The sequence below is a fragment of the Trachurus trachurus genome (assembly GCF_905171665.1).
Source record: "Trachurus trachurus genome assembly, chromosome: 16".
In the NCBI taxonomy this organism is placed as follows: Eukaryota; Metazoa; Chordata; class Actinopteri; order Carangiformes; family Carangidae; genus Trachurus; species Trachurus trachurus.
Genome location: NC_139902.1, coordinates 12,385,389 through 12,529,567, shown reverse-complemented (window position 1 = coordinate 12,529,567; position 144,179 = coordinate 12,385,389). Strand labels below are relative to the sequence as shown.

Below are 144,179 nucleotides of genomic sequence, written 5' to 3'. Positions count from 1 at the left end.
TACACACACACACACACACACACACACACACACACACACACACACACACACACACACACACACACACACACACACACACACACACACACACACACACACACACACACACACACACACACACACACACACACACACTTGATTCTACACCTGTCCCTCTACTCCCTTCCCATCCCACACACAGTGAGGATAAAAATAGAGAAACAGCACAAGGGAGGGGGAAGCGATACACATCACAAACCCCATCAGGCGGGGAGAGATAGAGGCAGAGGGATGGCAGAGGAGGAAGAGACACAGAGAAAATGAAAGAGAGAGAGTGAGAGAGGGAGCTGGGGTCTGTTCTAAATTGAAAGTGCAGCAGTAAGCAGTGAAGGGGAATAGTAAACAGTGCTGCTGACCACATAAATATGCTAAATTAGCCTACAAAGTCGCCCTAGTGGATAATTGCTCATCATAGCTTTGCCCCATAGGGAGGCTGCCTGCCAGGCATCTTAGATTCCACATGGAAACGCACATTCAACATACACAACATGCACACGTTACATGTCCTGGGTGGATTTGATAAACATCAGCTACAAGTTCTGGATGATGGACATGCAAATGCCCAACTTTCCAGTCTCGTAAAACAGCGTACGCCAAAGGGGGGTAGGACATTTTGTGTTGTCAGTGAACCACATTGTCATGTTTCATTTGATGTCAGCAGTGTTACAGTAACAGATATTTGCCTTGCATTTCAGAAATAATTCATGTACAACTAACTATCAGGAAGTCACACTCTTGGCATTACTGCTGAGCTGCTGTTGTTGAACCTTGCAAGTACCCAACTGAGTCCATACTGTCCATGCATATAAAATATAGCCTTTTCAGCCTGGGACATAAATAACTTTGCTGCTTCTCTCTTCGATCTAGGCTCAATAAAATACACAACAACTCCCAACATGTTTGCGCAACCCAGCGTCACCCATGGACGTAGACAAATGTATTGGATTACTGTAAGAACGCCACTGTCATGCCATATAATGCATTTGAACAATATTCACAGTACAAACATTTATTATATTTTTCATAAGCGTATTGATTCTGTGCTGTATCAGTTATTGTTAACTACTTGCCTTGTAGCACTTCTCCTGCCTTTTTAATAATTCAGAAGGCATCCAGTGTGTCATTGCATGTATGATGTGTGTGTGTGTGTGTGTGTGTGTGTGTGTGTGTGTGTGTGTGTGTGTGTGTGTGTGTGTGTGTGCTACATTTTGGCTCTAATCAAAGAACAGGGAGCAGAGTGCTGCCTGGAGAGCATTGAAGCATGACAACACACACCTGGTAAGCTGCTTATCACACTTTAATTTCACCTGCGGAAGCCAGCGTGACCAAACAGATGTGTGTGAGTATGTTTGTATGTGTGTAGGTGTGTGCGTGCGTGTGTGTGTACCAACACTTGTGTTTGAAGTAGGACAAAGATGAAGGGAGTGATAAACGCAGAGAGAAGAGAGTGCAGATTAAATGGAAAGAGAGATACTGTTGGTAAAAAACAAAAAAAACAAAAGACAAAGATAAGGGAGGAAATACAGCAGCAGTAGGCCCTGGAGAGATGGAGCGATAGACAGAGAGTGGAGGGAGATAGGAGGTTAAAATCTAAACAGGCTGGGAGGGAAGTGTGGCCTGATGAAAAAGTGGGGGGGGGGGCTGGAGGATTAGGAAGCAAGGACAGTTGTATTAATGATTACTATAAATTCTGTGTACAAGCAAGGATGTGCATTTATGAGTGAGTGTGTGCAGTATACGCTTTGATAGGTGCATATTAGGACTGTCCGTGCTGTGCGCCCGTGACGGTTCCTGATGTGCAAAAAAACTCGTGTGAGTGAAAGGAAATGAGAAAGTGTTATAATAAAAGTTAAGTAGGTTAAGCTTCTGATTATTTATCATGGGTTGCAAATATCAACTGATCTGTTACTGCTTAAATAAAGGCAAATTGGTAATGACATACAATCCTGGCGACCAACAAAATGCTGATTTAATTGGCTTACATTGTAATATAAACCCACATTAGCCTTACACTGGCGAATCATTACGTTGCGTTTGTGTTACACTGTTAATAAATGAGGCTGTCAGACAAACTCTGCCCCGAGAGTGTTAACTCCAAAAGAAACTGAATAACATTCATTCTGTATCCAACTTTCACTTCACCATCCCTTTGCCACCATTCTGTCAGATGTATTATGCTAAATAGTGCTGTTCCAAACACTAATGGGAGCTGTCATGTCCTTCTACTGGTTCTCCTGAAAAGTTTTACAGCTCTGAGACCAGCCCCCCCTGAAATTGTTGACTAGAGGCTGAGCCCTGACCTTTGACCTCCGACACGCGCCATCAGCCTAATGCCACCATCTCTGGACTAACGAGGCACACGCTACTCGCTAAACAACTGCGCCTCCACTCTCTTGAACTGCAGATGATCCTGTGTTTGTTACAAAAGCTACAGTATTGTGGCAATGCGACGTGTACTACAAGTCATGTTTGCAGATATGATAATGAGTATCCCATGGCTCCTCTACAAAATATGCAAAAGTAATGACATAAATAAAAATCACTGCTTAACGGAGATGTTTCTTTTTTTTGTATCCTGATTATTTTCCTATTTGTCCTGTCCTGTTACTTCACTGTATATATCTCTCATCTCATCCCCAATTGATGCAAACCCTGCATGCAAATGCGTATGAGAAATTCAATTTTCAAGTGCAAATAAGCACTGATATGTGACAGCTAAACATGAGCTCTTTCATGTGAATGAATCCCAGAGGGGAATCTCTGCACCACATCTAATACAGGAAAACATCTGTATGCTACACTGTGACTTGCTAGTGGTTCCACTGTTTCTGCCACTGTGACTAATATAAAGCATCTCTCTCTTTTCCTCGTTCTGTCTTTCTCTCCCTCTCTTCATCTTGTGCTCCCTTTGTGCTTCCCTTCCCCTCTCTGTGTCCAAATTAAACACAAGGCGCAGGGCATTCTGATAAGACCATCTGTTCATCTCTCTCTCTCTCTCTCTCTCTCTCTCTCTCTCTCTCTCTCTCTCTCTCTCTCAATCCCTCTGTCCTTTTTCCTCATTTTCCAATCTGACAGTCTACTGCCTCTGCCGGACCTAGTGGGGGGGCGGGGGCGTTTGTGATATAGTTTCTCTGCATCCGTCTGTGTTTGTCTCTCTCCATTCATTCCTCTACTGGCTGGTTGGAACTGTTAAATCAGCGTTAAATCCCATCAGGGAGTGACAGACAGGAGCAGCAAGAGTGCTCTGTACCATTGAACTTGCCACCCGACCTTAATTGCTTGGCCATGGGTATAAGCAAATCACGTCTGTATGAATGCGTGAAGCTACAGTTCTTTTTAAGTTGTATAAGGGTGCCTGACTTTCCACCAATGCCCGCAATTAAGAGTGATCCCAAGATTCAAGTCCCACTCCACCAAGACACACACACACACACATTCAAATGCACCTTAGCTCGCTCGGCCCGCGGTGAGCCTGGGATTGTCCTATGAAAATGAGTTTGTGAGAAACTAATCATGCAGCTTAACAAGTGGAGCTGGGAAAGGGGGGTGGGGTTGGGGGTGTGAAACGGTCGAAAGGGTCAACTAATCAAGAGGAGGGGAAATGAGACAAGGGGTAGTGGAACTCGTGGGGGGAGGGGGTCGGAGGAGGGGAGACGGAGAGAAGAGGACTGATGTTGGGAGGAGGTCTTGGGAGAGGGGTTACCATAAATGACTGTGAAATGAGAATCCGAGGAAGAAGCGCAAGCGTGCAGTAAAGGGGGAAAAAAATGAGTAAGAGACAGCAGGAAGGGAAAGGGGGGATGAGAGAAGGATACCATGAGGAGATGTTAGAGAGGAAAAAGGAGCGAGCGATGAAAGGGTTGGGGGGGTAGTGAAGGGAACATTCTGTAATATTCTACTGGTGCAGAGAAAGTGGAGGGAGGAGTTGAACACAGGACTGAGTGGATTTGAGGAGGAAAAAAGGGAGATAAATGGAATGAGGGGAAAGCATGGAGGGCTGGGGGGAAATAAAAGGAGGAATAAGGCAGGGATGAAAAAGCAATTCTTGGGGAGAGAAAAGAATGGGACAATTGGGAGGATGTGTGAAAGAGAGGGAGAAATCCTCTGAAGACATTTCTAGATCCTGTCAAAGGAGACAACGGCTGCCAGGGAGGGGGAGGAAGAAGAAGGAAGACACAGGAGAGAGAAAGGGTACAGACAGGTGGTGTGAAGTGAGAGTGGAGCTGAAGCTTAGAGAGGATACAGGGGGAGGAGGTATGGGCACTATAGAGCTATACAGAGAACTCCAAGATAAAATATTTACATAAATATTTGGAGACATGAGATGTTGATTTATCCTTTGAAAAATTACCGGTATATCAAACCCACGCATGAGTCAACATATTACGGTGGTTAACATTATCAATACGGAATTAAGTAAGACTGCAAAATAGCTTCTGTTTACTGTTATTAGTCAACCAAGTCACTGAAGTCAGACAGGCATGTTAATATAAGCTCTTTGAACATTTTTTTCATATACTTATGAGTCCTCTACTCCGATGACTTTTGGAATAAGGGATGATAGCACGACAGCGAGAGACACCCCAAATCAACCAAGGCCACATGCAGAAACAGTGATGTTGCAACGTTAACACTTTGAGATTATTGAGAACCCGGTACGCAACAGCCACACCCTCGTTCTAGTACTTCTTTTTCCCAGGGGAGTGGTGCTTCTGATTGTTGTGTGCCGCCTCTTTAGTAAATCTGTACAGCTAATGAGCATCCTCCCTGCAAATGTTTCCTCCGAGTGTCCGCAATATTCATCACAATTTAACTGCTCGGAAAGCAGGCTTATTGATAATTTCCTTTGCTCCAACGAGCCTGTTGTTGGTGTCGTCAGTTGGAAAGGACAGAGTAAAACCCAGTGAAAAGGGGTTAGAGGGGTGAGTGAAGGAATAACATCGAAGAGAAGAAGGCACAGAAGACAGCAGACAGTGGAGAGGTGATTTTTCCCGAAAGGTCAGACCCCTTAGTAGGCCCTAATTGGATTAATGTCAGTATTAACATGCTGTTTACGTGTGAGCATGTAGTTAGCTCTAGACTTAGTTACATGGAAAATGCATGCATGATTGCAATATGTATGTATGCAGAGATATGTGCACATGTGTGTTAGAACATCTCCCCTCCCCCAACGCTTTTTCTTCAGGCTCTCCTCCAACCATTTTCTCACAGAGATCTTATCAACACCCCAGCTTGCGGAGAAGGAGGAGCTGAAACTCTGAGCTGAAACTCTGATCAGTGGCAGAGTGACACAGAGAGAATGAGATAGAGGATGCCTCAGAGATGGCAGACATCGTACATTCACGACTGTGTTATAACTGTTCAAAATCAAAGCTTAGATACAGTTAGGAAAATGTAATTTCTACAAAACGCCCTGTACTTTCAAAAACACCCTGTCTGGGGCTGGGTAGCTGCGCACACGACCAGGTCTAAGAAATAGGTTAAAATTGGCAAATGTTCCAAAACAGTTACTGTAAAATCCGTTGTTAACTGGAAACCAGGTCAGAGAGAGAGAGAGAGAAAAAAAGAGCGAGGGAACGACAGAGAGGTACAGCCTATGAGACAGACACAGATCCCGCACTGTGCCCCATCCATAATGAACAGTGTCCTACCCCAGCCCAGCCGCAGCACTCGATCCCTCACTAGAGAGACTGAGGGAGACTGGGATGAGACAAAGGGGAATGGCCACATTAATTACACACACTCTCTAGGCGGGAGCTATCACTGGAGGCTAACAGAGGGGCCGACAGAGAGATGGAGAGACGGAGGAAGATAGAGAAATGGAAATAATCATGCTCACAGAGTACCGTATGTGTCTCCGGTGAGGGGGAGTGTTTGTCCTTAGCAGCAAGACGCCTGCTGGCTGTTATATTATGTTATGTCACAGTGTTACTAATGGGAGCTGAGCCTCCAATTGCACAGACACACACTGATGTGAAGTTGTGTGTGTGTATACAAGATAGTTGCCAGTGTCCGTGCATGCAGGAGGAGGAGAGGGGACTCTTGTGATGTGGGTGTATCTGCAAACTTGTGACTTTTATTGCGTACGTGTGAAGTGTGCACCGTCTAGGACTGTGTGTTTTCTTGTATATGTTTGTGATGTGCACTCACCCCTGGTAGTGTCTTCTGCTCGTGTAGAGCGCTCTGGGCTTTCAGTGCCGACTCTCTCGCACAGTACGTCAGAAACGCACATCCTGTCAGACAGAGAGAGACAGAGACATAGACAGAGAGGGAAAAAGGGATGGAGAGAGAAAAGTTCAGTGAGTTGCTCCAAGATTTGTCATCCTCTGACTCTGTACCACTCTCCTACAAACACACAAACACACACATACACACACACACACACACACATACACATTTAAATGTCTCCTTTTCTGATGTTTCCCTGGGTAACTTGTCACCTATTCTGAATTATTACTAGGCCAACTGTTGTGAGAGGATTAAAAAAAAAAACATAATCATGCACTGTGACTATACTTGACAACACCATGATGATGCACTCTAGAGCAGAGAAAAACACTCCACGGCACGGCACATTTCAGAACGGCACGGCACGAGTCAGCACACGACAGCACCACAGACGTGCGCGGGGCTAACAAGGCCTTACAGGCTGGGCACAGTCAGGTTCCTGACCTATACCAACCACTATGCATGCCTCACGATCACTCCAAATACACTCCCTCTGTTTTCCTATGTGCTGTACCTGTGTCTGTGTGTGTGAGGGAGGGGTAGGTAGCAGAGCTGGCTGGCCAGAGCTGTTTACTACACCTGTCACCAGCACTAAGACAACAAGATTAGCAGCAGGTTAGCATCCCAGTGACATCTCAGAGGGACTAATGTAGATTCAGAGTGAAGAAGAAAAGATTTCACCATTAGGAAGGAAACATTCTCGTAGAGTGTACATCTGAAGAATTGAGAATGACTCACCATAATGCCAAAAGATAAATAAAACACATACAGAAAGACAAGACAAACCAAACCACACACCAGTACACAACCAACACACACATACACACACGGGCACACATGCATCTTATGGCCCATCTCATTGCTTTTAAGAGGGGCTTACTGTGACTGTGGGGATTCTCAAAACAACAGATTCTTTCCCTTGTGTCACCCTGGCTTACAGGCCCATTACACTGATTGGAGCATACAGCCTAATCTGGTTCATAACACACAGGACCCCAGGTCAGTTTGTGTATGCGTGTGCATGTGTGTGTGTGTGTGTGTGTGAGAGAGAAGAGAGAGAGAGAGAGAGAGAGAGAGAGAGAGAGAGAGAGAGAGAGAGAGAGTGTATGTGTTTGCTACAGTCGTTTGTTTTGGTTTACCTGCTCTTTTGTTAAAAGTGGCAATTATTTGCAGGCTCATTATCTTTTACATATTAAGGAGACTCTAATTTTAATATATCTTATATTATAAAGCTACATCACACCTATCCTATTCTGTGGAACAGAAACATGGATCAGCAATTCCCCAATTTCAGTACATTTCCACTTAGACCGCTTATTTTCGCCACAATTGTACTCATGCATAAAACTGCATTTGATTCAGTCTTCGAGTAGTAACTGAGTTTCTTTGGCTGCCATCATAATCTCACGTTGCAGTGTTAACGGGAGAGGGAGACGAGAGGAGGTGTGACAGTTTCCATGGAGACATGTGACACTCACCGCAGGAAAATTCAGCCTTCTATCTGCCTTACTGTCACGTCTATCTATCTATCTATCTATCTATCTATCTATCTATCTATCTATCTATCTATCTATCTATCTATCTATCTGTATTTCTATGTTTAGGCTGTGTTATAATGGCAAGACCTACCTTTGTGCATGCCAGTGTATTTGTCCTTAATCACAGTTAGCTCATAGATCTTGCCAAACTGCTCAAAAATAGGCTTGAGGTCCTTCTCTTCCAGATTCCGGGGAATCTGCCCCACGAACAGCTTGATGGCGTCGGCCTCCTTCATCGGGACAGAGTGGAGAGGGCGACTGGGTACTGCAGGGGCTGAGGGGCAAACGGATCAGAAGCAAGTATCCCTTGGGAAGAGCAACGAGATGCCGGACAAGTCTTTGGGTCCCATCCGGATAGGTGGAGACAAAAAGAAAACAAAGGGAGACTTGGATCAAAAATCACATTAATAATCCTAAAATAATTCACTTAGTGACTTATTGGATGTAATGATCAATTCATAATCAATAAGCTTTATGAAAACTCATACGGCATATGGATAATTAATATTTCCTTAGGAGCTTGTGTTTATAATATGACATTTTTTCCAAATGTATAATAGCATTAGAATATCTGTAGTTGTAAGGTGAGAAAAAAAATGAAGAATAAAAAAATATTACTAATATACTTTCTTAATAAAATATCTTATTTGGAGAGGCTCTTAGGCTATAATAAATGTGCCACAATTATATAAAACCGTTTAAAGACTATTTGCGTAGTTATTTTGAATATTTATTGCCCAGTCGTTGATGACAAAGGGCTCCAGTGGCTTCTGGAAAAACAATTATGCAAATGTTAATTAGCCAATCAAAAAACAATAATGGCACTTTTTCTCCCCAATTAAAAAAAAAATCTATTTATATGGTGAAAATATCTGTAAGCATGCATTTACCTTTTGATGGATAAACGGCGGTCAGGATCCCTACACATGAAAAAGAGGAGAAATTGTGTGACTGGGGGTAAATCATTGCAATAGAGCGGTTTCTTTGTTTAGCCAGCTGTAGGTTACAGCATACACACGGATGTCATGGGGCTCCCTTGCTCTTTGTCCGATCTCCCCTCAATGTACACACACATATATATATACACACACACACACACACATATATACACACGAACGAACACACACACACACACACACACACACACACACACACACACACACACATATACACGAACGAATTCACACACACGCACACACAAGAACAAAACAACACAAGGAAATATACCAGGAACATACATTAAGGCTTACCGTTCACAGATGATGCTTATGAGCACAGTGTTGCCTGTGCAGATCAGAAATTTAAGAGGGATGCTCTCCGTCGGGTCCCCGTTGTTGTCCTCCCTCCGTGCTCCGCTCCGTCCTCCTTCCTCCCCACTCTGGATGCTCTCCGCTCTTTGTGCCGTGCTACTCTCCCACTCCTCCGCCTCCCCCTTGCAGCCGCGCACAGACACTACAGACTCGGCTGTGTTTCCTTTACAAAACCCCGGTGTGGTCCAGGTCTGGAGGAGGTGACGGTCGGTCGGAGGAGCAGAGTCCTGGCAGCAGGTGACTCCGGATCACAGCTTGTCACGGGTCCCGCTGAAACTCAACCAACCTCCCGACTCCCGAGATCCAGAGTGCGTCGGGGCTGGTTATCACTTTAACGAAAGTCCACTGTTAATGCCTTTAAAAAAATGTCAAAGTGATAACAGGCTAACCAGCTTAAATTTCGGGTAACTCCGAACTGTTTAAACTTGCTTGTACTCTCGCTAACAGCCTATTTCGGCGTCGCCGTTGCTCTTCCGACGATTAATGGTGGGGGTTTTTGTCGCTTCTTATTCTTGCAATTTTCTGTTGTCTCTCGGTGTCTCACCCGTTCAACGGCTGGATGGCTTTTCACGTCTTTTACCGGTATCTCCCCTACTCTCTTTCTCCCCCTCCCCCTCCTCGCACCAAAGTGGTTGCTAGCCTGTGACGTAACACCCAGGGACCGTCAATCATTTTCTTCTCCGCACTCACACGAAAAAAACACAATATCGAGTCTCATTCACTCATTTTACCTTTAAAGCTACACTCGTTAAAGTCGAAGCGTCTATGTGCGGTGTCTTAAATCCACCATGTGCATTTTCGTAGGCAATTTATTTTATTTTTGTTTTTTAATCGATTTGCTTGAGCTACGGTTTGTGGGAGGAACTTTACAGACGTTGCCTAGACGACACCGTGCGCGGAGCCGCCTATTGTTCTAGCCGCGAGCCCTGGCCTTGGTGCTGAAACGATTCTTGACTTGACGAAGTGAATCCGAACGCGCGCCGCCGACGTCGTGCACGCAGTCACGACTACTACAGCTGTTCACGCCCGATCCAGAAAACACGCTCACACCCACACAGAGTAAAAAATGTGTGACAGAGAGGGAAGGCGAGATAGCTCCGGGTTGGAGTTGGCCTACTTTGGAAAAACCGGTCGACATTGGGGGCTAAACAGGCTACTTCCTTTGCTAAACAGCAAAATCACACCATCTTTTTTTTTTTTTTTCATGTAAGGTGCGTGATGAGGGTCTTCGTAGGAAACAGGGTGGAAAGAGAGAGTCATAGGGTTCATGGTAATCTACTCCAAAAGGTCACCATCTGCCTGCTTTGCCTCGTGCCCTCTTTGAACGAGCATCCCCCGCCACATTCATCCACCATACATACACCCTAACCCCCACCCCCACCCCCACCCACACCCCCACCCACACACTCATACACACAAACTTGCACGTATATCACCCCACCAGGGGCTTCTTACAAACCCGGCACCGCGAGAAGTGGCACGCAATGCCCGCTGCGCCCAGCGGATGTGAGCGGTGTGTGAGGCAGCACGACAACGGGGCTGTTGAGCCTCCCTGCACGATGGAGGAGACTCAACACGCACATGCAAGACCTCGGTTGCTGAAGGGGGACTTAAACTTTAACTCTATGTGACTCGGTTTTCCTGTCGACACTGCACATAGGCCCATTCCTTCCCCTCCTTACAGGCTACTTTGAATGTTCAATTTCATTTAAAAGCAACAGTAACAGATTACAAAGACTTTGCATCTTCAAGATTCAATCATTTGTGTGTGGGCCTGTCATCATAGCTACAGACAATGCATGTGGAAAAAAACCCAGTTTTCTAGAAACAGCATCATCTGGCAGAGCCTTGGCTACTAAAGGCCCAGATGTCATGAATTTGGCCATTAGATTCAAGGTGGGCCTACTATTGTGTATGGGGAGTAGGCTCATGACCAGCGTTCTCCACTGTGCCTTGCCACAGGCCTAATATACTTGACTGTACAGTTAACAAAGTTGCTATGCCATTTAAACTTTCAAATCCTTAACTTTGTTTTACACTGGGCCCTTCTTGTCATACTCGTACTCCTCCAGGCCACCCTATACATTTACACCTCAGGCATTAAGAGATCTGACCTTTTTTATCTGACCGTTTTTATTCCACATTATCCAGTGTGGACTTGAAATAATCTCCATTATAAATTTATTCATGGTCTTTGTATTGTATGTTTAAACATTAGAGGCTTCATGAGGAATGTGATTGTTTAACGAGTGTTTATCGGTTATTTAATGTTTGTCAGATCCCATTCTCTTCTACACAGGAATGTGGTAAAATGACTGTGTGAATACTGAGTTTTTTTTTCTTGCAATTTTCCTCATCTCTTTGTAAAATTGTTAATTAAAGGTAAATACAACAACAATATAACTAGTCTCAATAGAGATGTAGCACCAAAAACAGGCATTTACCCTGTAGGAAATTGATTTCTGAGGACAACTGAACCTGGTAATTTCTTTATGAGACTCAATGGCGCCATCATTTGGAGGAAACTATCTATATCAACCACATTCACTGGACAAAAAACAAAACCCATGAATCAGGAATCTTAATGTCTCTGTCGTTTCAGTTTTATTTAAAATGAAGGTTTTTTTTATTTAATGATTTTTCCACACAGTTTTTTGTTTTTGCATGATAAAAAAAAAATCCGTCCATGTATCAATAATAACAATCTCATAAACTCTGGTGGTAACAAAACAAAAATGCTACAGCCTCTTAAAACAGAAAATAAATTACATGTTCTTTAGATAATAGATAAATTACTATCCTTTTTTTGTTTTTTATATAAAATGTAATTTTTACTACGAGGGATTAGAGACAAGAATGACACATTCAAAGCCATGATCACAAGAGACACAACCATACGCACACGCAGGCTCACATGCACACACACGTCCATATCACAAACACCCACAATTCATGTGTACTTTTCAAAGGCAAAATACAATCGTTATATGACAATTAGATGTGAATAAATGCAGTCTACAACAACACTTCTGATAACTCTACTCAGTTATAAAATATAAGCACCGACTATGTTCAAAAGAAATTATAGACATTAAAACATATCTGACAAATATACAGACTCCTCCTTACCTCTGAGTGGGCAGAGTGTGAGTAAATGCTTGTTGGTGGGAAAGGTAGGAAAAGGAAAAAAGGGAGCTCAGTAAAAAAGAGTCAGGATAAGAGAAAGAGAAAAGCATGGAGTACTTACACACATATACAGAGGTTGCCACTTCAATATGCAAAATATTTACTTTCAGTTCAAAGCAGAATGGTTGTATTAACTGCATAACTCAATTTAATAAAAGACTGCTGTAAGAAAGCAGCTTTCCCAGTCTTCATGAGGTTTTCTTAATTCTAGCTTCACCTATTCTCATAGGACAGGTTGATCCTCTGACGGAAAGGATGTATTGAGATGAGGCGAGGAAACAAGGAGGACATTAAGATGTGTTTTTTTGTCACTGCACTGTGCGATCATGAAATTGGAAAATTAGGTCAGTCAGGAGTGACTCATTTTACATCGCCAAACCTGTGCGTCACCAAGGTCATGGTTAAAGGAGACACTCTGTTTTTCCTGGTGTCAACAAATCCCATTAAAAACACCAAACTAACAATGAATTGAATTTAACCAACCAGCCTTATAACTATATTTTTCTTTGTTACGAAGCTCTACTGCTGTTGAAAATATTCAAAATAATATTGCACTGAGTGACATGTTCCTTCATTAGGTATGAATATATGCACCGTAGTTTGTTTTCAGACAATGTCATGAATGAGCGCTATTCCCTAAACATTCCCTAACAAATGCACAATTCACTAATTACAGTGCCCATGTTTCAGACAATTACTGAGCCTTTTTGTTAAATGCTTCATATTATTGTGAGCCAAGATTTAACTCTTCAGCAGGAACACCTGGACTTAGGCTGGAGTGTCAGAGACGTTGTCGGCAAACCAGAGCATCTCCAGAGGCAGAATCGTAAATTAATGGCTTCAGTATTTCCAGGTGATTTGTTGAAAGGAAGAGAATTATACAACCAACCACCGTCATCATATTGTCACTTGATAATTTCACTTAAATTTCTTAATTAACTTATTGAGCAGCACTGTCTTTATTTTAGTAAAATCATAACTGCAAAATATGAGTCTTTACACCTTTATACCAAAGGTGGATTTTAACACATGAATACGTTAAAGGCCTGTGCAGAGTCTGTGTCTCTGCTCGATTACCATCTCTGTCTAATATCCTTCTTGTTCAGGAAGCCTCTCGCCTCTGTCTTCCTGCTCTGATATAATTTATTTGGTCACTTACTGCCATGGTTACCCCCACTCCTTTGGTTCGTCTGTCCAGATACTGAACTGAACAATAAGAGGACACTTGAGGAAATATTTTTGGCAAACAGAAAAAAAAAAAAACATACAACATGTAATTGAAATCCTTCTAGGTCAGTTGGGGCAGAGGTGGGGTGGGGGGTGGGGGGTAGCCACTGTAGCTCAGCGGGGGACATCTGCTGCATACAGAATAACAGTCGATCTATTCCAGTAGATCTTCAGCACACATAGAACTACAGTATAAACACTTAACCTACCACACATGGTAATTATTTGTTCAGCACATAATTAGTGGTATGCATGTCTGGCTAAATCTCTCTCACGATCCTGTAGATTAGGAGGAATCTTAACAGAGGCTAAATTCACTGTTGAACCACAGCTGTGTCCTCAGTGGGGACCATTATCATCTCTCAGCCAAAGGAGCCTTCAAGAGCGGAAATCACAGCAGAGGCATCACTCAGCCCTGTGTGACACATTATGAACCTGTTAAAGCTCATGCACAAAGAAAATAGAAGCAAGCTCAGTGGAATATGTGGCTCAAGGAGACAAAGTAAAACTACATACAGAGAACTAGTGAGAGGAACCGGCTGCTTTCACAGTGTTTTACCTGAAGACTCAGGAGAAAAAAGCTGAATGTTTTCTGAACATCATGCCATCACATATCTACCCTGGGCTGTCCATTTCTACAGACTCGTCATTTGAGGGGTAATCAGCCCTTTTGACATCATTCTCGCACACAGGGGCTGTTTGAGCTCGGCAGGTCAGTGCCTCTTTGCGCGCTGTGCACTCTGGGTACACGAGGCACAACAGGCCGTCTTATAGTAGTGGTAGACGCACAGCCTGGCCTGCACCACCATCACACAGTTGTGGCGTCTGTCCCGGCAGTTCTCATCTATGATGAAAGAGGAGAAGAGAGATGCTGGTTGGGAGAATAGCCAAGATACACATGAATGCACTGTCACATCAACACACACACACACACACAAACCTGCAACTTGTGGACTGCAGGGTATTGTGTTGCAGATTTGCTCCTGTTCAGGTTTGGTGTTGGAATCACAATCGTGGCTGTGTTTTTTGTCTGGTGTTAGACACCGCGCCTCCCTCATCTGTAAGCCTTTCCCACAAGAACGTGAGCACTGAGGGAAAAAAAGAGAGAGTTAATTTAATAACATCATAATATGTTTTAATTTAGCATACAAAATGCCAACCATGTTATTCCCACTCCAGCATGCATGTCCCCTTGTCTCTTACTGCGCTCCACTCTGTCGTGAACCACTGTGGCTGACACTCTCCCATCTCACACTCCTGGACCGCAGCAGGCTTGTCCAGATGTGCACACTCACTGGCTGGTACAAGAGTAAAATCATTTCCCATCTTCTGGACACAAATGATGTCTCGTCGCTGAGTTCCATTTCCACATCGGACGTTGCACTGGAAAAAGAACAAAAGCCTACTGTTATTTCAAAATAATGGGAATTGAATAAGATGGTAGGTGATGAAAAAGATGATAGGAAGATAAATGGTAAATTTAAGAGGGAAAGTTTAAATTCCTGGCATACCAGGCATCAAACTCATAGAACGTCTATACAAGCAGCAACATTTGACAAAACACAAACAAATACAGTCTCTGGATTTCCTTCCTTCCTTATTTCCTTCTTCCTACCTGGGACCAGGGGCTGCTGTACCACATGGCTGTTGGGACACAGGGACCCCCGTTACAGGCCTTCATCTCTGCAGGTTTGTCCCCAACACATTCCCCTACTCCTTTCCCCTCTCTGACCCCTCCTCGAGTCAGACACACCACCTCCCTCCTCTGCACCCCAGGACCGCACTGCGCCAAACACTGAGGGGACACAAAGTGGAAGATCGTGTTGAGGATTACTGTGAAGTGCTGTGTGCGTTCTTTTGTATCCGTGTATGTTACTCACATTGTTGGACCAGTTGGTGAAGTACCAGTTGGTTACACAAGGTCCCATATTGCACTCCTCAGTCCCCTGTGGACGGAGCCTGGAGTTGCACTCCTTGTCGTTCACCACGCTGCCTTGATCACTCACGCAACGCACACTCCTTGTCCTCCTCCCTAATCCACAGTCCACTGAGCACTGTGATAGACAGAGGGGAGAAAAACAAGAACAAGAAGAAACAGATGAAGGAGAGGGCACAAAATCATTTACATTTCCACTGCAATCTAGAGAAAAAAGCTTGATGGTTGATTATTAATCATTTAATCACTTTGTTTATACCAAGTGGGTGTAAAATCAGAAACACAAGATAAGACAAAACACATGAAGCACATTAATACATGGATATAGATATACGTTTAATTGGATACTAAGTACTAAATTAAATATGAATACTTGAACTAAAAAAAACTAATTAAGACTATATCTATAATAACTATCCTAAGGCAGTTTGCCTTAACAAATACAGAGTGTTTTATTTTCTTATGATTGATAACTATTTAATTATGATAGTTAAATACTCCCAAAACTAGAAAAAAATAGCTGAAACATTAAAAATGTTGCAACCGGGCCCATGGCACAGTTTGCAGTGGTCTCTGACTTTAAAAGTAATCACATATTTGTAGGCTGATCTCATGAAGGCATTTCAAAATTTATGATAGAAACCACTCACCATGCTTATTTTAACCAGACCACACCCACTCTCTCTTTTTCTGTCTGTGTTATATAAACAGATACTGAGATACAGGCCTCTTGTTACCACGTCGACTGACATATAAGCAGACGCGGTTCCCAGTCATGTGCTAGAGTTGCAGACCTACCGAGCTCCAGTCCGAGCCGACCTCCCAGTGGGAGCAGACACTGAGTTGACAGGCCTGTGTGGAGTCTGGTGGGGTGAGGTGTGCACAGCGCTGAGGGTGGACCATGGTGGATCGGTTCCCAAAACTCTGCCTGCACTGGAGCTGCCTCTGCTGCACTCCGGGGCCACAGGACACGCTGCACTCTGACCATGAACTGGCCTCCCAGCTATCACACAGATGGTAAAGGAGACCGAGAGAGTGACCAGTTAAAGGTAAATGTTACTGGAAAATCACACGAGGTCACATGTATTGTTTGTTTGTTAAAAAAAATACAGTTTTTATCCATATTTTGAGACAGCAGATATTTACTGTTTGTTTAAAGGAACCACTACGACCACTATGGTGTTTTAGCGTATTTTAGTCCTTTACAAATGACACATATTACATGTGGCTCATGTATACAATAACAATGATATATCCAGTGTTATCCGGACGTAACTACTGGTGTTTAAAATTTGACATTTTGGCATTTTGACATGCTGGCCAATGGTTTCGAATCATAATAATCTAATATGACATAATAAACTGACAATGATAATCAGTTTGTCTTGAGACTTTCATCAACTCATTGCAGTCAGCATTATTCTCAGTTTTAACAAGCCACAAACTAAAGTCGGTCTAGACAAATGGGCAGTGACTCGTGCTTTCCAAAACACAATCTCCAGATTTAGAAATCAACTTGTTTTATGAACTTTTCCAGGAACCAATGCTCAAACAAAACGGACTAAAAACAAGATGCTGCACTAGAGTCAAGAAAAATGTAACTTGTTGTAGGAAAAAGCCTTAGAAAAATATTCTAAACAAGGTGTTTTTGTGTTTTTTGCTAATCCTCAGCTATGAAAAAACAGACTTTTTTTTTTTGGCAGATAAAAACAGAAACCCAAGGTCTGTATAATTTGCATCTCTGGAAGATAAATTGTGTATAAGCTCACAATGGCGGGCACGGGTGTGTGTTACAAGGCTCCTCCTCTGGTACAGGTTTTGCTGCAGAGTCACACTTCCTCTCTGGCACCTCCTCATCTGTATGACGGTCTATACACAGAATCACTCTGTACTGAAAACCTGTGGAGACATAAGGACAGGTTGACAGGGGGTTTATCTCCATGCTCTCATATTTGCAGCCATCAACCACAGGAGGGAGACATCACGTCATATTAAGAAGCGCGTTCGTTCGGTGTGTACAGGGCAATTAATTTTACAGTGACACATGTATGACGGTGTCTGCGTCCTATCAGAATCTGACCTTTGCCACAGGAAGCAGAGCACTCTGTGAGTTCGCCTCTTCTCCAAACGAATGGCGGCTGAGTGTCTGGGGGCAGGTCAGTGCGAGGGGGGATCCGAGCGTTTCTGTTGGGTGCAGCTCCTCGAGGGCGCAACCTGTCAGGTGCCCATCGGTCTTGGGACGGGGGAGAAAATACAGAAGAGGAAGCAGAGGAGGCCGACGAGGATGAGGAGGACGAGGAGGAGGGGAAAGAGGAGACCGAACCAGGGAAAGGAGCAGGAGGAGGGTTTTCGACCGACACTGTGAGAGGACCTGGGAGAGAAGAAGAAAAAAATAGATGGACACAAAGACAAATTAAAGAGGGCAGGGAAGGTGGGAGAGAGAGGCAGAGATTGGGAAACAGAGATAAGGAGGGGGAGGAGCAAAGAGTGATAAAGTGAGAAGAAAGAGGCAAAACACATAAGTTGAACTACTAAGAAAAGGAGGACGGCAGTGACTCAGAGGCTAATGATGTCATGATGAGGTCAGGGTCTCATGACAGTGAACATGTGGACCAGATAGCCTCCCATCTAGGTCATACACAAACACGCAAACACTATACAGAAATCCCTCCCACTTGGCTCACAACCACACCCATCCTCATCCATAAACACATCAATCATTCTCCAAGGATATGAGATGAAGTTTCCTTGAGTAATTTGGAAAGAATGAATGGAGAAATCTTTGAATTTGATTCAGGGTTCAACTCTGCCACCCTGCAATTTTTCCACATGTTGTTATGTTGCAACCTTAAATCCACCCCCCAGACAAACCCACACCATAATGGCAATAGCAAAAACAGAATTAAATTACTGCAAATTCATGAATAGACCCTGAGTAGACCCTATGTTGTGGTACTTTACATTTAGCTCAGGCGCCTCCAGTTCTTCCCACTTTGTTTTTGAAGCCTCGTGATCTGAATTCCAAGTGTCAAAGGGTCTGAATACTTTCTGAATGTCTATGTCGATGCTACTGTATGGAACAGCAAACAGTGAAATGTTTGCCAAACAGAGGTGCGACGGACTTACTGCGGAGGGGCGACCTCGCCGGCTCTCTCTCCCTCGGCCTCTCTCTGACCGTCTCTCTCTCCATCAGTTTCTCCCTCTCTCCCTCCTTCTTCTCCACGGGGATGTAAAACTCATAGTCGATGCCCGGGTTCTCCTTGTGGAAAATGATCTGCACGGAGGGAGGAGAGACAGAAAACTACATGTGAAAAGTAGCCAGTGACAAGAAACCACCCTAAAACAACGTAACTCATCCCCGAAGACAAATGTACTTCTCCCTTTTCCTCACGGGGGTGAGCAGAGGTCAGGATGAGCTACAGGAATTCAGTGTCATGCTCTGGGTGCCTCAGAGGGGAGTATGCCTGTCGTATGTTCCTCTTACTATGAAACCCTGCAGCCCATCTACAAGACTTAACATGGTAGAGGTCATCTGAACTTCATCAGCAGGAGTCTCAAGTTTAGAGGATAAACCATTTTTATAAAAGAGACATAGCACTACCTAAAGACTGCACTTTCTTTCTGAAAAGTTTTTATTTTGCTATTCGTTATATATATATACGTATATATGGTATATATATGCTCCTGGCCACACATTGCAGGTCATGGTGAGTGTCTTCACACCAAGGCTACAGGACACCTCGATATTAGATTTCCCTGCAGCGGCTCTGATCTACAGATAGCAGTCTTGTCTTTCTATTTTAATCCACCCAACAATTTATTTTCCAACGTGTAATGGGCATTACAGCCTCACTGTGCCGCTGGCATGGTTACAGAGCTTCAGTCTTATTTCTATATCCCACTAAGCCCTAAAAATGTACGTGACTCCAGAGGAGATCAAACTCCAACTTTGGTGGGTGCTTGCTGTTTTTACCCCCCTCCTGGTCTGTACCTACTGGATGTAAAGCTGCACATGACTCCTCTTCTTTAATAAGATCTTAGCCTGGGGTTAGAGCTGTTATTATTAAGCCATGGATAGTCTTATGTGGCTCAGGCGAAGCATTAGCGTAGCTGTCTTTATCCCACAATAACGCTAAAATAATGCTGACTATCTTGGGGGATCTTGACACAGAGCAGGAGAGCGTAGCCTGGAGGCATACAACGATGCGAAATAGTCTGTGTGCACATGTATGTCTCTGTATGATTCTTATCATTAACTTCATTTTGTCATGTCCTGGTTCATGTTTACTTACAGCGTTAAAACAAATTCTTCCTGTGTTCCAGTACTTACATATAGCTGTAGCTGTGTGGTGGTGGGTCCTGGGGCCTTGAGGGACTCTCCTATCTCCTCCTCCCCCTCTGCCTGTGCTCTAGGTCGTGTGTAGGTGAAGGTAGTCCCCCCTGCCGGGTAGTCCCCTGGGGGGTCCACGGCCCAACGCCCATTCACCACTGAAGCCCCCGTGCCGCTCCTCATGGCTGGAGAAGTTATTGGGGGTTAGAAGGTCAGAGAGGAGGAGAAGATCGTGCTTTAAGTGCTCTTTACTTATTTTGACCTTGTCTAGTCAACACAGTGTTGAATTCTTAGGAAACCCCCCGTAAACAACACTCAAACACACACTGAGACTGACAAACACAGACTTGGGAGGGCTGTCTCATTACCAAACAGGGGGCTGGCAAGACAAACACTCACACGTACACACTTCACTGGCTCCTTTTGGGCTCTAACAATACGAGCTTTATCTGCCCCGAGTCTGCAAGGCCACGAAATTTACAGTCTTAACCATCGCACACGCTCGTGGGCCAAGTCTCATTCCAAGATCTGCAGTTTCCTCGCCAACGTCTCACTTTTACAAGAGCTGCAAACAGTAATCTTAAACTGCTTTTGTGTGCGAGTGTGCATGACATCCTACCCAAGTAGTTAGGGCTTGCTCGTCTCTCCGTGATGTTAATGAATGTAGCTCCAGGTGGGATGTCCAGGATTTTGTGGTAGCCAAGGGGAACCGTGACATTATGGAAGCTTCCCGTCACCTTTCGACAGGAGGTGTCCCGCCCACCACACACTCCGCACTTGTCTATCACGGAGCCGGAGCCCAGTATCCCATCACAGCCCTCGGTCTGGCGTCAGGAGAAGAACGAGAGAAGGTGTGAGTGATGGGCGAGACAGTGGGGGAGAAAAGTGGGGTAGAGAAACAAGGGAGAGTTGGGGACACAGCAGAGAATAGCTATTCCAGTCTTGTTGACATTTCACATCCTTTGCCAGTGTTTATGTCACCGTTGTTTGTGCAAATTGGTTACTGGTGCTCGCCACATTCCTGCCAGACACTGGAGTGTGGAATGAGGGTGAAATCAGAGAGCGAGATTGCAAACGAAAGAAAGAGAGAACGATGCAGAGAAAAGAGGCCCGGAGGAGGGAAATAAAAAAAAAAAGACTGGAGACGCTCCGAATCTGAATGCCAGGCTTAAATCAACCTCCAGACGTGAGACTACGAGAGCCAGGTTCTGGACTTTGTCAACCCCTGGCTAGACAGGAGGGACTTGGACTCAAGACACCTAGAGAAAAGAGAAAAGAAAATCTCACACAAGCACTCACCAGACATTGTCCTTCTACGCACACATCATTTGAGCTGACATTGAAGCAGGGAGTCCCGTCTCGGACACGCTCGGCCTGACGGACGTAGAAACGATAGCTGGCAGGTCTGCAGGTCAGTTCGCACTGCTTGTCCACACCAACTGCAACACGGAGAGAGAGGGTATCGTGAGGTTACGGCGCAATACACGTTTGTCATAAAGGTAGTGTGTGGCTGTGACTGTGTGTGTGACTCTTCTGGGGCTTTGTGCGTCTGCCTGGCGAGGGGAAAGACGCAGCTGGGTGATGAACGTCTTTCCATGTGGCCAGGAAGCCGAGGTCAGACCATATAACACATGACTGTCAGACAGTCAAAGAGCGATTAGCTATTTCCCCCGCTGCTCACTCCTTCTAGTGTGCAGATCGCTGCACCTTCCCCGGGAGATACAGACCCAGAAGTGTAAACGTAAACTCGAGGAAGTTTAGATTTATGAGAGGAACCCAATGGGTGCATACTGCGGGGAGACATGTACGCAGAAACGAGGAGGGGAAGAGGGGAAGAGGGGAAGAGGGGAAGAGTCAGAGAAAGAGAAGATCGCTTCAAGGTAAAAGAGGAAATGAGAAGTCCTTCAGCTCTTGGAGAACACGCAGAGAAACAGACGAGTGGAGAATACAGAGGGTCTCACAGGGGAATGGGGGTGAGGTAGAAGCAAAAAAATGTGGATTAAGTAAGAGGAGTGTGTCTACGTGGTGAGATACAATGGACAGGTTTAAAGCACTGGTTCACTCTTGGGTTTTAACTCCCTCTAAACCCACAGATGATCATTTAACAGTGTGGAGAAGATGACTTTGAGGTTGTAGGTAGGTGTATACTCTGAACTATCGATTTAAGTCAGGCTCACTCTTTCTTCCCATTTTAAGTCTTTATGGTAAGCTAGAAGCCCAACCACAGGCCTCCAGCTCCATACTTAACACACATATGAGACGAATGTTGATCATCAAAGCACCTTTTATGTGGTTGTAGCAAAGGTGAAAAAACACAAAAATGTTTCTATGACAGGCCTTCAGTTCAGATGTGTCTACTCTCACTTTTAATCAGCAATCAATATCAATATGAATCACCAAGTTGCTCCTGCCACACAAGACAACAATAAATCCCATTTTGGGCCTGGATATTGAATGGATGAATGGCTGGATGGATAGATCAATGGATGGATGGGTGTCAATCTTTTCGCAGAGAAGAAGTGGCTTCTTATATTCCCCGAAATAAACAAAAGTATTTCTTTACCATGTCTATGGATATTCTCATTCATCCAGGTCATCATTCTTTTCTGGGCAAATTGAATCGTCTCTTATCTTATTTCTTTACCAGGAAGAAAGCAATAAACACATGGGTGATAAAGTCAGGAAGGGAAAGTGAGCAGCTCCACTGCTCCTCATCCACTCTGAGGTAAGACACTTGGGGGTGGGACAGAGGTTAGAGGCTTCAGGCAAAGCTGGTGTGTGTGTCCCAGTGTGTGTTTGTGTGTAATAGAGTTATAGACATGAGCTCATGGCCTGAATAAGGGGTCATATATTAGGTTGCAGATGGGAAGGAGGGGTTTCTGTCACTGGGAGTTCAGGGGTTAAGAGGACAATTTCTGTGCTTCTGAAATTGTGACTTCCCATTGTGGTGTTGTATTTCTCTGACACATATGGGCAAAAATGTACACACTGTTAAATCCTATATATGTCGATATGAACAGCTTGACACATTGTCAGTGTGGTGGTCAGAGACTGCTCTACAGTTTTATTATTCTGCCCTTGAAAAACAGTACTTTCTTTCCAACAGTCTTTTATTTTGTGAAACAATCTTACATTTTAAAGTAATCAAATTGTGGTTCAGCTATCACACTGTTGCCACGACATTTGAATACAATAACACAAGAGATTGTTTCACTATGCAAAGATTTCCTCTCCCAGCACACTGGAACATTTACAGCAAATAGCCCGAAGCTCCTGCTGCCACCTTCAAAGTCAAAGGGTTCATAGGAGATGGCCAAGAACAAAGACTAAAGGTCAAATACCAGATCCCTGCTCTCTGCTTGTGAGTCCAAAGGAGAATTTAAAACCTGTGTAGTATGTGGTGAACTCAGTGGGACACTTTCGTTGAATTTGCGAAGTTGCCTGAATTTCTGGAAATACAACAAAACACTGCCAGGCGTAACACAAGTAAGATAAATGATCAAACATTAAAAACCTACAAGAGAGGGATTAGTAAAACTGGACTGTTAAGATGCCATTACATTGCTGTGTGGGTTTCCATTTCAGCAGGACAGAGGGATAAGGTGCAGAAGTATTTCAGTGGTGGAGCAGAGTGCACCAAATGTAACGTCTATTGTGGGTTTTGTCATATCTGCGTCAGGGAGCAGGTGTGTTGTGAGTCCTGATAAACAACACTTTAGTTCAGACAACACACCATGTTCAGTGTTGTGCCTTTGAGCCACGGTTGTTTGCATGACTAGTTGTGTTAGGAAGCGGTGAGGAAGTAGTACACGTGAAGCAATTGGATGTTTATCTTTGCACAAGCTTGTAAGGAAGTAAAGATAAAGCATTTTTTTTGGGTGCATCAATCTACTTATAAATAAACACAGCAATGGTCCTTCAGCCCTGGGTGGGTGCACCTCAGCTCAGACATCCTCAAATAATGTTGCAAGGGTTTAGGGAGCAGCGCCAGGTTCAGTGGTGCAGTGGACGTATCGGAGCTTAATGAATTCTGTCAATGTTTCCAAAATACAGCAAGAGATCATATGAAACATTAGAAAAGAAATGGTATACTGTCAACGTTTGTGGAAACCTTCTGGTGCCAATTAGAGAGAGAGGTCTGCAGTGTCACAGAGGCACAAAGAAGACACTGATTTATGTTTCATAATGTTTTCTTATTATGTGCCATACTTCTATTTTTATGCTTCTTTTTAATTCTATTTAGCGCGTTGAAGGACCTCTTTGTACTATAATGTGCTATACAAATGAATTTGTCAAACAAAAACTGTTTTCTTTTTGAAAAAATCCAGCAGCAGCTATTTATTCTTATTTATGGATCAAAAGTTAATGTTAATTTGATTTTGATTAACACATGACTGTTAATCTCAGGCATGACTGCTGTAAAAGATGAAAGATGTTGATGATGTTAATGAGCCAAACTTCATTTTTCAGCCACTTGTTTTACTTCATTGTTTTTCATTATCAAGTCTATAATTGTAGGGAGACTGATGTACAGTACATATTTAGAACGAAAGAGCAAAAAGGGAGGCAGTTCCCACCCTCTCTCTCTCTCCACCCTTGCTCTCTCTTTCCGTCTGTCATAGTTATCTTTGAGAGATTAGACTGGAGACAGTGGCAGAAAACAGAGCGGGAGCTAAAACTGGGAGACGTGTTGCCACTCATGTACTCGCTGCCTCTCGCTCTCTCTCTGTTTTTTTTTTTTGTCTTCCTCCTCGTCTCCCTCATGCTCCATCTCCTCTCCTTTGATTCCTGTCCTGAAGTCATGCTTGAACACTCTCCAACTCCGAGCTCACCCCTAATCTCTCCTCACTATTTGGGTCGTTATCTCTCATTTGTCTCTAGCTACTTCTCTCTTTCTCTTTCTCGCCTCGATCTCTGGCCTCTCGTTCTCTTCAACTGTCTCGCTCTCCCTCTCTGAGCTTAGTGTTCAGACAGTGGAATATATGTTGTCTAAATATACTTCCCCATTATCTCTCCATCTAAACAAACTCCAACAGGGAGAAAGAAAGAGAGAGGCAGCGGGACAGGAAGAGGGGATGATGGGTTTGCAAAGCAGGGATGAGGCCTGGAAAAAAAAGGGGAATATTCAAGTAAAACAACACCTGCACGTGTCGTGCAGCAATTACAAAAATGAGGTGCTGCTTTCAGAGCGGATATTAGCCTGGACTATCACCTCTGTGGTTTATTACAGCAGCAGCAGCTTCACAGTTTAAGCTTCCAGTTCCAAATCACAGGCTGCACTGCATATACAACAGGGTCGTTACCTTGGAGGCATGTGGATCGCGCACAAAGAGCCAAGAGCAGCAGACACACTGAACCTGCAGCACTGTACAAAGCCCTAAACAGATGACTGCAGCTGGAGAGAAATTACTAATACGCTATTCAAAACAGACACACACTCCTCGCAGCCTCCAGTATGTTGATGGGAAGCTAGATATGAAGGTCTGGGCTGCAGCCAGTGGGAATGGGTAAACAGTGTGATACAGTTTACTTAGCAGAGTGGAAAAGGATCATCCTCAGCACAGATCGAGAGAGTGTGTGTGACCCAGCTGACGTCATCTGCAAATAGTTTTGACACATACAATACTGTATCTAAGCCATGAGAGCAGCCTCCAATAAATGTGACGTCTGCCATTTGGTGGCTTCCTTTGTCCAAAAAAAAAAAAAAAAAAAACCTCACAGGCCGCTGTCAGGGGTTGTGTCTGTTTTTCTTCTCTCTCTGTCCAGTTCTCCCTTCGTCCCCTCAGCAGATCTCAAGGACACGATGATTATAAAAAAAAACTGGATCAGAGGGCAAGGACACACAGCAGATAGAGAAAATTTAAGAGCAGCTCAGTTCAGTAATCTCACTCACAAACACACAGAAAGAGGGGTGGTGGGTAAAAAGAAAAAAGGAAAGCCCCTGTGTGTTTATGCAGACCGCTGACTCCAGCTGATACCCCGGCGAGGGCTACCGCTACAGATGTACGGCCTGCGTCGTCTAGATCTGCCCCCGTCCTCTAACTGCCCTCAGTCTGCTCTGACCAAAATACACAGGAAGAAAGCTTTAGGTTTGACGTCTTTGTATTTGCTTAGACAAAGCGGCAGAACACCTGCTGCAATAGGAATAGGTTATGTCGATTAGTCTTTTTAATTCTTCAATTTATTAGCAATTAAGGATTGTGTAAATGTATGTCCAATATGCCCTCTCTTACATTTCAGTCTTCGGTCTTTACTGATCCAAACCGCAGTATGGTGCTGAGCAGGTAGTGCACAGTGTTTAGGGAGCAAAATGTGTTTATCAGAACGTTTTCTCAGAAAACATCTGTCTGCTGCAGCTGAAAATGGGAAGGAGTTGATGGGAGCAGTGAACCATAACAGTAAAAGTTGTGGGCTGGAAAACCAAAACAATGGATCCAAAGTGGGAGCTGCAGACCTGGGTGACGACTCTCGGCGGATTTGTCCTTGTGAACGTTCATCTGTTATATTGTTGTTCGTCAATTCCAAATACTGTCTGTTCAAATCTGTTTCTAGTTTTGCATATTACGTATATTTGGACGAGTGTGTTGTGCAAGAATGTGATCGAACTGATGTATGTGGTGTTGCTGATCTAGTGTTACACGCTCTGCACTCTCACAGTGTGTGTGTGTGTGTGGAGGAACCTCAGCCAGCTGATACTGTAATCACAGACAGATACACAAACATACATGAGCAAACATCTTTTCCACATATTATCTCAGCTCCATTAAGCCGTTCATCCTCAGTGCCAGCACTTGCCAATAAAGTTGTAGTGTAAATACACAGAGGCCCGTGGACATATTTTTAAGTCTAATGACAAATACTGTTGATATCATTTCACAGCTGTGTTTCTCTCACCCCCCCTCCGCCCCGCCCCCCTCCCCCCTGACTCCCCACACCCCCGTGTTTATAATATTCTCTCTATCCACTCTTCCTTTTCTGTCAAATTCCTCAAATATCTGTTTAGTGTTTTCTCTCTTCCCCTTTCTTCCCCCTCCAGCGGTGGAAAACAAAGATAAACAGACACAATCTCCACTGAGCTGAACTATCGTACACTTCTCAAGAAAGGAAACAAACACGCGTCGCCACACATGGAGAAAATCACACATACGGCGAAACAAAGAACCGCGTTGTCTCCCTTCGCTCCCAGTGGTCATGTGACAAAGCACTTGCATCCCATCACCTCTCACCTCCCTCTCTCTGTCTTTCTCTTGCTTTCTTACTTTATCTCACCCAATAGGAATCTGTGTGCTCAGAGCAGGGAGGAGAAGCTTGGCCAGAGAGGACGGGAGAAAAGGGATATGTTGAACAAATGAGAGGAAAAAGAGAGGAGGGAGAGCGTTTTGTGCAAAGAAGAAAAGCGGACTGAGTTCCAGTCATTCTCTTTTCCTCTTGACTCTCACCACCCTTGACGACGTAGGCCTGCTCCAATGAGAGGAGGGGGTTGTGGTGGGTTGGGCAAGCAGATCGAGGCCTGCCAACACATACTAATACCAGAGAGCAACGTTTAACTCACTTAAACACACATTTTACTGATGCTTTTCAACCCCCTCCGCTCTCTTCTCTCCTATAAGCCTATTATCACATCGAAGCATTGTGCAGCTAAAGCCTTAACTACCGTGTGTGTGTTAACTCAGTCCTCACCCTCAGTGAAAGGTTCCCAGTTGTAGAGGCGACCCATGAACTCCTGGGTGTTAAATGCCGCACACTGCTCCGCTCTGGAGTCCAACGCTCCTCCCGCACAAACCTGGAGGACAAAAACAGAGGGAAACGTGAAAAAAACAAAACGTGCCACACATTGAACTAATATGAAATCACCCAGCTAGTAAACCTGTTTCTCTCCTGGTCCCCAGATAAGTCGGGGCGGAGCGGACTGTGGTAAGTAAAAGGCGAGGAAAGAAATCTCATAAAAAAAGAGAGGAGAATTAAGTTGAGATCATGGAGGTAAGTGCAAACACGCCATACCCTTATACACAAACACACACACACACACACACACACACACACACACACACACACACACACACACACACACACACACACACACACACACACACACACACACACACATGCACACAGTCTCCAAGCTCCTCTTGGCAGGCAGCGAGAGTATTAGAAACATATGGAAATAATGGATTTTTTGGAAGCGGCTGCTCACATAAATCCATCGTGGCTCTCAGTGCATGACCACAGAATGCTAGTGGCTGTGTGAGCACGTGGACGAGTGTGTGTCTGTGCACGTCTGCGTGAGCACATGTCCAACTTGTGCGCTTACGAACGAGTCCTTATGGAGCCGTACAGTGGAAAGAGTTTTAACATACCTGCACTTAAACAACAGCTGAAACATCGGTGCATCTGTTGTTTTTTACTGTACTAACTCACTGAGCTCTACCCAGCTCCTGTGGGACACACACAGATAGAGTTGTGAAAATAACAAAGTGCATTTGTAGTATGAGTAACAACACTGTAATTAAGTGTAATTTTGTTGCTTAACTCTGGTATTTTCACTTTATGCTACCTCATAGTACAACAACAACAACACTCCGTTTGATGAAGAAATACCAAATCTCTTAAGTACAGATGGCTGCACATGGATTGCTAAATTTTGTATTTTCATTCCACAGTGCTTGAATCATCCAGTGTCAGCATAAGGTCTAAATTTCACTGTCCAGTTCATTTCTTTAAACACATGAAAAACCAATAACATTACTCTCATCCTCTGCTGGGCTGCTGTGTTTAGCAGCATATTACTAGGCCATAACACATTAAAGGGATAGTTCAACATTTTGGCAAATTAGCCCATTGCAATAATCCCTATAGTTTTAGCAGTAGGTTTGTTACCTTTAATTGTCGGTGCAAGCTATTTTTAGAACGGCGGAGCAGAGCCGCGAGCTGCTCAGCGCTACACTACGGAGGCTATTGGGATTTCTTGGTTTCCCTCATCAAACTCATCCAATACACAATCCAGCAACTCCAAAACGCTCCGGTGGACAAGTTGTGACCTGCACATTCACCACGCTATGAGATAATAACGGAACGTTACGAGACAGAGTTGTTTTAGAGGTAAATTCATACAAAACCGCTGATGCGCGTCCCCGTCAGGGGCAGTTTTTCGGCAAGAAGTCTCTGCATTTGCCTCTATAACAACTCTGTCTCGTAACGTTCTGTTATTAGCGTGGTGAATGTTCATGTCACAACTTGTCCACGAGAGCGTTTTGGAGTGGTTGGATAATTGTGTATTGGATGAGTATGATGAGGGAAACCAAGAAATCCCATTAGCCTCCGTAGCGTAGCTCTGAGCAGCTTGCGACAATTAAAGGTAGCGTACCTACTGCTATGACTATAGGGATTATGGCAATGGGCCAGTTTGCCAAAATGTTGAACTATACCTTTAACATTCCAAATATAATCAACACAGGCAACATTTTACTGCCTTTACTTCAGTGTTGTCATTATGATGCTGGCATGTGGCTCCTTCACAATAGCCTCAGAGTGCTGCTAATGTAGCTGTTGTCTTACTCTACTACATTCATCCGACAGCTAATACTAATTATTAGTCTAATAATGCATCACACAAGGCTGCCGACATCAGCTGGTTAGCTTAGCTTAGCATAAAGACTGGGAAAAAGGCTGGAAACACTTAGCCTGGCTGTGTCCATAGGTAATACAATTCACAAACAAACAACCTCATTAAGTAGCTTCATACTGAATGGACATATGAGATGTGATATGTGGTGAAAAAATGTTACATTTTGTAACTCTGTATTTTTTTCCATTGTTCTGGATTTTTCTTGAGTAAAAGATCTGACAACTTCTTCCAGCACTGAACACACACATGCAGCTTCATCGGGTTGTGTTACTTTGGGAAACCACAGCCATCCTGCCTGGTCAAAAACCCACTGGGTTTACAACCCCTCTGATATACAGCTGGTTCTAACACACTTACACACACACACACTCTTGCACGCCGCACACAGAGCTCTCAGATTTCCTTGCAACTCTAATCTCTGTTAGCTCCATAATGTTCTTGTCTTTCCCTCCTCTCTTTATTTGATTCGTTCCTCTTTTCCTTTTTTTATGATCCTCTCTTCACTCACACAGCTGTCACAAACAGCTGGAAAGTTCCTCATCTGGGGAGAGAAGAGCAAGGGAGTAGTCAAGTTCATGCGCACAAACACACACACACACACACACACACACACACACACACACACACACACACACACACACACACACACACACACACACACACACACACACACACACACACACACACACACAGATTGACAGTTCCCATGTTCCCATGTGAACGACAGTGTAACTAAAAGACTCTCATGGATAAAACGTCAAAGCATGTGCTCATTGACACCGGCCTAGCTGGATTTCACACTCTGACAACGCTGTGTGTGAAGGAATGTATATGTGGCCGTCATGTCACCAGGCTCTCATTAGGATCATCTGTTGTTTCTCTTCTGGGGAAGCGTGAAACCGGCTCGTCAAACTTTATGTGGTACGCCACGCCACACTGTCACACTGCTGAAAGAGACTTAATTCTGTGTTATTTATGGCCGGTGTGTTATTGACAGGTTTAAGGCTCTAATACGAGAGTGTGTTTGAAGTGCATCCTTGGAACATGTGAGTGTATGTGAGCGCTCGGAGGTCAGTACACTCCTGTGATCTGCTATTTTCCAACTGTCTACATGTGCCCGGATGTGTGTGAGAAATGCGGTTGGTAATGGTTGTAAATATTTCTGCTGGACATAAACATGTTGGGCCCCATTTTAAACCAGATAGTTTCTGTGTATCAGTGCGTGTGTGTGTGTGCTTGTAAGCCCATAAACAAAGAGCAAAGACCCTAAACACACACAACGATTTTGAATGAGCAGCAGTGAGATGCTTCAGTGTAGTGAAAATGACAGAAGGTGCCTCCTTAAAAAGACAAAACGGGGGACGTGCGATGAAAAGAAAGAATGCAAGAAAATGTAAAGTGTGTGCATTCATGCGTTAGTGATTGTATGAGGGCTGCAGGGCGAGTGGAGCCCCCTCCCAAAGGAGTTTAGGGTGTGTAAAAACAGAGGGAGGCTAATGGACTGAATGAAAAGAGGAGGGAGTGGAGGTGAAGTGAGAGTAAAAACAGAAGCGAGACACTTGTTCACTGGTGTTTCATGGTCATGGAGGAGAATTTGTATGTTATTCTAAAGGCTGGTAGAGTCTTGTGTTCCCTCGTTTACTGTGGAGCTCGTGTTAGGGGGTCTCCTCATAACTGCTGAGGGGTGGATGAACGGAGGGGAGTGGGGAGGGGTGGAGTGACAGAGAGGGGAAAGTGGCAGTTATTGAACGAGAGGGAGAAAAGAGGGCGACGGCTTTTTACAGACACAAAACAGTTAAAGATGTGGTGAGGATGGGTCTGGACCTGTAAAATGAAATCGAAACAACCAAAACCACAAGAACGCCCCATAGCACAGTCGCAACCACTGAATCACTTAGCAACATAAGGAACAGTTTTAACAATTCCCAGTTTCAGACCAGTTTATTTACCTGTATATCAACCAATTACGGCTGCTATATATACGCCACAGGAGAACAATCTGTAGAAAAATGTCCCTGGTTCGTTGTGATGAAAACGACATTTCTTAGATGTATTGTACAACTGAATTTGGGTTTGAACTGAAATGTGTCGGGATCAACTTAGAATGAAAATAAGTCAAAGGTCATAAGGTCAAATTTGAAATACTGCTTACTTGTTATCTATACTCAAAAATTGCCAATCTAAGACACTTTTATAATGATAGATAGTTCCTCACTAAAAAAAAAAAAAAAAAAACCTTGCTAATTATTAGTAAAAGTGTGTTTAGACATTGAACATTTTGTCTCTTTTGTCAAACACAGAGGAAACACATTTTTAAATGTATTTATTTAGTTTTGTTGCGCTGCTTTAAAAAAAAATGTACATAAGGAAATGGATCTGTCGTGTTGTCATTGTGAAAAAATAAATAAAAATTAAGTTCTAAAAAAAAAGAAATGCATTTATTTAAAAAAATAAAGAAGTTAAAGTTGTTTGTTTTTTCAACTGGGACTTTTAGTTAAGTATCAAATGGACAAATGCGAAACAATATCCATATTTAAATCTAGCAAATAAGATGACTATTTAAAGTTGATTTGTAAAGTCAATAAAAACTTTTTGTATTTGTCCTTGTCGTCATTTTACAGGGTTAGGGTCTTCTGTCTTCATGTCTGTGTAGATTATCAGTCATCCAGTTCAAATGTGTGTTAGAGCTGCACAGAGGCGACGGGACTTGGACGCTGTTGCTGAGGACGTTCCACATCACATTCGACGGGCGCCTCAAGAGCCTAAAGCAAGTCGAGTAAAGCTCCAATAAAATTGTCTGTCTGCATTTTCTTTTTGTCTAATATTGGCTAAATGAAAATTACAGTCACCTCCTATGTGGGTTTTGTTTTCACAGTTCTGTCAATCATTTACACTCCACATGGCAATCAGTCAGTTACGATAACACTGCTCAATGAAGTAACGACTGAGAGCTGGAAAACAACACTGTGGTTTCATCAGTACAATGAAGAAACACGGGGAGAGAAATGTGAGCGGTCAGACAATCAGACAGGATGTAAACAAGCCAACAGTTTAGCCAGACTACTAAACCACTTTAGAGAGGGAGCATAAACAACAATAATCCCCCCACTGCACATGAACCCAGGCCTAAGCTGAATCAAGAGACCAGCCAGTGAAATGTAATGGATGTTTACAATGGTCGGTTTGGGGACTCATTTCAACTTTTGCTTTCAATTTCTCACAGTGTCCCACAATTTAGCAGCATCAGCTTGGTGAATATGGTGTAATTACTGATAAGAGAGATGATTAAAACTACTAAACTAACTAATCAAAACAGTTTATCTGCACCCTGTGGTTACTGAGGCTGGCCAAAATCACCCCTTAAATACTATTAAGGAGCCTGAGAGGGAGCAGGTTGAGCCCACAGACAGGCAGACCTGTGTATAAGTTAACAAAAAAATGAGCATGAAGTGAAAGACGTAGACACTGGCAGCTTCTGGGCGGGAGACTGACAGAGTGAAAGACGTCGAGTTGAGAGCAGGTGAAAGAAAAGTGAATACAGCTGGTGAGAGAGGGGCAGTCGGTGTTTTTGTACGGGAGCTGTGGAGCCTACAGATGTGTTTTACAGCCAGGGAGGGGGGGAGGAGACAGAGAGAGAAAGTCTGGGTGTTGGGTACGACCTCAGGCACAAACACAAACACATACAAGCCGAGGTAACTCGTACACGTTAAGCACAAACACCAACCCAGAAAAGACGGACGAGTTTTGAGGAGGAACAGATGAGGTGGAAAAGCTTGAACTTTTCACCACAGTCTGTGTTTCTGTGGGGAAAGCCCTGGTGACACGTTGCTGTCATCTGGCTCCATACTCAAGCCATCCTCTTAAGTAAGTGTGTGCCTGCACAGCTGGCCGCATCGCCTCAATACCACATACAGGTTAAGGCTGGCCGGTCATTCCTGAAGCATTACTGCAGCGTTTGCTCAGACTAAACAACTGACTGCTTGGCCCCTGCGGCCATAAATCAACACAGTCCACATGGCAGGACTAATCATTGTATGAAATGCACAGAAATCCATGATGTGTGCTAATGTGCATGCGTGTGTGTGAATGTGAAGTGTGCGTTTGTCCTCTGAGATCGACATCCTCCGGCTAATCTTGTGACTGAGGCCGTGTGTCGGCGCTTTTCAGGGCACCACCCAGCCTTCAGCCTTGACCCCGGGGGGGAAAGTCCTCTAGAGGAAACACTGATCATCCATCAACAACAGGCAACGAGTGAAGGAGGAGGAGGAGGAGGAGGAGGAGGAGGAGGAGGAGGAGGAGGAGGAGGAGGAGGAGGAGGAGGCCCCGTGCTGTGCGAAACGAACACAGAGATACCTCGCTGTTGTTTTCAGAGAGAAATGTGAGTTCGAAATTTAAAACAGCTTTAAGTGCTGGAGGTGATGAGAGGAAAAAGAAAAGGAGAGAAAGGAAAAGAAAAGTGCAGCAGTAGATAAACACTGTAACCACAAGATCAATAAATGAAACCAGAACTTTGCACTGAAAATGACAATATTTCCATGTTCCTCTTTCCATGTAGCAGCTCTACCCACATCAGGTTCCTACTAACCACACAGTTTTCACGCACAGCGATGACTCTTTATTTAACGTGTTTTTATAATGACACATCGGCGTGAGACAGACGGAATGAGGAAGTGTAAACAGCTTTGCTTTTTGTTCCCAGGACTCGTGTTTTGCTAACAGATCCCAAAATTCACCCTGGACTACGTAAAAGGAGTTTTACTGTGAAATGCTGCTTCCTGTGCCTGGAAACCTGAAATTGCAAAACGAGGTCGTTCCTTCTGTCTTCAGGCTGCTGATGTTATGAAACACTTCAACTTGGTCTTGGGTTCTTGGGTCTGTGGTTTTTGGGGTTTGGGTGGTGAAATCTGTTGTGTGACACCGATTGCATAAGAAATTCTGTTTCTTTTCTATTCAGCACATCTTTTTATTTTAACAATGCATATTTGTTTATTTCAGATCTTGTGGCATCTTGTATTATCTGCCTCATAATCTCAGTGTTAGTTCTGCATCTTGTTATCTTAAGTCTTTGTATGGATTGAACAAACAAGATAAACATATTAATTCTGATGTTTAGACGCCTTGTTAGGCAGATATGTAAGTTTGGACAGAGCCATGCGAGTTGTTTCCAACTGTTTATAGTCTTAAGTCGAGGAGCAGCTGGTGATAGGTTCATAGTTATTGCACAGACGAGAGTGAATAAGCTAAATGTTTACCTGTTCCTTTTACATAAAGATAAAATTATACAGAGAGGCAGAGTGACAAATGATGAATGGGATGGAGTGAGAGTGAAAAGAAAGATCAAAAAGGATGAAAAGCAACATGAAAGAAGGATTTGAAGGGAACTCAGAGCGCACAGGAGCTAATGTGAACAGACTTTAAAGAGCACAGGTACCTGTTTTTGTTGAAAAGCAGATACCTGCTGCTTGTTAAAGTAATGAAGCAAAGAAAACGCAGACCACTCTGGCTGGTTGCATGTGGTCGAGTATTTATGTGTGTGTGTGTGTGTGTGTGTGTGTGTGTGTGTGTGTGTGTGTGTGTGTGTGTGTGTGTGTGTGCTACAGTCCAACACATCTGGGCCTGTTTGTCGCTTCATGGGAGCAGCAACATTGAGCGTGGCAGCGTCTGCACACGGTCACTGAGGCTGAGGAGAGCGGCTCAGTGCTCCGAGTCGTGATTCCTGTGTATTGACAGACTGTGATTAGATCATCCGACTCCGGCTGCAACAGCCTGAAGCCACGTTCGCTGTGTCTGCTTGGTCAAACACAAACTCCTCACAGTTTGGCTGCAAGAGTTTAGCACTCTTCAACAGTAGTTCAGCAGTATGTGAATATACTGTACAGCCTGCATTTAAATGTCTCAATTTGTCTGGAAAATAGCAAATGACAATGAAATCAGTTGAACTAATACAATGTTTTTGCATGGAAACTCTTTGATCAGCCCTGAAGTCGTCCTCTGAGGCTGCACATGGCCAACAGCCTCCAACATTTTATAGGACAGGGAAATAATCTGCATCTATTTTGATCACTGGTTAATAACCACACTCCTTTTGTCATAATTTAATGGAGAAATGTCAATCACTCCCTGATCAAAGCAAACTGAATATTTTAGTTCTTGGCTCAACATAAGACATCTTAAGAGGACACTTTAAGCTCTGTTTTTGATATTTCATGGATTAAATGGCACATCAATCAATCATGCAGATGAATTGATAATGAAACGAATGATTAGCTGGAGCTGTGTGCAGCCTGTGGGGTGAAATCCAGAGTGAGAAGAAAGCTGTTGGTCATTAGGACTGTGAAGGCGCCACAATAACTGAAGGCAACTCAAACAAACGTATCAGCGTTTCCATCCGCTCATCTGGATTTTGGCAGATGGACAGAGTACGAGACAATATTCTGAGAAACTTTTAAGCCTTGACCTCAAACTGACACCATAAACATGGATGTGAGGGGGATTTGTCTCCCCTGTCCCCGGTGGATATCAGGCCCTCGTGTCTGCTGGTATCGATCTCATTAGGCCATGTGGTAAACCGCTTCCACATCTAAGATCCACAGGCCTCTGATCTGCTCTCACTCGCTGTTGCAGCGGCGGCACGCACTGTTAGTGACTCCTGGTAAATATTTACCCCAGCGAGGGGGAGAGAGAGAGGAGCCATAAGGCGACAGGGAGCGCTTAAAGAATCATCACAAATTTGGGGTGAAAGACTTTGAAGAGTGAAAAAGCAAAGAAGAGCAAAACGTCTGTTTCAAGCTGGAGCGTCGCTTCTTCTTTTCTTTTTTGTTTCAGGCAGCTTCTTCTCAAATTCCACCTTTTCCTCCCCTCTCCCTCCGACAGAATGACTTCTCCTCCGGTTACACTCTGCACTCGCTCACACACACACACAGACACACACACATACAGTATATACAAACTCTCTCAAACACACACACTTTTCCATGAATCCCTCTCTTCCTCTGACACAAGCTTCCTCTTGTTTTCCTGCAGGATTTCTTTCTCTCTCTCCGTCCTGCTCTATCTCTTTCTGCTGCCAACCATCTCTCTGTATTTACCGCTCCACCGACACATCTCTCTGCTCTCACACACACCTGAACAATCCTCACCAGCCTTCATCTCGGTTTCTTCTTTGTTTTTCTCTCCACCCACCTTTTGCCCTTTACCTCAGCCTCCCACCACTGTGTGCTGATTTTCTAAAAACAGTACTCTCTTTCACTACTACTTAACTGCGTCACTTCCTTTGCCACCCTCCACTTATATTCTCCCTCTCTCTCTCCCACACACACAGAGAAACACACACTCTTCCCCTCTTGCCCTTCTCATTTCCTCTGTCCCTCTCTTGGTTCCCCACTTGCCTCTACGCAACAGTAAAAACACACACATACACACAGCCAATCACACTTGTGATGGGCCTCAGGCGCGCTGTGTTATGACAAACACACCTAATAGATAATAGGATGTGTCACACTCAGTCTGGCTCACTCCCTCAACCACACACACACACGCACAAACTAATATACAGTCGGTACAAGCCTGGACAATGTTTTGCATTCATTAGCACTTTATTTCTAACAAACGATGAGAGTTATAAAAAATGTGTGCACCAATGCTGAACTGCAGCAGCAAACAAGTCTAAAGCGGAGGTTAATGCTGGGTAAATATGTAACCCAATGAGTCAGGCTCAGCCGTCACAGGACTGCTATTAGCGCTGCTGGCGCACAGAGGGCATGTACTCTGCCAGCTACTAAATCTGTTTTAACATGGGGACTATCACACAAAGTCGGGCAGAGACAGGGAGGGGGAGGGGGGGCGGTGGGTGGGATGAAAGACAACAAGAGAGGCTGCCAAAGGATCTAAAGAGAGGGAAAGTCAAGAGCCCCAGAGTGCCAACCTGGCCCCGCATTCAAGTGACTACTTCCAGTCAATGAGAGGCAATCTGCAGACGTGATGTGTGAGAGTGAGAATGCGAAGGTTTGTAGTTGTGGTTGTGTGTGTGTGTGTGTGTGTGTGGGTCTGTGGTATTTGCTAACGTCAATCTTATCACCGCCCTCTACACTCTCTCTTAAGACAGTGTTGCTATGAGCGGCCCGCTGGCTTAAATAACCCCGGTCACATGTCCCTCTGGGTATTTTTGTCCCCATGATCAAATCTTTGAAGAGGTTATGGATCGGTTTCCTTCTGTTTTTGTTTCATTCCTGCGTCTGTTGTGTGATTAAATCTGACACAAAACCACAGTTAGAAGGAAAAATCTCATCACTGCTTTTAGTGCTTTTTGATGTTTGTTTGTTTGTTTCGCTCTGATAAGCCTAATAGGGATATTTGTGGTGTTGTTTGTAGATCAAAGTGTTGTCTGAAAATGTATGACACCGCTGCCAAATATCTCTGATAATCAAGTTTTATAACTAATTTTAAAACATATTTTACTTACTAGGGAATTAGAACATGTTTTTCTTTACAGTAGTTTTTGTCATTTCACAGCAGAAACTAAATTTACTCAATATCATCATATACTGTCTAAAAACAAGCAGCTGTAGAAGCACTTTGAAAAAATAAAACAAGATATTCATTCATCTAACCCATGACTCTCCATCTGTCATGCATGACCTTCGCAGGTACCATATGCGTCAGTTTTTATTACTAGTTAACACTCGGCTGAATACAGGTGCGGGTGTTAACCTTTTTATGGTTGCAGTTGAGAACAAGTAAAACATTCAAGCTTCAGTTTGTGACTTTCCAAATGTTGTGTGTCTTCCTGAATCCCCAGGGACGGTTGATTGATTGGTTGTTGACTTTACGCGATCACTGCAAACGGTGGAAAATATGTACGCTATAGTCCGGTGCGGTATGCCAAGCTGAGGAATCTGATTTTGATTAACATAGATGAAATGTGTCACACTCATTTTTCAGGACAGGTGCAACCCCACAAATTGATTAAGTGCGCTTAAACATGGTTTAATGTGCTGGTTTATGTGCTTTAAAATATTCACCGTACCAACAGACAATGTAATATCACAGATATATTAATTATTCTAAATGGTGGATATGATCTAAGAGGGAAACACTTGGTCATTAAAAACTCACTGTGTGGTTAGAAAAACCTCTAAAAACTCTGTCCACCTTGTTCACTCTCAATCTCTCATTTAATTGAGTGAAATCAAGCGTGGCATTCCTGTGTCAGTGAAACCTGAGTTACAGCGAGGTCGCCCTCAGTTTCTCACCTGCGTGTTGAGGGTGATTTGGCCCATCTGACTCGACCGGCCTCGTCTGTGTCTGTGGCTGCTTTTCTTGGCAACACGTACACACACACACACACACACACACACACACACACACACACACACACACACACACACATTCACACCCCTCCTTGTAATGCTATCTTTGTGAGGACACTCATTGACATAATGTATTCCCTAGCCCCTTACACTAACCTTAACCATCCAAAACAAATGCCTAACCTTAACCATTACTCTTAACCTAACTTAAACCTAATTATAACCTAAAGTCTTAACCCTCAAACAGCCCTTGGAAATGAGTGGAGTGAGGACCGGCCAAAATGTCCTCACTTCCCAAAAATGTCCTCACTCTGTTGGTTAAAAACTCGTTCCAGTCCTCACAACGTAGTAAGTACAAGAACACACACACACTCACACACACACACACTTTTGCTACTGATAATGCTCTCACTGTGCTGATCTGAGAAGTATGGAGCAGGTCGCAACCCCAATCATCACTGCAGGCCCCAAGCCAAGACAGGACGTTACATCAATACACACAGTGCTACTGACACACACACACACACACACACACACATATACGCATGCATACATCCACATACATGGCACATATTTACACTCACATGTGCGCAATCGCTCATGGATACACACTTCAGTACAATCACGTGTATTGCTTCACAACTGAGGTCTGTATTCTGGTTGTAACCCAGGACACACACATATACACACACACACACACACACCTCTGAGTCGTAGCAGAGGCAAGGGCAGGCATTTTCCATCCAAGCCCTCACAGACAACCCACTGGTGTTGGAGCTGGGGAATGATCTGCCTATCAAATACACTCCGCTGACCTTCAACTACTTAGTTTTACAGCTGCGTAACCGTTCCCTTCAACACGCGGCATGCATGTAAATCAAGAACAACTGCAGGCTAAATACAGATGCAGCTGAATACAGCTGAGGTGGATTACTGGAGTTATTAGGGAGGGAGCGGAGATGTGTGTGTGTGGGTGTGTGTGTGTGTGTGTGTGTGTGGGGGGGGGGGGGTCTGGGGTTAATAGATGGAAGATTTTACCTGTGAGAAGCACTTGCGGTACTCCTTCTCCGGGCCAGAGCATCTGTAGACCTGAGGAGCTGCTCGTCCTCCATCCCTGCCCGGTTCGACCCCCAGGTGGGGGACGTGGCTGTGCTGCAGAGGGTAGACGTTGCCCGTGGGCGGGGCCTGCGGGCTGAAGCTCAGGTGGGGCTCCCTGTCTCTGTGCACGGGGCCGGGGCGGTGCAGAGGAGAGGAGAACGGAGAGGCGATGGCGGGGGAGTTTGGGCGCGAGAGGGGAGAGATGGGAGGAGGCGGAGCCGTGACCGAGTGCCAGTCGAAGTGGTGGTGGCGGCTGGACACCGACGGCGACGAGGAGCGCGAGAAGGGGTGAGAGGGCGGGACTCGCTCTCTCCCCCGCACGTGCTCCGTGTGGGAGTGCGAGGGTCGGTGCGGTTTGCGGGTTGTCGTGGTGGTGGTTGTGGGCGCCTCACCTGGTGTGCTCTCCTGCTCGACATTCCTCCCCTCCTCCTGTTCCTCCACCTCTCTCCTGGCTACCTCCCTGTCTTCTCCATCACTCCCTCTCTCCTCCTCCTCTCTCCTGTTGCTCTCCGCCTCATCCTCGGTCTCTCCTCGCCCAGGCGCTGGTGTTGCAGTGTCAGTCCCGTTCTCTGTGTGGCGAGCCTGTCGGTTCTGACGGTGCAGAGGCAAAGAGAAGGGGACCCTGCCGTACCCGAACTGACCTGGACGGATGGAGGAAGACCTGCGAGACAAAAAGACACAGGGTAAAGAAAACGAAGCAGGAGCAGAGAATATTAGAGAGACGTTTTTACAGAAGGGCAGAAAGTGCGAGCAGCTGTAACAGAGAAAACAGAGAGACAGGATTAAGTCAAGATGAAGCTCTTGTAAGTTGTCCAACATCTTGATAACCCAGAGTGCTGCGGTGCCTGCCTGTATGACAAAGACCAGAAGTAATGATGCAACAGCACAGCAAATACCAGAGGCAGAGAGAGGCATGCCTCCAACTCCCAGTACTCAAAACATCATAACAAACGCTCTCTAATGCTTAAACAATGTCAACACTGTAACTAATAGCACCTAAACCAATACCAAGTGTGTGAGTCCAGTGCTGCCTCGAGGAATCAGCATTTTCTTTTACTCTGCTGGAGAACAGCGTTTTAGTTTTTCTCTGTGTGTCGTGATGAAATTACAAATCTGTTCGTTGTCAGCTCACATGTGGTGGCTATTGCTGCTCATCCTCGTTACTGTCATCCTCTTATTTGTCCCAAACATGCCACTGTTGCTACTGCCAGCAAAGCAAAACTCAGTTCCTGTGTGCACGAGACATTTTCCTGGAAAAGTCAAGCAAAGGATGCAGAGCTAAGCAAAGTTTCCATTACCTAGACATCAGTTAATCACTGCTCATGTCTTCTGACTCTTAAAAACACCAATAAAATATTCTGATATCATTACTTGAGAGTTAAAAAATGTCTGTCATTGATGAATTTGCTAAAAATTTGTGGAAAAAACATAAACATAACAGTTTAGATAAAGATAGAATAAATTCTGTGACAAAAATAGGTACTGATCGGGACATTTTATAATTAAAAACTAAACATTTCGGTGCAAACTCAAGAATATTGAGACAAAGTTGACATAAACAACCACAGCACATGGTCCATTCAGAAGCTGCCCTGGAGTTTCTGATGAAACCACACAGTCTTTCTCTGCAGACGTAGATGCAGCAGATACAGCACATTTATCATTGAAATGTAGAAATGTAAAAACATCCACACTGATCACAACTTGGCAACTCCATCGGCTGACAAAGAGGGTGTGACGCGACTGAAAGCTCTGGACCGGTTGCAAAAAAGGATCTCGTGATGAGATTGTTTTTGTCAACTTTACAAACACATACAGCAAAGTCCAAAAGCCTGAGACCACAAAGGGAAAGTGGTGTCAGAGTGTTGGACCTCACTATGTCTTTGGTGTCATGTTAGTGTTGTTTCCACTTATTTACAGGCCATCATATACACTGACACTCATAAATAAGTGAAAAGCTTAAGTTGTTTTTTTTTTTTGTTGAGTTGTCCGGTCTCACCTCCTCGCCATCAAACTGTCCCGGATGCTGGAGACCGACCGTCTGCTCCCTCCTCCTCCTCCTCCTCCTCCTCCTCCTCCTCCTCCTCCACCCCTCACTGCTCCTGGATTGGTTGGTCTCCTGATGATCCGTCCCGGCTGATTGTAGCCGTGTGAAGGAGGGTGATAGGGTGATCGGTAAACGGACACATGGTCCTGATTGGTTGGCGGGAATTCTGGTTGGTAAAACGGAGGACCTGGATTGGCCTGTCCGGGAACGGGAGCTCCTGCTCCTCCTCCTCCTCCCCCTCCTCCCCCTCCTCCTGCTGCTCCTCCTCCGCCCGTAGGCGTATTCCGAAATAGAGACAATCCTGGGTTGTGACTGCCGGAGATTGGGGGGGAACGATAAGGCGGGTGTTGCCCCGAGTAACGAGGAGGGTAGAAGGGGCGCACAGGTGAGATGACAGGACCTCCAATGCCCCCGGGGAGATACCCCGCCCAGTTAGGAGGGGAGTGGGAGAGGGGAGGGGACTGTGGGGCTGGAGGAGCTAAACACCTCCTGCTCCTCTGTGAGATGCCGATGCCGCAGGTTTGAGAGCATTCTGACCACTCCCCCCACACAGACCACACCCCCTCCACCGGCTCCGCCTCAAACACCTGTCTGGACCGTCGGCCTGCCACCTGGGACACACACACATATACAGAGAAGGAGAGATGCTTGATTTTTGATTTTGCACCAAAAAAAAAATCTGAATAATAAACAACATTTCTGAAGCCAAATCAGTCATTTCATTATTGATTTTTTTCTTGATAAATAGATTAGTATTACCCCAGATTTCTAGTTATTATATGAGACAAAGAAGAACAGAATATATTCACATTTAAGCAGCTGGAACTCATAAACATTTGTTTCAGAAGTTATTATAAATGACTGAAAATCATTTTAGAACAACAATAGACCAACTGTTTCAGCTCTGATTATTTTACGTTATATTATATTTTTGTGTTTCCATGAACTTGTTTATATATGATGCATTTTTGCACATCAGTCCCTGTCATCCCAAAACAACAATATGTTCATTTTTATTGGAAGCTAATCTAAGTCCAGCTGAAAGATCTGTCGTCTTTATTCAGTCAGATACCACAAAGAAATATACAAATAAAATGAACGTTTTTGGTTTCCAAATGTTCAAGTTCACTCCAGGATCTAAACTTCTTCTGACATCCACCAGGATTTCTAAGGGGAAAATTTATTCTCTATTGCATTTTGAGAAAATGTTCAATTTAAAAGTCAGTTTTTAACCCTTTTTATACTGTGTTACATCTGAATGAAGTCGTAAGGAAAGTTATTAAATCAATGAGAATCGACTGTAACCCTGACTCCGCTGTACAAAAGGTCAAAACTGTGAGCCTTGGCAACATTTTAAAGAAGTACTTAACTTAGCAAAACTGTTGCAACTGCAAAATCTAAAGTCTCTGGAAGGACTTATTTCTTCACAGTAAGTGAGTCCACTGATGAGCTAAAGTCTCGTGAGTTTCCTTCCTCTGAGGCCAAAATATAAATCCTGAACTCTTCATAGTTCACTCGAGCTTAGGAGAGACTCAGTCACCTGCCAGCAGCTTATGAGCAGACGGATAAACTCATTGGAGTTGGTGTCGTATGAACGCACGGCACAAACAACATAATCAGGGCTAATTTGGCTGTGTGTTTTGTGTTTGTACATACATGTGTGTGTGAGTTTACGTATGTGGGTTATAAATAAATGTTATGTTAAATGTTATGTTAAATGTTTCTCCTCTCATTTCATAACTGAAGCTCTGGCCTGGTTGGCAGACCAGCAAACATGGGAGCTGAACAAAAGTTTCCATTCAGAAAGAACCGATACATAAATATGTGCTCCACTTCTCTCCCCTCTCTCTCTCTGAGCGTGGACATGTGTGTGTGCACATGGCACGCAATGCTCAAGTAAACATACTGTACAAAGTGTTCATGGATGGAAGGGAGAGGACAGGTGTAAGTGGCATACTTGTGTGTGTGTGTGTGTGTGTGTGTGTGTGTGTGTGTGTGTGTGTGTGTGTGTGTGTGTGTGTGTGTGTGTGTGTGTGTGTGTGTGTGTGTGTCTGTGTCTGTGCCCTGGTACTGTATTGTCCAGTTCACAACCTGATTAAAAGAGTTCCTGCCGCTGTATGAGGTAAAATGGTGGGAGGGTGGGAGAAAAGAGAAGAGAAAGAGGTGAGAGATGAGGGGGGTCAAGGCTGACAGGCCTAATGACCGTGTGTGTGCGTGTGTGAGTGCGAGTGTGTACATGTTTGTGCGAGTGTGTGTGTGAAGGGGAGGTGGGGTCTGTCGTAATGGGTGACATCAAACACACAGCTGCCACATAACTGGGACCATTAATGAGCTCCGTGCAGTGACCCTGCAGCAGCCGCCGCCGACCTCCGGAGCTACTGGTTAAACTCCTGCGACAATGCGCCACCAGTCTGGGCTGTGGCTGTAAACACCCACTCCCCTCTCACTGCATTTCTGGAGGAAATTACCACACCGGTGTGACTGTGGGCCCTCTCCAGCTCAGTGAAAGAGTCATTAGTCACTGTCACTTCCTACTCTCCACACTAAGGGACCCCACCTTCCTCTTCTTCTTCTGCGTTCCACTTAAGGTGGTGGGAAATTTATTCATTTTCTTTTTTGTCCACTTGACGGGAGCAGAAACAAGTTGTCGTATCTGTTTGTACACAGCAGCTAATTTGGGGCTTGGTGCTTCTGGCAACTTGGTGAATGAGAGAATTAATTTTTGCTCTGATTTTGGTCTCTACCAACTCCTGTAGGTAATATTTACTTACTTTACTTAACTGCAAAATGCTCCACCATGTTCACCAGCTAAACCAGTGTTTTTCAACCTTGGGGTTGGGACCCCATGTGGGGTCGCCTGGAATTCAAATGGGGTCGCCTGAAATGTCTAGTAATTGATAAAAATGACCAATTACTATTCTTTTTAAAATTATGATTAAAAACAACACACCCAATCTTAAAAACAACACATCCAGTCTTAAACAACTGTATTCTACACTTTCACTTTCTCTAATATAAATCGAGTCCAAATAAAATGCAGCATATAAAAATATTTGAGCTGGCGCATCTCAATTGATGGCCGCGATCACATGAGTGCACGTGACCATGGGGTCGCCAGAAATTTGTCAATATGGGGTCGTGAGCCAAAAAAGGTTGGGAACCACTGAGCTAAACGCTAACGGTGTCTGTGCACTGTTCGGTGTTGGGCAGGTGATGCACTGTGAGATTTTAGAGCTGTGCAGGTTGGACAGATAAACAATGAGCTGAAACTCTGTGAAGAACCTGAGGAGAACTGAAGCTCCATGATAGTTGAATCTTCAGGTTCATCACTGTAGGTAACTCCTTCAACATTATCACTATCTGTTTTTACTTAGTACATCATTATTAAAAACAACAGATACAGCTGCTTTAGGCTAGATGAGCCATTTAAAATGCTTAATTGGATTATCTGGTAATTGCATTGGAACAGCTGAAAACGGGGCTGTTTATCTGAGCTCATAAAAAGGTGATGTGACTCATGATGACAAAAGTGTATTCAGATGCTCATCTAAAGTTAATACGAGGACTAAGTTCCTTACATGTCGCTGCTGTAGAGTTAATATTCAAATCATGTTCGTAAAATGTCCTTTCAGTCAGTGTCAGTGACCAATAACTCTTCCGATGTGCATACAAGGCATGGGAGTATTATTTTAAGGGAGACTGGGGGAAAAAATGTGACTCTATCCTTTAATTGGGATCACCTTTCACCCCTCTATAGTGATGCCATTGTCTGAGACTTATGATGAGCTAATGACTCACCTTCCTCTTGGCAGCCTTGGTCACGGAGGTCGTGACCACCACAAAGCCCCACAGCACATAGAGCCTGGAGAGAGGAAGAAGTGGCAGATTCACAGGGTTTCATAAATCATACGGTTGAATAAGCTCTTTCATGTAATAACTGTTCCACAATCTAAAAGTTAAATCAGTGTTTGCTGTGTGAACTCGCACAGATTTTCGTTAACTTTCTCGAACCGCTTCCCTCGGTGTACATTTATTTGAAGCCAGTTAAAAGGTGTTGAGTGAACACCCTATCAAATGTTCCAGTAACTGTACTTTAAGCAACCAATTATTCCACTTTATTTCTCACTACAGGTGGCTTCTGGGCTTAGACGGGGGTGAACAAAAGTTTCTTTTTCCCTTCAGGGTTCACAGGCAAACATCTCAATCAATCTGGGGAGGCCTGAGAGGTGCTAACAAACTAATGGGTTTAAACAGCAAGCATGTTTTCCCTCCGCATGCCTCTCTCTGGGACTGTACACACCCTGAGGATGTGGTTTTAACACACACGCACACACACACAGCCACACTCCAGGAGAAATCAGTCACAACATCCAAAAATCATCTTGTTCTGTGAGGTTTATTTGAGGTTTGGTGTTCAAAGGAGGTGGTTTAAGGACTTGGTGTTACATGGCCTCTTTAATTTTGGTTTAGACCTTGAATTTGACATGAAACTCCTTTAGGAGACGTGTGAGTTGAGTGTGCAGTGAGTAAGAGGCTGCACAAGTAGATTTGATCATTTATTGATCCTTATTCAGTCCTATTTTTCAACGAGTGTGAAAAAAGCACTTCACCAAACAGAAAATCAACGTGTCTCCTGAGTTTTCTTGAATTAGTTAGTTTGTCCGCAATTTCTCCGCAATTTCTCAAACTCTGCTTGAAAACAGTGGAGACAAGTGCACTGGAAACAAGTGGAATCTGTGCATCTGCCAAGGAAATAGCCCGAACACGATCCTGAACGACTCGCTAAGATGGACATTTCAGCGCAGCTCTCAACGAGAACCAAAACCATCGCCGCAATCACCAGTCCGCAAGCCACATGTAGTCAGAGTAATTGGTCCCTTCTTCCCAGTGTGGTGCACCGCCGTGGTCTCTGGAACCTTCCCCACACCAGACTACACAATTACCCCCGAAAAACACAGACAAAGGTCCCGCACAGTCCGACACAACAGAGCCGCTCAGGCCGAAGTAACGACCCCCTACCCGGGTCCACGTTTCTCTGGCCGCTACAGTGGCACATTGTAGAATAAACTCGGAGTCGCGGCGACAGGGAGAGAGAGAGAGAAAGAGAGTCAGAGGGAGTGAGAGCTATGCAAGCACGGGGAAATCTCCCTAAAAAAATCCACCCTGAGGAGAAATAGAGGGTTTTAACCTAAATCCAGATGCCTTCGGGTAAATTCCTATCATATATCCTGCACAGCGGCCAGCGCGCACTGAAGAGGCGTCGTGCGTAAAAACTGAAAAACTTCACCGCAAAACAAAAACAACTTATTTCGATTCAGGTTAAATCTTCTACCGCAGGCAACGTTAACTCCCTGCTCGCTCAAAGGAGGATGCAAACTTTCTCCCCGGGGGGCTGTTGTGTACAAGCAGACTGAGAGAAGCGACAGGTTGCAGCTGCACAAGTCAAAAGTTTTTTGTTTTGTTTTTGTTTTTTACCTGAGCAGTAAACTGAGCCGCATGCTCATCCAGGACCAGGAGTCTCCAACAACACTTCTCACTCCGCGATCGATCACAGATATTGATTATCAGTCCAGTTTAGTGGTCCGTCTAAGTCCGCGCAGCCCTTAAAGAAAAGGGGATGACGTCCTGAGAAGCTTCTTACTCTTATTGCTCTGCTGCTCCCTCTCTTTCTGTCCCCTTCCTCCTGTCACAGTCACTCCCCGTGATTTTTTGGAGAGTGGGAAGGGTTCAGTTTTTTTTTCTCTCCCTCTCTCTCCTCTCTCTCTTTCTCTCTCAGTCCCGTTCACTCGACAACTTTTTTTTTTCTTTCTTTTCTGGGTCCTTATTATAAACTGGTGTGACGCCTGGCAGCCAGGGGGCCAGGGGAGAGAGAGGGAGAGAGACAGAGGAGACAGGAGACACAAAATGGACAGATTACACAACTCTCTCTCTCTCTTTCACACGCATAAACATACACTCGCAGTGCCCCTCTCTCTCTCTCTCACACACACTCTCTCTCCCTTTCCCTCTCTCTCTCTCTCTCTCACACACACATACACACCCCACTATGGGCCCTGACTAAGCTATAATAACTCTCAGAGCCGCTTTCTTAGTTGCACAATCCAACATAAGAATGCTCCATTGTACTAGGTCACACTGATCAGTAGTAATGATCTACTCATTGTCGGAAACGGCCCTGAGCTGGCAGCATCTGCAGCAGGGACACTTTGCTGGGGAACCTATTGTGCCAATACAAACATGAATTGTTCTATGACAAAGTTACTGACACAAGTTCAAAGTGGGAAAATAGTTTAGATATTCTTCTGCAAGGATGAAATATGGCTTTTGACTCACTGGCAGTGTGTGTGTGTGTGTGTGTGTGTGTGTGAGAGTGAGTGTATTTCCAAAGCAGAAGATATTTTTATATGATATAAACATGTGCTGTGTTTTCTCATGACTGTTTAATCACTGTTGAACACTTGAAGCCAGACATGCTCCACCAATTTGGAGAGCTGGAGTAAGTGCACCCCAGAGACGGGCCACTTCTGAGCGGGAATGATGTCTGTGTGTGTGTGTGTGTGTGTGTGTGTGTGTGTGTGTGTGGTCTCCATCAGTCATGTGAAAACGGCTTCATGCCGATTTGTTTACTATGTTTATTTGGTTGTAATTCACAAACCGTCCCATTACGTTAGCATATATCTTCTCTAACTTAACGTGCTGATCAAACAGGAGCAGATAAATGAAAAGTTCACTATGGTTGTACAAGTGTGTTAACTCAGTTCTTTTAGAGGAGGCTGATACACAGATACAAACACAGGACTTGTGGTGTAGCAGAGCTGAACTGAAGGCCACCAGCAGGAACAGAAGTCTCACTTGTTGTGCTTATCTCCAGTTAAGAGCTGGTGTTCATCCTCCGTCTATTGAGGCTGACAGATGCAGTGACATTACAGATGGAAATAGACCGTATGAGAGAGAGCGTCCCATCTGACTGTCGGTTTTTAAAAACAGGAAGTATTCTTGTAGACAAATGACAAAAATTGAAGTGGTTATTTGATTTTGATGCGTTTAAGTCTGTAACATTGTGTGGGAAAAACGCACAAGACAGATGGTGTGTGCTTTTCTTTCTAAAATATAATTTAGGAACTTGTTATGATCGTTTACAAGAGTTATGCGATTTGGTTTGCTTTATCTTTCTGTGACTATTTGTAGAGTTGTTTAAAAAAAAATGATGTGCTGTACTCTGGGTCTGGTTTATATGAATTTGTGGTTTAAGTCCCTTGAGGACCCACCACATGCATGACACAGCCAAAAAACAAAAAACACCCCCCCATTGTACTTATCATAGGAAAACAAGAAGAGGAGAGGGTTGAGGGTTGATACAGGAGTCAAAGAAAGGAGGGACAGTTTAACTAATGTGATACTTAAAACAGTGTTTACGGCCGATCCTACGAGCTCATTGACAAAACGGCGTAATTTCCAAACTTGTTCTCAAACATCTTGCTTCATATTTCCCACCCTGTTGCCACTGAGGGAGAAGAGGTGAGATGGTGGAAATGTGAGAGAGACACGATGAGTGGAAGGGAGGGAGAGTACGCAGTGAGTTATGGTCTAACACATATTAACACACCCAGGGCCTGAGATGTCCCAGGGCCGGGCCGCTGCTTTTCTTGGACAGGCATCCTGCAGCATGGGCACAGTGATGGTGACGGAGATTAGCGACTTCAAAGCGCCCTGCGAGCCAACAACTTAGACTTAACCACATTACAGAAGAGGCTTAAGATCTGATCTGTCAAAATAAAAAAGTTAATGTCAAAAGCGTACCAGGAATGAACAGGGTGGATTCCCCCCGTGATAGTGCACATACACAGACACATGTGCGGTAGCTCAGGGCGTGTTTCGTGTGTGATTAGTGAAATGGATATCTCGGTACTTCTAAGCAGCATGTCTATCAGTAACTACAATTAGCCAGAGGTCATTGCCATGACCACCAGTGGTCCGTGACCACTTTTAGCGCTCCCCTCCTCCTTCCCTCTCCCTTTCTCTCTATCTGTCCCTTTCTTCTCCTCTGTTCTCTATCCCTCTTTCTTTCTCTCTCTCTGGATCCTTGAGATGCAATAAGTTGCATGTTGGCCTGTGGACATGCACCACCGACCGCAGAACGCTGATTAACAAAATGTCTGTATCAACTAGTCACCACAAAACATAGATGTGGTGTGTGTTTGTGTGTGTGTGTCCAGGGAGGTCTGTATGTCGTGGTAGATCTGTTATTTGTCTCGGATGGCTGATCTGAGTAATAACGCTGCAGATCAGAGTGGCTGGCCCCTGTGGGGGCGATAAATCACTTGAAAAACTTCTAGCATGGACGCACACACCCTTCTTCCAGAAGGCACACACACACACGGACCCCGGCCTCAGGCCCAGACACAGTAGGCCCCCAACCCCTTTTATTGTTTAAGTTAATGAGGCCTCCAGGCTTCTTCAGACCAGCAGAGGGTCGGGGTTCAGGGTTAGACCACTGCAGGCGGCTGTGATGGAGGCAGCAAGACAGAGTGACTTCAACGGTATGAAGACCTGTCTGATGGTTATCATTCAGCATTTTCAGATGGAAGGAGTTCACCTCTCCCTCGCACAGAGACGGGGGGGCTGAAGCAAGTGTCAGCAAAGATGTATGTAATCATCTGTTGTTGGTTGGTTTGTCGGTCAGTCCAAAGGTTCTGACTGAAACGAAAGTTTGTGCAGACATTTCAGCAGCCCAAGGGAAAAATGTTTACATTACATTTTTTTTTACATTTGGATGTACACCTTGCTTAACTGACATGTACACTTGATACACAGGTCCATGCTGCTTGTTATTGAGACTCGCACCAGCTTCTCTTTATGACCTGCTGGTGCCCACAACACCACTTTCTACATAGGTTTGAAGAGATATTTAAATGAATCTTTGTGACACAAAAGTGTGATGTAAAAGTTTTAGTATAATGTGGAGATTGTGGCTCATCCAATATATCCAAAACTACAACTACACTAAATCCATATCTTAAGGGCAGTGCCCATTAAAATTATTATCTATACCTAACTTACTAGTTATTTTTCAATCTCTTCCCTGAATTTGTGGTGTTCTCAGACAGGTTTTTTAGAGCGTAAACTGAAAATGCACATAAAAACAGGAGCAGACAATGTATTTATTGACCAGCTGTAGCCAAAAGGTGAAAGGCCGTCTTTAAATACTAAGGCTGGACTTTTTCCGTTTCTGTCTGGCTTTAGAGATGAGGCAGCCGGGCCGGCTGCAGCACATATGAATATAACATGAAAATATGTTGGCACAGGCCTTCAAGAAAGTCTTCACTCTTCACAGAGATGTAGACTTATGGTCATGGCTTGAGGCAGTGGCGAACAATTCAATATGTGGATAATTTGAAATCGAAACTGGGTTTTACACTGAGATTTTCAACTCAGTGGATTCATCTCTGTGAAGGCATCTAATTCAGAGGAGAGGAGGAGGAGGAGGAGAAGCCTGACCTATCGGTACTGACAGCCTGAGAAGCCGGGAGAAGGGTAGAGAGGAAGAGAGAGAGAGAGACTGACAGACGGGCACACAAAGGGAGTGAAAAGAAAGGCAGCAGCGGAGAGGGGATGAAAGGGAATTTGAGAGAAAGAGGTAATGGCAGATTAAACGGGAACTGAGCAAGTGTAAAGGAGAGCGAGAGAGAAAGAACGCAGGAAGGGGGAGCGATTTGTCTGGCTCAGATGGAGTCAATATTTGCTCCATTCCTCCAATCCTGTGCCAGGGTCTGGATCAAAGCAGGGCGTGTGTCCTCTGGAAATGGTACAGAGAGCCAAAGAAGAAAACAGCTGACATCCTTACAGTCTGGTCTGTATGTGGCTGACAGCACAAACACAAATAACTTTTCCACTGACATAAATTTGGTTTAAATTCAGCGTCTGAGAATTCATGAACACCCAGTCCCGAATAGGAGCCATCGATGAACCTCCGATGGAAAATCATTTTGAGAGAGAATAAGGAGAAAACTGTAAAAGCTGAAGAAGGTTAGAGGGAGATGAGTTGATCGACGGTCAGCGCGCTCTAATGAGGAGTTACAGTGTGGCTGGTGAAACAGGGACGTGAGAGGGAGGGAGGGAGAGAGAGAGGTCAGCTCAGTTGGACCCTAATTGGCTGACGAAACTGCTGAAATAACCTTGTTCCAATTATGCACACAAAGAACAATTGTGGCTCATTCAGAGAAGCCACTGTGCCACATATGTACACACAACCACAACAAACAACAAGATTTAAGTCTGTGTGAATGGGCATGTATGGTATGGCTTGGCACAGGACACACTGGGTCCCAGGAGATAGAGCGGAACGACGCAGCTGGGTAATAAGAGCTTCGGTATGTTTCTGCTCGATTGGTTATAGACTACTGAGTGTTGTATCGCGGCCTGCATTTCAGTTGAATTCCTGCCTGGTTTATTCATGGATATCTTGGTCACCGATGGCAGATCTAATTGCAATCAACAATCTATTGTCATTACTTCTAGATTACTGTGCTAAATTTGACACAGAAACGTTTTTGTTCTCCCGAGTTTTCCAGTCTACAGCCACTTTTATCTTTTATAAATGGATAAACCAAAGAATTGGACACATAATTTCATATCTTGACCTTCTCTGTTGGGACATGAATATCTGTGCCAAAATCTTTGCTGATCCATCTTGTGGATATAAATAAATGTCAAGTGATTAACTGCAAGCATTGACCTGTTGGTAGCACTGGAGTACAGGTCAAGGGGTCAACAAAGTCAACGGGCTTCATCCTCTGGAATCCATTACTGTCTGCTCGAAATTTCATGGTGATCCATCCCATAGTTGTTGAAGTATTTGAGTCTGGACCAGAGTCATGGACTAACCAACCGTCACTTATCCGTACTTATCATCCATCCCATCCCTAAAGCCATATAATATGGCTTTAGGGATGGGATGGATGATATATAGCTCCATGTGGACTGAAGAAGTGTCAGAGTGGAATCAATTTACTTTGTTCAACACCAATGACAAACAAGACTTCATCATAAATATATTTTGGCAGGTAAACACAGCACTTGAAATCATTATCAGCTACTTTGCTGCTGTCCTGTCCTGACATTTATTTATTTATTTATTGGATCTCCATTAGCTCCAGCACATTAGCCTGGCTATTCTTCCTGGAGTCCAAGTACCAGTCAAAGTGATCCTTCTCCGAGTTCACAAGACAAAACAAAACCAACAGTCACAACACATATACAGTCATAAACACAGACCAACATATATCACAGGACATCACCGAACACTTGGACAGTACAAGACCATACACAACATACAAACACCATACAAACAGATACAAAAATAATAATGATAATAAAAAATACATAAAAATAAAATAAATAAATACAGGATAGAGGAAAAGAAAAAGAAATAGCAGTCTCATAGGGTAGGATGATTGTTTTTGCCAACACCCACACTACTGTTGCTGGACCATTAAAAGAAACTGTTTCAGCAAAAATTTATACCTTTCTTTGGAGTTTGTTAGCACAATATAAAGCGGCAAGGCGTTCCACTCCAGAATGGCTCTGAACAGGACAGATTTCTTCAACACATTGGTATTTGCCCTAGGCAGAATAAACCTCCCCTCTGCTGCATGTCTTGTCAAATAATTATGTTGACTCAACTGATGTGAGAAAAGGCAGTATAAAAAGTTAGGAGACTTATTTACAATAATATTCCTGATCAAGTTCAACAAAACATAAGAACTTCTTCGAGTGATACTTAGCCAACCAAGTTGCTCGTGCATATGTGTCACATTTGTTCTATACGAGCACTGCAGGACACACCGTGCTGCTTTATTTTGGGCAACTTGCAATTTGTTTAAATCTTTCATCGAAGCACTAGACCAAATCGGAAAACAATAATCTAACTGTGACAAAACCAATGCATTTGTAACCTGCTTGACAATAGCTTGTGGAATAATTTTTAGCACTCTTTTTATCATTGCAACCCCTCTTCCCATTTTGTTAACAATATAATCAATATGTTTCGACCATGCTAAATGTTGGTCAACAATTATGCCTAAAAGTTTAACATCGTAAACTTGTTCAACAGGTATGTTATTAATTTCCAACACCAGAGAAGGTACATTCCGCAGTAAATACTTTGACCCAATAACAATAGATTTAGTTTTTCCCACATTTAAGATCAGTTTGTTTTCAGTCACCCATTCTGCCACTACCCTTAAGTCATGCTGTAACTTATTATTTAATCCTGCTATGGACGTTTCAGCTGAGTATATTGTACAATCATCTGCATACATAACAGTTTTAGTTTCATCCAACACAAGTGGGAAATCATTTACAAAAATAGAAAATAATAACGGCCCAAGGCAACTCCCTTGAGGAACCCCACAGTCGACATGTTTAAAATCAGACAGACTGCCATTAAAAAAAACAGATTGACTTCTGTTCGTCAGATAACCCTCCATCAATTTTATGGCTGACAAACTAAAACCATACTGCTTGAGCTTTCCTAATAACAAAGAATGGTCAATAACATCAAATGCAGCGCTAAAGTCAAGTAAAACAACACCCACTAATTTTCCATTATCTATGTCCGAGCGCCATTCATCTGTCATATGTGTCAAGGCTGTACATGTGGAGTGTCCTGGCCTAAATGCATGTTGAAAATCACTATTTAAATTATTGATGTCAAAATAATGTTGAATTTGATCAAACATGATCCTTTCCATGACTTTCCCTAGAGCAGGTAACAGACTTATTGGTCTGCAGTTAGCACCAGAAAATGGTGCAGCAGAGTTTTTAGATAAAGGGATAACTTTGGCAATCTTCCAGTCCTGTGGGAACAGACACTTCTCAACACACAAGTTAAATATATAACACACAGGGACAGAGATTAAATACGCAGCAATGCTAAGAAATTTTGCATCACAGTTGTCCACCCCTGATGGACTATCTTTCCCTTTACAGAGAAGCCTAGTCACATCATTAATTGTTACCTTTTCTATGTTAAATTTACAATTTTTATTCTTCATTATTAAGTCCTTAATTAGTGTGAATGAAGAAATATCATTGACATGAGTCATGTTCCTCCTCAAATTATTGACTTTAGTATGGAAATAATCATTAAAATAATTTGCTATATTTAAAGGCTTTGATATGAATTTACCTTCCACCTCAAGATAAGCCGGATTTGCTCCGGGCGTACGGCCCATTATACCATTCATAACATTCCAAAGCTTTTTCTTATCATTTATCAGCTCTGTAATTTTAGCTGTGTAGAACATATATTTTTTCTTCTTATTAGCAGCAGTAACATAATTTCTTAACCTCCTATAATTTTGCCAATCCAACTGAAGATCTGACTGAACAGCCCTTTTTTTTGCTTCATCTCTAGTCTTCATTAAATTCTTCAGTTCACTGTCCAGCCACGATGATTGTTTGCTGCTCACATTATATTTCCTAAGAGGGGCATGTCTCTCTAGCACCTGTAAAAACAATCTATTAAATTCATCAAGGGCATCATTTGGATCCTGCTTCCCCAGTACAGATTCCCAACATATATTTCCAACACCATTTACAAATGCATCTTCATTAAAGTGCTTCATGGACCTCCTGAGAATAACTCTAGGTCCAGGTTTTGGAACCTTCGTTTTCCTCACATAAGCAATCAAATTGTGATCACTGAATCCCACTGGAATGGATAACGGCTTGGAGCAGAAATGGCTAACATTGGTGAACACATGATCAATACAAGTTGCAGTTACAGAACCCACATTACTTAAGCACACTCTTGTAGGTTTGTCAACAATTTGCAATAAGTTACCAACATTGGCTATAGCCAAGAGTTTGTCTTTAAGTGGGCAGCCATCCACACTCCAATTGATGTTTAAATCCCCTAGTATATGAATTTCATAGTCGAGGTCACACACCTTATCAAACATCACACATATATCATCCAGATAATTTATCCGTGCATTAGGAGGTCTATAGCAGCAGCCTATCAGTAGCGGTTTCAGATGAGGTAAGTGAACTTGGATCCAAATTGCTTCCATCTCATCACACATTAAATCATATCGTATTTTGGCTGGTATATGAGACTTGACATAAACTGCCACGCCCCCACCAAATACATTTCTATCCCTCCTAAATATGGTGTAACCATTAACACTGATAACAGAATTATTAATTGTGTCATCCAGGTGAGTTTCAGTGAGTGCTAGTACATGCACACCTTCAGACAAAATATGAGCAATATCAATCATTTTGTTTCTTAAACTACATATATTAATGTGAGCTATTCTCAGTCCCTTTCTTGGCAAACTATCCAGACTCAGCATGGCATTTTTGGTAATTTATAATTTCTTTTCCTTGCCTATGATCAGTTATATTACACAAAACATCAACCAAACATATAAACACAAATACAGACACACACAGAAACAACCATATAAAGAAAAACATACACTGATATGTTGTGACATGTGACACCCTCAAATAAGAATATTAATCATATAATTTGGGACATATTATATTATATTAGTGCTGTAGGCATGAGCAATAGTGTGCAAAGATGAATAAATAAATAAAAATTCACAACCAACTAAATTCTTCTGGCCTAGTTGCACGGTTACACCAGCACTAGCCTAAACAATATGTCTACAGCACCTTTACAATAATCTGTAGGCTACAGGCAAGCTGGCAGTTTACATAACCTATTCATTTAAAATAACATAAAGTAGAGCTCCCTCCATCAGCAGACCATAAAGTAACACATAAAGCCACACTGGCAGACTTCATATCATATTCCTTTATTTCTTTATAACTTAACCTATAGCAATCAATTTTAATTTATAGCCAGTTGGCCCAAAGAAAACAAGAAGTGGGCCTGCAGATTTAAATCTTGTAGAGCAAGTAATCAGATAATCAGATCCCCATTCAGGTGTGCATCTCTGCATCACCTATATGTGGGAAGTTCATGTAGTTTCCAAAACTTTAAGCAGAGTCTCAACTTTACCGCGTAAGTCCCGATTCTTGCCCCGGGTATTTGAGTTATGCACAGTCCATCCCTCGCCGGCAGCGCTGGATCCCCTCTGCTCCGACGCGGACAGGTGCACCTGCTGACCACAGCCATCGCTCCTGATGAGACCCCTTCGGACAAGATCCTGCGAGGCTTCCGCAGCAGTTTTGTACATCAAGATGCCGTCCTTGGTGAAAACTTTCAGCTTGGAAGGATATGTCACATATGATTTAACCTCTTTTTCTTTGAGCCGCTTCCTGATCGGCGCATAGAGGCTTCTCTCCTGCTGCAGCTTGGTGGTAAAATCCTGATCCACAAAAATCCTGAACCTGGTGCCAGGAAACCGGGGATCTTGGTAAGTGATTGGTGCCTTTTTCCCCCATGCTGCTCTTACCACTCTTTGTTTCATGTCCCATTGTAAAAAGCGGACAATGATGGACCTGGGGCTTTCCTCGTCAGTCACCGGTCTATTTGCGTAAGACCTGTGCGCGTGCACAATGGTGAGCTCCTCTCCAGGAATTCCCAGTGCATCAGTAAAGAGTGATTTCAAAAATCCCACCATATCACTACCTTCGCTCCCTTCTTTCATCTGCTCCAAAGAAGAAGCCAAAGGAACTGAACCACAACTACTACTACTACTACCAATAATACTTAACATTGCAGTCCAGATGCTTTGAGATAGAATGCTTAGAGTCCAGATGCTTAGAGAAAACTGGAAAGCAACGGCGAGTCCTACTACTGAAAATTGTTTCAAGACCTTACCAGACATTTTAAAATGTCTCTATTCTCTCTAGACATTCATTGATATAAAATCCCTTGGTGTGTCCTTTCTCTTTATTTACCAATTATTTATAAGTCCTGACCAGATTAATCCACTGTGGCAGACCCATGATACAAATGTACTATGACTTCAACCAAACAGATGAGTGAAGGGGCCCCCAGATCTGCACAACAGAGACGCAAGACTGACTAATAATGCAGCACTCTGAGAGAGGCCCCAATCAGTCCAGTTGATAGTGTGCCTGGGTGTTGCATATTCCCACACAAATTTACATTTAATCAAACTGTCACATAACAAATGAAACAAGATGAAAGTACAGGGCCCCTGGGCAGTCGAGGGCCTTTTTGACAGCGGGCAGCCATGCTTGAATTATAATTCAGCCTCAATAGAAACAGCTCTCCCTCAATATGATGTGAGGTCAAAACAATACGGGGAGTTTGCTCCTTATCAAAGAGAAACAGAAAAACAGTAGCTTTAGATTTATCCACCAAATATAAGAGTGATATCAATCACAAAATCATTCAAGAAAGTAAATTAGTCTATTTCCCAAAAATGTTGAACTGTTTCTTTAATGCACTGGGTCATATGAATAACATTCACTTTAAAATCATCTTTTTCCTTATCCATCTGTACTCTATCTGCAGCCCAAACACAATATGTCTGAATTAAAACAGGATCAAACTTAGACATGAAGATGCATCACGTGTTATGTTGCTACTCGTCCCAACTACATGAAGTTTCTCACAAAAACTCATACACATGCTGCACAGACACAAACAAACAGCTGGTTATTAAGCTTTTTTAACACAGCAAACTCGGCCACAAATACTGTATTTAGGTTTAAAGATGTTGGAAATCAGGGGCTCACCCCGTAGAGTGCATACCACACAGGCTCGGCCCAAACCGCAGCAGCACAGGTTTGAATCCAATTCATGGCCCATTGCTGTGTGTCATACAACCCCCTCTCCCCTGATTTCCTGTCTCCCTCTAGGCATGAAATGGACAAAAAACGATCTTAACAAATGTTGGAAATACAAAATCATAATTCTACCATACACATAAATAGTTTTGTGTCACAAACAGGCTCAGTGAATGTGACAATAAGGGCGATCACGTATGAAAAAGCGTGTAGAGTTTCATGATAAACCCCCCTGCAACATATTTGAACATGAACCTGAGCCTCATCAAAGCCACGTCAAAGCTTTGGCCGTGTACTCTCCTCCTTTAGCCCTGTATGAACTGAGCGGTCCATCTCTCCTTCCCTCAGCCAGGTTTAAGTTACCGTCCAAAGGCAGGAATCTTGAAAACAACCTGAGGTCGTGGTCTGAGGTCAGCTTCTCCTCCACTTACTCCCTAAAGGCTTCACCAGAGTCTGCAGAGCACACCGGGACGAGGACGAGGGAGTGAGTGAAAGTTTATACTGGTCATGTTGTGCGCACGGTAGATCATGTAGAGCTGAATTTCTGAATGAATACCATCTGTTAGAAACTCAGCTTCAGCAGAGCCGCAAAAGAAGCTATTTTGTTTTTAATTACTTGGATATACTGTTGAATTTTTATTGCAAAAAATCCATTTGAACCAACCGTCTACAGTAAATGTTATCTTATCCCATAAAATCTGTCTAATGACTGTGCAGTGATGGATGACCATACCTCCAACCTCCCAGTAAATATCCAATCATTTTGACTTCCCTCGTGTCCAAAATGTTGTGTTTTTTGTTACATAAGCAAAAATAAATCAACTTGCAGCTATCTGTTTTCAGTTTTCAATGGTTGACTTGTAACTTGGAAGTCATTGGGTCTAGATTTATATCCCACCCTCAGGTATTCTGTCAGTTTTTGTTTACTGCCTCTCTTTTTTTTTTCCCTTCCTCTGTTCTTTAGAGTCCAGTAAGTTCGAAACAACACTAGCGTTAGTGTAGGATATCAGAGCAGGGGCGTCTTCCTCATGGGTTGGCACAAAGTCATGGAAGAAAATTCAAAACTGATGCTTGCCTTCCAAAGCCTTTCCTTTCCTTTCCTCACTGCTCCTCGAAAAAAAACAAAAAGGGAATTTACAGTGAGCTGCTGCGGGAGGGAGTACGGCAACGGTAAATATTTGTAAATTTACTGAGGGGTTGTTTTATTCCCCTCGCTTACTAAACTGGCCTGAGAGTCAACATGACCTCTGACCTTCCCCCGAACCCATAAACTTCTCCCTTGTGAGAGCGACTCAACAGGTTGGCTAGAACAATAAACCAAATGCCTCTTTCAGGCGGGCGTTTTGATTGGAGAAAGCTTCTTTCTCCGGCCTCTGTCTGCTCCCTCTCCTCTCTAGGTATCCTGCTCTCATCAGAGCGGGATAGAAAATCAGGTCAGCAGTGTGTTGAGCATAGCAGACATACTTGGTAGCAGGCTGAGGCCAAGCTGGGACTGTACACTACTGTGCTGAGTTATGGGTTATCTGTGTGTCTTTGTGGGAGCGACTTCCACCGGCCTGGCAGAGCCGCCATCTCAGCATGAGTGCGCGCATCCATTACTTTTGAACGAATCTAAAGCCAAGAGCGCGCAGACGTCTACATGAAAGGCGTGAACTGCACACTGGCGGATTAGAGCAGAGACTGGCTGACGGGTTCAGAGAGCAGCCAGATCAAACAAGCAGAAACATACCCAGAAACCCTTTTTGGAGGGTTGAGACCGAGCTGAGTTACAGGACCCAGAAGAGTGAAAGAGAGGAAAAGAGGGAGAAAGAGAGAGAGGGAACTGCTGAAAGGGAATAGGAGCCCAGCCTGTTCGGCCAGGCAGTGCGGGTGGGCTGAGGTTTTGGAGTCAGAGAAGAAAGCTTTCTGACGACTATATTCTGCTGTCTTAGAGTCAAAGGAAAGATTTTTTTTTGTTTTGTTTGATTGTTGCACAACATGATACACAAGTAAATACATCCCCACCCTTCTGAGTAACGCTTTGCGGTGTGTTTTTATGTGTGCGCTTGCGCTGCAGTGCTGTCATGTAGCCTATTTGCATGAAAAACATTTAACCCTGGCACACCTGTCGAACAGAGTCAACAATGATGTCCAAATGGTCCAGTGATATTCCCTCAGGTGCTCATTAACAGTCCCTATCTAAACAGTACGGACTTCACGAGTTGGACTCATATGCAGCTTGGAAATTGGAGGGAGAGGCTCCATTACTGCAGGCATGTTGCAGAGGCCAAATCAATGTGTGTGTGTGTGTGTGTGTGTGTGTGTGTGTGTGTGAAGAAGAGGTCAGTGAAGGGTCTTAAGCGCCAGGTCCCTGTCACTGTTTGGTTTTAAGACTCACAGACCTCCTGTTATTGTTTTCAGTGGCTTCACTTTCTGAGGCTGCCTTGGTGGCGATCACATTTCTTTCTCTTTGCTCACACACATTCTTTGTTTCTTGCCCCCTCTCTAAAACACACACACATAAAATGCATGAGCACAGGGCACGCACACACACGCACACGCACACACACACACACACACAGAGGAGGGGTTATTTATAACATGGTGGAAGGGAAAGGCAGCCCGGCCTCGCAGGGCCTATTCTGGGAGGTTCAGCCTTCAATCAGTCAGGCTGACAGCTTTTCAGTGATACCAGGAGAACAATACTACAGAGCAGCCGGTTTATCTTCCCCTTCCTCCTGCGAGACTCTGCCGCCCTGCCTGGGTCACCGTCACCCTGCCTCCCTCCAGGAAAACTTGACTTCCAGGACAACGGCAATCTCAAAATCTGCCACTTCACAATCACTGTTGGGCTCCCAAAAATGGAATGGAAATATTTTTCCCTGACCAGTTTTGTGCGGCCACCGTCATTTCTGAACCGTTCGTCACCGCGGCGATAATCTATTTCTATAAAGCCGACATTCCACATATGCAAAAACAAAAAGTAAAACGAACGTCAGATTTTATTCCTTAAGACTTTAACAGTCAAAAACTCAAACAAACCTCCTGCAAAGGGCTGCACCAACTCTGAAGACTCCACCAGCAAGATAATTCAGCATCTTCACGTTAAAGCTTTTCAGATGTGAAGGAGTTTATGTTTTTCTTCATGATATGAAACACTAATCAAATCTCTTTGGACTCTTCAGGTCGGATAAACAAACATTTGAAAACATCCCTTTGGGCTGTGGGAAAGAAATCAACTTTTTCTTTTTTACATTTTTCCCTGCTGTTGCTTATTCTAAATGTGAAAGTACTGAGGAGAAAATAATGAATATTGCAAATAATAATAATTGGCAGTTGCAGCACTATTTGACACTGACTGAACTGAACAGATTGTGATTGAAATGCTAAACACCCTTTTTCCCCCCCAGCTGTGACCGGCCCACTTCAAACCAGAAATTTCCTCAGGAGAAAATAGTGTCTTAATGCAGAGCCCTATAACTCATAAGAAGCTGATTGGGAAAATGGGTTTTCAGGGCCTTTAACTTTATTCTTCTCATATCCTGCTCTAGGTGTCCATCTGTTCCTCCCTAAATTAATTCTCCTCACTGTCTCACTATATACTGGAGTAAAAAGCTTCTGTGACTGCCCCAACAGCAGCTCTGTGTTTAAGTAAACCCCTTTAGCTAAAAATAATTTCCTATGAACTCTGCGCGACTCCAGATGACAGATTGCTTTGTGTGCGAGTGAGTGTGTGTGTGTGTGTGTGTGTGTGTGTGTGTGTGTGTGTGTAGCACGGAAGAGATAGTCGGGCGGAGGGTGGGTGCAGTGGGCTATTGAGGAGGGTGAAGGAAGAATGATATTGTTATCTGTTCAGTAACGATTTCTGGAGTGTTTACTGGAGCTAATGGTCTGTGTCATCACGATGCAACTACTGTGCAATGACGGCTGGCAGCAGCTCTGAACTTCCTCAGGCTTAATTTACCTCCACATTTTGTACAAACTTTATAGAAATCACAGCACAGTTACACATTGACCACCATTAACATCAAATGTTTGCCACTGCAAATGGTAGACAATACAGTTTTTCTTTTTTTATTCCAATTTAATCTACATTTCATCTGTAATCATTTTTATCAATCTATATACCTAAATGTGAAGTTTTCAAATGTCTTGTTCCTTCTCACCAAATATATTCAGTAAACACCAGCACATGTTTGTTTTTGAGAGGTCCACAACAGGTTATTTTTGGGAGCTTAATGACAAAGATAATCCATCCATCATCCACTGAGTTAATTTTCTGTCAACTGACTAATTGCCTTAGTGATAATAACATCAAGAATAATGTAAGAAACTCATTCTCATTCTCAGAGTTTTTCTATTAAAGGGTCAGTTCATTGAAATTCAAAGAACCTCCTTTCTCACAGGAAATATGGTTTTAGTTTCTAAGTAACTTCTGCTGTTGCTGCAACATAGCAGAAGTGGGCTGAATTTTATTTATGTGGTCTACATATTAAAAATTCAACACCAACATCTCAGTCCAGACTCAAGTGTCTGAGTGATAATCCACACCTACAACAGTTTTTAGTGGGAGAAATTCTCTTCCACTGAAAACTGTGAGGCGTGTGGATTATCAAGAGTGACAGGGACATTGTTTCTGGACACACGTTACCGTTTTTTGAGCATCACATGTTGCCCCACCCCTTTGGTCCAGACTGAAATATCTTAATAGCTATCTGATGGATTGCCATGAAAACTCTCTATGGTCCCCACAGGTTGGAAACTCTGGTGAGTCACGTGAAATATTTGAAATCTCAGACATTATCTCAACACCATGCTACAACTGAAACAAGACAACAAAGCGGGAATATATTTTTTGTACTGGGGTGAACGTATGACAACTTAAATATCTGCTCAACGACTATATCTCAGGTTTCAAACACCGATGCCACTGACTTGGCTTCAAATTTGGGCTCGACTGAAACATTTTGACCGAGGTGACCTGAGTGTAACTAACAGCGGATGCTTCATCACGAACCTGCCTCACCTTTCCTCTCCGGCTGACTGAATTAACTCCGGAACAAGTAAACACACAACCCACACCAACTCTCAGAGTGTTTCCTTTTGTCCAGTGGACTCAGTTTATTCTCTCAGAGCCGACACCTTCCTCACCCTCTGTGTCACTGTTGTGACTGATGTCTTTTCCATCCTGCTGCCCTCTCTCAATTAAAAAGGAAAAACTTCCAATCCCTTTGACCTTTACCTTGACTTGGCTGTTTCCACTAAACACACATGAAAACACACAGCCCTGACACGGCTGTTCCCTCTCCTATTTTAGTCAAATCCCCCTCTGTATCCTCCCTTTCTTCCAGTCTTTTAAAGGTATGCCTTGGTTTTCCATTCTGATATCATGACACAAGCTTACATAAGCAGGACGTTTGCATATTTAATGGCTTTTAGTGAACAAATTGCATCTGTTGCTGAGTAATGCTTATACTAGACCGATAGCAATCTTAAAACAACCTTAAACTCTTCTGTGCTTTCTAGTCGCCAGATTTACAAGTGACTGCTAATAAAGAGTGGAGAACACAGACACAAGTGAAGTTATATTATTTTATTATAAATCTTAGCAGCAAGCCTTCCTCGGAGAAATCCAAAGTATAACAGCTTGAACATGTAAAACAGACACTAATTACACGAGTGACTCATTATTTCCTGGACGCTCTCCTCAAAATTCATCTTGGTTGCTCCTGGTGTCTCTTAGTTGTGTGAGGGATGTCAGCACCTCCTCCGTCGGCCTCCTGCCCAGCTGTTTACCCCGTCTGCTCCTCACATTCACTGTGCCACTCTCACTCTCCTTATCCCCCACAACTGCGTGGAAAAACACACAATAAAAAAAAAAAAGCCTGATGGTCACAATCAAATATGGTGATGTTACAAGTGATGACTCAGGAGTCTGAGATTGTGCGGTGAATTAAAAAACAACAGTAACAGGATTTAGCATATTATGTGGCCTTAGTATTCGTCTTTACCAAATATGTAGTTGTACTGCGCCAGTTGAGCAGAGCGAATCTTCTTATTTAAGGTTGCTCCCTGATCGTCATTCAAATCAGCCATGAAGCCTGCTTCACGGAACCGCTGGACAACCTTAACAGGAGAGAGGCACTTCTTTTATCTCTCTAATACGCTTTTCACTTTGACAAGCAAATTAATAATGACAGAAAGAAAAGCGCCCATAGTCTGCTGATGTATCCACAAGAAAACCTTCCATCATGGACTGACCTGCTTGGCGTATGACTCACTGTTGCCCCCCACAGGAATAACCATGACCTGCGCTGGAGACAACCACAAGGGCCTGGACGAGGTAAAGACACAGAGGTTATGGGTTAAGGTGCGGCGTCGTTACAATAAGAGCCTTATATAGTGCAGCTGACTTCATGTCGATGCGATCAGTGTCGTCTTCGCACCATTTCCCTCCAAAGTTTTCAGCCAGTATGGCGATCATCCTCTCCAGTGATCCCAGCACAGCTCTGTGGACCATCACTGGCCTGTGCAACTGTCCGTCTCGCCTGAGAGGAAGCAGAGAAGATTCACTGTGGCGGTTATCCATAAGTATACCTTGGATTATCAAGTCATTGTGTAAATCAGTGAGTTTAATTATTTCTGCATTAGCCCAAATCACTCATTTCTTTTGTTTTATGCTTAATGGTTTATCAGTTGCTTCCCCAGAAAATGTAGTAGGCTACATGATGACATATTTATGTTGAGCTATAAAACAACATAAATTATGATCGAGGGTTTTTATTCAGAGTTATCTTTTAAACTGTGTGGTCAAAAACACAAATAAGAGGCAAACACAGGTTTAAGGCAAAAATGGAGAGTGTGCTTGTCGCAGCTGATAAATTCAATAAAGGACCAATCTTTCGTGATCAAATTAGGCTCCTAAGCCGTTTTCAGCTTCAATAACAAGCATGAGGGTTTATCAAACGGACGGGCACGTGGTGTAAAGTACACGTTTGAAACACTGCAGATGTAGGAATGTTTAAAAGACGGAGAGCCAAAAGTAGAAGTGTATGACTCACCCGACGTACTGAAGATCAAATCTGATAGGCAGCTGAAAGTCCAACTGGATTGTGGCACACTGGTGCTGTCTGCCAATGGCGTCTTTGATCTGGATGTCAATCTGCGAAGAAGCATGGAGAAGTGTTTCAGCATCAGGCTTTGATTTTCATTTCCAGCCAAGAACTACAAATGTCAGAGCTTTTGAGACGCCGCTGGTGGTAAACTGCATTTTTGTGGGCCGACACGGTTACAAATGAACTGCCAAGACAAGCTGCTAACAGCCGACGGTGGCTAAGACGCCCTAGCTAGACAACTCTGAGGAATGTTTGTTTGTTTCATGGAGCATGTTGGTGTGTGTCTAACCGCACTGACTTGACCTACCTCAACTCTCTGCGACTCCACAGGAGCTTGATCATGTAATGTCTGCCTGACGCTGACTTCCTCTTCATGCTTACGAACTTCTTGCACGACTTTATGTGAAAATGAAATCTCCTCGGAGAAAGCCAAGGTCATTCTCAAGTCACACCGATTTCCATCAGCGAAGAGACATAGTGCGACAAAATTAAGCCATAGTTTCACGCTTGCTTTTTACATAGGGCACATTAAATGCCTTACATCGATATACACACCATGTGCTGCTTTGGAGTGTTTTAAAGTGCAGTGAAAGTGAATAATGTGAGTGGGAAACCAAACATGTTTTGTCTGCGGGTATTGTGATGAACAATATTTACTCTTGTGTGTTGAAATCAATTCCCATTCTTTCCTACGTGTCGCCCTTCCCACTGACCTTTGGTCCATAGAAGGCTCCGTCTCCTGGGTTCAACTCCCAACGCTCACCAAAGTGCTGCAGGCTCCTCTCCAACTGCTACACACACACACACACACACACACACACACAGAGAAAGTAGGCTAGAATGTAAGTCCATTACTGTACATTATCTTCTATGTGTGTGTGAGTGTGAGGGCACTGGGAGCTGTGGGACCTTGGAATCATAATGTTCAATTACACTCAATTGAATCAGCTTTAAATTGCCGCTATGCCTATTTGAAAGGCGGCCATGGAGATTGAGAGATATACATCTACCCAGCAGCCCGACATGGAGCAGCAGCACTCTATTGGAAAGTACCACTCACATGATTGGTTAAGTGGATATCATTATACCGTGTTATTTTGTTTAAATAAGATTTTTTTTTATCCTCCTGCAGCTGTGATTGCCTGGGTCCAGTTAACATTCAAGTTATTACCTGGCCTTGGCTTGGACTTACTCTGCTTCTTGGAAAAGTGTGTAAGTGTGTGTGTGAATGTTGTGTGTGTTTACCTGCTCAGCATTATCCCACTGTTCGGGCTCCCCTAGACACGGTGTGGGACGTGTGGACAGAAGGCAGTGAAAGGAAAACCCAAACACTTGATACACACTCCTCACAAACTCCAAACAAGCCACAATCTCCTCTTCTAGCTGGACAGAAAGAATGAAAAACAACAAAAACAACAAAAAAGGTTGAAGACAAGTGTGATGAGAACATCTCATAATATAAAAAACAGCAGTAGAAAGCAGCATATTTACTGAAAAGCCCTGAAAACAGATTGAATTAGTATTTCAGACTAATAAAGTAAGTAATGATCATCATGTGAATGTTATCCAACAGGACGCACACAGCGGGGCTGCAGGCACACAATCAGTATCATGGGAACGTTCCAGGTCTCTCTATAGGGGATCAGGGTTACACAGACTGTGCAGCCACACAGATGCACACATGGAGGTGTAATATTTAAGCAGCACAAAGACCTTCATTCATCTGGGCTAAGGCCTCCTGGAATGTCAAGTTATTTGTACAGCCCATCTGATCACTGTAATGGTTCCACGTGTGTCCCATTTACAGTTTCTGTCCCAGTTAATGCACCTTATAACAAGCACGTCGCCCTCGTCTGGAAAAGGTGAATGTTGTGACATGAAGCAGTGTCTGAGTGTTCGTGTGTGTAATGTTTAGTTTACCTGCTCAGGTGCGCAGAAGATGTGAGCGTCGTCCTGGCAGAATCTGCGAACGCGAGTCAGACCTCCGAGTGCTCCGGAGAGCTCGTTACGATGCAGCGCCCCGAAGTCAGCCCATCGCAGAGGAAGCTCCTTCCATGAGCGAACTCGCTGCTCAAACATAAGACTAAACAAAACAAGGGTGAGTTAGTAGCTACTATGATGATGCTGCTTGACTACAGTGTGTGTGTGTGTGTGTGTGTGTGTGTGTGAGAGAGATTCACCAGTGTGCAGGGCAGTTCATGGGTTTGAGCGCGTAGGTCTGAGAGCCCTCTGAAGTCACCGTAAACATGTTGTCGCTGTAGTGCTCCCAGTGGCCCGAGCGCTCCCATAATGCAGTGCTGTACAGAGTCGGAGTGACGACCTCGTTGAAACCTCTCCTCTGGTATTCGCTCTATAAAACATCAGGAAGGAAGCACGTGTGTGACACTGAGCGCAGGGCAGGGTCAGACTGTCACAACACTGTAGTAATTGAATGCTAACAAGAGTAATATCCTGACGGCCGATGTGAACGTGCCTTTCCCCAGGACACAATCAACACAGCAAATTTTATAACACACACATTTCTGTTTCAAGGACTTGTGATACTTTTGTTTACATTATGTTATCATTCTCCACAAGGAAAGTTTTATCTACAATCAAGTCTGATGCTCTAAACGTGATGGAAGGTGGTACATGGTTGAGGAAACCCATTCAATTTTGGGGGCGGATCGATATCTTTCACTTTTAATTTAATATTTTTCTATGTCTGGTGTACATTATTGGATATTGGCGGACATTGGTGTGGGTCTGTGCCCCCAAGCGCCCCTCTGGTTGGCTTATAAACCCAGTGAATGGGGAGGGAATCGTATCAACAAAAAGGCCAGGCTTCACCCATAGATACACAGTTCTAATACAAATACATTACCAGTGATTTTGTTTTGATTGTTACTAGGCTGAAACTTGTGCACACCGGCACGGACGGACAGGTGCGTAGGAGAAGACCTGGTGGTCGAGTAACGTGAGAAAAAGCTCCCGCACACTGTCATCACTTGCAGAGGTTTTATTGAGCAACGTTTCGGTCCTGAGACCTTCGTCAGGTTCTAAAGGTGTGTGTGAGGGAGGAGGCGGTATAAATAACCTCGGAACCAATGGTTGCTGTTAAAACGTTGTGAAGCATTCTGGATTTACAACTTACAGAGCCTGCCACACACATAAAGATTTTATAAATCTCAACCGATTTATTATCTGTGAGAGACCCCACACATGAAGATAAAAAATCTGTGATTGAACAGTTTTGATCGTATTGTGTGTGGTGTGCTGCGATATTCCAAACACAGCACACCACACACATTAAGATTTTTCAGAATCTTGACCCTCTGGTCAGAAAACAATCCGGCATCAGCAGCGATACCGGGGGTGTCGTTGTAGCTACTCTTTCGGGTCTATTTCCGGAATGGACAATGAGAGCGACGTAATTTTTTTTTTAATGAAAGCGGGACACTTCAGCCTTTACAACGATCCCATCTGTGTGTGTCTGTGTGTCTGTGGCTCCGGACACCGAGCAGTCAAGCGGCTGTCCAATAGGGACCCGTACGCTGTCACATGACGGGCTGTGAGCGGCGGTCACATGATCGTTTAAACATGGCTGCTGTATTGCCGGCTGTTGCTGGCTATGAGCGCTACCGTCTTTGCTATCGGCTATCAGGAAACCTCCTGTGTATGCGTGAATGTCTGTGTGAACCTCATGTAATGCCAGGGCTGCACCGTGGCTCTCTGTGAGGTTGCCGGTGCTGTGTGGAGAAGTGGCTTGTTGCCGCGAGCAGCATGCAGAGCTCGGCCAGCAGAGCTCGGCAAGCAGGCGCTTCTCCGCACAACACCTGCTTTCCACACACAAGATGACTTTTGATTGAAACGGCCACCGAAGTCGGCCCCGATAATCGTAAATATTGAACATGTTTAATACTTACGATTATCGGCGCCGAACGTTTTCCGAGCCGATTGTCGGGGGAATTTTGACTCTTAACACACCACACACTACAAGAGAATCTTATAAGATAATCTTAAGACCTTAAGATAATCGGGCGGTGTCTGTCCGTGGTCGGAAGGGGGAAAATCGGGGCAAAATCAGCCCGATTATCTTACAGACTCTGTCACCTAGAGGTCTGAATGATGATTTGCCTCTTCATGTGTGTTTGTAATAATTTTGACAGGTTTCTTCCTAACCCCCCTCTTTGGCTTAAAAAATGTTAAGAAATGTGAAGAAATTTGTAAAAATGTCTTATGTTTATAGCAAATGAATTATGTTTGTATTTTCGATATTTTCGATATGATATGATGTTGTTTTCGATGTGGGGTGTTGTCTTGTTCGGTCTCCTTACATGTAGGCCTATTTCAGATATGTAGGCTACTTAAATCGTTGTCTTAGTATTTTGTCGAAAAGATGTTTTTCTAGAGATTTTTTCTATATTCTGTGTTTCCCCGAGTGCCCCTCAGGGTCTTAAAAAATCTTAAAAAACCTTAAAAAACTTTTAATTATTCAAATTTTTTCTTAACTCATTGAGTGCCGCGCTCCTTTCCAAAGTTTTAGTCAAGTGTACCGGCAATTTAGACCATTTTTGACTTTTTATGTAGAGCCATAGTGTATTCTATATTATTGCCACCAACACATACTTTAGCTCAATTGAAAGGTTTAACTTTATGCTTCAAATGACCACAAACCGTTTGTTTCTACGTGCCTCCGTTCCTGAGAAAAGTCAAGCTAAACATGGCTGGGTTTCACCAAAATCCCTCCTTTTTTTTCTAGAAAAGGAGATAGAGCGTCTTTTATGAAAGCTGCTCTGTTTGTGCCTGTCGCTCTTCTGACACTCGCATTTCTGGATCAAAGGGCTCGTATAAGATAAATATATACAACAATTGTTGTTCTATTCACAAAACCACCATCGGGGGCGGGGTGGGGGGGGGGCGCCACTAAACAACAATAACACAGACGCACCGTGCCGTGTCACAGCTTCTCGCCGCGGAGCGTGAGGGTCTGTCGGCCACAGCGGCTCCGGAACACCGGTCCCACCGGTGGTCGCGGTCCTTCTGTGGTACGGGTCGGTGATGCCGGTCTGCTTTGGCCCAGAGACCATCAGATTTTACCGCGGGGGGACTTTGGGGAGGACACGGTGTTGCTCCAGATGAAGACCGGGCGGGACAGTCGGCTGAGAGCTTCCTGTTTCTGCTCCGAGCAGCTCGAGCAGCTGGAGCAGCAGCGCAGGTGAGAGCAGAGCAGCTGCGCTGCATCTGCATGCAGAACTCCGTTTGCAGAAGCTGAGTTATGATAAAAACTTCCACATCATGAGCTGTCATGTGACTTTGATCGTCATCTATTTCAGTTCTGCTCGTCGTAGAGTCCCCAAATTTACATATAATGTGTATTAAAGTGTCTATTTTCATAATTAAAAAAAAAAGCAAAAAACGAAAAATCTTGTTTTTGGCACTCAACGCATGGGAACGAAAAACGAGAAATTACGTGGTTGGCACTCAATGAGTTAATGTATGAGATTCTTTAATGTAATGTGTAGTTTGATACAATGTGTATATTTTGTTGACACTATATGTAACTTTTTCTCTGTGGTGTTGTCACGTAAGGACGCTGATTGGTTCCGAGGTTATTTATACCGCCTCCTCCCTCACACACACCTTTAGAACCTGACGAAGGTCTCAGGACCGAAACGTTGCTCAATAAAACCTCTGCAAGTGATGACAGTGTGCGGGAGTTTTTTCTCACGTTTTGATTGTTACTGAAAGCATGAAACCAATGAAGGCTGTTTACAGTCCATGTGAGGCCGCAGTGAGCTCTGTGTGTTTACCTTAATGAAGTCAGTGAGTTTGTTGTAGATGTGGGCTCCTTTAGGGAGGAAGAAGCAACTGCCTGGACTGACATCATTGAAGAAGAACAGCTCCTGATCCTGTGAAAAAACATGTCCACATACCATTTTAAGACCAGAATTCACTCTTTCAACATTTAATTTTCACCTCCCTTGTTTTATCTGATTTTCATTTAGCCTATTTCAGACTTCATCTTACCGTCCCGATGCGTCTGTGGTCCCTCCTCCTGGCCTCCTCCTGCTCCTTCTCCCACTCGTTTTTGTCCTTCTCCGATGGGAAGGTAACCCCAAACAGACGCATCAAACTTGACGACTCAGTCTGATTGGCCAGCGTCACGGGCGACAGCTGCGATGTTACAGAGAGGGAGAGAAAAACAATGAGTGGACACAGAGGTGGGAGAGAGAGAGAGTGACAGTCAGCCAGAGGAGGAAAGGTGAAGCGATGAGAGAAACAGCACGTCTGATGGATGGCAGTGTGTTTGTAAGAGCCTAGAACAGGAAAATGGCCTCTGACAAAGACAACATCCTGCTGCTGGTATTTCCAGCCCGGCTGCCATGAAATTCCAGTCTTCCCAGTCAAAGCCCAGTATGGAAACCCCTCCCTCTCCCTGGATCCATAAAGATCAGGGAAATTCCATTTGCCCAGCATGTGCAACGCAGCATGGGCCAAATGAGCCGTGCCAAATGAGTCCAAACATGTATAGTGTTTAGAGATGAGATAAGATTAACCCTGCTGCATTTATCTTTGATTAACAATTGGTATTGTTGCAATCTATTATTTTAAACAGTGATTATTTCAGATTTTAAAAGTGATACAGGCCATCAAGCCCAAAGATGAAATTGATGAAAGCGCTGATGCACAAGGTGGATCTGGGAGCAGGTGTGCAGTAAAATTCAAGGAAACAAGAGGAGAGAACAGAAGAAAAAACACAATGAGGCAAGAGGACAATTACACACACGCAGGCACGCACACACAGACACACACCTGGAGCATCTTGAAGACCTTGAGGAGGCCGGTGTGTGGAAGGAGGGGGCCGCTGCAGACACCCACACTGTCTCCACACCTGAGTCACACAGGACAGATGAAACAGGTTTAATCTCTTCACAAGGGTTTAGAAGACACTGACAGGTCAAGTCAACATCAGGCCCTGTGTGTACAGTATGTGTGTGCACATGCGTGTGCGTATTAATACATGCCTGTATACTGTAACAGTGGGACCATTCATCTGCTCCTCGACCAGCTGCAGTCTCAGCTTGCAGCTCTGTAACAAGAACGCCCACAAAACACACAGAAAATTCATAAATTACCACAGTTCAACGTGGATGGCAGGAATACAGAGAGGAAGTCAACCTCGGTGAGTAAACTCTGGGATAGTAGAGCATATCAGCAGCACACTGTAAACATTATCACTGGCAACATAGATAAACACAGCTGCTACAGGTACATCAGACTTGCTATAAAATATTATATATATTATTATTATATTATACAATATAAAATATATTGGTCTGTTTATAATTTAAAACAAATTAAATCAAGTTCATTTTTTAAAACAATTACCAATACGAATTAGTATAATTTGTATTATTCTATCAATTAAAGGCAAAAATATGCTTAAAAAAACAAAACACAATTAATTTCAATGTACAGTACAGAACATACAGATTTACAAATAAAATATATGCTTGAGTAATTCATCAGCCCTAACCTATTTCTATGCTATAAGTGGAAAAAAGCCAGACAAGCAGCACTGCTAATCAACTATTCAATGTCTGTTCATTGATCAATTATATTGTTCAAATGAATCCTTTTTAAGGAGGACGTATGACATGTTGCTGCAGCAGAAGCACAGATGTAGTTAATAACATTAGTACTGGCAGAAGTTCCCTCAGTGCTGCCAGTTCCAGAAACCTGCTTGAGGCGTTTTATTGAGAACTTGTGAGCAGAAGTTTTATTATTTCCTGTGCTGTGCCTGGTCCGTTAACTCTGAATATCTGCTGTGAATCTGGAGTACTGATGCAGCGATGTTGCTGCCTGGTGTTACTGACCTGAAAGAGCTCTCGCACCTCTTCTGTGTCCAGCTCCAGTGTGGACAGAGGAAGACTGAGGGCTGCAGCTTCCTTACACCGGTCCTCTATGTCATTTAGAGACAAGGCACTGTGGAGACAGAGCAACCGACAAATCAGCAGTGGTAAGACTCTTCTAAAGAAGCTATGAATAAAGAATCACAAGCGACGCAAGATGATCATAGGGCAGGGTCAAGCCAAGCACTCTGTATATGAACTTCAATAATTCATGTAGGGGTAAAGGCAAAAACACAAGCTCAGGAGGACCAAGTGCTGGATATTATTTAAAGAATTTTGTATAGCTTCTTTACCCTTTCTGTAAACAGCCCAAACGAGGACGTACGATATTGTGACAGATTTTGCGGACCACACTGTTGCACCTAAAGAACAGGATACGCCTGTCTCCAGTGGAGATCCTTTATCAGAAATGATTATATTAAGATTTTACCCGTTATCTAGAAGATGGTCACAGTAAAGCCCAAACTCTGATGCTCCCTCCCTGCACACCTCTGCACCAAAGGCCGTCTCCAGCACGCCACCGGTCACACACGCCCCTGTCCTCCATGCCGCCTGAGAGAGGGAAGGACGTAGAGAGTAGGTTAGAAGTAGTACGGAAGGCCCCTAACTAATCAAAGCAAATTTCTAACTAAATTTCCTTAGTGCTTCCTTTGGCCGAGGAAGGAATCTTCTAGTGGGATGATTTATTAACGTTATATCTACATTTTTAAATTTACCTGAACCATCTTTACCTGGTAAGGCAATAAAAGGTCAATAAAAATACAAAATGTAATAGAATACAAAGAGGCTGTGATCATTTACATTTAAACCAAATTCCACCTTAACAGAAAAGTAGAGCATTTCAGATACCTTGAATGATCTCAGAAAAGATTTATGGGAAAATGTTTATTTACCAGTTTTCCCTCGACTGTGTCAAACCCCAGAAGTTGTAGTTCACAGTCCGCCTCTAGAGGTTGTCCAATCTCCCACAGCTCCCCATTCACCTTACTCACCAACGCTCCCTTCGTCCTGCAATAAGATAAAAAAAAACACCTTCATGCCACTGAAATTAAAATAAACACAGTGAAATAAAACGCTGCTGTATTAATATATATTTACCGAATACTCTGAGCGACAAAGAGAGGAGTGGTCACACCAGCTGTTCCTTTCACTGTGCGGCCGTCAGCCAGTCGGATACTGAGGGTCTTTTCTGAAGGTTCAACTTTCTTCTTCTTCTTCTCCCTGAGTGACTCAAAGACTCGCAGACGCTCCGATACAACTGGGGACACCTGCAGCTGGACAAGGAGGAAAGAAGTAAACATCAAGACGTGAACAGGAAGAGAGGGTGATGAAGTAGGACACATAAGAAGGCAGCAGAAAAACAAGTTTACATACATGTGCAGCACAACTAGGAGGCAGACCATGATATAGAGGTATGTGATTTTTGTGAATAAAAAAAAGACCCTTTCTTTGTGGATTCTGTCTTTCCATTATTTTAAAATCTATGTTATGGTCACATGATAGCATAGTTTTAAACTATTTTACAGCTCTGGCAGAGTGGACCCTTCACCTCTAGCTTGTATTACATAGTAATCTCATCCATCCATCCATCCATCCATCCATCCATTCATTCATTCATTCATTCATTCATTCATTCATAGGGCGCCTGTTAGTTTAATAAAACTTAATTCAAACAGCCTCCCAAACTCTGAAACACTGTTTCAACAAAAGTTATTCTATAACCAAACAATGTGTTGAGTTACTAAAATGTAGCTAAACTGTTTTGGCTACATTTTAGTATCCGATACATTCAAAAGTGCCACTAACTAGTACCATTATATTGAATCAACTGAAAAACAACACAAAACAACTGTATTAAAATGTAGGCCTATATGTAATGTTATACTGACATGCATAACCCAAATTATTAACTGGGGGAAATTAAGCTGAAATATGTCTCAGGGGGATAAAGTTGTATTGTACATGTCACTGAAGTCAAACAATGATGCCTGCACATGTACATTGGTGCTGAGACTAAGTATCGTCATTACTGATTATTTGTTTTGTCCAGAAAAGGTACAAAATTTGCCAAGAGCGTCCATCTGAGTTTTCCAGAGCTCAAGGTGACATCCTTAAAAATCATGTTCAATAACTTAAGATATTTCAGTTGCAATAAAACAGAGAAAAGCAGCTAATCCCCACATCTAAGGTGCTGGAATAAGGTTATTCTTCCATTTCTGCTTCAACAGTTGATCTTATGATTACTTAATCATCAAAATAACTACAGATTGGACAACTGACATACTGATTTCAGCTGTACTGTAGAGGCTACTGTTTATCTCAAATATACAACAGTCTATACAAACCCAGGTGTCGGACTAGGACCAATGTGACTGCAAACATAAGATGGAAACTAAAGAGAAACAAGGTTTAAATTGAGAACAGCTACATCTCCCCAGAGGAAAAACAACAGCTGCAGCTCTGCACACTGACAGCGCGCACACACACACACACACACACACACACACTGTAGCACAGCTAACGTTAGCTGTAGTTACTGCAGTAAGGACAAGCGCGCGCACCTTGCTGTACCTCCTGTGAGCGCGCAGTGTCGCACGAGCTGCCAGCCGACAGACAACCAGTCTGAACAGGTGTGTCACCGCCATCCTACACACACACCTGCCTAAACACACTCGCTCATTTCCTAACAACTCCACATTACTGTCCCCTCTCTCTGCGAGCGGCCATTTCACCGGAAGCGCATTAGGAGAGCAGCAGTGACGTTGCGGGCGGAAAACTGTGACGCTACCATAGGGCAGCGTGCGCGTTCCCGAGAAACGGCGCCAGAGCGCGCTTTCACAGTGGAACTGCGCATATAGTTAAAGAGCGGGGCATCTGCTGTTGTCAGATAAGATAGGCAATAATAACCCACTGTTAACACCTCTGGCCATGCAGGCAGGTCAGGCCTCTCAGACTGGATCCAATTATGCAAATTTAACGAAAGCGCGCACACTCAGCGGGACTTGACGACAGCTGCAGCCCAGCACACACCGAGGCAGCACCTATGGTGCACAGGAGATGAAAGAAACTACACCTGCCCGAATTAAGTTCACACAGACACCGACTTTAAGACCGACCAGCAGAGTCTGCGAGCTCCGGCTTCATTAGACTGAAGAGCTCACAGCTACAGCCTAAAATATTACTGCTCCACAGCCCGAAGCCTTGGTAGCCTATCATTTAAATCTGTAAAAGAGAAACTCTAAGTATTTTACCCTCTAGGAAAACCACCTCCACTGCAGCGACGGTCAAATAACTGACAACCCTAGAGCCAACCTCGTGGAAAGTATCACAACAAACACAAAATTCAAGATTCAAATAAAATTAAAAAAATTAAAAATCAACCTAAAACCTGAATGCATAATGACAATAAGTTACCAAGTGACTGCTATGACTCTGGGGCAGCTCAGTTCACGCCATGATAATGTTTTGGTTTTTATTCTCAGACGTCAATAGTTGTATAGTAACATCAGCATCAAACTAAACAACTGAAGTTACCGCTGGCTGCCACTTGGGGGAGCTACCACACTTTCAGACAGTGTTCTGCCTCTACATAATCAAAACAATACATTTTAGCATCTGATAGTGTAAATGCTGCGCATTCAGCCATTTCAAAGTATGTTTTCATGTCACGAATGCTAACTGTAAAACTCTTGGCCATTTTACTGTGGTTGGACCCAACAGTTGTTAAACCACGTATAGATTTATGTGTATTTTATGTAGGACTAATTCTGGTATTTGCTCACTCACTTCAATCTGTCCAAGGTAAAGTGAAGCATCCAAGTATAAAATATAAGAGCTTTAAGTGCTACATGATTTAAATCAAGAGGTCCTGTGTGATTTTCTCAGAAAGCTGACTGTGAAGGAGAGCTGATACTTTCCCTGTGGTACAAAGTGTAAAACATATGGGACAGTTTGGCTGTACAATTCACTGTTCACTACAGAATAGTGGAATACCTGCCATCACGAAACACTTCCCTTTGAATGCCTAGTCTAGCTGAGAAGATGCAACATAACTACATAAAGTTATGTCATTAACTGAATGACACTATATTAAGAAAAGGTTGACTATCATTTGATTGAAAACTTCGCAGCCATTGCTCATGGTGTTACTCTGTTACGTTGTGACTGAAGTTATGGCTGCTGAACTGCAAATGTGGCCTATGCAACCGAGGCGCAAAACCAACATAAATAGTGTTGCAACAATTTCAAATTGCATTCCTAAAATATGAATTTCCACCAACAGTGTGCATTGTAGTGTGAAGTGGGAACAAAAAAGTGAAACAAAGTCAGTTTCCTCAAGAAGGTAATTAAGAGAAAAGTGAGTCCAGGTCTTTGCAAGAGGAAAAAAGTTGTAGAAAACAGCAAATCACCCCCCATGTTAAAATAAGACAGTGCACCAACTGCTTACAGTCAGTGTTGCAACCAAAAAACCAAATGAGATAATAAATGTGAGGAAAATGGATGCAGGTCACTCCATGAAAGTGCTAACAAAATATATCCATGTAAAACTGTGATATGCTCTGGAAAAAAATATAGATATGTTTGCATATATTCACTGTGTAAAATAACTGCTGCAGGATGTGTGCATCACACCAGAAAAGATTGGACACTCAAAGACCAGTGATATAGCATCATTGATGAGAACAGCAGTAATAGCAATTGAACTTATCAAATATACACAGATAGATGAACCATCAACTTTGTCACTTCTTCAGTTATTCAAACTCATCTTGTCAAAGTTGTCTTGAGGTCAAGAGAAAACAAAGGCGGTTATTTACAGGGACAATTAACGTGTTGAACTTGGTGAGTGCTTAGTGAGCAAGAATTTGTTAAGCAATTGTCGCCTTCTGTGATCACACCAAACTAATCTGGATGGATTATTAGCTTCTTGACTGTGTGACTGCAGAGATGACAGACATACAGTTTACAGAGTGGTAACAGACTTGTATGACATTCAGTGAAACATCAGAGCTCTGACGATGTGCTATAACACTGCAGTGACATATATCCTGTGTGGTTACATTTTCACAATGTATCGCGATCTGTCTTGATGAACTGTACTTTGAAGTCAACTTGTGAGTGAGCACAGGAGACAGCACACATCTCATGATCAGACAAACACAGGAGACATGAGTCTTTGACACAAACACTCGGCCTGCACCTCTCACTACGTTTATACACGTCATCGGTTTAGGACAGAGGGCAGCATTATGGCAACAACTCCTGTACAAGAGAGAGGACTGCTGCCATTGTGCCTACACTTTTTTTTCTCTTTTTTTTTAAACCACAAGATGTGTTGAGAGGTGCAGAAGTGTTTTTGGATGAAGCCATGTGAGCACAAGGGGGCTCAAGGGCAAAAGCATGAAATTAGCAAAGAAACAAAACAGAGGAAGGGGCAAAAACAACAGGAGGATTTAAATCAACCATTTACAAAACAATCATAATTGACTCAAATCTCTTCACCCCCGATATTATCTGTGGGTATCGGTGCTGCTGCAAATGGTAAATTGCCACACCTATCTTAAAGAGGAATACAGCGCAAAAAATAAAAGGCATAATGCAATGTTGAAATGGCAGCAGCTGTTTAGGTAAATGAAAACAAGTTCCTCTGAAAAAACAGCGCAATTTAAGTGATAAATAGTCACCAAATAAAATACCTCCCTCCCCAGTTGAATTGAAACTCTGGATTTTATTCAAGTCAGTACATGTTGAAGCCTCGCAAAAGTGTGGTTCAAACTGAAATGCCCCCCCATTTTCTACTGAGTGTCTTCATGACTGACGTCTAACTTGAAGCGCGCACAAGCAGACATTTATGTTAGAAATAAAAAATACATAGTTATCTTCGCCCTCCTCTTCTGCGTGGTTGTTTCAAAAGGAGGACAGAAAGGTGCGACAGATACTGCAGAGAAATTCCTCCGGAGCTAAAGCTTATCCAAGGCCTCATTCACAGTAAAGACGGGGTGCGTGAGTGACCATCAATGTCCTCAGTAACAGAAACAAGAGCTTGAAGAGAAAAAGCTGTATCATCTCAGTTTTTTTTTTATATTTACAAGCTTAGAAATATACAGTGGGAGGGATAGAAAGGTGAAAAAGATTGAGCAAGAGAAGAATATTATTTACAGCAGGTACTCAAGAAATATGATGTTAAATGTTAACCTCAGCGGCAACACAAATCTCAGCACTTCAAATGAGATATACCTTCTCAGAGCACACAACACGCACACAACACACACACACACACACACACACACACACACACACACACACACACACACACACAACACACACACACACACACACACAACACACACACACACACACACACACAACACACACACACTCTCATGGAAGAATAGATAACGTTGGAACTTACTGTCATCATTTCAGTTAAACATTTTCAAAGCAATAGTTTGACATCTTTAGAAATGTGGTTATTCTTGGTTAGTCTGCTATATACGAAGGTGGTGACAGGAGACAATTAGCAGTACATGGAAATTGTAAATGGCCCAAGGGCGAGTCTGGTGCTGTCTGAAGATAACAACATCAATCTGCCCTCTGTGACTGGGGGGCAGTGGCTTCCTGAGTCCTGACGTTGCCATGACATTTGTCAGGCAACAAAGACTCAATGAAGTTACTGCTCCCAGGCACAAATCTACCCCCAATAAAACCACAATTTGCACTTTAACAAATAAGAAACTAGGTTTTAGAGCTGGTGGTAGATTGATTTAATTTTTTTTTCTCTAATATATATTTGGACAGAACCAGAATAGCCGTTTTCCAACATCTTTATGCTAAGCCTTTTAAATTCACTGCTGGCTGTAGCTTCATATTTAACAGACAGACTGATCTACTAATCCAACTCTGAGCAAGAAAACAAAATGCTGTTTATTTTTGCTTAGTTCCAAAAATATCAAACTATAACTTTTTGTCTCTCTTTCTATGTATCCCATGAGACCTTTACCTTTCTCTCCTGCTCTCTTTTAGCCAGAGTAACTATACAATCACACATGTAGGTAAACTCTAAATAAAAGTATAGTTTCATTTCAGCTTGAACTAGTTTTCCTTCCTATTTTTATGTGACTCTTCAACCAGACTTAGTGAAACTTTTTTCTACTGTGTATGGACAAATGGAAAAAGGGACATATTGAGGGTCGTTACACAACACTCTGCACTATGTAACTGATAACCTCCGAGCTGTGCTGTACAGTGTTAGATGACTGGCTGGCTACCTACCTGAAGCATGAAGACCTAATCAGCTATTTACACACGACTCAAGGTAGTTTTAATTCAAGCTAATTAACAGAGTAAAGATATCTGGGCTCATACCAGCGGGGCTAACACACACACTGCGACGCTAGATGTGTGGCTTGCACTTCTCATTCAGCTTGTCATAGACGACCACTTCAGTAGCGCGGCGGTAGGAAGGGTCTCTTCTGCCCGTGATGGAAGGGACCACCTGTAAATGGAGGACCGGGCCTTTTGCCCCCACGAAACCCCCCCATGTGGGAATCTTGGTTATGGTGCTGAGGCGGGGCTCGGCCTCGCAGCAGAGGTCTCTGTGAGATGGGGACTGAGAGGATCGGGGGGCGAGAGGTGGGCAAGTTGAGGAGGGGGACAGGGTTAGAGGTTTGGCTGCGGGGTTGGGCCGGAGGACTGGTGGGGGGTTTCTGGAGAGGAGGGGCAGCGGACTGAGCGGAGAGGCGGGTGGGTGCGGTGTCGACTGCAGGGGAGTTGGGCGTGGAGGGAGAGGGGGTGGAGGAGGTTGGGGAGGGGGAGGGGGAGGGAAGAGGTAGATTCAGAGGCTCCTTCACTCGGCCCAGTAGAGGTGGGGGGACACCGGGGGTACCCGGGCGGTGGAGGGGGGGTGCGTGGCGCGGTACAAAAGGCTCTTTGACGGTGCCAGGACGGGGAAGCTGTGGGGGCTCGCCCAGCAGCGACGTCATGAGGGGCGGGGGCGTCACCTTGTTTCCTCGGGGACCCCCTCCGCCTCGCTCTCCGCCGTCAGGTCTGACCGGGGGGGGGAGGGAGAGGGGGCGGTCGACAGGGACCAGCACCCCTCCCACCATGACCGCGGAGGGCACGGCGGGGTGGTTGGGTGGAGGGGAGGGGCGCTGTGGAATGGGGGGAGGAGGGGGTCGTGGCATTGGTGGGGGGCCGCCGAAGAAAGGGGATGGAGGAGGGGGGTGCTGGTGGAGGTGTGATGGGGGGGGGCCCTGGAGGCCGTCTGTGTGGTAGGGCATCTGGAACTGGGCCTGGGGAGGGAGGTGGGGGTGAGGGTGGGATGGGGGCGGGTGGAGGTGGGGGAGGAGGAGCTGTGGGTGAGGAGGGGGCATGGAGGGGTTCCTGTCCTCGGAGCCTCCTGGGCCAATGTTAAGAGGAGGGGGCACAGCGCGCGGTGATGGGGGCTGAGCCTCCATGTATTCCTCCTCTTCGTACCACATCACTCCCCCCGGCCGGCTGCCGGCCCCTCCCCCTCGCCGAGAGCCTCGGCCAATCACGCGGATGCTCTCCACCGTCTTGATGCGCTCGCCGGTGAGCGGCCGGTTGGAGTAGCCGAGAGTCTGAATGGGCGCCCCTTCGGTGCAGGGCGACACTAGTGTCTCGATGCGGTGGTACTGACCCTCCTTCCCCTCCCCACCTGGAGACTCTGGACCCCTCCCCTTGTCCTCTCTCTTTCCGCCCAGCCCACTGTCATCTGACCCGGAGCTCGCCTTACGAGACCCTCTCCTCTCGCCCATCGCCCGGTTGAGGCCCATCATCCTCAGCTGGCCGTGGTGTCCGTCTTTCTTACCCTTCATGTCACTACTGGGGGAGGAGGAGAGCTGCCTCCTGACGTTTATTGCTTCGTCTTCCTTTGACTTCGTGCTGTTCTTTTTACCGGCGCCGTATCGTGAAGACGAGGAACCCATGAAGTCCCCGTCGCTGTTGCTTCCCGACGGGGTGATGACAGCGTCCCAGGGTTCGCTGCGGTAAGCTGTGGGCGAGAGGTTATGACCTCCAGAGGAACTTAGAGATTCTGGCACACTCCCGGGCGTGTCCATCATCTCGTCCTGGGTCGGCGTGCCGGCGGCCTCGTCTCTCACCGGGGTACCGTCCACCCCGTCGGGACTGACGTCACCTAGAGCGAGACTGAAGCCCGGGTTACCCTGCAAGAAACTGTTGATTTTTGATTCTAGGCTCGGGGGAGAGACTGAGAGAGCTGAGGGACGAGGAGGGGGCGGAGGCGGAGGGGACAGCTGTATCTCTTTCTCCCAGTCTCTGGTTCTCGCTGGCATGTCTCGTTTGAGGTTGTTTCCCTGACTGGGTTTTGTTTTTGGGGTGGTGGGGGTAACTGGTGTTTTCACTGTGGATGAGTCTGGGGAGGTTCGGGTGGGAGTGGCGGAGGCAGAGTTTGTCACGCTTTGTAGGAGAGAGGACAAACCTGCGTCACGACAGAAACAAATGGGAAGAGAGAAGAGGAGACAAATAAGATCCTTGTATATCAAATACATCACATATATTTAGTAAATGCTAGTTGTAATTAATAATACAATCACCGTTTGTGCGTCTTACCTGGTGTGTTTGTTTTAGACAGAGCATTGAGTATGCCTTCGGGCGTGATGTCTACACGTGACAGGATACTGGCCAGGGCAGGGCTTGGAGGGGCTTTAGAGGCTGTTGATTGGGCAGAGGGGGTGGTGGGGGTCCCAGGAGATGGCCGTGGTGATGGACTAGCTGCTGAGAGGCAGACGAGGGCAGAGAGACGGAAAGATCAAAGTCACTGCACAAATCTCAGAAGTGACTCAAGCACATTAAATCAATCCCAAGCTCTTAACTTTTTTTCTGTTCTGGTTACATCATGCAGTGCAGGTGTGGATTCTTTCAGGGCAGGGACAAAAATTAAAGTTTTAACATAACACAGCGGTTGTTACTTTGGCTAATAAAACGTTTTTTAAAAATGTATTATTCTTGTTTAATAACAGTAACTGAAAAAGTCTCAAAATGATTTTTTATTTTTTAAGTATATATTTTTGGGGCTTTTTCGCCTTTAATGGACAGGAGAGTTGACATGCAGGATAGGGCTGCTCGACGTGGGATTCAAACCGGGGCCGCCTGCAGTGAGGACTATAGCCTCAACACATGGGGCGGGTGCTCTACCAACTGAGCTGAACACCGCCCCGTCTCAAAATGATTTTGATGAGTTGCTCCAACAGGCCTTGATCGTTGGTGCACCATCTTCTCACAAAACCACACACACACACACACACACACACACACACACACCTGTATTCTTCATGGCAGACGTGAGGGAGCTGAGAATGGAGCTGATCTTTCCCAAGTCCACCTTCGCCAGGTTGACACCTAGCGGGGTGCTTGGTGCACTCTGAGCGGTAGCAGAGGTGGGAGTCACTGGAGTGGCTGTAGCAGCAGCCGTAGCGTTTGTCTTCGAGGCTTTCGTAGGAGTAGTTGGAAGCTTTGACGATGCATCCGACTTTGTAGCCTTGGAAACAGCAGCGGACGCCTTGTCTTTCTTCTCATCTGCTAGTGAAAATAATTCAAAGAGCTGATACATTTCAAATCTCAATCACAACCATATAACTGGGCAGCCTGATGTGGCCTGACATGGACATTTCAACACAGTGCAACCACAGATCTACAACACTCTGGAGCCACTAACCCCCTGGTGCAGCAGCGTCAGCCTCTTCTTCAGACATGTCCATGTCCTCCATGTCTCTGTTGTCGCTCGGCATTTCTCCATCGTCCATGGCCTTGCCGTCCAGCTCTGGGTCCACCTGGGCTCTGCCTGCTCCCAGAGCCAGGAAGGGGGAGTCAGAGCCAGTCGGGGAGGGGGCATCTTCGGAGGGTGAGGGGATGGGGGAGTCATCGGGTCCAGGAAGAGTAGACTTGAGGGAATCCAGTTTCCTTTTGAGACTGGCCACACGGTTGGCAAAGGCATTGTATGCCTAAGCAGAAAGAAAGTAGAGAAACACATGGGAAACAGTGTGGATCAGTTCACCAACAGTCATTCCTACAAAGCAAACGTAATGTTTTTATTTTAAAATACAGAAATAATGATAATAATAATAATAAATAATAATAATAATAATAATGACATTTCACAGTAATTATTATGAAGGGAATTGACAATGCAATGATTTGATCCAACACTCACATTGGCCACAATCTTGACCTCCTTGTACTGCATCTCATAGAAAATGTCTGCGTTTCCCAAAGCTTCCAGCAGAGGAGGCCCTGTTTTCAACTCTTTCTCCAGGAAGCTGACAAACTCCTGCAGCTTCAAACTGCCATCCTCAAAGTCCTTAGCGAACTTGTTCCCTCCTGCCTTGTCTGCAGGACGAGACAATTGACAAAGTCAAATACATGGTGTCTTCTGTACAGAGAATAAAGTGGTCGTATGTCTTCTAAAAATCATTCTATTGATAATATACATCACTTCTCTCAAACATCTGTCACTTCATCCACTTCCACTATTTATATATACAGTATATATTCTTTATTGGACCAAAATGTGATTTATCTGCCGAGCAAAATAAACTCTAAACATTTATGTGATGGAGAAAATTTCCCCTCATTTTAATTTGAACAACTTAACAGAAATGGTATGTGAACCCCTTGACCTCATATGTATGAACACTCATCTACTCTCCATGTTGAGTGTATGGTTAAAGAGTGGAGTATGCTATGGGTTGAAGACAAAGTGCACAGGATAATAACTGGGCAATGACGCAGAAATAAGCTCGGTGACATCTGACCTTTAAGCCTCTTGAGGGCCTCTGTGCTGCAGACATCCACCCTGAGAGCTGCCAGCTGCTTCTCCCTGAACTCTTCCTCGGCAACTGCTCTCTTATACCTCGACAACTGTTCAATGAGGGAGTGAGGCTAGGAAAGAAACAGAGTGTAAATGAACATGTACATCACTAATGACACTGCCACAGACATGTTTAAGCCAGCACAAACAAGACTTACTGTGAACTCCGCTACAATCTTGGACTTGAGGGCAGCCTTGGTGGTGGTTGGGGCTAGAGATTAACAGTGAAACACAAATTTAATACACACACTTTGTGTTGAACCTGGAAATCATTTGTATTCTGTCATAAGTTATTGCACTCTTTAATTTGAGTTACAAACTGACCAACTGCAGGTGGAGTCTCTTTTTCCTTCTCTTTTTCTTTTTCCTTCTCTTTCTCTTTCTCCTTCTCCTTTTCCCTTTCCTTTTCTTTGTGCTTCTCTCGCTCCTTTTCCTTTTTATTCAAACTGGCTTTTAACTGGGTGGTGAGCTCCTCAGGATACACACTCCTCTCCTCCCAAATTGTAAGGATCCTCTCCACTGACTTGCGCACCTTTCCATCTCTGATGGTGAAAAATGGGAACACAAATGTCACATTTCTTTTTTAAACAAAGTAATAGCCATATATTGAAAGGACAAACACATCTAACACTGCCTCAATACTACAAATACTGAGTACCCACCTGATGAGATGGATCGCATGAGGAAGGACGTCCGCAAAGGCAGATCGATAAACAATGGCGTTCTTTCTTTTGCAGTTTTGTATCACATCATTGGCAAGGTAGAAGAGATTCAAGCGATGATTATTGTCAGCTGGAAAAAAAAAGCAAACAAAGAAGACAGGATAAGATTTGAGTGAACATTACTCTGGGGTGTCCTCATACTCAAGTGGTCAAAGCACATACAACACAACAGCAGTGTCCCTGGTTCTCAGCCATCCAGGTGTGTTGGGTATCCTATCCTCCCCCTCTCTCCCAAAAATGAGCAGATACAAGAGAATAGCATCACTGCTATGGGCACACCCTGTAAGACATGGTTCAGGGCTACAGACGGACTGATAAATCGATTTTGGCCAACAGTGGCTTATCACGGACGGACATATTGGATCGGTGTGTATGTCTGCTGATAAGTTAGAAATAACAGAACAAATGAATTTATAATATTTTGCCATCAGAGTGTAATGACAGGTGAATTTTTCAACGGTACTTTTTTTCCCGCGCAGTATGCATATCAGTCACAGTTCTATTTTAAAAAATGTCAAGAAATGTTTTCATGTGATCAGCTGTAATACGCCATTTGCCAAACTTACTGCACCAAGTTATTATGCAAACGGTTACATTGTTCCTACACTGTCATAACAGATTCATTCCATATAGTATTTAGTTTTATTTTTCTCATCATTTGCAGTATGGGCAGTTTTTGTCTTCGTGTAAATTGGGTTTCATCCAAAAGCCTTTCAGAATTCAGATCTTATAGAAACAGTTATGGTTTAACAGGAGGTTGCCTGCTTTTACTGCTTAGTTCAGTCATAGCTCTAAAACCATTTCCATAGTCACCTAACTTTAAAAATTCATCCCTCACCCAGGCATTAAAAAAAAAGCAGTATCGGGAAGGACATAATTACAGCCAGCGAAGCGAACAAAAACTTAAGCTAATGTCCCCTGCATTTCAGAGGAGAATATTGCCTTTAGATTTTTCCATAAAATTTATGAAAGCAGATGTGACCACCCCAGGTAATGAAATGCTTAAGTACCAATCGCTTCTTAAGTTTGATCTTATATAGTACAAAAAAAGAGACAAATATCTACAGTTTATGGCATTACGAAATCGCCATTACAACATGGAGCCAAACAACATCTGTTTATCACAGATTAGGTACGTAATATAAGCAGAATAGATTTATACTTTTTTTTCTCCTTTTGATTCTTTGTTTTACCATTGTCCATAACAAGGGTTCACTAGAAACGTGGTTGACACTAAAGCATTATATTTAACAAAACACCTGAAATGAAATGAGAATCTATATGACAAGTGTATCTACACAGCACTGAACAACAAATGACAATTGCATGGAAAAAGATCAAAATGAAAATGCATAAAAAACACTCAACTGTTACGATCACCACAAGACTAAAACTATATCCACCTCCATCGAGAAGACAAATCTGTAACCTAAACAGCACATCTGCATCCTCTGCTCTACGGCTGTAGACAATTAGACGGCAAAAAGCCAAACAACAAACACAACCTGAGTGGCATTCAAAGCCCATGAAGAGGCGCCAGGTGAATGAGACATTTTAAATGTCCACAAACTCTACAGCAGCAAAGTAGAATTACAAATATGTCAAATCATGTGCATCATCATTGTGTGTCCTCTTGGTACAATACAAGTTGATTATAGTGAAGATACTGCCTTTGGGCAACTATTATGCCTCTAATTTAGACAGAACATGTGCATGACAAAGACTGTATGTAAATCAGTCTGATGTACATTTTCTCTCTCTACTCTAAAGAAACAAATATTCAGTTAACTGAAAACCTGCTGAGCTCAGATAGATATTGAGTCAAGTAAAATGTCTAATACAGAACTTGCAGCAGTAAACAACAATATATCAGACTGCTTCTCAAACCCAAAACAATCTTTCTGTTACTAGAATATTTTTGTTCCTTTGCGTTGTATGAACAGACTGACACACAATCAAAACAAGTGACAACCAAAGGGTGAATTACTGTACATAATCTGTCTGTTAATTAGCATTAATTTGAGTAAGAGAAAGTAAACGGCTCAGTGTTGCTGTTGTGTCAGCTCTGTTTAAAATGTCTGAAACGTAACACTGCACAATGAAGTCCTAACGCGCACCACAAACTATGAAACTATGCTGTACCTTAAAAACGTTAGCCTCTTTATTTTCATCATCCTCTCAACAGTATCCACTCTAGTAACATTACTGGAACTTGCTTATTATCCCATCACAGGACAAGTATCAATCAAATGAGCTCATATACCAAACGCCAATACTGATGTGACACTCAGACCAGGGCTCAAATACAACTTCAGTTATTAATATCCAAAAATGGCATGTTGACTACTCTATGTATGAGGGCAAACTGCCAGATAGGAAGGTCTTCTTCAGTCTTTTTATCAACTGCATTGAAGAGAAAAGATGAAATACCATACTAAAAAATATGATGTAATGTAATGTCTACCTGCAAGCTAGGGGGAAAGAAAATTGACTGTCCTTGCATCAGCTTTATACCATTTAGACATCATTCATTTTAGATGAGACCGAACATGTCGTCGTACAGAACCAGCAGTAACTGATGATCAGTGGATTGCCTCTTGGCACCGCGCTCTCCATCAGTGAATAGTGGCTCAGCCAGTTCACAGCAGCTCATTGTGTGTTGTCAGCATAAACTTTTATCGTGCATTCCTCTGCTGGCACAGATGCAGGGTGGGTACTGTAATGGGTATCATCAAAAAAGATGGCCACATGATGATGATGTGACTGATGCTGACGACGACTCAACCAGAAACTCCCTAATGGATCTTTAAATCTGCTAATCCCAGAGGCCAGGCCTAGAGCGATTTAACTCTTAAGTCATTTGTAGAGCTGCTTGATTATGGAAAAATCCTAATCACAAACGGTTATTTCGGTCAATATTGACATCACGATTATTTACACGATAACCTATCTTTGACTTATCTCTGTTTCTTTATTAGTTAGTTTTGAGTAGGTTTGAGGTGGTTTAAAAGATCGGTGGTGTTGCTAAGTGGTGCAGAAACCACCTTGAAGCAAATCTTGCCCATTATGTTTTTTCTCCTCATGGAATTGTCCGAATACAAAGTGTTCCCACACAAGAGAACTTGTTCTACCTTTCATGTTGACCAAACAGCACTTCTCTCCCTCTGCCATCTTCACTTGCATTGATTTTTAAATACAGTGTGTCCCCCCACACACACACACACACACACACACACACAACTTGCCTCACTGACAGTATAGGCTGAGCGAGTGCAGCGCAATGAAATCCCAATAATCTTGTAAACGGAAACGGAAAAAGACGGAATAATAATTTTCTCCCCAGTTATATTAGTTCTAGATCATTTGGTGCCAAAATTGAAATTACTGTAAGATCAAAATTAGATCAATTTAACAGCCCTGGCTTTTACTTTACCTTTCTGTAAATGCACCAGTGTTAGCCAAGTAGCTAGTTTTCAACTGCAATATATGTATAATTGTTTTAACATTTTGATCAACACTTTGGTGCAGAAAACTAGACAGATCCAAGCATCTTTTTTTAATGTGACATTCAGGTACATTTTATCAAAGCAATCGTTAATATTAATAAATATACACACTGCATTGGCTTCCATATATAATGAAATCCAATGTAATGCAATAAATCTGTTCAACCCTGTCTTATAAACTTTAACACAGTCATATCTGAGTTGTTATGAGGCAGCATCTAGGTATTCACTTACAATAATAGGCCCTCAGTCCTCATAAGAACTATTACAATGTTTGACAGCTGGTAGTAAAATGGCATTAACTAGAAGAAGACTTTTCTTATCATTGTCAATTAATTAACAGGTTTGTGAATGCTTCCAACTTCACTCTCTCAATATGAAAACTCATTAGCAATATCCATAGTTTTCATCCTTCATTCACCATTATCAATAGAAGCCAAAGAACAAAATATAACCTGGTGAAATATGTGGTATACTCTATTGCCGTCACTGTTCTGCATACATTCAGCTGAGAATGGGAAGAAAACGGTGTAAATCTACACATGTATGAATCACTCAAAATAACCAGCTACAAAAAAACATATTTCTACAAACTTGAATAAATCGTTTACGGTTGCACAAACTAATATCATATCTGAGATCATGCACATTTCTGTAAAACACTCATCTCATCAGTCATCACTACAAAATAATGCACACTGTCTTAAATCCTGCTGTAATTACACGTTTGACTTTAGTCAAACATTGAAAACAAGCAATCACGGAAGTTCAGTTTTTAACCTTAACACCTCATCCCAGCCCATGGGCCATCTCAATCTGGCCCACGACCACTTCGAAGAAAATAAATAAATAACAATCCACATCACGTTGTCTCAAGGCGGATGGCTACAATGACTTTGTACTACTATGTGACTTGACTCCCACAGAGGGCGCTTTCTTAATCTAGACTGGATTAAATGGCATAGCAGAAAATAAATTAGTGTGTTTGTTCTTAAAATGATAAGCCTAAACTTTTCTTCATTCAGTAATGCAGGTCTGTGCTATGTTGTTAAAGTCTATGTTATCTACACATATAAAACATTTAAAATAGTATCTATGAATATCATTTTACAGTCATGGTCAGTATTAAGTTGTGATGATACAGTCTGCCTTGGCTTGAGTCCATATTTATAACATAATGCAGTGCGTTTCGTCAGTGAGCTGTGGTGCATGTCAGACAACTGCCAAGATGTTTAGGCTAATATAAAGGTTGATGATGCGATTATGTGGATTGTGTTATGTAAGCAGTCTTTTCACATAGAGCTGCAAAAAAAAAAGTCAATATTTTCTAACAGAAAGTTTTTGGTTTTTGAAACAAGGGACTATGCCTTCTGGACTGGTAAATAGCCCTTTGTAAAACAATTATGTCTATCATGTAGCCTAGTTTATTAATTCAGCACTATGCATTTCATGTTTCAATTTGATTTTTAATTGTGTGGCCCTTCACTTACTCCATATGGCCCTCTGGGAAAAAAATATTGTCCACCCCTGCCTTATCCAGAATGTATCTTATCTCAGAGCTTTCAACTACATGTATCAGGCTTCAAAAATACCTAGATGGTTTTTGTTCTTTCAAGATATTCGGATTGCAGCTTGAGTAAATAATGAAGCCGCAGGACAGCTCTGATCACTAACTGCAATGTTTCAAATGCCGTACGCAGGATTTACAAAACCTCCTTGGCAGTAGCAGGGAGTCACGTCCAAGGTGCTGCATTGCAATTAGAGCTGTGATGATCAGTACATTTATCGATTTGACTGCAGTAATTAATCTGTAGCTACTTCAATAATGGCAAAGGCAAATTTCTCAAATGTGATGATAACATAAGGCAGTCCGGCTGACGTCACGTTTTAGTATCGCTTCGGCTCGCTTGGAACCAGGGCTGAGGCAGTACTAAAATAGTACCTGGTACCAGGTGGAAAAGCAAAAAAAAGCGTACCGTCCTAGTGGAAAAGCAACAATAGATGAACCATGACCATTGAAATTGCTACTCAATTTTTACTGTCATCATTTCTGTCATTATATAGACAAATACAGATAAATCAAACAATCAAGATAAACAATTGGAATATCAATTCATAAAAATATCATTACTTGTCATCCTAGTAATGCCTCTGTAGTTTTAAGTTTGAATATAAAAACCTTTCAGACACACAACTGAACTTGAAATTCCCACATTTAGCATTTAAATGAGGACGACTCTAAACAGAGTAGTGAAGGGATGCAGATGAACCATTAGTTTAGAAATGAGGTCAAACACTTGTCAGACTCCAATGATACTAGTCTGCAAAGACTTTTAGGTGTCACTTTGTACTGATGGTCACCAATAACGGATATACAACCAAAATATCTACTGTGTTAAACTTGCAATTACCAACCTAGATCACCCATCAAGTTTAAATTACTGAAATACATGTTACACCAACACAAAAACAGTAAAAACAGTAAAATTTACATCAATTTTGGTCTAACTTGTAACAAGCTGCCTCCAGATCTTTGTCTTACACCAATGTAACAATACAATGCAGAAATACTAGGCTACTTAAATTCTTACCTCTGTAAAAGTATAAAAACTATTAGAATCAAAATATATTTAAAGCTCTTAGCAGAATGGTTTACTTTGGAAAATATGTTATTGCACTAATACTTGACACTTGACTTTTTGTATTGCTGCCCGTAAAGATGGGGTTCATTTTTAATTACTTTACATACAGCTGAGTAGCTTTTTAAGTTCCCTCCAATAAAGTCTCTTCTTCCCATGTAAATGACACGTATCAACGTATTTGATTATACGTTTTGAATTTCTAATTTGAATCTGCGCATATCAATGACAACTATTAACACACAGTGGAATTTAAAAAAAAAATGCAATATTTGTTTACCAACTACAACAGAGCTGAAGTATAAAATGCAAGTTAACTCTAAATACATCAAAACTGAATTTGAATCCAATATGTGAAGTACTGGCAGTGTTATTATTTACACAGCTGCTGTAAGGTAAAAATGTGTTTCGGTTATCACTCTGATTTACCCTGTAATTTTTAACCCCGGCTTTAAATGCTGCTTTGAGTGGACTTTCCCTTTACCCCGACTTGAATAAAGGTAACTAATTCATCCCAAAATGAATCCTGCAGGTCGGACCCCTGCAGGACCTGCACACTGATCAAACTGCACAGGACCGACGATTAAGCTAAGGTTAAATATTGGAGCACAGGGCCGTGACCACCTTCACCTCAGGGGTTCATCCACCGAGATACGCGGTGCACTGCGTGGTGGTAACTAGCTCATGGTGAAAAGCAGCAGCAGGGTCGTGTCTCCTCGGAGCCTGAGCCCCGGGAGGCCCGACCATAGACATGTATGCAGCCAGGGGCCCAGCGGTAAACACTGTGGGCAAGGAGGCGTTAGCGTTAGCTGGAGTTAGCGGCTAATTGCCAGCACTGATAACGATAACGCTGCCATAAACACATGCAGCCGAGACGAGTTAAGGTTAAAATTAATTTAATAAAGTGATTAGGTTTTATTTTGTGGTGCACTGCCTCGTCCTGGCCTTCAGCAGGACCTACCACCAGTAGCTGCAGCAGACTTTTGCAGGCTGAACAGAGGCGGATTTGAATTAGCTAAAGTGAGCTAGCGGGTTAGCTTCAGCAGCGAGCTAGCTACTCACATTTCTTGAGCCACTTCATCCAGTGACGCACGATGAGGCCGTGGTGCTTCTTGTTTTCAATGCACCAAGACGAAAGTCCCTGTATCGACTCCATGGTGTTGGATACTCCTTGAAACCGCCGGTCCAGAGACGCCTCCAGAGCAGCGGTAGAGCCGCGGGCTCCGTGGCCGCTCGCAGCCCCAGAACCGGCCGCCATCTTTCCAGCTCCGTCTGTCTGCAGGTCGCTCGCTGCTGCTGCTGCTGCTGCTGCTGCGGGTGGAAACGAGGGAGCTGATGTACCGAGAAAACACGCCCCCATGTTTTACTTTGGCATAAACACATAACTGTTTTTTTTTTTTTTTTCACTCAATCCAAAATAGCGCCAATAACCGACGTTTGAACAAGTACACACCCAGCCCAGATGACGGGAAATAAACGACACAAGTTGTTTAAATGTTGTTGTTTATTTAAGGCTGCGACTGATATTTTACATGGAAATATAACTGGAGGTGACCCTTACTTCCAAAATGAAGAAGAAAAAGAAAAAAGAAAAAAGCTTTTGGGACCATCAAATTCTATTTTAATATGCGTGTAACAATGTCTCAATTCAATTTTCTAATATTAGCCGTGGATCTTTCCAGGTTTTGTCCTTATGGGTGTTTATAAAAAAAAAAGTGAAATCGAAGTGTGTTAGCCCAGTAGTGCCCTCTGCACTGATGGGGTGCTTTATTATTAACAGCTGAGCTCAAACAAGGATTATTATCAGTGTACATGGGCATTTTATCACAAAACTTCAGTCACAATATAGTCTAACACAGTTTCTCCTCATCGCATACAACCTTAGGTATCGGATTTGCATACCGTTATCTATCCAATAACAGATAACAATATGTGACTGAAGAGCCTACCACCAAAAGACATGAACACTGATGTGGGCATAGACACTCACACATACTGTCCTACACGCACCCTGATCTGTCACATTCTCACAAACACAACCACACAGGTTTTATTGTTCCTCCTTTTTCTATGTCAAAGTCTCTTGATAAAAGTTTGTCCCCAGGTGGAGGCAGCCAGCGAGCAGTGAAGGTCAACTGACGGTGAGGCTGTTGGTCTGAGCGGGGCCGTGTAGGGAGAGGTGGGGTAGGTGGGTGGGTGGTCTGGTTCTGGCGCCGGGTAAAACTATTTGCTCTGCAGGCAGATTTCAGTCATCTGTGGTGTCCAGCACGCTCTGGCTGAGAGCTAGGTCCCAATAGTGTTCTGTGCCGTGCTTCTTGAAGTGTTCTCTGGCCATGCTCTCTGTGGGGCACTGCTTGAACTTCATGTCCCCAAAACTACGCTCTTTAGCTGTTCCCTGAAAAGAGAAAAAGGAATTACTATATCTGAATAAGAGATCATGAAACAAAACAACGATAACCAAATATTTATGAAAGCGCAATATGAGAACACTCACCTCCCAAATCAACCAACACTTGTTGTTTCTCTTTGTATCGTCATCACCATCTGGATCTGATAAAAGGATAAACGGTAAGGACTTTGGTGTTCCTGAGAAAGCACAAACACATGATAAGTGTTGCAAAAAGACAAGTCACTCTTACCATCCCTTTTACTGTTGTGTTCCACCCATTTGATTCTGTGCATCATCAGCCTCTTGAACTTTTTCTGAGATTTAGGACCTAAAACAAAAAAAAATAGTAAGTAAAAGTACACACATTTAAGTTTTAAGTTTCTTACATTTTTAATTTCACACAGAGCAACTGATTAAAACTGAGGATAAACAGAACGGTAAATGGAGATGTCACAGTCCCCTAAATAGATCCATCAACACATTTTTTGATACACACACTAGGGCCGACCCAAAAAAATCGAAGCTTTGAAGCTTTGATCATTGCCGTGGTAATCGATCATGATGTCCGTGATCGATTTTTTTTTCTTCTCCTTGACACCGGTTCCCATCGGCAATTGTTACAGTGAAATGAGTAGGCTACTTGACATCCTGGAAACCTGCCTGATTTGGTAGTAGTTTTGGAGACATGCAGTGTTTCCTGCACACACCTGCATGTGCAATCGTGTGCCATGGGCATAGTGCAATTTAAGTCAATCCTGCACTTTATTGGGGCATTGTGCAATCAGATTAAATTTAATTTTGCACTCGTCGCTTTAGCACATAGCACTTTAATTAGCACTGTAGCACTTAATAACTGTTCTGTGATCTCTTGGTCCCCTTAATACTTTTTGGCCAATTAATATACGTATGTTGTTCATGTCATATACCGGTATGTTGGGTAAGATGTCAAGGTGTTATCATGATGCATTGTCTATTGTTGTAGTCTTGCCTCTTGTGCTTTTATCTTCATGTTTTTATGTTTAACATCAACCTGCCAATGGGACTGGGGATGGAAATTAGCCACTTGGCCACAATCCCACATATTTACACAAGTGTTCATTAATATGTACTGTTCCCATTAAAAAAATTAAATAAAATCTGTAATCTGAAAAATCTGCAGTTTTTAAAGGAAATTGTGAATATGAATGATTGGTATTGAATGTCAACCCCAGAGATCTTCCTTTGACCACAGCAAACATTAAGAAGCATGTGTCAATTGTGGAATAATATATATAGAAAAATACTTAAGAGCAACGAACAAGTTTCCAAGAATGCTAATGCTATTGTAAAATGCCTGAAAATTATTATTCTGTACACTGTGGTGTATCTCATGTTTTTTGCCCTTACCTCCCTCCACTACGACAAGGTTGACGTCTCTGTGCAGAACTACTGTGCCCGTCAGGTACAGCTGGTTGGCATTAGCCTCCACTTTAAACTTCTTAGCGGGATTCTGCAGGTTACGGATCCTGTACAGGAAGGGAGAGGTGCTAAAATTAGACACATCTACATTACGAGACAAAAATGCTGCACTTAATATTTGCTCTTTTCCTACAAACACATACCGATACACTGCAATGTGAACACCGTCAGTGATGTCTTCTTTTAACTTCTTGACTTTCTTCTCTTTCCTCTGCTCGGCTGTTAGTTTGCGAGCGGCGTTGGCCTCCTCATGGGCCCTGAAGGGAGGGAGACAGAATTAGGAAACCTGAAGGCTTTTACTCTTCATGAATAATCACACATTACGGTAAGTGGGGAAAAGTGTACATTAAATAAGAAGATTATTGTGTTACTAACTTCTGTCTCTTTGCCATCTGAGCTCTGACATGGGCCTCTACTTTTGTGGGATCCTGTACCGCCTCCGTCCCCAGCACTCTCATCAGATTGGAGATGCGTACTGAGAAAAGTGAGACAAACATCAGTTACGTTACGTTTAATCCGACGCTATAGTAATCTTTATATTGTGGTGTCCTGCGTGTGGGTACCTTTGGGTTCAGGTGGGGGCATCAGTCCAAGACGAACCTTCTCTTGCACTTCTTTTTGGCCCTCCCGTCGTGTCTGTCTTCTCAGTTTCTTCTGTTCTTTCTTTGTCAGGTATACACCCAGCGTCACCGGCTTGTCTGTGTCAACTGGAAAAAAAACAAAAAAAAAAACACAAAATATTGAAACCATTCAAGTAATTTTTTATGGTAGTAATGAAATCAATACCATGAAGACAGTTCATTAATGTAGCTGCCTCCAAAGACAAAAATACACATCTGAACATTGCTTTCCAAATGCCAAAAAGATATTTCTGGTATTTCTTCATACAGATACTGAGAATTTTCCAAATGCATCTATAAGGTGTTTCTGTCACCGACAGCAACTTGTTTGTGGTTTTTTGTTCTGTAATACACCATGAAAAGGAATACAAATAATGTCATATTGTCATATTTAATCCCGTGAGCACTTACCAGGGGGTTTAATTTGGGCAGGATGTTCCACCAGGTTGGTTACACCAAAGAGGTCCAGCTGGTCCAAGTCTGTGTCCTCATTTCTACACAGGATAAGAGAAGAAACATGTCAGTTAGGGTTGAATATGAACAAACTATTATTTGTGCCACACAGCTTGTGCTTTTGGTTCGGCTGTTTCTTACATTTCTACGTTTGAGGGCAGGATAAAAGAGTCCCACCACTCAATATGAGGCACCTCCCCCTCTCCAATCTCTTTCTTGGGGGCAATCAGGGCCAGTTTGGTGGATGCCTGGATTCCTGTCTTCTTTGCTGCCTGAGCAATCTCATTCTGCAGCCTTTCCAACTGGGCCTGAGTGGGGTGAAGATCAGAGCAGGAGGGACAAAGTCAAGTAACTGTGTGAACTACATTTCAACGGTGGCAAACTATTATATTCCAAACACTTATTACACACTTATAATTGTTGTCACTGAGCATTTTAGGAGTTGAATACAACCTTAGTCCTAATCCTCTGAGCAATTTTTTCAAAGCGACCCTGGTCGTGGAATTTGAAGCTCCTGCGAGGCCGTTGAGCTGGTGTTATGAACACACGCTGGTCAAAGTAGGACGTGGACTCCAAGTCGTCCCCAGGCTTCTCCTTCAGCTGCTGACGGAACTGCTCCCTCTTGACCGCTCGAATGTTGGCTGAACACCAAAATTTAAATTAATTGAGAAACAGTCAAACAGGAAAAACTATTGTATATGTGGGAGTTAAGCTGCTGTATCATACCTTTCAGTGTGGGCATGCGATGTGTGAGTTCAACCTCTTTGCCACTTGCATCCACAGTTCTTCCTTTATCATCCAGAATCAGAGGAGTTGGCTTGTTCACCTCCTTGATTTCCACTTTCCTATAAAAGAGAGACACACAGAGAACACAGTCAATTTTCACGCTGCTGCATCGGCACATTGTTATATTTTTTTCCTCTTTAGATTTCAAAATCCTCTGAAGACTGTGACATGACTCACGGTGGAGCAATTCCCATGGCATGCAGGTTGGCTAGTGCCACTAGGTTGTGAGGACCAGTGTTTCCCAAGGCTCCGAGGATACCAGGTTTCATGGCCAACTGAGACTGGATGCGTGCTTGTAGCTCAGCAGCCTTGCGGGCTTTCTCGATGGCATCATTCATAAAGCTGGCGGCCTGTGAGGGAGCAATGGAGGAGGCACCACCAGAAGCTGGAGCAGCGGAAGAGCCAAGAAGTCTCGATACTGGAGAGGCATCCATTTGTGACTGTGGTGTAGAAAGGGGCAAACGCTAGGGTCAGCCAGAGATAAAAGTATTATGCTGAACGTACTGCCTGAGAGTCTTAATACTCAATGTTGAGCATAAGAAATAATTTAGAAAATCTTACAGGTGCAGGAGGAACTGTAGAAGCAAAACTCAGTTGTTTTTTCCTCTCTTCGATCTGTCTTGTGGCTGCCTCCATCATCTGTTTGATCTGTTAATACAAGGAAAGGTTTATTAGATCATAATTGCTCATAAAATCAATAACTTAATAAGCTATAACCTTTATTGTTGCTGAGAGAACAGTTAGTACCATACCTGCATTTTGGTAAGCATGCCAGGGCTCTCAGATGGAGGTCCGGGTATGACCTCAGGTTCTTCCACCTCCTCAAAGCGAGGAACCCGTTTCCGCTTTGCAGCTGTTCCATCTCCTGGATCCTGAGTTTCTCGCATCGCACCCAAATCAGCTTCATCACCAAACACATCCTGCAACCAACCAGTCAGAACACAAAAATACCGATAGGATTTGATTATCATCAGGTAGTGACATTTTACCAATAGGCCAAACCAAAAGAGAGTTTTTGTTTACAACACTGACGTGGTTATTTTCTGCTTTTGTCAATAATCTGCTTTTAGGGACCCCTGCATTAACATTAAACTAATCCTCCATGTTATGGTCTCAGAGAAAGGCTGTTTAAGTTCAATCAGACAACTCTGGAATGAGAAGAAATCATTTATTGAGCATAAGCATAGCAAGCTGAAGCACAGCATGGATAGCATATTCTTGAGCATGGTTGCAGCAGGTTTGGCGTCAGGCTCTGACTCGTATTCGTTCCCTGAATGATCTGCCTTGCCAGACATTTACAGGGAATGAAGCTGACCCCCCACAAGGGATCAAGAGACAGAGCCCACAGGTGGATGCTGGGGAGGTGGTGGGTTTGCAAAACCTCATGGGCAGCAGGGCAGCAGAAGCAGCAGCGGCGAAAGCAGAGCAGCGGCGCAGCAGCAGAAGCATAGCCAGGAGCGAGCAGGTGAGCTGGGAGATTTAAATAGCCCGCCCTATCTGGGCGAGGAGAGCATGTGACTGATCAGCTGATCAGGATGGGCGCGGCTTGAGTCGTCTGCCTGAACTAGCTTCGCAGGCTTCGCATCATTTTAGGCAGGGGGTAAAGCAAGGTTTCAGATGGGGTTTATAATAGACTAATGTAACCTGGGCAATGTATAGTTATGTACAGTGTATGAATAGGAATTGACAGATGTTTTTTCAGGGCCAAAAAATTGATACCGACACTTTGAACCGATATTCATTTGTAGTTTGTCTCAAAGGGCTTTACATGGCATCATAACAACATCCTCTGCCCTTAGACCCTCACATCGACTGAGGAAAAACTCCATAGAAAACCCTTTTAACAGGGAAAGCATACTGTTTGTTTCCTTTTTGTACACTGTGAAAGTCTGTGATAAAAAAGACCTTCAATTTTTGTAGAATAACACAAACTCCAACACAAATCTTAATTCAGTGGGTGGGACATTGTTACACAGCCGAGAGTGGTGACTTAAGACAGAGAGAAGGCTGCATCAGAGCCAAAGAAATGCATTTTAAATAAATGTATTTCATCGGTTATCGGTGACAAAAAATAAGTCTGATTACGATTATCGTAAAAATGTCATGCCATGCAAAATATAGGTCCATCCTTAGGATTGAAGGCAACATCCGATTTCTAGACTTTACATGACTACTTTTGTAAAAATATTAATGTAGAAATAATTTCTGGAAAAATAAATGCCCTCACTTTAGGTCAAATTATTATGCAGTGTTTCCCCCACCATTGTACAGGCCTGGCGGCCGACAGGCCAACAAGGGGCACTGCCAGGCCAAAAAAATAATAATAATATGGCAAAAATAAGGGACATATCCATTCATTCAGAAATCAATAATCATTTCTGTTTAGGAGGCTCTGTGCAGCGCTGTTCTGCAACGCCAGTTAACCTGCTTCGCTGCCTAGTAATGATACGAGTGTGCGAGCATATTATGGGATGTTGAGGTTTATAACAAGTAAACTACGGTGCCTTGGAAAAAAGAAAAAATATCGTGGGTGACAGACGCGCGTCATGCGAGAGACAGGGAGGGGGAGAGAGTGAGAGGAGGGATTGACGCGGAGCAAAGGGACTGTCGGGTGGAATCGAACTGGGTCGCTGCAGCGGGTGTGCTCTACCAGGTGAGATGGACTATACGTCGCTCGCGGCTCGTCGTATTTAATCTGTGATTTCACCGAGTGTTTGACGCAGAGCGATAGATATAACTGATATATCTATCGCTCTGGTTTGACGGTGAGCGGCGTGAGTCGCTGCTTCAGACTCGGGGCAGACGCACGCAGCAACAGTCACCTGTTACCGTTACCATACCGACGAGCTAACGTGTCCAGGTTATAACCCTGTTGTCAATAAACACACGTGGAGACGGTGCTTCAACCGAACTACACAGCGGTTAGATGATTGGCTGCTTCCCTGGCACTGTTGTTTCAATGTCCCACATCCTTGAGTTTTTACAGGGGCATCTCAATAAACTAAAATAACATGAACAAGTTTGGGCTATTTCCAGTACTAGTTCAAGTCAAATGGCCCCAACCAAGTTCAAAAGGCCAACATTTTCATCTTAAAAATGCCTTTTTAAATTGGTCCTTTCTAATATTATTATTTTTAGATACTGAATTAATACTGAAGCTAAAATGTCCACTGTCCACTGCAGCATGTGAATGCAAAATCTGATTGGAGGAGCCAGCTATCTGTTAAAATGTTGCCCAGGTTAATGTTTTTGGCCATGAAAGGCCCTTCAGTTCAAGATTTCAACTGTGATCAGGCATTAAACAGGTGGCTCACCTGTTCAGATAGGAGACGGAGGGTGTAACTGGTAGGCTACTGGTCAAATAATGTGAAATAGCAGTTAATTTTACATGTCTGCAATGGTTGCCATTTAAATGTAATTATAAATAATGATAAATACTGCTTTCTGAAGAAAGAAGTGGTGTGTAGTGTTGTATATAGTCAACAGGAAATGGATTTTAGTATGATATAAATCATGAGCTAAAGTGTGCACCACACAGCCAGAAAAAAACCCTCTTAGGCAGGGCAAGTAAGAATTTAGACGGGGCAAGTAGATTTGAGAAGTACTTGCCCGACAGGAAAAAAGTAGGAAAAAACCTTAACGTTGGACCCTGATGTGGGCCTCCTTTTATATTTAATAGAGGGGGGTGCGTGCTGTCCCACGCGCCTCGTCTGTTCAGGGTTTTCCTTGGGTACCACCGGGCCTAAAAAATATTATAGGGGAAACACTGATTATGTATATTGGGGAGTTTGTGTACCTTCAGATCTCTCTTGCGGTTCTTTTCTCCTGCTCCTTTGTTGCCACGCGCAGTACGGCTTTCCTCGAGTGCTTCAAAAAGACGCTCCACAAAACCTCCAGCAGAGTCATCAAGGAAGGGTCGCAGCTGGTCTGAGGGGTCACCAAATGTCAAATGTCAATACTCCATTAATCACTATCATGATACAATTACATGACCACAGAGTGCCTTTAAAGGGTTAAGTGCACAAGTAACAAATATGGTGACTGTGAACACTAAGTTTAAGCTGATGTTTTATTCACACTGATGAGACTGCTAGCACAAAACAACAATCATCTTAGAGTCCACAGGGATATTAAATAAACCAGTCACCTTGGAAATCGGGAGATTTCTTTGTGGATCTTAACTCATATTCATTTTCAGATCAATTTCTAGCAGTGTTAAGAGCGGCACAAAGATCACTTTAAATTGTAGAGAAATTATACCAAAAACCACATTGGATGTTGCTAGGTGAAAGTATTACATGGCAATCATATCATATATAATGATTTGGCCCCCACTAGTGTGTTTCTGATGTACTAGATAGATTAAAACCCAGTCTATACACTTACCTATGGTCTTCCTTTTGTCCAGTCCTTTTCCAACACAGTGCAAAGCTGCAGTGACCACAGTGGGCTCCGAGAAACCAAGCACTTTCTTCACTGTCCGCTCCACCCACGGCCTCAGCTCCTCCACCTCCCGCTTTGGAAGAGACATCTTCGGACGAAACACAGCAAATTCAATCTTTACAACAAATCATGTCAAACTGTATCAATAATATGCAACCAGAACTTTAATCCTGCTTTGGACAGTCTCATCATCCCCTTGAGTTAAAGTCCCAAACAGGACGACATGTACACAACACAACACAACCCTCCTCTGACGCTCATAGCTTCCGCAACAAAAACATAAACGCTCTCGGATTATTTACTCTTAAAAACACACGCACAATCAGTCCTCCATACTATATGTTGGTCGATACGGGTAATGTTAGACTTACTAGCAGATGTGCTAACCAGAAGCAACGTACAAGCTAAAAATCAATTACATCCGCCAAAACTCCCCGGCTGCCTGCGCTAACTCGGGTTAGCATGCTGCTAGCTGCCAGCCATCAACATGAGCCAACAACTGCGTAGTAAAGCGCACAGACCTTTCTACTGTCCCTTTATCTTCTGTCCGACCGTTTTCGATGTAAAAGTCAAACAGAAATCATCAAGTTTCAGACGCATAAAACACTTAAACTGCTGAGTTTTCTGTGAAACTTTCTGCTTAAAGTCGCGCCGTTCACACAACGTTTCGGATCCAAGACCCGGAACCGGAAGCACGCGACGCTACTTCTTCTTCTTCGTGAGCATCTCGGTGCAGTCGCGTGGAGGAGAAGTTCAGTGTTACCACCGCCCAGCAGCGTCTCTGGGAAACTCACAAAACCTCCAGGTATCAAAGTCCAGGGTTTACAGCAGGGGTGTCAAACCTTTAGTTCAGGGCCCGCACACAGTGTAATTTGATCTGCAGTGGGCCGGGCCAGTGAAATAACAGCACAATAACCTTTAAATAACGAGAACCCTAAATGTTTGTCTTTGTTTTAGTGCAAAGAAGAGCAAGTGGGCCGGTACATAGATGTTTATCCTTTTGCAAAACATATTATGAACAACCTGAATTTTCTTGCGAAAACTATGTGCAATTTCAATAATATTATGTCTCTTGTGTCTTTTGTCTAATTCTGTTTGACACCCCTGGTTTAGAGAAACACACTTTCTCTATTAAAAGTTTGTGTTTTCCCTAAAGGAAAGCCTACAAACGTTTAGAAAGAAGAACAGGGAAGTTTTCCAAGGTTAAGATAGAGCCCTATAACCAGCATCAAAGTCCTGTCATGTCATGTTTTTAAAATGTATTTTGGAAACCTCCATCTTATCAGAGCCCTGATAAGGTTTCCAAAATACATTTGACTGAGATTATTAGACATATTATTACAATAGTATGCTATGTTGGGGTAGTATTATTCAGTCAAAGATAATCTGGGTGAGGTTGTGGAGCTTGAGTCAAAATATCTGACATGTGCTCCTTGTTTTTGCTTGATCTACAGAACCACTGCAGGAGTTCCTGGTAAAAGGAGGGGGTAAGATCTTCTACAGTAACCTACCTGAGTATCTGATGTGTTTAATAGTTGGAAACATACTGTTTAAAGCCAAGAGCTCACTTTAATGGTTGAGTTAAAACGTGTAGCTAATGTACAGTAACACTTGAAACAGGATCATCTACATCTAAATGTGCTTGTTTATATTCATTGTAAGGCTAACCCTTTCAATGTTTTATGCATTTATAAGACAAGGGGATATTGATCTATTCTTTTGGTAAATTTGGGAAAACTCACCTGAGGTAATTTTGGTCCAAAATAGAGTCTCTGTGGATCTGTAGCAGGAGTAGGATTAGACCAGTGTCTGTGAAGTTTATCTATTTTTTCTTTCTTTTTTTCTTTTTTTTTTGTATCTCAAGTTTATTATTGCTTTCCCACTCCTCAAACAGCTTTGATTCATTTATTATTATTATGAATCATCTTTTTAAAAAATCATCTATAGCCAGCTACAGTTGCTCATGATGAATGGCCAAATTTGGTATGTTTCATGTCTCTCGATAAACAGCTAATAAGTCATCGTCATTTATGTTTTTTCTTGCACCACAAAGTTGATGTAATGTTGGAAGCATTTTAATTATAAACCACAAAATGACCAGATAAACTGCAGCAAACTACTTTGAATGAAACTACTTTTATGGCTCAGGGCTTGGTTTACACCAGTAAACTAGTTGGCCTATCCATAATTTCCCTTTATCATTAGCTCAGCATACAGTGAAACATTGCCCAGCTATTGCCCAATAAACCACAGAGCAGTCATGAACCCAGTCCCCGGTTAAAACATGGGATTATCAGGTGATCTGCATTTCCTCTTCTGTAGGCCCGCCTCCTCATTTTTTCTCTATCTTTGCGTGATGTGGGTCAACTGAGTGCAGTTGTAGTAGGCTAGTGTGAATAGACCGCAGCAGTGAGCCTGAGGCTTCACCAGTCTGCCAAATCACCCCTCCCTCTACAACACACCACGTCCACGCTTTCACTCACATTGCTAATGTAATGGAAACCACTGCTAATGTTGTGTATAAAATGTATATACGTGGCATATTATGGTGTGCCAGACATGCCCTTTCTGCAGAGTTATTACAATCATCATCATGTCAGCCATTCATTACGGCTACATGCAGTTACTCCTACTGAACAGCACACTCACTATCAGCCCCCTCACTTGCTGATTCATCAAGGATACATCATTCACTATTTACCTTCTGGCTTTCACTCACTCACTCACTTACTCACTTTGTTTACATCCATGTTTACACGCAGCCCAATTCATGTACATAGACAGACTGTGCTTTTTGCATGGTTTTGCAGTGCTCCATTTTGGTATGTGGGAGGATATCTGGTAGCTTAAAGGAAACCTCTTATAAACACAGCAGAATAATAGAAGGGAATTTGAGTAACTTTCATTGTATGTATATTTTTTTCAGTGCTGAAATTTGAGCTTCCACCACAACCACGACCGTCTTTGTGTATACAAACACAACACTGGATCCAGTTCACTCTTTGGCCTTTCTGCACAGAGTCACAGCAGCCAAAGAAAGGAAACTAAGCACAACATTGTCTGAATGAGAAACCGGCTACAACTGACAGATGTTTTGATTAATCTGTCTCTCTCTTTGTACTAATGTTGCTTTGATCCATGGAAATGTTAGACATTTGTGGAAAATGTCCACAATTTTCCAGTGCTTGACCCTAATTTTCCACAATTCAAGCTGATGTCAAGAGCTGAAATAGCCTAAGTCATTTCAAACCATTTCACACATAACTATAAATAATCAGTTGTTTCAGCTTCTCGAGTGTGAATATTTTTCATTTTGTCCTGTATCCTTTTAGGGGATTTCAAGCAAAATAAGAAAATTCATAATATTACAGTGGGATCTGTAATCTTTTAGTGGGCATATTTAGCATTTTGCAAATAATTAATCAATTAGTCAATAAAATAACTGTCAGATAGACATGACATCCTCTGATTTCTATATCCTAAAAAAAACAAAAACAAAAAAACAATTTACAGTGATTGAATACAGAAATTCAGGAACTCCTCACATTAAAAGCCGTGACTTAACGTTTGGTGTTTGTATAAAATGAATAAACAATTCTGAATACATTTTCCAGCTAATTTTCTGTTGATCAACAACACGTTTAATTCATCATGTCAGCCCAATATCAAGACAGTTATTTGCGAGATTAATACATGAAGCTCAGTCCAATTGTGACCTTAATTTCAGTAAGACAACCTGATTAAAGATGTGCATGACATTTACAAGGATAATGCTTTAATCTGGTTGTAATCAAATGATCAGTGGGCCAGTAAACAACACACACACACACACACACTCACATTTACCCACCCAGCTATCACCGCCATCACCTGTGCTCAACCTGAATTCCTTGCTGGCACCTCACATGTGCTGTCTGCCCCACCCCCACCCTCACCCTGCTCTATTATGTAATGATACCTCAGCACATAACATCACAATACCACAGATATTTCTATACAACTACACATACAAAAACAAAACAGGCTTACACATGTACACGCATGCACACTGGCAAACACAATGACCCCCACTTTGCCTGTGCAGCTGAAACAAGCATAGCGCAGCATCGTAGGACCATGTGGTGAGATTTGTATGAATTAATCTATTATATTACTGGAATGCCAAGCATTTAGTGTTCAGTTAATCCGAGTCCAAAATCTGCAAAGCACTAATTGTGAAGTCTCTCACATGCGTCTCCTTCCATTGGCTGAACAATTATGCACAATGTGATGTCAGCTGAGTGCATTAAGGTGCCTTATTGCTACAATGTAAATATTACATAAGAGCACAATTTATGAGTTTAGTTGAGATATTCCCCGTTTTCCTTTGCATAGCTTTTTGATTCATCAAGTGTGTGGTTATGGTATATTTCATCATGCTGACCCACTTTTATTTCATTGTATCTGACAGGGGCTGTAAATCATCTTGGAAGATACGATCTCAGGGGACTCTGCTGTCTTGACTTCACACCGGCCTTCACTGTGAGTGCACGTGCATGTACCAAATCCCAAATCGTCTCCTCAGAATGCGAGCTTTTATCTCTCATTTTTCCTCATTCATTACCCTCTCTGTTTGCCACCTCTGCCTCATCTACGCACCTCTCTTTTTTCTGTCCACACTATATTCTATCTGGTGATTCCCTTTCACTCACTACGCTTGAATAATTGAGCAGTCGTGTAAGATGCCGTCATCACGAGCGGCAGACTCCCGAGAAGCACATTCAGGCCAGAGAAACTGATGAGGATGTTATTTGCCTGTAGCTCGGGCGTGCCCCAAATATCACACACAATGTCATGGGATACACGTGCGTCCTTGAAAATGTAGTCCTTGTATCCCTGTCTCTACTGTGTCCCCTTGTTGGTGACATCATGGTGATGGGGACCACAGATGGTGGGCAGCGCAGAGTCTTCAACCCCGGCACGCCAAGGCCCGTCATCGCTGTGAGCTTCTAGCAAGGCAGAAATTACTTTGAAATAGCTCTGATTTCCATCGCAGGGCTGCCCACTGTGCAATTTTAATGAGCATGGAGGCTGTTTTGGGACTGGTCGGCACTAAAACCCCCTGAGGACTTGGGGTGAGTAAGAGCATGTGTGTGAGTATGCAGCTCCAACCAATGTCTCTGCATTTGTGTGCAGTTGTAAAGTCACAGTGAGGCTTCACCTCACGTGAGTTTTTTTTTTTTACTGGAGTGCAGTGAATTATGGGGGAGGGGGATTTTTGGAATAAGTGAATAAGCGCCTCATTGTGTCATTCCCTTCGTTACGCAGACAGCACATGGCAACCGGACAGACACCCTTAAATCATTAACTTGTTAAAACCAATAACGGGATGTGGACCCACAATTAAAACCTACACAGCAAGGGATAAGAGGGGCACTAAGTTCATTATGTGCAATCCTATTGATGCACGAACACACACGCTCAGTTACACCAACACATGCTTGTTGGATACTCGGAAGTGAAAACAACAGAGCCTAGTGGTGCTCACAATAACAACAAAGGATTATTGTCTCAACCTTACACTAAATACTCCCAGTATTGTAGACATTAAAAAAAAAAAAAAGACATAATTTTATTGGGGAACCAAAACTTTTTCAAAATGAATTTGTAGAGGGCAGAAACACCACACAGATGTGTGGAGGTAGTTGAATTATTACCAAAAAATGTGGAAAAACAACTGACTGTCCTTCACGCTCCCCAAAACTGAAGGGAGGTTAGGTCTCCTCCCTGCGCCCTCCACACATCCTTTTCCCGTCCTTTTCCTCTTGCCCCTCGTTTTCATCCTCCAGAGGAGAAAAGGGGGGGAGCGGTGGAGGGCAAGGGCTTCTCTGCTAAAAACTGCATGGATACAAGGGGGGGCCGAGAGGGAGGGAGGGAGGCAGAGGGGAGGAAGGAGGGAGGGCGGTCTCTGTTGTTGTAATGTAGCACAGTCAGTGTGTCAGAGACAGGCCCATCACAGAATCAGCCAGTCAGTGTGTCAGAGCGTGTGACGGGGAGGGGCGCACGCGTGTGCATCCGTGTTTTTAACTCCGGCTATGTTTGCGTGTGTGTGTGTACATGCAGCATGGCTGATTTCATCCTGTCTGAGCTGAGAGAAATCAAACCACACCCTCCTAAAATACGCCCCGCCACTCTCTCGTGCCCATGTGCACGCTGTATCCATGGATGTGATGCTGGGGTGGAGAGAAAAAACGGGCTCAGGAAAACTGTGACGGGCATTTTATCACTGATATTTTTTCATTCTATAAACAAATATTTAATTAATCCAAGAAATAATTGCAGATCAACCAAAAGGGGAAAATAATTGTTATTTGTTATAATGCTGATGTGTATTAAAGAATTTTATGTTCCCCCCACAGCCCAGAATCCAGTTCAGTTATCTGTTATATAAAACAGAAATGTAACAAATCCTCAGATTTAAGCTGAAAATATAAAATCTCCTAGATATTATTTTGCTGGATTTGGGGTTTAAATTATTTAAAAACTGCTTTCCTGATCAACAAATCAATTAATTAGTAATTCTAGACTCATATGAGACAGTTAGCCTATTTGCCAGATTTATATATATAATGCATTGTGTGTTTGAGATTTCAGTAAATTTTGTTTCCTCTTCGATCATGTTGCAAGATTAAACTTTATGGTTGAATCACACCTCATCTTATGAATAGAAAATATGACTCAGGCAACATATTTATGTAGTTTCATAAAGTTTTACAGGAGCACAGTTAATGTTTGACTTTCTCCCTTTCCTTTTTATTTCACCATGCCTGGAAGCAAAGATCAGGTTGAAGCAGCCTATGTTTGACTCTTGTATTTCAGCAGCTGGAATACAACACAACCACGTCGGCCTCCTCTCTGCTGGAGATGTTTACGTGTTTACTCATTGTGATCTAACGATGAAGGCATATAAAAGCTACAGTAGTGTTTGGGCTCTGTAGTAGCAGCTGGTTAGAGGATCAGCCAGCCCCCCTACTACTGCCAGTCAGATTACCGAGGCTCTAGTCTCACACCCTGTCGCCCCTCCTTCTCCCAGCCCTCTCACCACTCGCCAACCCCCCCCCACCTCACCCACGCACGCACACTTCAAAATGTACAGTCTCTAAATCTGCACCCCATCGAGTCTCACATCTGTTTAGTGAGACCTGCTTTCCAAAAACAAGTCCCGCTCACACATCATCGCCATCGTTTCATGGCTGGAAAAAAACAACAACAATCACACAAATATGAAAACGTGTGGGCACGAAACACTCCCCAAAAATGTGCACAAAAAAATACCAGCAGACAGTTCGGCTTTCAAAAATGTGTCATTTATTAAAAGAGTTCTTCCTTTTTGTATCATTATTGAAAAAAGTAGCCAGAAGAGTAATATCATGTAAAGATGGGGGTGAGAGAAAGACAAGAGTTTAAGTTTGGAAAGAAAAAGATCCTAACGGGGTAGAGGGAGATTGAAGGAAGGAGAGAGGGCAGGAGCAGACGAATGCAGCAGAATGGGGGAGGGGAGGGAGGGCAGGGCGAAGAGGGGGGGGGGACTACAGTCAGCTTTTACAATGTAAGAAGAAGAAGAAGAAGAAGGCAGCTAAAATAAACAGGACATATTATTTCTGACCAGTCAGCAGTGGTCGGTCGCTGCAGTAGAAAACGTACATGAAAACCAAAAAGAGGACATTAACAATGAAAAATAAGTGCAATTGGTTTTTCTGTCTTAACCACAACCGTATAAAAACAGGAGTTTGGGTGGAAGACTCCCCCCCAGCCTCTGATCTAGAGTCAGCGTCTGGAGCGTCTCGCTGTCATTTCAGGGCAGGACAGTCTGACTCTGGCTCTGTGACTGAAGGGCTGTACACACACACACACCGCACTCCCAAAAAAACGTAGGCAGTAACATGGAGGCTGCCAGTGGCTCTTGTGTTCACATGTGGTGCTTTTTCAAAGGAGGTTTAGTACGTGGACACCCCACCTCCCCCTTAATGTAAATATCATATGAACCACTCATATCAATTTAAAAATACATTAGTCTAAATATTTACAATTCTTTCGCAATATAAGTAAATCCAAATCACATCACTATATCCCCCTCCGACTTTCATAAGAATATTGTGACCAGATTCCCAAATAAAGAGAGAGCCTCCTATCAAATGTCTAAATTAGAGCTGGAATTAGAATAACAGTAGCAGCAGTAGAGGGTTACATTTATATTTTGTTTTTTCTTCAAGTTTTCAAATGCACCAGCTACGAGTGCAGTTCAGTCTGTTCCTCTGTTTATCCGGACCAATATAAAAGCCCCAAAGGAGGGCTTCACTTTAATATAGTAACGTGACAGATAGTAGCCACTGCTGTTGGTGTGGTATGTAAAAGCTGAAGAGGATGTAGGCAGTTTTGGATTAACCATAGATGTCAGAATACTAGAGCTGGATGATGCCGGTTATTAAGCAGTAGATAGTTGATGAGACTGTTGGGTTTTGATGCCGTGTGTGTGACTTCAGAAGCAAGATGAAAAAAACGACTACATGTAGGCTTTTCATGATTGAATGTGTACTGGTTTGTGTGAAATACAAGCAAACAATCGAAACGCAGTATGAGTGCACTAAAAGCACCAAATGCTTGTTTTTTTTCCTGGTAAAAAGGCACAGTAGTCCAATAGTTCAATCGTAGGATTTCACATCCTTGGTTTTTTGTTTCCTCGTGTTAGCAATAAAAACCACAAACAAACTGTCAACAGCATCTTCCCTATCGCTTCGAAACAAAAAAATAAAAACTGTAGGCCAAACTATGCAAGCGCACAGGAGGCGATACTCAGCTGCCCAATAAATAAATACAAACAATAAATAAAAGCAGTGTCAGATCAACACATGAATAAATTAACTGTGGGACTCCAGAGTCACATGTCCTTGAGTGGTCCTTATTTTTCCTCAGGCTGGTCTTTGTAAAAGTCTTTCTTGGATTTTGTCGTGAAGCTGATTACCGGTTGGTTTGACAGTCGGGCGACGAGAAGAGCAGTCGTGACCTCTGATCGCCGCGATGTCACTCCTCCCTCGATGCCGTGATCGTCGATCTGCCAGCCAAGTGCCCCGAACCGTTACTTGGATTACATTCGTGAGTTGATGACATCATGTTTTCCACAAGTGTCCAATGACTCCCAACACACCACCACATGTACAGTAAATGCTGCGTTCTGTACACTGGATTTCTCACATCACTAGCTACAAGATTTTCAAATGACTTCAATGTCATTTTTTTGTTTTTTTTTGTTTAAACCTCTTCAAGTCAGACACCTCAGTTCTATCTACAAGTGAATGTAAAGTCAACGTGTCGTCCTGCCGTTAAGACTGGAATCAAATTCAGCTCCGTTCTGTGTTACTCACTCTGGACAGCATCCTCACAAGAGTTACCTCATCCAATAAAACCTTGGAAGCTTTCATTCTGAACACTGACATCAGCTTTTCTATTTTCTGATTGAGCATGTCTCTCAAGTCGGATGTCTGCTGAAACAGTCATGTCTGAATACAGTGTACTGATTGTTTTCATGCTGAGGAGGAACTCGCATTTGCTCATCCAAATTCTTCAAGAGTCTCTCCTATTGGTCATTAACCTGTAAATAGCCGTTAATCTTTAGTTCTTCTCTCTTAAAAACCCACTCAACCACAACCACCTTTTGTGCCCATTTTTACTGTTGTGTGATTGTTATTATCAGTTTGTTTTGATCCGATGAAATACGCCCTGTTGTTTGAAATAACTGTTGTTGTAGCGGTGGCGTTGATGAGGGGTTGTGTGTCATCTATCGTTTGTCTTCAACATCTAAGCACCTACAATTCTTTCCTCCCTTTCCTCTCTTTAATGTTCCTATAATGACAGGCCGTCAGCCTCTTCCCTTCTTCCTCTCACAGCAGCTTTTAGCTCGGTGGTGTAACAAAGCCAGGCTGCCGGCTCTTTGCTCGTTGGATGCATCAGGTCTCTAAGGGGGCGGGGCTCACCCTGGGCAAAGGCTTAAGTGTGACATGAGGAGATTGGCTTTGACCCTGACAGGCCTCGACGGTCTCACTCTCACTCTGTTGTCCAGCAACAGGCTGGCTTTGGCACCTGGGCGACTTCTTTATGTTTTTGGAGTGCTTGTAGGTTGTGGTGGAGGAGATGGAGCTGTCTTGTGTGGCGGGGCTGCCTCTCCTGCTGGGCGGGGGGATGGCGGCGACAGGCTGGTTCTCATTGTTGCCTGATGCGGCCGTGCCCTCGTGCGAGGGGCAGGCTTTTCGCGGGGACAGGATGGGGGCGACGTGGACCCACGTCAGGCTCGGCTCAGAGCTTTGACCTGCTTTGTACTTTGATAGCTTGCCTACTTCCTCACCGTTACTGTCCTTTCCCTTTGTGTCCTCCTCATTTGGCTGGCTGATACTGGCCTCCTCGGGCGTATTTTGGCTCATTTCAGACGCCAGTGATGGAGGAGGAGGAGGAGGGGGGTCGTCCCTTTCCTCTTCATCTCGCTTCACCCTCTTCTCCTCTGCACTGACACGAGGGCACTTGGGAAGCGACGCACAAGGCGTGGGAGTGTCTGTGCCGGTCCAGCTGAGTCTGCGCTTCTGCAAAATGAGCAGGAGAGTAATTTGCAAGTGAGTATGGACGTTGTGGTGATGGCGCCGGTGGTTTGTGCACGAGAAGGCTCTTTGACACACACACACACACAGAGGAATGCGTTTGTTCTCACCTTGACGGGAATATGTAACTGATCCCTGTGCTTGTGTGGTGGGGTGGAGCCGGTGGTGTCTTGGAGGGAGCGGGCAGGGGATGTGGCGACGCTGGAGGCTGCAGAGACAGGCAGAGTGGGGATCTGAGGAAACCAAAGCTTTAACATCATCTCCACCTGGAGCAGAGTGTTCAGGTACTTCTCCCTGGAAGACAAGAACATGAAAAGAGGAGATGTCAATGTCAAGTGAGGAACAGATGGCAATTCTGTCCCAGCAAAACATCTGAATGTTTATTCTGGCCTCCGTATATAAATCTAGATAAAATGTCCCTGTGAAGTTTGGTGTTCCTCTGCACTGCCTGTGAATGCTGTAACTCTACCTACCCCGAGGACTGCTCAATAAAACATGGAACAGGAGATGAGACTTGAAACAGAAGACTACCACACTGGTCCGTTCTTGTTATAACTACAATTCAATAATCAAAAAATCCAGCTAAGATCTGGTGTCTAATGATACAGAGGCAAGATGAGAATGAGGCTCAGGTTGTTGGAAACACTGAGGTGGACGGTGGGACAATGTGGGATGACAACTCACCCGATGTTGGGTCTCTGTAAAACTCCCACAATCCTCTGGATACGATCCATGGCAACGCTCTGCTGGAAACTACTCAAACCTGTCAATCAAAAAAGATATTCATCCAGTCAAGACATTGATGCTCTAAAACCGACAATAAATGCACAACTATTCAGACTTTCACAGTCTCTCTCTGTCTCACACTTATAGGCGTGCACACACCACTTTCCCTTGTGATATCAGTAAACTCCCGAGTGCTGATGAGTCAGCCGCAAAGACTGTCGCTTCACACATGCTGCACTTTGGACTACATCAATAGGCTGCGTCAATACAGGCTGCTGCACAGGGGAACAGGCGCTCTGCTGTGTGCAGGCCGATCGGATCGTATAAACGTGAGTTCAGCATCTACACGTTTAGCTGCCAGTCTGCACATATGCTCGTCTGGAGGCAGTGACGTAGTGTAAGGGCTGCTTACCGCGGTCGAATCGGCCCCTCTTCAGTCCATTCAGCAGCTCCAGAAGGGGCCTGACAAAACCCTGCAGCTCAGCACACTGACAGGAAGAGGAAGAGAAGACAGATTACTACCGAGTTTGGGTTAGGACTTGCTGTCTGAGTCAGTCTGCTGGGCTCGTCTCAGCACACACACAAACACGCCGCTCTGTCATCCCCTGTCCCGTACCTTTTGAGCGAACAGCAGATCTCCCTCTGATTTTGGGATCGGTTTCGTACGGTCCGTCTCATCCAGGCCGATGCGAGCCGCCTTGCCGCCTCTCTGCAACCTGTACGACTCCTCCTCTTCCTCTTTGTCTGTGAAGCCGTCACACGTCCACTGGGACCCGGGACTTTCCGATCCCCCGTCCCCATTGGCTGAGGGTCCGCTGGCCTCGCCGATGATCACGGAGGACGAGCCGTCTGTCAGGAAGACATCCGTGTCGTCCTCCGCCTGCTCCGAGTCGCTGAACAAGAGGCTGTCGCTGGAGCTCAGGGAGTCGAAGGAGGGCTGGGAGGAAGTGCTGCCCTGGGACTGCATCGCTGTTGGGGAAGCAGCACCAGTGGGGGGATTAGGGTTATTATGACAGTTGACTTATCTTAGAAAGACACACACACACACAAAAAAAAAAAACTTGACTGACACAAGAAACAAGAACGTTTATAACTCTGAGAGACAGGCCATGTGAAGACAAACAAGAATCAAAAGGCAAATAAACAAAAATCACTGTGAAAGAACTGCTTTCCATTTGGCAAAGCTCATTTTTTAGCCCATCTCTCTCCCAAAAATAATAACCCCAATTACTCAAAATGGTGGGTATACCAGTGCCCTACTTTAACATGGTGCAGAGGGGGACTGGGGCTAGGCAGTAGGCACACAATGGTAGTGCATGTCTGGCTCCCATTGAGGAGATTGGAGACTGGAGAGGAGAGTAAAATGTGAGGGGGATGGGAGATTGTAGAGTAGTGAAATCAGAATAGGCAGTCTCTCTCTCTCTCTCTCTCTCTCTCCCCCACTGCCTCCGGTGCTCTCTCTAGCCCCTCCTCTCTGTCTCGGGCTTGCTCTCCATCCCCCCTTGGAGTCACACACACACATACAGACACACAAACCTCTCTCTTTCCTCTCCGGCTGCATTTCTGTATGCCTCTCATCTCTCTCTGCTCTGCCTTCAGCTCATCCTGTTCGTTATGCGCACGCACACACACACACAGTCACTCACACACACAGAGCTCCTCTTCCTTTCCTCTTCCACAGACCAGACCAGCCCATCTCCTCCTCCTCCTCCTCTTCCTCTCTTACTCACATTTTACATTCTGTATCTCTGCCCATGTGCCTTTCTCTCACCTCTCCTCTTCCTTTCCTTCTCTCTCTCTCTCTGTAATCTCTGAGTGCCTGCTGGTCTCTGATCCCACCAACACAGCAGGGGAAAATTAGAGGGGTCAGAGGAATACTCTCTGCCGCTACACACACCAACACAGCTTTTTTTATCAATGTGACAAAAATATAGTCAAACACACTCACAGACAAAGAGGAGTGATACTGATTTTTTTTTTTTTTTTTTTTTAATTTTAGGAGTGTGCCCACACAGAGACAAAAAGAACAAAAATCACTCAGAGTCCACCCTGTTCAGCGTTTCCAACAGACCTATGCCTTGCCATTCACATTTTATATGTGTCTGATGGCTGGTTGCTCCCTCCTTAAAACCATATTTTAAAAACATTTTTCATGAGTCAACTAAAAACAAATAGTGGGACAAAATTATAATTCAATTTAGTCCTCATTCCTTCTTCTTTTCTTTTCTTTTTTTCCTTCCCTCTAACGCCCCCTCCCTGGTCTGGTCCACAGCCGGGATGGGGACGGGGTTGGGTGGGGTGGGATGGTGCATATGTCGGTAACAGCCTGCACAGGTAGGCATGGACCATGAGGCTGCGTCTCAGGTGCTGGCTGCCTGTGTGTGTGCGTGCGTGCGTGTGCGTGCGTGTGTGCGTGTGTGTGTGTGTGTGTGTGTGTGTGTGTGTGTGTGTGTGTGTGTGTGTGTGTGTGTGTGTGTGTGTGTCTAGTGTCTGCGCACCAGGGTGAACCAACCAACCACCACAACAGGAACTATAACTACACTACACACCGCACAGTTTCATATAAAACGTCCTGTACATTTACAACCAAGACAACACCATTTAAAACATCTGAAATCAATCTGGGTGACATGGCAACAAAGCGAATAACGTTATCAAACATAGGCTACGCTTGCGATATGGTTTCTTATTGTGTTGTTAAGACGATATTAAAGTCCTGCGGATAGCACAGTGTTACACAACAATTGATAATAAATTATATTTAAAAAATGGTTGTCAACAAGCTACGGTAAATAGGTTTATCAATAAATTATAGCACACAGTCAGAGAGAGAGGATATGGGGGTACAGGAAATTCCTTTAGGCTGCACTACGAACTTCGGGAAACGTGAGCGAGAAAACAAAAACACACTCACCCTCAGTAACGTGGGATTACAAAAAATACAAAAAACAAAAACCACAGCAGCTGCCACAAACGAGCGTTATTATCGGCTCTCTTCCCGACTTTGTAACGGCAAGTCCGTCAGTTCTCGGTCCGTCGCTGGAGCTGCATCGGGGCGCCCAGCCTCAGCTCTCGTCGCTCCGCCCGGCCGCCGCTCATCGGTGTGTCTTTGCTCGCTCTTTCTCTCGTCACTTTACGAGCGTCAACATGTGCGCGGATCCACGTGCCCACGTTTTGCGCGCATTCTATTGGCTGCCGGCCCGGCGGCGGCGCGCGCCATTGGTCGACCCATTCAGCCAGTGATTGCTTTACTCGTCGCTGATTGGTCGGCGGCCCGGGCACTCACGGTCCAGCCCACTCATGTGTAGCTCGTGTGTATGGTGTGGGCAGAGCTGCAGCTACTACCGCGAGCGGGGTGTAAACACATGCACGCACTACACGCACGGCGTCAGCCGGCACGAGATACGCACTATATGTTCTATGCATCTGATGTACACAGTATTGATGACCCCGCCCCCTCACACTCACACCTAAAACACAAAACCACGCGCACGGTGTGAACGCACCACAATATTAAAAAATATTCTGCAACCAAGCTCCGATCACACTGATTTAGTTTGATCGAACAGACGCAGAACCAAGAAGCTGCAGAAAAATGTTGATGACTCCACCTCCTTCAAATAAATAAGATATTTTTCTGTATTATTGGTTGTTGGGTTGTATCATTATTAAACAATGATAAATATAGGCCTACACTAGATTGCTCCCACTTCCTTCTTTTCAGCTCCATAGGAATAAAGTCAATCATCAGTAGATTTATGTTGTAGACATTGCAGGAGAAAATATCAATAAGATATGACATTTCTGACAGCAACGGAGCAGTAACAGAAATATATCATTTTAAGTGGCTGAGGTTATGCAACATTACCTGGAATAGACCATACGTTTTTTTCCCCAAACACAACTTGTCAACCCTTTCTGAGATATCTTAGATAATATAGCCTACCTATTTTTTGAATAAAAATGTATTATTATTATTATTATTGTTATATTTTTGTAATTTGCTTCCAGCTTTGCCATGGGAGATGTGGATTTTCTGTATTCCCAGTTGTCTTGTACGCTTACCTGACAAACAGGCTTTGCGACGGAGAGATTTAACATCACACATCCTCTAACATGGAGTCTAATTCTAAAAAAGAAAAGAAAAAAAGGATTGTCATTGTTCTCATAGCACAATTTGAAAACAAAACTCAAAAATAAGACGTAAATGTGAAAAGAATGCCCTATGTCATGTTTAATTTCATTTTAAAGATCATGTTTTTATCAAATGTCACTGGGGCTCTATTGTTAAATTGACATCACATCAATAACATTGTGACATAGAGAGCAAAAAGTGGCAGCTTTGTTTCTACGTTCGTGATTTATGGTATGGAAACAGCCACCCTACCCCCTCTGCTTTAGGTTACTACATACTACATAGTGAACCCAATGACCCTCCTCTTGAAACATGTCGTGCAGTATAGCAGTATGTATAGACCACACAAACACACAAACACACACACACAGAACTCATCTGTTCTCTACTTATCAGATGTATTGGTATTTCCCCCACCCCATAAGACTTTAATTGCAGGTCAGTTATTATGGTGGATTTTACTGGTATTTTTAGATGTGAAATGCCAGGTTGAAGCATGAGGAGTGGTGGGTGCCTTTAAGCGCCTTGCATGTCAGGGAGGAAGGGGCTTCCCTTCCCCCTCTATACATACAACATACACATGAACCCACTGACCCTCTCCTCAACACGCACACAGCAAGCTGTGTCCTTGTGTGATTGACAATACCTGTCTTCAAGCATTGTTACTATGTCCAACCAGTCAGTAACCTCAACACCAGCCGAGAAACCACCCTCTTTAGTTGTCCAAACACAATAATGTTTAACCTTTGGTAATAGTAAACCCAGGGAAAAGGTTCCTGTTTGTGTATACGTTACAGAGACGAGGTCAACAGAAAAAAGCGTTCCATCCCCAACAGCATTCCTCTGCAGCACATGAACCCGTTGAACCTCCTCTGAGTTCATGAGTGCTGAAGACCACCCCCATCATTTCCATCTCCCATCTCCCATCCCCCTAAGTCCCAACCCCCCACCTGATGTGTGTGTGTGTGTTTTTCTCTCCATCGCCTTCACATCATTGCCCCTTGTATTGACATGCTTGAGAATTCAATAGGAATGACCATGTTAAGCCTAAGCCTAGGGATGGTGCTGCAGTCGATGAAGTGGGTCAAAGTGCAGTGCGTTCAATGGGACCCTAATATGGCAAACAGAGCCTTGCTCTTATAGGTTACTGAGGATAGAAATGGAGTAATGCACATCTGGAATAAAATATTACATTGACTTCGAAGTTACGATGCAATATAAAAGATTTGTCGATCAATAGATTGGAGATGGGCTCATATCCTCAAATGACACGCTGACCAGTGCTGCAGAGTGCTGTGGTTTATATAGTGGACAGGGCTGAGTGAGATCAATGGGGGAATACACAGTTATACTGATTATCATAATGTTAACACGCATTGAAGAGCTGCTCATTGTGAAAGTGTGCAGGCATTGGGGTAGTGAAAGCACTCGGGAGTTTCTGTAAGGCCATAAGCAGGTGTGGTGAGGGCTAGACACCACAACAGATATTTGATCTGCCTGAGGGAAGACAGAGGCCTAAAGAGAGACTAAACTGTAAACTGTGTCCTGACTCTCATTGCAGAGGCCCAGCAACATATCACGTTTCACCTGGAAACCAGGACAGCTGGGAAACAATTACACACTGCTGCTGCTGCTGCTGCTGCTGGTGCTGGTGGTGGTGCTGCTGCTGCTGTTGGTGCTGGTGGTGCTGCTGCTGCTGTTGGTGCTGGTGGTGCTGCTGCTGCTGCTGCTGCTGCTGGTGCTGCTGGTGGTGCTGCTGGTGCTGGTGCTGGTGCTGGTGGTGCTGCTGCTGCTGGTCCTCTCTGCACTGCACCTGTCTGCCAGCCAGCCCGTTTGTCTGTCTGTCTGTCTGCAGCCTCCTCTACTTTAGAGGAGGTGGATTAGCTGGGTCAGTTATCACATATCATGGTCGATCAATTGTATCAAAGGAACAAGATTAAACTGTTATGTGTGTAACTGCCTCTGTGCCTAGACAGTGCAGTTCATATTTCAGGCCATGATGAGAAGCACTAAATGTGGTTCGAGACATCATGGCACAAAGCGATCACACAATTATTGATCAGTATCTCCCTGTCAGTCAGGATGGGTTCTGCATTGGCATTGGTAGAACAGCACTTTCATAACAGTTTCTCATCAAAACGTATGGATGTAACTCAGCTGTGCATCCATAGCTACGGGACCATATTTATGTACGTAATCCGACAGTAAATGAACACATGTGAGTTGGAAATAATAATACCCTAATTAAAAACCATTGACGTGTAGGTCTGAGAACCAGTCCAACTCCATCCCTCCGCCGAGCCTGCGACGTCTCTCCCTGCTCACATTTGTGCAGCGGAGACATGTGTTCAACAGTAAACAGTGGGATCTTCACATGTCGGAGAGACGGTCCGTTGGTAAGATTTGTGAATGAAATCAACCGACACGCCCCCCGGGTGGACGTAGCCAATGGCGTGCGACGACGCTCTAGCCACGCCCGTATATGGAACGCCGAGCGACCAATGGGAAGCCGACGACAGTTACTGCTGTTGCATAATTTGGCTGAAGCGCTTCACGTTTGAGAGGAGCGGTGCACAGTGTGAAAGGATGGAGCAGCAGGCGCCTGCGCACACGCTCAAACACACACACACGGAGATGGTGGAGGTAATAAAAGTAAGTTCCTGTGAGAACTATTCAATGCCAGTGTAACAAATCACTGTTACACCCAGAGAGCAGAGCAGTTATTAGTGCACGGGACTGATCGAAAGCTTCCTAAGCGATGTGATGACAACTAACATCCATACAGAGACGGTGGTGTACAGGCGTTGTTGAGCCCTGAGATATAAAGACTTTTTTTTTTTTCCAAAATCACAAACACAATTTTAATCGATGTTTTTATTTGATAAAGCAAGAGATAACTGATCGGAACAGGAAAGTTATAATCAATTACTGGATAGGTAATGGACTATGGTTATTACATTGATTAACGATCTGGATAGACATAGTGGTTGTGACTCTTCCGGACCAGCCATGCACTGAGCAGAGAGTGATGTAACCTTTGCAGTTATATTTTAATGTTTTAAATTTATCCTTGACTTCACAATGTGATGTAATCCAGATCAAAAGACTCTTGATTTTAAAGGGAACTCCACCCTGAAAACACAATTTAGATGTATTTGATGCCTATATCTTATTCTAGTGATTGAGTAAAACAAAAGGTTTCAAATTATAGCCTCTATTATTAACCTGAGCATCAGAATTTCAGTGGTAGTTTTTCCATTGATGATGGAAATACCAATGGACTCACACAGGCTCACAAACCAATCATGACAATGTATGATGAGTTGCACAATGTAAATTGTGTTTTAGGGTGGATTTTCCGTTCAAAGACTCAGCAGCATGTCACGTGGAGAGGGCTCCCTCTTGTGTCCAAAACGCAACAAGTCAATAAAGTTTAGGTAACAGAACAGTAAGTACAGATGTAATAACCCTTGTAATAGACACAGAGGCTACTGGAAATTATAAACATGCATTTAAACATACATTATTCACAGCCAGTCTTTGTTCAGGATACAACAAACAAAGCCACAATAGTCACACAGCCTATGTAAAGTGTAAATCAGAATGATGCAAGTTTATGTAATAGTTTATGCATTGAACATATGGAGCATCGGCAATAACAATAGGCCTCTTTAAAATATTCAAATCCTGCAACACACTGTGGCGGTGAGTGTATTTGCAGTACATGCACACAGCCTGGTTTAGATCTTGTCTGGGATGTGGTGCATGAGAAACACATCACTCTGACACTCCTGTTGTGTCTCCATTTCTCACCCTCTCAGCCTCTGTCTTCTTCTTCAGGAACCTGAATGAGGTGTTAACATGTCACCACATGCAGCGTCCTGGTTTCATCTGATTCTTCCAAATAACACATTCAGCTTTCCCAAAACCAGGATAAGATATCTACATGTGTCACACACATAACACAACCTGCAAGTGCACATGTGACAATGAGCCAGGATACACAATACCAGGAAAAATCTAGATGCAAAAATGACAAACTGTGTACTGTATGTTTAATACAGAGCAAAATTATTGTATATTTAAAAAACTGACTAATCTAATATTTATTTCGTACATTATATTTAGGGCTGCAATGAATATTATCAACTGATTAGCAAAAATGTCCCTAACAGTTGTTTGATACACCATTATTTTGATTAGTTTGATATGCAGCTGCTTTCAGATTCTTGAATTTTAGACTAAATCAAAAAAATATATATCTTATGAAGAAAAGAAAAAAAAATTGATAATGAATCAATGTTAAATGTAGCCTAAATTACAGTGGTATTGTGCTTTAATATACTACCAAAAAACACAAAGAAAATGCGTGTTAACAGAGAACCTGTTACATATTTACAGATTATCTCAGTTAAAAATGTTGTTTTATCGTCATGTTGGTCCAATCTGGGGGTAAGGCGCCATGAGGGATTTTTGGTGAGGGACAAACTGCCTATTTTTCAGACATACGTATATTGTGCAGCTTTCTTCAAGCATCTATATTTGAGTTAAAGGTTATTGCACCTGTATTGGATCAATAGGAATCTATACAATTACCTTTTTTTTTGCCAAAGAATTTTTAGCAGGCAATTAAAAACAAACGATTAAACATCTCTATATAGTGTCCTAACCTATAATGAAGACCATATAAAATACACATTTACATTAAACTTGGATAGGCCAAACTGCAACAGTCAAACATTACTTCAGTATATTGTGCACGCCAAGCTAAACAATCTGTAAAATGAAAACCATCATAGAGGGTCTGAATTGAACATTTCCTTGTTACAAATACTGTACCAGCAAGCGTGATACATCCTCTTCCTCTCCTCCTCCTCCTCCTCCTCTCATGTCCAGTATTTATTGCACCACAGCAGAGGATCAGTGAGTTCAGGCGAAGTTTGCTCTCAGACTGAGGCAGCCTCCTCCACAGCAGGATTTCTGTAGCTCTTGTAGAAAGTTTAACATGTCGGTCTCCTCCTCTTTAAGTCACACGTTTTCCTTTCTCCTCTCTCATGATCTGTGCATCATATGGCACCTTTCTCTTTTCCCCTATTCCTTTCTTTTCTTAACCCATCGCTATTTTTGCACTCAGTTGCTCCCATGCTCTAACCCCCTCCTCACAGCCCCACATTCTCTCCCTCTCACCCTCCTTTTAGTAACTAACACTGAATTCATTCTCACCCGCTGCTCTGTTTCCAGTCTCCTCACACCGTTATTTCTTCCCTCTCTTCTCTTTTCATACCTTCTTTCTCTCCATTTGTCTCTTACTCTGGTGCCCTGTACGCCAGAGTGGATTCAGCATGTAACATCCACACTGGCTGTTAGAAAGAGCCGTGGCAGGTGGGATCGCTGGACCCAGTCGGTCTCCTTCCCTCTCACTCACTCTCACTCTCTCTCTCTCACTCTCTCTCACACTCACACTCTCACACACACACACACACACACACACACACACACACACACACACACACACACACACACACACACACACACACACACACACACACACACACACACACACACACACACACACACACACACACACACACACACACACACACACACACACACACACCCTCTCTCCCTCTCCCTCTTTCCCTCTCTCACTTGCTCCTCATTTCTCTGTCCACTTTTATTCATTTCTGTGTATGGACAAGCAGGGCTAACATGGGTCTTTTTATCCTTCTAATGCTTCTGTGTTCTCAGTGGACAGCTGCCCCTGCTGCCGGTAAGGTGTTCATTAACATAATAATCGGCATCATGCAAGATTTCTTTGTGTTAGCTTGTTTGGGTGTTTCATTGTGAGCTGTAGTAGTGGAGCAGTAGTAAAAATCCAGAAATAACAATCGGATTTGAGCAGTATTTGCGGACTACAGTAGTGCTGTATTTAGGAATTAACAACTTGTTTAGAAATGCACTGGAGTGATATTAAGCAGCAGTAACTGTAGATTGGAAGTGATATAATAGAGCTAAGTGAAGAAGAAAATGTTTAATCAGGTTCTTTCTTACTTTTTTATTTTTATTTTTAATTAAAAGCATTGTGAACCTCAAGAATGAAAATTAGCTAAAATTTCCTTTTTTCTTCTTCTTTTTTTTCAGAGGAAATTAGCTGGACCTACACAGGTAAGTTCAAGTTCAAGTTTATTTACACCTCAAACCCTCATGCAAATGCAATATTAACTGTTATAAAGTGATTTTAGAAAGTAGAAAATTAGACACAATCCAACCTAGATGTGTTGTATGTATGTCAGATATCATGTATATTCTGAGGAGCAAAATTCAAACAGGTAAGAGAAGTAGAGATATTTGAGAATTGGCGTGATATTTAACTTTTTGTCCTGCTGAAACAGCTTTTATGTCTAACACAGGATAATTTAGCTTGAGAAGTCCATAAGTTTTTCTGAATATAACTTTTCAGCTATGTGATTGAATGAAACTTCTCATACTCAGACTTTTCACTCTGACTCCACTGCACATAATTCAACCTGAGCCTTTAATACATTAGAAGTATCATAGAAGCTTGTCTGACTTGGACAGGATTTGTGCTTTTCTCCCTTCATATCTCCCACCCCTTGTCCCTCTGTTTTCCTGTGCTTCCCCCTCTGTCTGTATTAGTTACAGTTCAACAAGCTGGCATGAGCACAGCAGTCACACAGAGATGATGAAGGGGTGGAGGGAAACGGAGAGGAAGAAAGCAAGAAAAAAAAAGGCTTAGAGAGAGGCTGGAGGAGGGAGGCAGGTGCACGGGGATGAAGCGGGCCAGAGTGGAGAGAGGGTGGTGGACAGAGAGAGGGAGATGGGACGGGATGAAGCTAAAGCATACCAAATCGTGCCCTGTATTGTTGCAGCGCACAAAAACCTATGTGTTTATTGTTCTGCGGATGCACACTGGCTGCCTTTGCCGTGGACAATGACATTGTGGGAATGAATGGGGCACACAGGCGACCACTCTCTGCGTGTATTCAGACGACCAATAGCAATGTACAGTACATACAGAATGCACAGCAAACTGTAAAGGGCCGTGCCTGGAGCAAACTGGTATCTATGCATTGTCTATATAGGCATAATTATAATAGATACAGAGGCGAGTGTACTGCACAGAGCGCGTGGTGTTATATCAGAGCAGTAGCTTGTATAGATTGACATGTTTGCTGAATTTTGATGCATTTCGTTTGTCAAGAAGTTTTACAGCAAAAGGGATTCAGTGGCTGAACGAGTGAGGGTGTGTGAGACACAGCATTGCATGATGTGGCGGTTACTTTGCTGCTAGCTGAAGTGGAAAGTCAGTTTTGTTACACACCACATTTTGTCACACGAAAGAGCAGAACTACATGTTTTCAGAGATGCCTCTTTCCACGAGAGATGGAGAGTTACATAAAGTAATGGAGGGAAAGTCACTCTCACGTCCTCATCATGCTCTGAGCAAGTGAATCTGCATATGTGTGTGTGTGTGTGTGTGTGTGTGTGTCTTTGTTCCTGGCTGTATTCAGGACAGCGATAGCATGCTAGGAGAGGTAGAGCGGGCGCACCGGGTCAGAATTTTCGGCCTCCGGTTACTATGGAGACCTCCATGACGACCAATAGCGGGACTGTGGGACTCACTTTTGAAGTTGAGTCGTGGTGCGGGGCTTTGCTGCGAGGGGCAGGGGGGTGGGAGGGCTGCGGACAGATTAGAAGTGTGAGGTGGGGGTTGTAGGCATTAGGAGATGTGGTATGTGTTGTTTACATCACTGATGTAGAGTCTCCTCCTCACATTGTACGTGAGGGGATGAAGGGGAAGACTAGCGCTACTGTAGGCCTACTTACTGTGTGTAGATGGATTTATTGGTTTGACTACAATCAATAGACTTATTGGTTTGACTATGTTACAATCAATAACAGCTTGCTGGGCTACCTTCTGTTTTACCTTTCTCTTCATCTTTTCTACATGAAACGTGCTCTTCATTAACACCAGAAACTTGTTTTTGCACACTGCTGACACATTTTAAAGTGTGTTGGTGGTTGCGCTCCTTTTCTAAAGCATTCTTCTCTTTGCAATTGAAATTCACATTCTTCAACTCACATGTCACTCTCTTTTTCATTCAGACTCCTTTTTCTAACTCTCTTTTCTTATGCAATTGGGGACTGCAGTCTCTCTTTTTTTTACTTTGTGCACCCAGGCCTCAATCACTCTCTCCCCTCCCACACAGCTTCTTAATATTTTTCTGTTCAACTTTTAATTAAATTCTTCACTTTCAATGTTTCAAATGTTGTATAAGGATGAATGACGCACTAATTAATGTGAAAATATGTTGTTTAGAATAAGCTAATGTTGGGTGTTTCTTTCTAAATTATTTTAAATTAGTATATTATTATTAGTAGTAGAAGTAATATTTTTTTTTATTAATAATAACATGTTAAAGAAGAGAAACATTTGATTTCAACAGCATTATTATCTCATCTGAATGTTAAGCTTTTTTAAGAGTAGACAGAATTTGTCTAATGAAAGATTCAATTGTTGTTGTTTTTTTTCAAGTATGTGTAACCTCCATTGATTTTTGTCCTTTAATGCCTGAACAGCTATTCTCACATTTCAGATCTAAATCTTAGGCCGATCTTATTTATTGTAGGGCATGATTATAAGATGGTATCAGTTATTCAGTCGTAGTGCCTAAGTCGGCTGCTTTTGTCAGCACGTTATTGATAAAAACTCATATCTGTGAATTTTTTCGTGTCATGGGAGTTTCCTGCATCAAGTTTAGTTGATCCAGAGCATCTGTCTGAGTGCATCATATCCGCTTAATGTTGATGGACAAAATGCAAAGACAGGCATCAGTTCCTGTCTTCCCGTAATTCACTGGTCAGTGGTATTTTCATTTAGTGAAAAATCTATAAATGTCGTATGTCACATGTTAGTGGTTCAGTGTGTTTTCAAAATTCACCACCGTGTTGCTGTGAACCTGAGCAGAATAACCAGGAATAATTGTCCTGCTTAATTAGAGACCGATCAATGGAGGCTTTTCACCAGATGACTCGGAGGCAGTGGACTGTGTGATTGGCTGACATCATTTCTCTCTTGTCCGTTCTCCTGTCTAAGGCTTGGTGGGTCAGTCCGAGTGGCCCACGTATTTCCCTGACTGCGGCGGTACATCTCAGTCCCCAATTGATGTGGTAACCACCCAGACGAAATATGACCCCAGTCTGACCCCTCTGACCCCACTGGGCTACAGTCAGCACGGCAACAGCCCCTTCGCTCTGTCCAATAACGGACACACAGGTAACTATAGCAGCTGATTTCTAGCTCCAAACATAACCCCTCTCCCTGGTATCCCAGCAGCTAAAGTAGGCCTACGGTTGATCTGCTTATACTGCACCATCTTCAAACATTTCTGCCCACGGATGAGTTTAGGGGATTAGTTAAAATAAAAAAACATACTAATCTTCAAGAAAATATCCTAAGAGAAACCCGTTAAAAGGATGAGCTCAACTGTTTCATCCTTCTCTCCTTCAGCTGTGATTGATCTGCCAGAATGGATGGGACTAGGGGGGCTGCCCTGGCTCTTCACAGCGGTACAACTGCACCTCCACTGGGGCAGCGGTGGCCCAAGCCATGGGGGCAGTGAACACACCATCAGCGGGCTCAGTGCAGATGCAGAGGTATCTTTGAACACAGCCGACGGTAAATAGCGAAATCACAGTCAGACTGCAAGAGGAGGCGCGGCTAATCAGAGTCGCAATCGGGAGAAAATGGCAGCTACGGTCACATGGTGTGATACCAGAGGTTTTCTAACAATGTCAAGATTTTATACCAAAGAATAGACGAAAGTACCCAACTGCTCCATTGAATTTTCTACAAAACGGCTCTGATGCTTAGTTAGTTTTCTCTTTCTTTCTGTTTTTCTTTCTTTCTTTGCTCTCCTCTGTCACTGTAACCCTCTTTACACCTCATACTTGTCTGTCTTCCCCACACACATCGGTTACCGCTGAGTCAGCTTGGATCCCTGTTCTGGTTTACTGTGGGATAAAAGATGGCCTTTACCGTCAGCTTAGAGAGCCGAGCAGAGACAGAAGAGCAACAGAAATGAAGGTTTTGGGGTTATACTGCTGATGATAAAAAAAATTTTTTTTAAAAAATCCCCAAAAGAGGAATAAATAAAACGTGAAAACAATAGATTCACCTTTTTCGGAAGGGGACAAAATGGAGAAAGAATGTAGAAAGGAGGGAAGATTAGCTGTGTCAGCGCTTCAGTTCTTGTCCATCTGTCACTATGCCAACACAATGGAGGGGCAGATTAAAGATAAACATTATACAGGGATCAAGAAATAATAAGAAAAACACAAACATAAAATAGAGGTGGTCTTAATGCATACCAGGGCAATCTGTGTCTTTTTGGCCAAAAGTCGTCCACTCCTTTGTCTCATCACAGTGACTAAACGAGCTGTGTTTTTCTTCTCTCCAGCTGCATGTGGTTCACTACAACTCTGAGCTCTACCCCAACATGTCTGCAGCAATGACGCAGAGAGACGGCCTCGCTGTTTTAGGAATTCTCATTGTGGTAATAATAATAATAATAATAATAATATATATAATAGCAATATTTTTTCACTCTTTAATATTTTAATAAAGGTAATACACATTAAGGACTGAGTTCTGGTTTTCTAGACAGGTGAAGAGACGAACCCAGCTTTTAACAACATCCTCAACTACCTGAGCCGCATCAGACATGCAGGTAACAGCAGGGAAAATATATAACATTACATCTTTTTGTTTTAGTGTCTTTACTGATTCATTGGTATAAAGCTATAAAAGTATCTATTTCCAAAGGTAAGAATAAAAAGAAACACATTTGCCTCAGGTATTTAAAGATACCGATAAAGCAATGGCAGAGACAAAAGCTGTTTTTCTCGTACATGCTGCTACAAGTGCCTCTTCTTACAATGTTTTGATGACTTGTGGAAGCAGTAAAGTGAATATACGAAATGTTCTCCTGTCTCCTCCTGTCAGACCAGAAAGTGCCCATCCCGGCCTTTGACGTTCAGTCCCTGCTCCCTAAAGACTTGGGACGCTACTATCGCTACAATGGCTCCCTAACAACGCCGCCCTGCTATCAGAGTGTGATCTGGACAGTGTTTCATGAGAGAGTTCAGATCTCAAAGGCACAGGTGAGGCCATGAACATGGCTCGTCTCCGCCTCAACTCTACAATGACATTTCATTTAGGCACTGATAACATTTACATTTATGATCCAGTGTGGATTAAAAAAAAAAGGCCTAGATATCCTTTACTATCACAGATTGATGAGAGACATTAACAACTCATCTAGAAAGTTTTGTATTATTTGTCATTTTACAGCTGCTACTTACTGGCCTTAGAAACATCTTAAACAGCATAATGATTTCTCCAACAAATCCAAACTCAAATAATTATATACTGTTATAAGAAGCAAAGAAGAATCAGTACATTAATGTCTATTTGTATGAATTACTGGAAACTAAAAATTGTCCTACTTGTTCCTCTGCACTGGATTGTCTCTTCATGTGGAAGATTCCAAAATAAAATGCATAGATTATATTAGAGGATAAAAACACTGTGCAATTAGTTAACATTTTAGAAACCGGATACATTTACAGGATCAAGGTTAAGTGTCAACCTCTTGCATTAGTGCAGTGAAGTCATTTTATGTTTAACTTGCCCTTATTTGTGCCAGATAGTGACTCATCAGTAAATGTACTGAACAAACAGGCAATGTTTGCTCACTGAATCAATGTACTCAAACTTTCCTTTATCTATAGACTGATAAACTTTGACTGAACTATTCAGTTTCACTACAGTTTACTTGACTTTTTGCAGCTATGTCAATCAATGAACTTACTTTGTGTTTTGAGTTGACTGCCTCAGGACTGCAGCTGTTGTCACCGTCTCTCTCCCTTTCACGTGTCTTCTCCAGCTGCTGAAGATGGAGACAATACTTTACTCCACTAAAGCCGATAGTCCTGACAGGATGCTTCTGCAGGACAACTACCGCGCAACACAGCCGCTCAACCACAGGGTCGTCTTTGCTTCTTTCTCTGCAGGTGAGACAAACAGATAAAATGATGATGTGAAAATGACATCCACTCTTTCATGTTGACAGCTGGCATGAAAGATAAGATGTGTCAAATTTCTTATGAATTACTTACATTTAATCTTTTTGGGGGGTTCACAAATATTGCCTGATTGAGAATATACAATTTTTCCGTTCAGATTGTACAAAGGCACAGGTGTAAAAGGTCACAGCCAATCTGCTTTGAGCTCCAGTGTTTTACCCCAGCAACACTTGTACACTGGTGGATTGTGCTGCCTGCCTGCTGCTCATAATGCAAACCACAATAGCATGGCAGAGGGTGGCCACATAGACCAAAGCAAGCAATTAGCACAATCCACGCAGAGAGTGAAAAGTGGAATGTGGAGAAAAATGTTGGAATATGAAGGATTACCGGTGACTTTGTCTGAAAGAGCCTTAGGAAGGCAGGAACAGAGAGAGAGAGACACTGGCAGAAAGAGAGAGAGAGAGAGAACGAGAGAACGAGAGAGGGGGGTGGCCGGGGCAGTGTTTGTTTGCGAGCTGATTAGAGAAAAAAGGATTTTCTAAAACTAAACACTGACTCCATTGTTATCTCGTAAGTCTAACTGAGAAAAAGGGAGAGGAAAAAGAAACAGAGAAATGAACGGGGGGAGACAGAGTGTTAGACAAAGACAAAGGAGAAAGAATTTGTGTAAAGTGCTCATTGTAGTGAGTGACTGAACTGGAAGGCCTGTGATATCAGCACTGCTGTCAAAGGCAGCAGGACTGACTAGACACAACATTTCCAAACAGCTGAACAGCAAATCCTGACGAGAAAAACCCACAAATCATTGTGTTATGAACTGTGTGACAGAAAGAAAAACTACTGTGCTTTTCTAATGATTTATTCTGTCTTTTATCCGTTGTAGAGTCATGGAAAGAGCTCTCTTCCGGTAAGACTGCATTGGATTTTCCTGCATGTATTGTTTTTTTTTTTTTTTTTTACAAACTATTTGATTGATGCTACTGTTCCTAAAATTTAGTTACCTACTTTTGTTTATTGCTGTGTTTTGAGGCATTTTATTTAATCTCACATTCTTTTGTGTGTGTGTGTGTGTGTGTGTGTGTGTGTGTGTGTGTGTGTGTGTGTGTGTGTGTGTGTGTGTTTTGTTTTGTTTTGCAGGCGAAGTCACAGCCATAGTGATAGGAGTGATGTGTGGCTGTGTAGGTCTGGCAGTAATCGTTCGCTTCATTGTCAAGACAATACGGTAAGAAATTCGGAGGCGCTGCGCGGATGTTTCAGCGATCTGTTTGCTATTCTGTTTCTCCTCTACTCGTGTCTGCAGCAGACACTGGCTGCCAGTCTGCTGCTGTTCTGGTTTAACTGGGCAGACTGCAGACCCTGTGGGAGACGTCACTGTGGAAAAATCCAGTCACTTCTCATCCTCCATCTTCTATCTCTTGGCAGATTTTTTAAACTCCTCCACCGTGAAACAGTCGTGGTAAACAGGTGGCATATTTGAGCTCAGTACTGACCAAGATGCTCAACTTTTGTGCTTATCAGATATCCTTAAGTGCAGATCTATGATCAAAGCTGTGAAAAACAAACACTGTTTGGAGGCAAACTGGGAATACAGTAGTGATACTTGCATTGCTGAGGTGCATTTTTTAATTCATGATGAAATACTGTTATATTTTACCATGAATTATAGCATGAATCCTGGCTGATATATTGGTATTGGCGCATACATCAGCCAATAAGTAAAGGGAAAGTGCAAATTCATGAAATGTATTTTTTTTATTTTTGTAAATTAAAAAACAAATATTATTCTGTGGTCAGAGGAGGGTGAAATAAATAAATAAATAATATAATAAGAAATAATATAAATATAAATAATTAATAAAAAGACGAAAACACAGGTCTAAAACATTAATTATGTTATTGGACAGACAGGTAACAATCCGTCATAACCTCATGAAGACGGGTAGCAATAATTAAAAAAAATATATATATATTTTCTCTGTTCACTAAGGCACACCTTAGATTTTCAAATGATTTTTGAAAAAATGCCAAGGTGATATCCTTGGTATTGGCCTCAAAAACAGTGTTTGTTGTGCTCTCAAAAATGGAAATGCATAATCCTCATTTAAGGTTTCAACAGAAAAGTTTAAAGCGACCCCATGGATCAGCGCTAAGGATAATCTGAGTTTCTGACCTCTGCTGCAATAACATGGCTGTTTCCCAATGTGTGTGCCTAATCTGTTTTTACTTCCTCCCATAATAACCACTGATTAATTAAAGTATGTGGTGGGTTTCCCCTTTGTTTGACCTATAAGTGATTTAATCTGTTTTTACTTCCTGTTTTTACTTCCTCTGTTTTTACTTCCTCCCATAATAACCACTGATTAATTAAAGTATGTGGTGGGTTTCCCCCTTTGTTTGACCTATAAGTGATTTAACCTTTCTACTGCTATGATCAAAGGTTCCCAAAGTTCCCATATATGTGTTCATTTTAAGTCAGAGCGACTTGACTCGAAGGACAAAAAATATTTTCAGTATTAGCTTTATATTTTAGGAACACTGGATTACCTTTAAACTGATGATGGGGACAATTAAACATCTCATCACAATGTGTCTGTAATCTTCTCACACAGAGCCGTTGTTTTTTCCGGGGTCCTGCGAAAACCTCGTCTCACTTTGGGAACCTTTGCTTTTCATATTGTCAATCAGCCTTGTGCAACTATTTCAAAATGTCACCTCTCATCCTTCCGTCTAATGAGAGGAGAGGAAGGAAGAAGAATGAGCTTTTGAAATATCTGCACGCTGTCACTTTGAAATGTTAAATTCAAGCTCTTTTCTCTGTTTCTGGTCATGTGATTCCGTCTTTTGTGACAGCTCTACCTCTAGCTGGGACGTCCTGCCCAGTAACCGGCCTGCTCCCTTGCCAAGGTCACCGTTAAATATTATGACATTTGACCTCAAAATATTAACTCCAACATCTCAGAGTTAGATTCCTGAACATATCCCTTTGTCTTAACCACCCATTGTGTCCTGTCTTTAATCTGAGGTTAGACCTTAACACCACGTTTACTGTAGCATTAGTGTATCCATCTGCCTATCCATCCATCCACAGTTTCTAACACTGATGCTTTAGGAGTTTTGTTAGCAGTCTATTGATGCCTCAGCAGTCCACTGGATGCAAAACGTGAACACAAGACTACATTTAAAGTTTGGTTGCTGAAGAACAGTGGAGATGTGACAACCCAGTGGTCAGCCTGGGTTAACATGTCTACTGCTCATAGTTTACTAGTCTAATCTCACTCATTGAGTAACTTCTCTTAAAGCCATATTACCATTAATCTATTTACAGTGTCATCATGTGTTTCTGACTACACATGCATGTCTTATCCTCATGCTCACTCTTGCTTTCATTTGTCTTCTAGTAAACTAGTTGTCATTTTATAGTGAACTGGTATGGAGCCCTAAACTTGACAAAGAGGAACCTCTGCTGGACTATTTAACAAACTACATCAGCACTGAGAGAGACGTGCTCTGCTCTCCAGCCACTTTTAGACTATGACTCAGTGGGAATGACTCTTACATTTGGTTTTTTCCAGGACGAAGGAGCCAGAGAAAGAAAAGGAGAAAAAACAAGACATGGCTCTGAACTCGACCACCGAAGCAGAAAAGAAAGAAGAGCCCTCGCCGTCTGTTCAGACCGAGCCCTAGCTGACAGCACAGACCATTTCAGGCCTTGTTCAGACACTCAAATACTTCCTTCCTCCTTCTTGTCGTTGATCCACGTCTCCTCAGGGGACAGGTAGCAAACAGGTAGCAGGAAACACCATTTTATAAACAGCGAGGGAAGGGTGTAAACTGGTCACAGGACAAATCACCTGCTGCTCTGATCACTTCACTGTTTTCAGTAATACTCTTCCACCCAGATTCAGAGGTGTTGGCAGTCTTGGTGTCAGACATTTCTTCTGTTTGCACTTGAAGCACCTGGTGTAAATATGTTTGCTGGCTCCGAGTTGTATGTTTGATCTTGCAATGCCTGGGATGCATGATTGGTTCATGTAAATACTATGTAAAATATACGTATATTTGGTTGGTTTTTTTTTCACATTTGACTGTTACTTCATCCTGCCTTGAAACACAAACACACTGTACTGTATGCAATGTTATAGATTTGTTTATTGTTTAAGTAATAATTAATGTAACATTGACCGTAAATGAGAGTTTTAACAGAGTAAAACTAAAATTCTATGATTAAAGTCTAAAGTGAATTGAAGCATGATTGATTTGTATAGTGATGCTGTCCAAACACACTGGCTCTGAATTTAAATCAGCAAATTATGCTGTAAATGGATGAGGTATATTTATATACATGTGTTCAGTCTGCCTGAAAAGAAAAAGATTCTTGGTGCCATATCTATGTCTGAAGTTTTGTGCTCAATATGCATGGTCAGTGTGGACACTACATTAAAACACCTGAACGTCCAACCCAGTGTTTTTTTTATTTTTGGGAGTAACATTATCTAGATCAGATTACAAGTGATTGTTTTTAATTAAGATATAAAATAAGCATAGCAGCCTGGATTTCATAACAATTTTGAACATACAAGAAGCAGTGACTCAGACTTGGCTCCTGTTGACACAGATTGTGAGTTTCCATATTTGCAGGTTGGAGGGGAAAACTGAGGTTAAAAAAAAAGGTGCCTATTATAGCAAATAAGAAAAACCCCACAAAGAGCAGAAATGTAAGCTGAACATGTACATTCAATCTATAAATCATAAAGTCTGTAGAAATCTAATTTGTTTCACAATTTAAACTGTGTTGAATGACAGCTTACATCACTGATTGGCTAATAAAACAAAATTTAATTAGACCATACACAACAGGAAGGTGCATTCCTGTTCATCACTGACTGTGGCTCGCTCTCTGCTGCCTGCTAATGTGGGAAACATATGTGAATTGTGGTTGATAGAAGAGGTCAGCACATCTGCTGCACCACCTGGTTGGTGGCATCATGTCACTCACATTCACATATCTCTACAGAGAAGTGAGCCAAACAGAAAGGTCTGAAACAAGACAAGCCAATGGGGAAGTTGTATATATTTTACCTCTGAAAGTATTTTTTTGAAGTCTTTATTTTTAACACAGGCACCTACACACACCCTTTGTCTCCTCAGACTGATGGCATTTAAAATGACCTTTATATCGTCTTTGTTCTCTGGATAAACCGTTGTCCCATCCAAATCCACCTCATACCAAATATTTACACTTGAGGCAGTTCTATTTGTTTAATCAATACAAATAGAAGGAATGACTGTACAACTAATGGGAAATTATCTAAATCTACAGCCTAGTTTAAGTTGGTGCATTAATAGGGTCCAGCATGTGGATATAGTATTATTGACAATGACAGCATCAAATTAAAAGACAAATATATTACTAGTGCTTCACTTAGTCAAGATCTATAAGTCAATCAGTTTCAATCAGTTCAAAGTTCTCAGATAATTCTGTTCATTATTATGAACTTCCCTAACATGTGGTTGTTATAAGTAAAAAGTAAGTTAACACTTACTGGGTTATCTTAAATATATGAGAGAATGTTTGCTTTGTTTGAGGTAGCACACAACCTACGGTAGTTTTCTAAATGTGGGTGACTGGATTTCCAGAATGTATTTTTAGCTGTAACTTGATCGCCTGCCTCCATGACTGCTCTTCTCCGGCACCGCCATGTGGACAGAGTTATGTAATGCTTGTGTGTTTAGTTTAGGCCACACCCACTCACGTAGCATAGGAAGTGGAATAAGGAAATGCAACTGAAGGACAGAAGAGAGATTTTACAGCTGGAGCTTTTAGGTAACTTAGAGCTCACTGAAGCCTCCACTCTGCTAAAATAAGGTAGGGAAGTCATTTTCTCACACAGCATCATCTCCTATTTTCATGTTTAAAAGAGCAGACAGCTGTGGCTTTGTCAAACCTGACTCTCGCACTCAAAGTTTACCTTGTTATGAGTCATGTACTGTAACTGAGTTTGGAAAAACATAAAAATAGAACATCTAAGATCTAATTAAGCACTTTGTCATGACTGAAGAGAAGGCTGTGTTGAGTTGAGTTTAGTATTTGTTCATACTTTGGGATCTTTCTTCCCCTCTAGATCTGCTGGATAATGGCTGCTCTCAGGGTTTTCCTCAGCCTTGCCATCTGTCTCCTGCTGGGCCACCAGACATTTGCGAAAAATGATGCACCGTGTCAACGCGGCAAATGGAACAATGCCTTTGACACCTTTCTCAAACGCCACATTCGCAAAGGACTTCCTAATTCTAACAATAATAATGAATGGGAGAAGTACATCAGAGAGAACGGGGGCTGCGACCGACCCACACAGTCTTTTCTGACGCCAAAAGACCTGGACAAGGTGAAGGATGTGTGCACGAACTCAGGGGGAAAAGTATACAAGGATAACCTGTGCATCAGCGACCAGGCTTTCACCTTCGTCACAGTGAGGAGCTACCCTGGAACCTGTGGGATTAAGAGGGTCGACAATGAAACCAAACATCTGATCCTGGCCTGTGAAGTGCTGGACAATCAGTGTGTGCCTGTCCACTTTGAGGGAAACCCTGACAATCGAAGGCCTAACAACAACGCCAGAGGCTGCCAGGACCCATCTAAAGGCCATGCTCCCAGCTTTAAAATGACCTGGCTGCAGCTGTTGTTTCTTCTTCTTATTGTTATGTATGGCTTTTGAACTTTTTATAATTTGAGGCTGATATGACTGAAAATTTTCTCAGGGGACATTTTTGGACATTTGTAATCCTCAAGCACATTTCAGCAAAACCTTTTACAGTTTTATAATCCAATTCAATATCAAAGTGTTTTTATTCAGTATTACGAATGGCCACTTTGATCAGCCACATTTTTAGAGGGCTGTCAGTTTTTTTTCTTTTTATTTAAGTCATTATTATCACTAATCACTAAAATCACTATGTTGTATCTGCATCTGTCTTTTGGGGATATTCAGAGGGTTGGTCTTCTAATGGCATTTCATTTATAGTTGGCCACTGATGGTGCAGATGGGATCTTTTACCGTGTTGTCGGTATTTTATATTAAAAAGCCACCCATGAAACTGCCATGGTTTAATAAACTGAATTCAGAAAGATAATTTATAGTCTCTGTAATTCATCCCTAGTTGTTTTTATCCTGGTTTCTTTTTAGTGTGGACTATGTGATACAGATTAAATATAACTTAACTCTAATGATAAATGATGAGACATTAAAGCAGAAGTAAGCAGAATGTTTTTGTTCATATAAGTCTTAAATAGTTATATCTTCCGACGGCAATCGCTTACATAGAGTGTTTGGTCTGAAACACGGGTCTGTCAGTCACTCTGCTCTGCTGTAAGCCGAGGAGAAAACTTTCCTTGTATCCTACAACCTTTATCCAATGAGGAGAGAGAAAGGCATAAAGGGGCGGTCCTCTCTGTGTGTGCAGCCAAGGGATGCACGTGAATGTGGTGACGTAGGGACGAGGGCGGGGACTGCTAACTCCATCTGCTGACAAGAAGTTAGCCGAAACGACTGGATCGCTTACTTCTGCTTTAAGATAAAATCTATGACAGACAAACAAAATGTTACTCTATGAAGACTTTTGATCTTGCAGCTCTAATCAATATAACCACTACTTTGGTTATACTTTATGGAGCTGATATGAACTCAACTGACTCCACCAAAACTACTTCATCACAGATTTAAATTTCAACAGCAACACCATAAATAGTGTTGCGAGGCAATGATTCACATCAACAAATAATGAGTCATTCATGCAAACAGAGGAACACTGTGCAGGGTTTATCTAATTTCTACAGAGGTGACGTTGCACCTTAACTCTGGCAATGTCACAGGAAAAATAAAAGCTGCAGAAAGGAGACAACAGACTCAACTGTGCTACACTGGATGCTCTGAAAAGATTTTCTGTCTCCAAACTTAATCAACCAATCAAGTATTTTATCAAATCCATTACTGTTACACTCAACACTACAATTTTTCAAAGGCTGTTCTGCAGTTTAACAGAAAAGGGAGTTCCTTTTCAATGATTTGAGATTCTCCACATCCCCAATATTGGAGAAAATGATGCCCCATCATCACTCACTCTCTTATTTGTCTTAGTTTCCACTGACTAATTCTTCTCGACTGGTTTAGCATTCACTCCTATAATATTGTCCAACTTACTACAATGGAACATTTACAGAGATAAATGACACCAAGACCAAACATAGTTTACTGTGTTAAATCTATGGTTTGATTCTTCAACTTTAACCTCTAACAGTGCAGTATGAAACCAGCAGGACAGCTGTCAAATGGGTTGAAGTGACATAATCTACCTTCCAGGACTGAGCCTCAACATTGGGTAAAAATTCAGGTAGTGATTTAAGTTTTAATAATTTCAGTAAATAACATAATTTAGTGTTGTATATAGTATAAATATAGACATTTTCACTGGTTTCTAATCCAGCCTTGACCTCGAACCTTTAAACTTTACAGTGACCTTAACTTCACCTTATTTCTAAAGTCAGGAACTCCTAAAAAGCTCTGGGACGCCTCCAGGCCTGTGTGGATTGCAGCACTTTGATAAGTTGTCATCACTCAGCATATCTCACAGTAAAATTTGGTTCTCACGAAGAAAGATACACACAAACACAAATACACACACACACACGCACACACTAGGTTTTCCAACAGTTTTCTGGACAAACTTGCATGTCTTCTGACTGCACCTGTCCCTGCAGGGATTTGAGTGGGTCTGTGTGCACAGTCACGCAAAGCTGTGCGCATCAAACAGAAATAAACATTACCAACAATAGTTTGATCAGTTACAGTAGGTCAGCATAGTTGCACATGCCCAAACATCTCCCACATGTAAAGTCAGAAAAGTTCAGGTCTGAGCGAGGAGACAAAACGTCACCTGACTGACTCCACTAGATGGCAGAAGAGTTACTTATTACTTCTTTTTACAGTCTATGCTTATTACCCACAGCAGAAGCCCCAGGACTGAAGACTTCTCATGAACCCTGCCCATTTGTCCAACAACTGTTTGTTTCAGTCTGCAAACCTTGCATATATTGATTACTTCTAAAATGTTTCACACAGCACATGGGGAAGGATGTTCAAATCCTGATCAACTGTTGTCCTTTTTGAGGCACTGAAAATGCCTGATTTTGCCAGTAATGCAGATTATATTCATAGTGGAAACAACTTTTACTTAAATAAATACTGTGTATGTAAATAAAGAGTTATTTACAAGAAGATAAGAGATTTACCATAAGTGTCTAAAGTCACCAAGTAACTCTGACCTTTGCACTGAGTTCATTGCAGGGTTGCAGCCCAATTAGACTATAATGGCAAATAAACTGACCATATATTTAAACTTTTATGCAGAGGACAGTAGTTAAATTGGTCCTGGTGCGCAGTGATGCTTCAACCATCGACAGCATATGTGTATGAGCTACATTGTAGCAGCTAGTAGTATAACTTCTACAACTTTCCCTCATCTTACAGCCTTTCCTTTCTCCTTGTAGTCAGCTTCTATAATTTTCCGTCTAGAGATTCAGTTGCAGAGACGTGGAAATACAGGTTGTTTGTGATTCCACTTTCTGGTTTATGTTCTTATCCTTTCATTTTCTCCCATGCCTTCGGGAGAGTCACAAGATCATGAAGAAATCACAGGACACACTTTAACTTAATGTTATTTTTCTGTTTCTCTGGCCGGAGGCAGAGGGGAGGACAAGTATGCTGAATGTTATTCAAGACGTTAAATCAGCACAATAGCACATAAACATCTCACCATTTCATCAGGTGATTCTGAGACTTGAGCCACTCACACCGGTCACATACAGTAACAGTGACCCCAGGCTGACCTTCAGTCAAGTTAACTATGGCCATACCGAATTCATGACATCATAATGTCTGTCTCTCTCTCTCTCTCTCTCTCTCTCTCTCTCCCACACACACACACGCACACACAAACACAAACACACACCTCTAACTACATAATCAAATGTGTACAAATGCACTATAATTGAGGCACACAAACATCTACACACACACACACAAAGTCACAAAGAGAAGAGCGCCGTCTGCTTAACACACACACACACACACACACACATAGTGGCTGCTGACACACACACACACACACACACACACACACACACACACACACACACACACACACACACACACACACACACACACACACACACACACACACACACACACACACACAAAGTGAACAACAATCGTTGACTTGGGGTGAAGAGGAAAGGCTAGAGGAGAATAAAAGAATGAGTGCAGAGTGAGAGGCAGCGTGAGGGTGGAGGGGGCAGAGCTGTAGGATGCGAGGAGAAGGAGGGGTGACACGATAAAACCAGAGCTGCACTTTTATTGAACTTTTTTTTGGTGGTTTTCTAGAAAAACAAAACACATGGACATAAAATAAGGTGAAAAGCAGGGAGAGTATGGGAACCAGGGCTTGTTTTTCTTCTCAGCTTTCTCTCATTCCCTCATCTTCTCCCATCTACTTTGACTCCAAGAAACCTCATGCAACTTTCCTCCTGATCATCTCCATCTATTTCACTTCCTTTATTTACACAAGTGACCTCCTTTCCCCCTTTCTTTTCTTTCTGAATTCTTCCCCTCTGTTGTCCTCAGTCTTCCTGTCGAGTGTAAAGCAATTCAGCATCATTCAGCTCATACAATGCTGTTTTACAGTGCTGTTGGCACGTAGTACCTCAGAGGAGCCAATGGGCTCGTTAAACTGTAGGTGGCAGTGGACAAACTGCAAAAACAGACAGCAAATTGGAAGAGATGGACAAACACAACACCATTTTATAAGATAACTTCCACAAACTGAACATTATTTTTCAACTTGATCAAGAATATTTGTATATGTTTCTCCTTCCTAATTTAACTTTTCTCCTCTCGCTCTCCCTCTGTCCAGACCAGCTCATAACAAATGAGCACGATAATTACAACCACAAAGACTTAAAAGGGAGGGCAGAGAGATTTTAGGAGTTGTTGGAGGGGTGAGTGGGGGGGGGGGGGTGAGTAATACAGGCGTCTGGGAGCAACTGCCCAAGCATCTGGAGGTTGAGTCTTGTGTACACAGGAAGACTAAAGCTCGACTCATGTACACACTCACACCCACACTGTGCAATCTGATACGACGATACTTTAAATAAAAGAAATTCTGGGTAATGTGACGTGGTGAGAGTGTGGGCCGGTTATGAAGTAATAATCTGTATCTGACTGTGTCTGTTTGACTCCTGTGAGACGCGATGTCTTCCAAGAAAAATATTAAAGTGACAAAGAGTGACATATGTCTGGTGGAGCCTGCATGAGCACATTCATTCAGACAAAGCTGAGGCATCCTGTGTTTACAGCATTCACACAAGGTTGGTCTTGAACTTTTGCCCCGGTCTTTTGGGGATTTTGTCGGGCATGGGGTTTAGACATATGACATGCACAATATCACACACACACAAACAACAATCTCTTTCTCCAGTCTTTCGTTTCTTATCTTCTCTCTGCCTGCTTGTTGGTCTCTCGTGCTCTGCCTCTCATTTCCACGTATATGTCGTTAAACGCTGCCATCTCCTCCGCTCTAATCAAACCCACATGGTTTGGTTGGTCAGCATGCCAGCAGCCCACAGAGCTGCACACACTTTTGGCTGTGAATCTGTGTGTCACTGTGGCTGCTTGTTGTGCAGTTGCTGCGCACATCACACAAAACTGTGGCTCTCAAAACCTTTGTGACCTCTTAAACCAAAGCATCCTGTTGCCAGACATTATACATGTCTATGAGCTGGGAGAGATTTTCACACTGTAAGTTTTAGTCGCCTGAAGAGGTAGAGCTGTCCAGTAATTCACAAGGGAAGTGCAAAGATTAGAGAAAAGGACACTTTTTTTTCTTCCTTCCTGTCCACTTAATCTCCCCTCGACCTGTCAGATTCATTTTACAGCCCCTTGGGGAGGCCTCGACCATTACACCGACACTGAGTTAAATCATATGACAAAGATACAGTAATTTGTGGTGGCACAATTGCATTTGCACTTCTTGTCCAGTGGCTTCCTTTGAGGCTAAAGGCCAATCATAATGACTTCCAGGAGTTGGCGATGGGGAAGGCCAGGGTCAAGTTCACATCTGGGATTACCGGGGTTATTGGGGTGAGCGGCTTTTACTGGAGGTCATCGGGATGATTAAGTGGAGAATGCCACTGAAGTGTGACTTTACTACAGGCTGATCGCACGCGTTCACACGTACGAGCTCCGACTTGTTGCAGTCATGTTGATCCTCTCCAAAAAACTGTTGATTGCAACACTGAATGTGATAAGGGCCACAATTGGAACAGGACACCACTTTACTACACATATTGCACAAGTTGCATCCACACTACACTTAAAGAGGAAGCTATTTGTAACTTTTGTCGTTGTTACGTTGCCAATCTTTGCATCAACAGCTGTTTACTAACCAGTCTGCAAGATATGTTGTGGATTGAGAGTCAAATGTTGTTTCACTCACTCACTCACTCACTCACATACATACATAATTTCTTCTCTAGCCATGGCACAGTGGAACTATCATCGTCAGACTGTAGCCATAGTGCCCTGAAGATATTAGTGCTACCCAGTGGGCGTTTTGGAAACACGACAATGGCTGAAACGCTTACAAGATTGGTAAATAAACAGCTGATAATGCCATGAAGTTTCCCATCCCACACCCAGATAGTGGCTGGAATCTGTGGACAATCAGGATCCTTCTCAGATATGGGTCAAATCTGTGTCATTTGAATGAGGGAGGGAAATAGGAAACAGTAAAGCACACAAGAGGAAGTGCGCGTGGAGATATGGTACATTTCACTTCAGTGAGTGTTGGTACAGGACTCAGCCTGATTTGAATGAGACAGAGTTCACACAAATCCAAACAGTGAAACAGAAAGACTCAGTTAGTACTGCTACAACTTTACTGGATTTTAACTTTAGATTTATTAATTTATAGTTGTCTGACTTATTTGTAGCAGAACTATACGAGGAGAAACACAATGAATACATAGGTTAAACCTGCAACTATCAACTTGCATCAAATCATTTGTTTTCCCTAACCGACATTCAAAAACTCTAACAGATTAAGTTTCACGTGAGATAAAGCAGAGAAATACATCAGCAAATACAGATTTTAATCAATAACTAATCATTTCAACGCTATAAAATATTGTTTTAAGTGTCAGGATTCCCAACATGTAAGAACTCTCCTTTTCTTTTGCCTGCCATATTACTGTTGTTTATTCCTCTTATAATGCTGAGTCTCTTTGCTGTAAACGTGGGCTGTTAAGAGTTAATCATTGTTGTTAACAAACAAGTCATAATACACTTTGTTTAATGTACTCGTTGTACAGTCTGTAAATCTTTGGGTCGGCAGTTGGATCTTATTTTGAGATAGAGAGAGAGAGAGAGAGAGTACAGAAAGATGAAGATAACAAAAGGCGTGCGTGAACAGTATATGTGTGGAAAAAAAGTTGGAAGGGAACATAAGGAAATGAAGATGAGTGAAACAAAGTTGGCAGCAAAGAAGCAAACTAATACTTGCTCATGGCTCCAAAGACAGAGGAGTCTCTCTTTACATATCTGTCGTTTCCATTCTTTCACTGTTTCTCAACCTCTCCGTCTCTGTCAGTATCTGTTTGCCTTTGATCTCTTAGTTCTGGGTATCTGTCTCTCTTTGCTGACTCACTCTCGCTATCCTTTTCTCCACAACAATGAGATAAAAAATGACCTGCACTCCAGCCTCTAACTTTCTCACTAACTTTCTTTCTTCTCCTTTCCATCCTCTACCCTTCTGCTCTCTCCTTCTCCCTCTCTTCAACGTGGTTGAGGAATGTGTCAGGGCAGCACAAAAGAACAAAAGCTTGACAGGAGGAGGAGGAGGAAGAAAAGGAGGAGAGGGGCGTTGGGGAGTGGGGAGTCGGGGGGGAGAGAAAGTTGCGTGAGGTAAGGGAGAGGCAGAAAGGAAAAAAGGGGAGAATGGAGGGAAGGAATGAGCGGAGAGAGAAAGGTTGAGAGGAGCGGAGCACGGTTGAATGGCTCTGAATGCTGAGC

The 144,179-nt window shown here is 43.1% G+C and overlaps 6 protein-coding genes and 1 long non-coding RNA gene across 13 annotated transcripts in view; 2 read left to right on the top strand and 5 right to left on the bottom strand.

The window, feature by feature from the left end:
- The window catches only part of LOC310998651 (CUGBP Elav-like family member 3), a gene marked incomplete at both ends in the record, with an annotated part of 21,490 nt that extends 13,449 nt beyond the window's left edge, over nucleotides 1-8,041 (bottom strand). For both annotated transcript variants that reach the window (XM_083988809.1, XM_083988810.1), the window contains 2 exons: nucleotides 6,190-6,272; nucleotides 7,897-8,041. In XM_083988809.1, coding sequence (XP_083844935.1) covers nucleotides 6,190-6,272; nucleotides 7,897-8,041 — 228 coding nt within the window. The remainder of the gene's footprint in view (nucleotides 1-6,189; nucleotides 6,273-7,896) is intronic.
- Nucleotides 8,042-12,816: 4,775 nt separating this feature from the next.
- Nucleotides 12,817-47,737, bottom strand: adamtsl4 (ADAMTS-like 4). The gene is made up of 17 exons (XM_083990183.1): nucleotides 47,348-47,737; nucleotides 45,671-45,734; nucleotides 41,825-42,483; nucleotides 39,766-40,486; nucleotides 27,475-27,577; nucleotides 21,094-21,233; nucleotides 20,414-20,618; nucleotides 19,795-19,979; nucleotides 18,591-18,738; nucleotides 17,545-17,835; nucleotides 17,234-17,363; nucleotides 16,263-16,467; nucleotides 15,409-15,582; nucleotides 15,144-15,323; nucleotides 14,732-14,911; nucleotides 14,469-14,616; nucleotides 12,817-14,372 (listed from the first exon to the last, which is right to left on the bottom strand). The coding sequence occupies exons 1-17, from the start codon at nucleotides 47,374-47,376 to the stop codon at nucleotides 14,242-14,244; spliced, it is 3,693 nt and encodes a 1,230-aa protein (XP_083846309.1). The 5' UTR covers nucleotides 47,377-47,737; the 3' UTR covers nucleotides 12,817-14,241.
- A 16,432-nt stretch (nucleotides 47,738-64,169) lies between these two features.
- On the bottom strand, nucleotides 64,170-93,574 carry LOC310999584 (threonine--tRNA ligase 1, cytoplasmic-like; the record flags this gene model as incomplete). Of its 6 annotated transcripts, XM_083990063.1 has the most annotated exons (18): nucleotides 64,170-64,441; nucleotides 64,603-64,717; nucleotides 64,853-64,925; nucleotides 65,038-65,139; nucleotides 65,653-65,753; nucleotides 66,420-66,497; nucleotides 66,952-67,089; nucleotides 67,627-67,789; nucleotides 67,887-68,056; nucleotides 71,499-71,597; nucleotides 71,716-71,862; nucleotides 72,502-72,580; nucleotides 72,714-72,778; nucleotides 73,566-73,674; nucleotides 74,032-74,153; nucleotides 74,495-74,609; nucleotides 74,700-74,875; nucleotides 76,163-76,335. In XM_083990063.1, the coding sequence occupies 18 exons, from the start codon at nucleotides 76,244-76,246 to the stop codon at nucleotides 64,299-64,301; spliced, it is 2,079 nt and encodes a 692-aa protein (XP_083846189.1). In that variant the 3' UTR covers nucleotides 64,170-64,298. The 6 variants fall into 6 exon arrangements, with proteins under 6 accessions (XP_083846189.1, XP_083846184.1, XP_083846187.1 ...); XM_083990058.1 differs by lacking the exons at nucleotides 64,170-64,441; nucleotides 64,603-64,717; nucleotides 64,853-64,925; ... (12 more) ...; nucleotides 74,495-74,609; nucleotides 76,163-76,335 and adding exons at nucleotides 80,967-83,061; nucleotides 83,193-83,357; nucleotides 83,904-84,161; ... (5 more) ...; nucleotides 86,112-86,241; nucleotides 93,379-93,574 and having other exon boundaries at nucleotides 74,713-74,875; XM_083990061.1 differs by lacking the exons at nucleotides 64,170-64,441; nucleotides 64,603-64,717; nucleotides 64,853-64,925; ... (12 more) ...; nucleotides 74,495-74,609; nucleotides 76,163-76,335 and adding exons at nucleotides 80,967-83,061; nucleotides 83,193-83,354; nucleotides 83,904-84,161; ... (5 more) ...; nucleotides 86,112-86,241; nucleotides 93,379-93,574 and having other exon boundaries at nucleotides 74,713-74,875.
- A 249-nt stretch (nucleotides 93,575-93,823) lies between these two features.
- prpf3 (PRP3 pre-mRNA processing factor 3 homolog (yeast)) lies at nucleotides 93,824-103,153 on the bottom strand. Its single transcript, XM_083990174.1, has 17 exons — nucleotides 102,987-103,153; nucleotides 102,409-102,553; nucleotides 101,819-101,949; nucleotides 98,775-98,942; nucleotides 98,584-98,670; nucleotides 98,200-98,462; nucleotides 97,963-98,081; nucleotides 97,690-97,877; nucleotides 97,378-97,544; nucleotides 97,195-97,277; nucleotides 96,727-96,870; nucleotides 96,539-96,638; nucleotides 96,307-96,420; nucleotides 96,092-96,210; nucleotides 94,956-95,033; nucleotides 94,811-94,866; nucleotides 93,824-94,711 (listed from the first exon to the last, which is right to left on the bottom strand). Exons 2-17 carry the CDS (start codon nucleotides 102,551-102,553, stop codon nucleotides 94,562-94,564), a joined length of 2,112 nt encoding a protein of 703 aa, XP_083846300.1. The 5' UTR covers nucleotides 102,987-103,153; the 3' UTR covers nucleotides 93,824-94,561.
- Nucleotides 103,154-112,127: 8,974 nt separating this feature from the next.
- LOC310998756 (uncharacterized protein) lies at nucleotides 112,128-116,895 on the bottom strand. The gene is made up of 6 exons (XM_083988940.1): nucleotides 116,731-116,895; nucleotides 114,433-114,785; nucleotides 114,229-114,304; nucleotides 113,775-113,853; nucleotides 113,201-113,384; nucleotides 112,128-113,075 (listed from the first exon to the last, which is right to left on the bottom strand). The coding sequence occupies exons 2-6, from the start codon at nucleotides 114,781-114,783 to the stop codon at nucleotides 112,449-112,451; spliced, it is 1,317 nt and encodes a 438-aa protein (XP_083845066.1). The 5' UTR covers nucleotides 114,784-114,785; nucleotides 116,731-116,895; the 3' UTR covers nucleotides 112,128-112,448.
- A 6,765-nt stretch (nucleotides 116,896-123,660) lies between these two features.
- ca14 (carbonic anhydrase XIV) lies at nucleotides 123,661-133,746 on the top strand (the record flags this gene model as incomplete). Its single annotated transcript, XM_083989548.1, has 13 exons — nucleotides 123,661-123,721; nucleotides 124,093-124,116; nucleotides 127,070-127,249; nucleotides 127,484-127,629; nucleotides 128,433-128,528; nucleotides 128,636-128,702; nucleotides 128,978-129,135; nucleotides 129,921-130,047; nucleotides 130,946-130,969; nucleotides 131,200-131,284; nucleotides 131,485-131,526; nucleotides 132,913-132,966; nucleotides 133,635-133,746. 13 exons carry the CDS (start codon nucleotides 123,661-123,663, stop codon nucleotides 133,744-133,746), a joined length of 1,176 nt encoding a protein of 391 aa, XP_083845674.1.
- A 2,043-nt stretch (nucleotides 133,747-135,789) lies between these two features.
- On the top strand, nucleotides 135,790-137,190 carry LOC310999918. Its single transcript, XR_014596071.1, has 2 exons — nucleotides 135,790-135,928; nucleotides 136,185-137,190. It is a non-coding gene; the product is annotated as an uncharacterized lncRNA (long non-coding RNA).
- Nucleotides 137,191-144,179: the final 6,989 nt, after the last annotated feature.

What these genes read in the sequence shown, in the direction of transcription:
- adamtsl4 (XM_083990183.1), bottom strand. Translation starts at nt 47,376, where the DNA reads ATGAGCATGCGGCTCAGTTTACTGCTCAG. An exon ending in CTGGGAACCTTTCACTGAGG is followed by an intron (nt 21,234 to 27,474) that starts GTGAGGACTGAG and finishes TCCGTGTTGCAG; the next exon opens with TTGGTGTGGACAAGCAGTGC. An exon ending in CTGCAGTCCACAAGTTGCAG is followed by an intron (nt 14,373 to 14,468) that starts GTTTGTGTGTGT and finishes CTTTCATCATAG; the next exon opens with ATGAGAACTGCCGGGACAGA.
- prpf3 (XM_083990174.1), bottom strand. Translation starts at nt 102,553, where the DNA reads ATGTCTCTTCCAAAGCGGGAGGTGGAGGAGCTGAGGCCGTGGGTGGAG. An exon ending in CTACAGTTCCTCCTGCACCT is followed by an intron (nt 98,463 to 98,583) that starts GTAAGATTTTCT and finishes TCTACACCACAG; the next exon opens with TCACAAATGGATGCCTCTCC. An exon ending in AGTGTTGGTTGATTTGGGAG is followed by an intron (nt 94,712 to 94,810) that starts GTGAGTGTTCTC and finishes TTCTCTTTTCAG; the next exon opens with GGAACAGCTAAAGAGCGTAG.
- LOC310998756 (XM_083988940.1), bottom strand. Translation starts at nt 114,783, where the DNA reads ATGCAGTCCCAGGGCAGCACTTCCTCCCAGCCCTCCTTCGACTCCCTG. An exon ending in ATCTGCTGTTCGCTCAAAAG is followed by an intron (nt 114,305 to 114,432) that starts GTACGGGACAGG and finishes TCTTCCTGTCAG; the next exon opens with TGTGCTGAGCTGCAGGGTTT. An exon ending in GAGGGGCCGATTCGACCGCG is followed by an intron (nt 113,854 to 114,228) that starts GTAAGCAGCCCT and finishes TTTGATTGACAG; the next exon opens with GTTTGAGTAGTTTCCAGCAG.